The sequence below is a fragment of the Caretta caretta genome, chromosome 2, assembly GCF_965140235.1.
Source record: "Caretta caretta isolate rCarCar2 chromosome 2, rCarCar1.hap1, whole genome shotgun sequence".
NCBI classification, from domain to species: Eukaryota; Metazoa; Chordata; order Testudines; family Cheloniidae; genus Caretta; species Caretta caretta.
Genome location: NC_134207.1, coordinates 96,556,027 through 96,673,560, shown reverse-complemented (window position 1 = coordinate 96,673,560; position 117,534 = coordinate 96,556,027). Strand labels below are relative to the sequence as shown.

The 117,534-nt window shown below is 40.6% G+C and overlaps 1 protein-coding gene across 4 annotated transcripts; it reads left to right on the top strand.

Moving 5' to 3' along the window:
- Nucleotides 1-13,819: 13,819 nt before the first annotated feature.
- Nucleotides 13,820-74,856, top strand: TMX3 (thioredoxin related transmembrane protein 3). 4 transcript variants are annotated; one of them, XM_075125324.1, is made up of 16 exons: nucleotides 13,820-13,950; nucleotides 15,325-15,379; nucleotides 21,054-21,093; nucleotides 23,006-23,129; nucleotides 29,105-29,150; nucleotides 32,599-32,679; nucleotides 35,201-35,300; nucleotides 43,693-43,770; nucleotides 46,381-46,447; nucleotides 58,878-58,976; nucleotides 61,526-61,583; nucleotides 62,706-62,759; nucleotides 64,289-64,345; nucleotides 69,409-69,538; nucleotides 70,795-70,863; nucleotides 73,838-74,856. In XM_075125324.1, the coding sequence occupies exons 1-16, from the start codon at nucleotides 13,908-13,910 to the stop codon at nucleotides 74,102-74,104; spliced, it is 1,368 nt and encodes a 455-aa protein (XP_074981425.1). In that variant the 5' UTR covers nucleotides 13,820-13,907; the 3' UTR covers nucleotides 74,105-74,856. The 4 variants fall into 4 exon arrangements, with proteins under 4 accessions (XP_074981425.1, XP_048696117.1, XP_074981426.1 ...); XM_048840160.2 differs by lacking the exons at nucleotides 58,878-58,976; nucleotides 61,526-61,583; nucleotides 62,706-62,759; ... (2 more) ...; nucleotides 70,795-70,863; nucleotides 73,838-74,856 and adding an exon at nucleotides 53,659-54,556; XM_075125325.1 differs by lacking the exons at nucleotides 58,878-58,976; nucleotides 61,526-61,583; nucleotides 62,706-62,759; ... (2 more) ...; nucleotides 70,795-70,863; nucleotides 73,838-74,856 and adding an exon at nucleotides 51,653-52,500.
- Nucleotides 74,857-117,534: the final 42,678 nt, after the last annotated feature.

Here is a 117,534-nt window from a genome sequence, read left to right as displayed (position 1 = left end):
GAAGCAGGCAGCATTATCTCCTGCAAATGTAAACAAACTTGTTTGTCTGAGCAATTGGCTGAGCAAGAAGTAGGACTGAGTGGAGTTGTAGGCTCTAAAGTTTTACATTGTTTTATTTTTGAATGCAGTTTGGGGTTTTTTGGTATATAATTCTACATTTGTAAATTCAACTTTCATGATAAAGAGATTACACTACAGTACTTCTATGAGGTGAATTGAAAAATATATTTTTTTACAGTGCAAATATTTGTAATAAAAATAAATATAAAATGAACACTGTACACTTTGTATTCTGTGTTGTAACTGAAATAAATATATTTGAAAATGTAGAAAACATCCAAAAATATTTAAATAAATGGTATTCTATTATTAACAGCGTGATTAATCACATGATTAATCACAATCAATTTTTTTAATTGCTTGAGAGCCATATAAAGTACAAATATTCAGCACTTAAAATATGTATGAAAGATTAAAAGGGTGGATGGGTTTTTCATCATTTGGATTATACAATGGGAGACAGAGTTTTCACCTCTCTTTCACTAGATCAGATTTTGCCTGTGCAATGCTGATTACTTTTCCATTGAATGACTGAAAATGTACCAGGATGCAGAGCTCAAAAATATGCATGAGCATTTCTTCAATATGTGAGTCTTTCATCATGTCAGAATATGAAGATAAATGTGTTCAGAGCATTTATTTCAACTGCATGTTTAAACGTACATATTACATATGATCGGGGTGCTGAGTGATCGCTGCTATGAGAATCATGGCCCTTATGCTTTTCTAATTTACAATGGATAACTACACTGATAATTTCATTGATCCAAGTATAAATGAAATAAGTATTGGGGCCCCTAACTTTGATTGCCATGACGTGTGTTCAAATTCTCAACAAGAATAATGCATTCAAGTTTTTAATTGAAGGTTTTACAGTACAGTGCAGAAGTGTCATTTTGCCTACCACTAATGTTCAGCCATGTGAGCCGTGCCATATGAAATGATGAGTGATTATTCCAGTGCCAGCAAAATACACAAGAACTCAGGACAAGAAGTGAAGAATGATTTATCCCACTAAAATTAAAAAGAAGTTTAAATAAAATCAGAGATATAATTTGACACACCAATGTAGAACACAAGTATTCTGATAATTTTTAAAGTTTTTATAGCATTGATATACTTTGCTCCTGTATTCAATCTCTAGGTTGCACTACTGTAGAGAGCTGCAAGCTACATGGACATACCTTTGAGGGCCACGCAGAAATGTAGAATGTGCCTCTCTCCCTTTTGAGTGGAGTAAGGTGGTGAGAGCATATAAAATCTTGGCTGTGCCCTGAGAGCAGGTTAAATCTTGGCTGTGCACTGACTGTAACCACTGAGGCCACGTCTACACTACAAAGTTATGTTAACTCAAGTTATATCAGCATACACCTGCTGCAGTCAGTGAATTGCTTGTGCGTGTGCATTCTTGGCGCCTTGTGTTGCAGTGTGTGTACTCCCCAGGAGCACTTATAATGATACAGAGTGCAGTGCACCACGGGTAGATATCCCACTGTGCAACTACCCACCATCTTTTGGGAAGTTTTGGCAATGCATGGTGGGGCTGAAACGAATCACACAGAAACTGAAAGCATGGGGTCAACTTTCTGGTTTGCAACAGTCTGCATCTCATAATGTCGTCTGTATCCCATAATTTTGGTGCCTTTTTTTTTTCAAAATCCGACAAATGCACACGGCACTCTTTCCTGTCAGAAGCATCTCTGACAGAAACATGGAGCCAACACAGCTCTGCACTACTGTCATGAGCATTGCAAGTACAGGGCCCACAATCCTGCAGTATTTGCAGAGCCACAGGAACGGATGTGGGGAATATGACAATTCCTTGGAGCACAGATTGCTGTGGCACATAGCAAGAACCAATTCAAGGTTGTTGGTGGAATTCACGGAGCAACTGCAGATGGTGGTGCGCTGCTTCTGGGCCCAAGAAACAAGCACTGACTGGTGAGATTGCATCATAATAAAGAAAAGGAGTACTTGTGGCACCTTAGAGACTAACCAATTTATTTGAGCATGAGCTTTCGTGAGCTACAGCTCACTTCATCAGATGCATACCATGGAAACTGCAGCAGACTTTATATACACACAGAGAATATGAAACAATACCTCCTCCCACCCCACTGTCCTGCTGGTAATAGCTTATCTAAAGTGATCAACAGGTGGGCCATTTCCAGCACAAATCCAGGTTTTCTCACCCTCCTGGATTTGTGCTGGAAATGGCCCACCTGTTGATCACTTTAGATAAGCTATTACTAGCAGGACAGTGGGGTGGGAGGAGGTATTGTTTCATATTCTCTGTGTGTATATAAAGTCTCCTGCAGTTTCCACGGTATGCATCTGATGAAGTGAGCTGTAGCTCACGAAAGCTCATGCTCAAATAAATTGGTTAGTCTCTAAGGTACCACAAGTACTCCTTTTCTTTTTGCGAATACAGACTAACACGGCTGTTCCTCTGAAACCTATCATAATAAAGCTTTGGTATGGCAAGGAGTGGCTGCAGAACTTTCAGATGTGCAAGCAACATTCCGGGATCTGTGTGCTGAACTTGCTGCAGCCCTCCAGTGTAGGGACACCAAAATGAGAGCTGCAATGACAGTGGAGAAGCAAGTGGCGATTGCACTGTGGAAACTTGCAATACCAGATTGCTACCAGTCAGTCGGGAATCAATTTGGAGTCAGGAAATCCACCACCGGGGCCACTGTCATGCAAGTGTGTAGTGCCATTAATTGCTTCCTTCTACGCAGGACTGTGACTTTCAGAAATGTGCAGGACATAATGAATAACTTTGTAGCCAGGGGGTTCCCAAACTATGGTGGAGTGACAAATGGCACACACATCTCTATTTTGTCACCAGACCGTACACATCAAGAGAAAGGGCTACTTTTCTATTCACACCTATCCAAGCACTGGTGGATCACCAACATCAGTGTGGGCTTGTCAGGGAAAGTGCCGGACACTCACATCTTTAAGTACACAGGACTGTTCAGAAAGCTGCAAGCAGAAACTTCCTTTCCCAACCGGCAGATTACCATTGGCAGTGTTGAAATGCCAGTAGTGATATTGGGCAACCTAACCTATTCCGTGCTCCACTGGCTCATGAAGCCATACACTTACCACCTCAACAGCACCAAGGAACACTTCATCTACTGGATCAGCAGGAGCAGAAGGACAGCTGAATGTGCTTTTGGTCATTTGAAGGGATGCTGGCATTCTTTACTGACATAATTGGATGTCAGTGAGAAAAATATCTAGCTGTCTGCTGTGTCCTGCATAATATATATGAAGAAAAGGGAGGAAACTTTCCACCAGGGTGGAGGGGGAAGTAGGGCGGATGTGTGCTGAATTTGAAGAGCCAGACACAAGGGTTATTAGAAGAGCTCAATGTGGAGCTAAACAGCTCAGGAAGGCTTTGCAAGACCCTTTTAATAGTGAAGCAGAGTATTTGTGTGTTGCAGTAATGTGCTCTACCAGGCGTTGCTCTTTTGTGGCCCAGTATGAATTGTGTGATCATTGCTATAAATGTAGGAATACGACATTGTTAATGTGCCTATCAATTTTTTTTGGGAATGATCCTATGAGTTGTGTGATACTCTGTATTAACATGTAATTGGTTGCTTTCAGAACTGCTGCGCACCAGCCAGCATACGTTGTGAACTAATAAAGATGAATTATGTTTCAAATAATAGAATTTTATTTTGTAACAAAATCTGTGCAAAAAAACCCACAGGCAATTCAAAACCAAATACAGTTAGAACTTAATAAAACTTAACAAATTAAGGGAAAAGAACTTATGAAGGGGAAAGAACATTCATGTCCATTTCAGTTACACATTCACTGACCTGTGAAAATCATGGTTGGTGTATGTGATGCTGTGAGTGGTGGTTAATGCCCCCTGGGGTGGGGTGGTAGTGGTCAATGGTCCCAGATGCTGCCTGGAATGGCATGGGACCTCCCTATATTGAGTTCTCAATGGGCTGCAGGGGGTGGTGAGCCTGGGATTGTTGTACCTGCAGGTCCACCAGAGTCTTCAGCATCTCTGTCTGCTGTCTGAGAAGTGCAAGCAACTCCTCCCGCACATCCCACCCTGCATTTTCCTTTCTCCTCTCCATTCTATCCTTCTCCGGGCTGTCAGCAATGTTCATCCTGTGCTCACTCTCCGATGCAGCGCTGGCTGGCTGGATTCCCTGGAACATGTCATCCTGAGTCCTCTTCTTTCAACTCCTTATCTGGCTCAGGCATTCCATGAGTGTACAGGGAGAGACCCTGAACGTCACAATGGTAGCAGCTGAAGATACAACAAACAGAGGTACCATTATCAGTGTATTCACTCTGGAAAGCAAAACTTAAGATGCTGAATTCACTCCCGTTGCTCCCCAAAAGTTTTAAGTACTACATTCCCACTTCTGCTTAGGAGTGCTTGTGCACGGTGCTAGTCAGAGCACCAGCCATGGTGAGTGTGTTTCATTGTGGGTTGGGGAAATAGGGAGGGAATAGCTCAGTTGCATGTTTCTAGTAGTATAGGTGCCGACTCCATGGGTGCTCCAGGGCTGGAGCACCCACGGGGAAAAATTAGTGGGTGCTCTGCACCCACTGGCAGCCAAGCTCCCCTCCCCGCCTCACCTCCTGCTCCACCTCCTCCCCTGAGCATGCCATGTCCCTGCTCCTCCGCCTACCTTGCTGCTGCCAAACAGCTTGCTGCTGCCAAACGGATGTTTGGCGGCATAGCAAGCTCCGGGAGGGAGCAGGCAGGAGCAGGAACGTGGTGCACTCGGGGAAGAGGTGGGGCCAGGGCGGGTATTTGGGGAAGGAGTCAAAATAGGGGCAGGGAGGGGGTGGAGTTGGGGTGGGGACTTTGGGGAAGGGGTTGGAATGGGGGTGGGGCAGGGGTGGAGACGGGGCGGGGCAGGAAGCAGAGGTGGGGGGTCAAGCACCCACCAGCACGAGTAGAAGTCGGTGCCTATGTCTAGTAGTACAGAGCAATGGCACTGAATACTGGCATCATTTTCCACAGGCAATGGTGATTTTGGCTGATATCTCACTCGTGAGGGTAACAAATACAGAGAGAGCACAGCTGCTGCTGGTTTCCCTCATGCTGCCAGCCTGTGTACTGCAGTGGTGCCTGCCGAAATTTTTGTTGAGTGAGGTGGGAAAGTGTTCTACTGTGGCGGAAGAAATAAGGCAGCCTTCCCTAGAAACCTTCAGCAGAGGATTGCAGAGTACCTCCATGGAAGTTTCATCGCGATCTCTCCAGAAACTGCTCTATATTCCCCTCCTCCCTCCCCCGCACCTAACTCATAAGGGAAATTAAAAGTAGATACCATTACCTCTTCTTGCATGAGTAAATTAATAAATCAAAAGATGTGTCCTCATACTTAGGATGGGGGCATCTCTCTTATTTAAAATTAAACGATATACTTACCCAAGGTTCCTTCCCATGCATCGGGCTGACCCACACTCGATTGGCAGGACTGGCTGGACTGTGGTGGAATCAAAAACAGGTCCTAGCTCATTACACAGCTGAATCCCTCAGTTGCCTGACCCCATACTCCTCCTCCTTTTCGTTGTCCACAACCTCCTTCTCTTTGCTGTTCACAGCAGGGGCCTATGACTCAGACTCCTCTACTTCAGTGCTGTTGGGGGTGGTTATGGGATCTCCAGTGAACATGACATGCTGCTCTTCGTAAAAGTGGTAGGTCTGTGGCTCGGCATGAGGTCAATTGTTGGCCTCCCTTGCCTTCAGGTATGCCTGCTGCAGCTCCTTAGCTTTCACACCGCTGGTACCTGTTATAGCCCTTCTCCTACTTCCCCCGAGCAATCTGCTACTAGATACATCTTTCTACAGCTGGTTTGGGGCTGTGCCTGCACACCCTTTTCTCCACACAGACCCCGGAGATCCAATATCTCCCGTCTACTCCAGGCACAAGCATGCCTGGAGCGTGTAGCCAGCGTACTCAGCTGGGCAGTTGCACCGAACAATGGAGAGCGGCTAGGTGTGTTCGCCAAGCCAGGCAATCAGTAAAAGGAATTTCAAAAATTTGCAGGGCTTTTTAGGAGAGCAGAATGCTTCCAGTCTCCATCATCCTTGGGCAGCGAAGATCACAATGGTGACCAGAGTGGTCAGTGTGGGGCACTGTGGGACAGCTGCTGGAGGACAGTAGCGGTTGATGTAAGTAATGCAGTGTCGACACTCACACTGCATCAATCTAAGTACATTGACCTTGGCTCTATGCCGCTTAGGGAAGTGGTGTTACCAAGTCTGTGTAACAGGGCACTTACATTGGCAGGAGTCAAATTTACACAACCAGTTTGACAAAAACTGCCTTGCATCAACCTAACTTTGTAGTGCTGGTTGCTGACTGCCTTGGCCTCTCACTTCACCTTACTGAGTTAGGGATTATACTTACCAACATACTGCTCCAGGCATCTTAAATCAGTATATTTTCAGAGCTTCTCTGGTAAATAGCAATGGCACATTTTACACTTGGAAAACCTGAGGTACAGAAAAGCTAAATTGCCTACATGCCTGACCTTGTAATCTAGTCAATTAACTATTAAACTAAGGGTTAGGAGACTTTGGTTCCAATCATGGTTTTGACACTGGGTTGCTGTGTGTCTTTGAGCATGACATTTAATATCTCTCTCCCATCTTTCTGCAATTATATTTACTTACTTCCTAGGGTTTTTGTAAGGTATAATTAAATAATGCTTATAAAGGGCTAAATAAGTGCACTTTGTTATTGAAGCCCTTTTATGGTAGCAGTGAAAATAAAGCAGGACTTTTTGTCCCCTAACCTTGTTCTTATTCGTGTAGGCAAGGTGAGCTTTAGCAAGTCTGACACCCTTTTCCTTTAAAAATTACCGAGTGCAAATCTTGATCTTTTGGCATTTCATGTGTGTGGATATGTGTACAAAACTGGGTTTTTTGGATCACTTCACTACAAATGATTTCCAGTCTATTAAACTTAAGAAAAATCAGAAACTTGGAGATGTAAAAATACATGCAAACAAACTAATGACAAATGTTGCATGACATGTTGAAAAACTATTTTCACTATATTTAGCCAGTTCTAAAAATGTCCACCTCTCTTCCTTTCTTTCTTTTCTTTTTGAGGAGAAAGGAAGTGAGAGAAAACATTTAATTCATGAACAAAAGTAAGAGCATCAATATCCATTGCATGCTTGTTTGTATCAAAAGACTCTGCATATAAGTTTCAAGTATTATAATTATAGAGTATGTTTTCGAGAGCATAAAACATGAGTGATACTTTATCAGTGGTAAAGGAATCTTTAACAATGGAAACACAGAAGGAAAAAGGAAGATGACATTTTGTAAATATACCCAATGGCCACAAGATGTCCCTTTAGTATAAGGAATGAAGAAGTAATATAAAAAGGCTTGCCAATTAAAACAGCTTAAACGTTTATGTTATAAAGAGAGATAAAATGTCAACAGAAGAGAAATGGACCAGATTCTGCTCTCAGTTATAATACTACAAACGGTACCAAGGAATCTCTATGGATAGAAATTCCATACTTGAATAATAAGAGTATAGCAGTAGGAATATATTACTAGCCACCTAACCAGGATGGTGATGGTGATTATGAAATGCTCCAGGAGGTTAAAGAGACTATAAACGCAGAAAATTCAATAATAATGAGGGATTTCAACTATCCCCATATGGACTGGGTATGTGTCACCTCGGGATTGGATGCAGACACAAAATTCTTAGACACCATTAATGATTGCTTCTTGAAGCAGCTAGTCCTGTAACCCACAAAAGGATAGAGACAATTCTTGATATAGTTCTAAGTGGTGCAAAAGATCTGGTCCAAATGGTGAGTATAGCTGAATCTCTTGGTAATAGAAACCATAATGTCATTAAATTTAACATCCTTGTGCAGGGGAAAATACCAAAGAAGCCCACCACAAAACTTCAAAAAGGGGAATTATACAAAAATAAGGAAGCTAATTAAATGGAAATCAAAAGGAACAGTCACAAGCATAAAAGCCTTCAAGCTGCATAGAAACTTTTTAAAAACACCTTAGAGTCTCAAATTAAATGTATACTCCAAATAAATAAACAAATAGCATGAGGACCAAAAAAATGCCACTATGTTTAACCAACAAAGACAAAGAGGCAGTTAGAGGCCAAAAGGCATCCTTTAAACATTGGAAGTCAAATCCTGCTGAGGAAAACAGAAAGGAGCATAAACTCTGACAAGTCAAGTACAAAATTATAATGAAGGAGGCCAACAGAAAATTTGAAGAGCAACCACTTAAAGGCACAAAAACTAATGGCAATTTTTTTTTAAGTCCATCAGAAACAGGAGCCCTGCCAAACAATCAGTGGTACCACTGAATGATCAAGGCACTAAAGGAGCATGCCAATGTTCCCTCTAATTTTTGACGAGGCCGTGTGTGCAAAATTTTCTTCTGTGCAAATTTTTGTGCGCGTGGTGTTTCGCCGTATGTGTGGGGTTTAGGATCTGTGTGCGCGTGCACACGCGCACAGTTTAGAGGGAACAGTGGAGCACGCAAGGAAGACAAGGCCATTGTGGGGAAGCTAAATTAATTCTTTGCATCGGTCTTCTCTGCAGAAGATATGAGGAGATTCCCAAACTTGAGCCATTCTTTTTAGCTGACAAATCTGAGGAATTGTTGTAATGCCAATTTTTAAAAAAGGCTCCAGAGGCAATTACAGGCTAGTAAGCCTAACTTCAGTACCAGGCAAATTGGTTGAAACTACAATAAAGAACAGAATTATCAGCTACAAAGATGAACATGATTTGTTAAGGAAGAGCCAACACTTTTGTTGGCTTTTGTAAAGATAAATCATGCCTCAAACTATTAAAATTCTTTCAGGAGGTCAACAAATGTGTGGACAAAGGTTATCCAGATAAAGTTACACCCATGCTTAAGTATTTTCAGAACTGGATTCTATGAGAGCTATTAAATCTGACATCCTAGATGAGCAGACAGAAAGCTACACAAAAGAAAGAAAAAGACAAATTCCTTATTCTTAGAACAAATACAAAAGGCTCCTGTCATAAATATAAAGGGAAGGGTAACCACCTTTCTGTATACAGTGCTATAAAATCCCTCCTGGCCAGAGGCAAAATCCTTTCACCAGAGGCAAAACCCTTTCACCTGTAAAGGGTTAAAAAGCTAAGATAACCTGGCTGGCACCTGACCAAAATGACCAATGAGGAGACCAGATACTTTCAAATCTGGATGTGGGGGGGGGGGGGGGGGAACAAAGGGTCTGACCATCTGTGTGATGCTTTTGCCGGGAACAGATCAGGAACGTAGCCTTACAACTGTTAGTTAGTAAGTAATCTACCTAGAAATGCGTTAGATTTCCTTTTGTTTAATGGCTGGTAAAATAAGCTGTGCTGGATGGAATGTATATTCCTATTTTTGTGTCTTTTGTAACTTAAGGTTTTGCCTAGAGGGATTCTCTATGTTCTGAATCTGATTACCCTGTAAGGTATTTACCATCCTGATTTTACAGAGGTGATTCTTTTACCTTTTCTTTAATTAAAATTCTTCTTTTAAGAACCTGATTGCTTTTTCATTGTTCTTAAGATCCAAGGGTTTGGGTTTGTGTTCACCTGTACAAATTGGTGAGGATTCTTATTAAGCCTTCCCCAGGAAAGTGGGTGTAGGGTTTGGGGGGATATTTTGAGGGAAAGACGTCTCCAAGTGGGCTCTTTCCCTGGTCTTTGTGTAAGACGCTTGTTGGTGACAGCATACGGTTCAACGCAAGGCAAAGTTTGTACCTTGGGGAAGTTTTTAACCTAAGCTGGTAAGAATAAGCTTAGGGGGTCTTTCATGCAGGTCCCCACATCTGTACCCTAGAATTCAGAGTGGGGAAGGAACCTTGACAAGCCCCTTGTGTTGAAAGAAGACCAAGGTGTACATGATTGCAGAAGCAGAATTTGGCTCTGAATGTAAAACGCAACAATAACATTAAAACTGGAAGAATAAGATTTCTGTAGCTTCAGTAATGCGCAAAAAGCTCTTTGACCACATCTATATCAAGGCATAAAATATGTTGCTTCCACTTTAAATATAATGTAAACAAAACGGAACCTGGTCTGTCTAAAAGGACAACTGTCACATTAATTCAATAACTATTTGTCCATTCCCAGTTTCTTCTATATGGTTTTGCACTCAAGGACTGATGAAGTAAATTCTTTCCATTGTCTCAGTCTAGAAATTGGCCATCACAGGATCAAAACAAATGTCAGTTCTGATAGTGCCAAGCATGCACTGATGTTGCTTGGCTAAAGGCTATAGAAAATGGAAATTGAAGGCCACAGGAGTTCTGCATATTTAGCGAATAGTAAGCTCTCTGATACAGTCACTGGTTAGTAAATAATTGGCTGGTTTTATGTTTAAAGATAAACACAAAATTGTGTTTATGAAAGGTTGTCATCATGACAAAAGATCTGTTGTGTTGTGCTGTTTAATATTTAAATCAAACTTGGAATGAGAACCATAGTTTGAGAGTCAGGAACTCTTGAGTTCTAATGTCTATTCTGATATTGCCATCCCTTGGTCTTGAACAAGTTGCTTAGGCCTATATTTTCAGAAGTGGCTAATAATTTTGAGTAGGGTTGCCAGGTGCCCAGTTTTCGACCAGAAAGTCTGGTAGAAAAGGGGACCTGTCAGTGTCCGGTCTGCACAGCCGGGGCCGCCTCCTACCTGCATCTAGTGGTCAGGCAGTTTCTGCATCAGGCCACAGCTCTGGGGCAGAAGGAGCCCAGTGTGGGTGTGGAGAGGGAGGTGGATAGGAGCCAGCTACGAAGAAGGGGGAGGGGTGAGAGCAATGAGTGGGGGATGGGGACAGGGGGAGAGGAGTGAACGAGGGTGGGGCCTTGGGGGAAGAGGCAGCACAAGGCATGGAGCCTCACGGAAGAGGCAGGCAGGGCTAGGGCCTCCAGTGGAAGAGGTGGGACAGGGGGCGGGGCATGAGGGTCTGGTTGTCTACAATTAGAAAGTTGGCAACCCTAATTTTGAGTGTCCAGCTTGCCACACTTCAGAAGTTATGAGCACCCAACAACTCCAGTTGAAGTTAATGATGGTTTCAGATGCTCAGTACCCCTGAAAATCAGGCCCGAGACATCCCAAGCTGGACCCTCCAAACCAAGGCATTCATAATTAGTGCTTAGAAAATGGAGGTCTTAATCTGTCTCCTAGATCTGAGTTAAATGTTTTACCCAAAACTACGCCACACTTGAATTCTGTCTGTTGTTTGTAAATTGTTTGTAAGGATTTTACAAATTTTTTTGTTGCAAAAGATCTGTTTGTTTATCTAATAAATAAATGCATAAACAAACAACTCCCCCCCATGTTTGAATTACATTTTGGATTTGAGCTTGACTCATTAGGATGAAGGAAGGCACATAGTATATGTTGTATGCCTGTGTGTTTCGAGTTACATATCTACTTTTGAGAACTCCCTGAGAAGAAGGCGTCTTCCAGGATGCAGTCCCCAGCTGGGTTTTGAAACCCTAGACTTAATGGGAGCGGTTGCAGGCGAGTGAGCCTAGGAATTGAACCACAGGTCACAGACTGTGGCACTCTGAACCTTAGGGGAGAGGACAAAAGGTGCTTTTCGGAGAGATGGACAGTAGTTATTAAATTAGGCCTCCGGAAAAGTGGTCTGCAGACCCTGTTTATTAAGTTCCATTTGGTTATATCTGTGGAAATCCATTAAAGACAATGAGGGTTGAACAAGTGTCACTGATGGTTTATTTGGCCTTTTATTACTGATGGTGATGCATGAAAAGAACCCAGCTCATATCTTAGTTTAAATTTGTAAGGCTGGTAATAATAATAATTAATAATCCTCAAATTAGAAATGAACACAATCAATGTGGTGTGATTGAATAATTTATGGGGAACTTTCATGAATAATAATATGCTAATATTTATATTTTACAAAGAAAACAGGAACAGAAGTTATTACTTGTATTCAGAAGGGGACTAATTGTAAAACAGAGTTAGGGTCAAAAATGATTCTGTAGGGAAATATGATTTATTATTTATCACCTAGAAGCCCCAGTCAGGGAAGAGGACCCTATTGTGATAGGAACTCTGAACATATATACAGTGAAAAGATGGTCCCTTACTCAAAAAGCTTACAAACTCAATAAAAGATGACACAACAGCTGCTTAGAAGAAGGCAGTGAGGGGAAGAGTACAAATTAGCAATGCGATGATGATTAGCATAATAAGATCACCAATGGATTATCCATGCTCTAATCCTCATGCACATTAGAGCTAGATCATGATTATATCTGCCCTGAAAAGGGACAATGTGTTGTTATGCTGTCCAACAGGAACCCTGGAGGCAGTCTAGAGAGGAAGTAACCTGATCCGAATTTATATCTAGCAGAGCATATGTTGTTCTCTATGTAATGACAGTAAGTTTCCTGCTTTTTACTCCTGTTAATATTCCAGGATAAATAAGAGAGCAAGCTATATTTTCCTCTGGTTTGTGAACTGTTGTTGGAATTGTTAAACAAGGCCCAGAACTACAAAGACTTAGGCTGTTTGCCAGAAGCTGGGAATGGGCGACAGGAGATGGATCACTCGATGACTACTTGTTCTGTTCATTCCCTCTGGGGCACCTGGCATTGGCTGCTGTCAGAAGACAGGATACTGGGCTAGATGGACCTTTGGGCTGACCCAGTATTGCCGCTCTTATGTTCATGCTGCAGCAGTACAGCTGCGACCCCGCAGCTGTAGCATAGATACTTACCACAGTAAGTCCACCCTCTAGAGCGTTTACAGCAGTGCAAGTGCACAGATGTGGCTGCGCCGCTGTCTGCTCTCTATTGTAGCCACTCTAAGCCCATGGGGGAGAGACCTCTCGCCTTTACTTAATTAAACCACCCCCAGCAAGCAGCCACAGCTATGTCGGTGGGAGAAGCTCTCCACACCTGGGTGCAACTTATGTCCCTTGGGGGCGGCTTCAGCCCTGGGCCCCAGTGAATCTAACAGCGGCCCTGGTGACCCCATTAAAACAGGGTCTCAACACCCACAGTTGGAGTACTGCTGTGCAGCAGCTTCCCATTTTTTGCTGGAGCCCCCTTTGCCCTGTAAAGTTGGGCACCCTTGCTCTCTCAGACAGAAATGTTTCATCTCCTTTCTCGGACTGGCCTGCCCATCGTGGGTTCTGACTTTTCTTTTTAAAGAAGTCTCAGTGAAAAGTGGATTTTTTAACGAATACCAACTCCACTGCGGTGTCTAAAACCAAACCAGCACAGCCGTGAGCAGGGGTGCTGCCGGAACAATCTGACAAACAGTCGGGGGTGCAGTGGGAACCCAGAGTGCCTGTGACCCTGAGCCCCAGCAGCGGCGCAATGCAGAGAGGGGAGCGCTCACGGGCAGCAGTACGGGGAAGGGATGGTTCAGTCCTTGCTGAGCCGGAGCGCGGCTCGGCAGGGGGCGAGGAGTCCGCTCTCGGCTGCGGCAACGGCCTCACGTTAGCGGCGTGCGCGTGATTTTGGCGACTAGCGCCCACTGCCATTAGGCGGTCCCAACGCTGGGTGGGGGTGGGGGTGTCTCTGCCCTGCCCCGCCCCCAAGCCGGCTGGCGGGGAGCCCGCGCACCGAGAAGAGCGCAGCAGCCGGCAGAACCGGCTCGCGCTGGGCGTTCGGAGTGGAACGGTCTCTGCGGGGGCGTGGCCGGAGGTCCTGACCGCCGCCTCTCTTTCCCTAACCCCGCCCCCGCCCTTCTTTCTGCGCTTGCGCGGGGGGCGTCTGCCGGGGCGCCGCGTGCGCTGGGGTTTCCCCTGCCGGCCGGAAGTTGTGCTGCCTTCCCGAGTCCTGCTGTCAACATGGCCGCGGCGAGCGGGCGGCGCCGGCTCATCTGGGCAGCAGGTAAACCCGGGGGCTCGTCATTCCCCGCGCCGCGGCCCGCCAGCGTGGGGAGGGGCAGGGGGATGCGCGCGTGGGGAGCTCGTGGCTGGGCCGTGGCGGGAGGGTCTTTGCGGGAGCGGATGTTAGGAAGGCGGGGGGGGGGGAGAAGGAGGAGGTTTGGGGGTAGGAGTTATTGCCCCAGAGCTCCTTGCAGGCGGGAAGGCTGAGGGATGAGAGGGGAGAGAATCGGGATGTGGGTCTGTTGCGGGGAGGGGGACGAGACGGGGCAAAGACCCTCCGAATAAGAGTGGTCGGACCAAGCATGATGCAAAGCAGACGGGGTAAATTCACTAGCTCAGTGGTTTTCAACCTTTTTTTCTGGGGACCCAGTTGAAGAAAATTGTTGATGTCCCTGACCCAACAGAGCTGGGGTTGAGGGGTTTGGGGTGTGGGAGGTTACTTGGTTGTTTCTGATTTCCTTATAGGGGTTGGAGTGAGGGCTGCGGGGTGGGGCTGGGAATGAGGGGTTCAGAGTGTGGGAGGGGGCTCTGGGCTGGGGCCTGGGATGAGGGATTTGGGGTGCAGGAGGGGCTCAAGGTTTGGAGGGGGCTGAGGGATGGGGCAGAGGGTTAGGATGTGGGAGGGGTCAGGGCTCTGGCCTTGGGGTGCAGACTCTAGGATGGGGCCAGGGTGCAGGGAGGGGTTCGGGGTGGGGGGGCTCAGGGCTGGGGCGCAGGCTTACCTCTGGCGACTCCCGGTCAGCGGCGAAGTTAGGGTGCAGAGGCAGGCTTCCTGCCAGTCCTGGCACCGCAAATCGCACTGTACCCTGGAAGCAGCCAACAGCAGGTCCGGCTCCTAGACGGAGGTACGCAAGCAGTTCTGCATGGCTCTCGCTTACAGGCCAATGGCAGCAAGGAGCCGGTGCTCGGGGCAGGCGAGAGCTGTGCAGAGCCGCTTGCGGAGCCCATGGCCACCCTGCCTAGAATCCGGACCCGCTACTAGCCACTTCCGGGGTGCAGCGTGGTGTTGGAACAGGTAGGCACTAGTCTTCCTTAGCTGGGAAGCACCGCCAACGGGACTTTTAATGTCCTGGTCGGTGGTGCAGACCAGAGCTGCTAGTTTCCCTGAGTGCTGAGCAAGGCGACCCAGTTCCTTATATGCCATGACCCAGTACTGGGTCATGACCCGAACTTTGAAAAATACTTCACTAGATTATTTCCATAAGTATGGGGCACATTAGAGGTGCCTGCAGTGCGTCCCTATGATAAAGCGTAAGGGGTGAAGGGATCGATTGGAGGGGACAGTAGTGACAATGAATTAATCAGAGTAAATGCCATTAGCCTGTCCTGCAACCTACTTACTACTTTTCCTGCCCCCTCCCCTTTTTTCTGGTAGCTGCTGCACTTGTCTTGACTTTAGATGCAGCTTTTGTGGAAGACTTAGATGACTCGTAAGTACTCCTATTTTATTGTCACATGAAATGTTGCCTAGGTATTTCTTTGTTTGTTTTCCTGGAAGTTCTGCTCCTTTCTTGCTTTAGTGCGCTGTGGTATTACTCTGCTGAAAATGCTGAATAAGTCTTGTTTCTTTCTCTAGCAGCAACCGTGAAATGCATGAAAGAAAAGGATGTGGTTTGTATAAATAGTACCTCATAACTAGTAAGTTGAAGCACAATGAGCATGGCTTAGTTTTGCAAAGGCTGCGTGTTGTTTTAAGAGGCTGTGAATAGGGATCACCATTTTGGAAGACTGAAGAATAAGAGACTAAATAGACACAGTAATAAATGTTTTTTTCCTCCCGTGTTTCTAACTATGGTAGTACGTTCAAATCTGGTCAAGGGTTTTAGTGAGGAAGAAGCACATTTTCATAGCTAGAGAATTTTTGTAAAACATCTGTTAAAGGAAAACACTGCTGGGTTTCTATGTGTTTAGTAGAAGTTTCCTACAGTATCTGCAAGCCTTCAGTGAATTGTGCAAATATCTGTATTTGAAAGTGTGGACAACTTCTAGTTCAGTGCCCTTGGAAACTTAATTTAATAAGCTTGAGTTGTCCAAATGTGTATGTTGTGGTTCTTTATCAAACAAGTGCTGGTATAGGGCCACAAATCTGTGGCATATCTGCATATAAATAACTGGAAGGTCTGAAGGGTAAACATTTTCAGTTCATGTCAAAAGTCCAGCAGCAGGTTCTAGTGCACATACAGCAAAGATTTATGAAAGTAGAATATGGGTGAAAGCTTTGCATTGTTTTTATTGATTTGAATTATATTAGTTCATAGAGGTCTGTCAAGGTTCCTCCCCCACGCTGAACTCTAGGGTACAGATGTGGGGACCTGCATGAAAAACCTCCTAAGCTTATCTTCACCAGCTTAGGTCAAAACTTCCCCAAGGTACAAAATATTCCACCCTTTGTCCTTGGATTGGCCGCTACCACCACCAAACTAATACTGGTTACTGGGGAAGAGCTTTTTGGACGCGTCTTTCCCCCCGAACTACTTCCCAAAACCTTGCACCCCACTTCCTGGACAAGGTTTTGTAAAAAGCCTCACCAATTTGCCTAGGTGACTACAGACCCAGACCCTTGGATCCTAAGAACAATGAACAATCCTCCCAACACTTGCACCCCCCCTTTCCTGGGAAATGTTGGATAAAAAGCCTCCTCAATTTGCATAGGTGACCACAGACCCAAACCCTTGGATCTGAGAACAATGAAAAAGCATTCAGTTTTCTTACAAGAAGACTTTTAATAAAAATAGAAGTAAATAGAAATAAAGAAATCCCCCCTGTAAAATCAGGACGGTAGATACCTTACAGGGTAATTAGATTCAAAAACATAGAGAACCCCTCTAGGCAAAACCTTAAGTTACAAAAAAGATACAAAGACAGAAATAGTTATTCTATTCAGCACAGTTCTTTTCTCAGCCATTTAAAGAAATCATAATCTAACACGTACCTAGCTAGATTACTTACTAAAAGTTCTAAGACTCCTTTCCTGGTCTATCCCCGGCCAAGACAGAATATAGACAGACCCACAGACCCTTTGTTTCTCTCCCTCCTCCCAGCTTTTGAAAGTATCTTGTCTCCTCATTGGTCATTTTGGTCAGTTGCCAGCGAGGTTACCTTTAGCTTCTTAACCCTTTACAGGTGAGAGGAGCTATCCCCTGGCCAGGAGGGATTTCAGAGGGGTTTACCCTTCCCTTTATATTTATGACAAGGTCCCATTTTGGTAGCCAGGCATTATACAAACACATGGTAATAATAATAAGTCCTTATCCCAAAGAGCTTACAACCTAATTATAGGAGAGAGAAAAAGGATGGTAGGGGAAACAGAAAGATGAAATGAGACAGCAGGCCAGTGGCAGAGGTGGGAATAGAAACTAGGTCTCTAGACTCTGTCTATTAGATCACTCTGCTTCAGTGTACTAGTTCCTTAAAAAGCGGTATCTGCTGATAAACTACTTAGCTGAAGATGGAAGAATTTTGTATTCAAAAACAGGTACATGTGGCCTAAAAAAGCATCTGTAGGAAGTTCTGTAAATGTGCATGTCAGTAACCTCCATTTCCCCAATCCCTGTTATCTATATTAGATTCTCTATTATACACATTTATCAGTTGTCTGTAGATCAGGGGTGGGCAAATTACGGCCTGGGGGGCCGCATCCTGCCTGTCAGACCTTTTAATCCAGCCCTCGAGTGCCTCATTTCTGGCCCCACCCCAGAGCTCGCACCCCCAGCTGGAACCCTCACCCCCTCCCACACCCCAGCCCCCAATTTCATACGCATTCATTGCCCATCATACAATTTCCATACCCAGATGTGGCCCTCAGGCCAAAAGGTTAGCCTGACCCTGCTGTAGATTAGTAAATTACCAGGCTGTAGCACATGCTACTTTTCCTGCTTGATTTACATCCAGCCGTCTGTCCTATGACAACTTTAATTGGGTATTATGGAGTTATTCATGACCCTATATAATGCTATGTTGATATTTACATGGTCCTGAAAATACAGTATTATAATTTGGTTGTAAAAATTATCTCTGGGCTCAAATTTGGTTTATTATGTGTCAGGTCAGGAACACATATGTAGATGCTTCATAATTAAGGCTTTTTAAAAAGTTTGAAATACTTTTTACATTGGGTTAAAATAATATTTTGCTTTTGCCTAATTCAGGCACTCACTGCTTTATAATAGTATTTACTAGGGATTTATAAGGTTTAATGTTGGAAGTAACAGTCAATAATACTAATGTTGAAAAATTGCTATCTGCTACAGAGAATGTGCACTATCTCACAGGAATTTAGTCTAACACAAGTGACAATATGAATTTAAAATATCGACCATAATTTCTACCAAGGACTCCATAAAATGCATTTTCAAATTTCATACACATTTATAAAAGGTATCTTTGGCAAGGGGGAGTTTATATTATGTGATTCTTTCTTAGAAATTTAAACTAAATTAAGTTTAAATAATGTAAAACTGACAAAGATAAGAATATCAAAATATAAGTCTTCAGCTTTTATATTTTTGCCAGTCCATCTCTTAGTAAAAAAAAAGGACACTTAAATTCGGTTTAAAATTTAAATTTTGTGTAAACAAGCTTTATAGAACCATAATTTGACATACTGGTTTAGATTCTATCAGTATCAATTGTTTCTCAACAAACACATCCCTTCAGATAGTGTAGCATTAAGAGCTTGAATGAGAAACTGACTTGACTTCCTTTATAGAGTGAGGAGGTGGGTGACGCAGTACCTTTTTTTGGACCAGCTTCTATTGGTGAGAGAGAGACTCTGTTTTGAGCTTACACAGACCTCTTTTCAGGTCAACTTGAGAGAAATGAAAAAAGTAATATGGCATAAATAGTGCGAATAGTAACATAGGTTAAAATGATTTATAATATATCTTTGAAATTTCTTGTCTCTTTAGCCTCTTGTGAAGATGTTATTCGGTACTTAAAAAAGAAAAAAAAATGTGTGAGGGTAGCAGTCCAAGGTCTGAATGGGAAATTAAACTTGCTTATTGCATTGCATCCTGTTCCTGTCCACTTTCTTGATTTTTGTGCCCTGCCATCCGCTGGTTTTTATTCACATCTTTGACTGTGTGCCTTAATATTCCATATGAGCTAGAAGCAGAATGCTTTGGTTGCATAAGTAACATATATATGAAAAATGTCTGTAGTTGCTTTGGAGGTGGCAGGGATGGGTTCTTTGTCATATTTTCAGATTACAAGTTGCAGAGGATATATTCGCAAAAAGAAAAGGAGTACTTGTGGCACCTTAGAGACTAACCAATTTATTTGAGCATGAGCTTTCGTGAGCTACAGCTCACTAACATCTGATGAAGTGAGCTGTAGCTCACGAAAGCTCATGCTCAAATAAATTGGTTAGTCTCTAAGGTGCCACAAGTACTCCTTTTCTTTTTGCGAATACAGACTAACACGGCTGTTCCTCTGAAACCAGAGGATATATTCTAACTGCAAACAGAACCTGGGATCTGAAAATCAAACTGTTGATTTCTTCTTCTTGCATCATCACCAATGTTTAAGATTTCATAATTAGAGGTTGCCAACGTATATTTAATGCACAAGGGACAATAGAATCCACTTATATCTTTCTTTAGTTCTACAGTGCAAACAACAGTAAAATTGATTTTCAGTAAAATAAGTAGATAAGGCATGTCTGGCTAAAAAAACCTGTAAACATTTTGTATAGTTTCTTTAACATAATCAGGTATTTCAGATAGTCTTTCGACAGTCGTCATCATCATCTTTGTTTCATGTTTGGTTCTTTCAACAAACTGTTTGAACAGGTTGTACTAAATTCACCCAGTCCCCTCCGGACATTTGAGCATGCATTTGCTCTAGTACCTCGGAGCAGAGGGCTAAATAAAGCATTTCAGCCATAACATGGCTGTGACAAAATATAGTTAAAAGATAGTACTTGTATTGTTAACACTTCAGCAAGCAAATTGTAAATCTTTTCTTTTCCCCTCCAAGCATTTAGTTAACTTCTTAAAACTTGCTTTTAAGGTTTCTTTTGATTATTTAAAACTAAAAGGTGAAAGGAGGGAAATCTAGTGAGTTAGGTAGCTCAACCTCCTCTGTAGGTGTATGAGATAAAACCATATTCTAGGTCATATGTAACTGTGGTGGTCTCATATTGCTTGCCTACAGCCATCAGAAAATCTCAACTTACTTGCATTTAACCAAGTTCATCCCTTGTTTTCTTGCGCCAGTTAGGTCCTAAATGTGTCGCTTCTAGGCCTGTGATCAGTCCCTTACAATGATCATTATGACTCAGATTTTACTCATCTGGTCTGACTTACTGCCTAACACAAGCCATAGAACAAATGTGTTTTACACACCTAGATGCATTTAGTGATCTTTCCTTGGGAGAAGCTTGGAGCTGTGGTAGCAAGGGCATTACTAACTAAAACTGAGATGTGTTGGCAGACTTCAGTAGGGAAGCCTATGCAATGCATGAATGTTGTTACCTTTGGATCTGATTGCTATTAGGTCCTCACTAACATAAGCTGTAGTCTGTTCACAAATAACTTTCCAGTAAGTGCTCTCATAGTCATCTAATTGCAATGACAAGCAAAATAGACTCATAAATACATACAAAATTCATCTTGTTAGGTACTTCTTTTAACCTATTATAATCATTATAATGTGTATTTCATAAGGACTTCCCTGGTAGCTATGTCATAGACTTCCAATTCACATTCAACTTAATGCAAACTCTACAATACTGTTAAAACTAGTCAATTTGTTATCTTGTCAGTCATTACTCTAACATTAAATAAAGCCAGAAAATATAGATTAGTATTGTTTGCTATCTTAACCATTTTTTCTTATTGTCATTTACCCTTACTTCAGTAGTTCTGGGATTTTTTTTTTTTTTTTTTATTGTTGCTGCACTAATACAATACACTGCAGTGTGAAATACACAAGGAATTTTAATAGTAAAATGCTGATGGGCTTAATATGCCTGCCATATTTTTGCTTTGATCTTCTCTTCCTTTTTTTTTTAACCAGGTCCCAATATACCCCTCCTTTAGAAACGAATAGTGTATTTGTGTGCTTGTGTATAGACATGTCACAAGCTGTGCTTTTCTTTTCTAGGTTTAAAGACAATCGTAAAGATGACATTTGGCTTGTAGATGTGAGTATGTGAGAAGTATTAAGATTCATACTTTGTTGAAACTTAACAGCTTTCCATTAGTTTCGTTTGAAAAATAAAAGAACCGGTATATACTACACAATGTTATAAAGCTGCTCAGTAATTTGAAATCAGAGTTTTTCTGTATCGTGGTGAAAAACGATTTGTTATGTTCCATCTGCTGGTAGGATGGATAAGCTGTTTGCTGTGTACAGGATGGTCCAGGAATTGGTCTGCTTGCATTAAGCACTTACTGTTTTGCCTTGCATTTATAAAGTAATTTGATATTGGAGGAACTTTTTTTTAAAGAGGAAAACTAACCCATAGCTGTATGTGCTAATGTGTATACTTCAGATTTTAGCTCTTGTATCATGTTCATTGTTCAAAATAATTTATTTCACTGTCTAATATACTTGGAAAGTGTTATGTTCAGTATTCTCTAGTTCTAAGACTAGGTGTAGAACAGAAAATTGAATTCAAAGTAAGGTTTGTGCAACTGAATACAGTTGCCAAATAGCTCATATTAACCATATTTGTTGAGAAATAAGTGGCAAATTATATATAGTATCTTCTGAATCAGAAACTTCCACAAAGGCAAAACCAACCCCCTTCTCAACTGGAAAATCAATTTCCTGGGCCCGTGATCCTTCAGCACTGACTTCAGTGAGTGTAGGATTAAGTCCTTGGTAGGTAGGAGGATGGAAGGAATTCATCCAGCTGCATCCTGGCTCTGAAGGAAATAGGAGTTGGTTTGCACTATGTGATGGGATATACAAACTGGAGAGCAAGGGGTTAAGGAACAGCTCTGGGCCCAGGCAGTCCCGCCCAGTCATACCTGCTAAGCTTGTAAAAGCTGGAGGCAGTGCTCTAAAAAGGAGAGCAGAGCAGTTCAGAGGGAGGAAGCAGAGGGCTGCTCTGAAGGGAAAATAATGCCCAGGAGCTCATTCCCTGGGATCTGGCAACGTAGGCCTGTGCAAACTCATGGAGGAGAGGCAGGCAACTGAGATTGCGGGCCAGAGACTTGACTATAGTGAGTTATTTAGGAAACAAAAGTAGACTGGGTAGGAGGGGGCTGGCAGCGGTCTAGCATCCCGAGGTGTCAAGTGTAGCTGCCTACCACTATGCCCTGGAACAGCACAGTGGAGAGATGGACCTGGCTCCCCTACCCACTCCGAAAGGACATTACCATCCCAGGAGTCTTCACCTAGATGAGACACCGTCTGGAAGAGGCCTTGACTATTCAAGGACCCAACCTCAACAAAGTTTCTGTGCTAAAGGGAAGGACTGGAAATCACTGGGGCAGGGACACAGAAGAACTGGACTGTGCTTTCAAAGGGCAGGTGCTCTGCCAAATTCCCGCCTAACCATTTGGTGGTACTGTTAGTGATTGTGCAACTACTACACACTACTAAATGCAAATATTATAACATAAATGTTTATGGTTACAGGATATGTGCTCACTTGTGTTCAACACCCTCCTTCCTTTTGAAATCTGAAGTCATGGTAATCTGCTTCTTGTTTTGAGATTTCCTCCAAACAGGCTTATCTGGCAGGCGATAGAGATGGCAAATAAATTAAACTTACCTTATATAAGCTTAAATTCCTTTATACTGATGTCAGTCTAGTCCCCCATCAAATACTATATCAAGGTGATACATTTTTTCCCCCTCCAGGTACACTTTTTTTAGAAGATAAGATTGCATAGTCTGCTTCTGTCCTGTGGCTTTTCATAGACAAGAGCACTGCATTGAAGAGAAATATAAATTACTAGCAGGTTTTTCCTAAAAAAATAAACCAAGAGAGGATTATCTGTTTGGCAACTTTTGTTGGTTTTCCAAATGTGTGGCTTGAGAGTTCCATGTTTATGTAGAGTTCACTGATTCTGTTTAATGCCACCCTTCTGACTTGTTTTCAGTTCTATGCACCTTGGTGTGGCCATTGCAAGAAATTGGAGCCTGTGTGGAATGAAGTTGGTATAGAGATAAGAAGCAGTGGGTCTCCAGTAAAAGTTGGGAAGATGGATGCGACTTCCTATTCTAGTAAGTATGTGTTGTGTAGGCATAGTTTCATTGTCAACTAGTTTTGAAAATGAAACAGCCAGAAGGATTACTATTAAAAAAAGGCTATATCATATAAACAAACGGATTTGTCTTGAAGGATCTGCTGGCTAAGTGTAGCAGTAAGTATCGAAGACGTGACTGTATCGTATCCCACTGTTAGTGACTTTTCAACTCATGCTGCTATGATTTACCTCTTCAACCAAAACCTCAGATCCTTATACACTTAAAACAAATAAGAAGAGAGGAGTAACCTCATAGAAGATAGGGCCCTGAAAAGTGCTATCTTTGGTACAAGTTTCTTTAATTTCTTTTTAAGGTGCTTGATCTGATTTACAGCGCCCACCATAATAAGATACAACTTCTCTGTTTTAGGTTCCTTACTTTACTGTTACTAGATCAAATAGATCTACTTGCACTTTCAGAATTGTAAAGTGCTTTCTCATGGTCAATCCTTAAGGAATTACACACATCTTGTTGAAATCATTGCCTCACTGGACAGCAGATTTCTGTCCACCTTCTCATTAAGCCTTCTCTTAAAAAGACACTGTTATCTTCAATATTTGAAATTGATTAACTTAAAAAAATCCATCTTCTGATTGTAAAAAACGGTCAAGAAAAAATATTTGTATTTTGTTTTCCTGTTATATTTAAAAGTGTCATTTTGGGCGTGCCAGATGGTAATAGCCCCAGATGTCCTAGGGCTCCCCTTCCTCTCTGTGCACACACTTGCCTATTCTGATTTCACTTTTAGCTATGCTGGTACACTTACTGTAAATATACTCTTGCAAGGCCTATGGAAGAGTGTGCAGGAGAGCTTCCCTAGGGCTGTGCGTGAAGATGATATCATTCTGCTTGTATTTGTGACAGATAGTGCAGCAGACGATGAAAATTGAAACTGTGCAAAGTGCCATCAAATACAGAGTGTAACCAAATGAACAAAAATGTTTTTTCTAACCCTGGATTATTGTTTTCAAATGGAAATGTGACTGTTTTTAAGTTGAAAATGTAATATTGGTTGGTTTTGTACTGTGATGATTCCCAAGAGTCCCAATCATGATTCTTATTATGTTAGACCATGTATGACCGTATCATACTGATCAGTAGTTCTTACAGCACATTATAAAGGAAGAAGGCATCATTATCCCTGTTTTATAGAGAGGGAAATGGAGGCAGAGAGAGGTGAAGTGCCTTGATCAAGGTCACCCAGTTGGCTAGTGGCAGTTGGGAATGTAACACAGCTCTCCTGATTCCCAGTCAAGCGCTCTGCCTACTAGGCCATCTGAATAAGAGTTCCCATCCTAAAGTGCATATGCCTGTTAGGAGTCCAGTGTAGGATTGGGGCTTAAGCAGTTCTTTCATCCTTCAGTTCTCTTGTTTTCACTGCATTTTAATTTATTATACCTGTAGGAGAGGTGTTTCCAGACCATTTCTGAAGGGGGACATCGGAATTTTTGTCCAGCACTAGCGAGGTTGCAGTTCAGTTCCCATTCTTAGTCAAACAGGTGTGGCATTCGGAGTTAATGCCTCAAAATCTTGCCGGGGCTTAGTTTGAAAATTGGTAACTTCTTTGGTTGCTTAAAGTGGACATTGTACAGACATGAAACACATCAGTGAAGTTCACCAATGTCCTAAATTGTTTTTAGGAGAATCTCTTTGCTAGGAAAGAGGATAATTGGGGATCTTCTTGGTAATAACTGATGTTGCAAGCCATTCTAAACTATACAGATGAAGGGGGTAGTCTGGCTCACAGGAAGCTTGGGTAGTTTTTTAGAAGTGGATGGCTGTGCACAAGCCAGTGAATAGAGGGAAATGATGCAGCATTGGAGGAGAGAGAACATCAGATGTGTCCTCACAAGAAGAAAACATAAGCAGCAACTTGTGTTTAGGGGTATATAGTGTTTAGCTAGTACTGAGCAGAAAGCTTCTGTCACACTCAGTTGTACAACATAGGGGTTTAATGGATAAATACACAGACTCTTGGATCAGTTGCCATGAGTCTTAATAGGATTCTGACTTTGAAGTCCCCTTTCGCATATGCCAAATAAAATTCCCTCACACATCATGCATGGCTGCCTGCACCTAGGGGGCTGGCTATAGCACCATTTGTACATTGACATACTAAGACTAGGTCAAATAGGGGATAGGGCTCTTTTTCCACAATGAAGAAGGGGATGTTAGTGCATCACAATGAGTCCACAGTCAATAGGGATGTGGAAAATCTTTTAGCATTGCTGTATGTCTCCACCAGGGCATGTAGAAACTGAAAATTAATCTTGCGGGGAGAGGGGGATAGGAGATGAGCTGAAAACTAGCGAGAAACCTCCTACTCAAGAGCTTCTGGGTTTATTCATTCATTTTACAAGTATGTTGCTCTTGATCAGTTAATGCAGTTTTGGTAAGCACTCCAACAGCATAGAGTGTTACACAAATTAACTGCTATGGACACTTAAACAAAACACTCCTTACAACCAGTATCTCAAAACTTTGACTTTGCAATACTATCCTACCTTGCATGTAGAACCACAGTTCATTTTGCAGGTTTTATAGTTGGGGTAAAGGGACAGAGGACTACAATTTTCAGCTTCACCTCTCAACAACTCATTATCCTTATGGTGAAAAAGGTCTTGAAATAACAGCCCTACCACAAGCAAACACACCAGGTCCTTTGCAGGAATCATCTCTGGCTGTCTTAGAATGATGTAAACCTCTATTTAGATTCTGAAAGACTTCTGGGTTTACCAGCTGCAGTAATTTAACAGATGAATAGGGATTTGAGGTAAGATTTTCAAGAGCGCCTGTGTGCCTTAATCTCCTAAATCCTGTTTTCAAGGAAATTTAGGCTGTAATGTCAGGATTTACCAAGATATTTAGGTGCCTGAAGATGCAGATAGGCACCAAGCTGTATTTTCAAGTGTGTCTAAGCAATTAAATGGGATGATGAGGGTGGGAGGACCAAGGCTCTGAGGTGGCACCGAGCATTCTCTCCCTCAGGTGCTTGGCTGACTAGTTCTTGCTCACATGCTCAGGGTCTAACTTATTGCCCTATGTGAGCTTTGGAAGGAATTTTTCTCCAGCTCAGATGGATCCCTTCCTTTGTAGCATGTATCTTTAGGTGTCTATATACCATGGAAAATCTGTTCCTTAGGGCCTAAACCTCTTTTGAAAATGGGACTAGGAGCCGAGTTAACACCAGCATTTTTGATAATGTTATTTTTGCTGCTGATTTGCTAATTTCTTGAGGTAACATTGTTTGGATGGAAAATTGTGGTTCCCCTGTCCCATGTGAGTCAGCAGATACTTGCATTATCGTAGTTTCTAGGAGCCTCTGTTATCAGTCAGGACCTGTGTTGTGTTAGATGTTGTACAAACACAGAACAAATGACAGTCCCTACTCCAAAGAGTTTAAAGTATGAGACAGGACCCAACAGGTGCAGACATATGGGGGAGTACAAGGAAACAATAACACACTATTGGTTAGCGTGGTAGGCTGTGGCAAGCATCGTTTAGAGTAAAATCCCATACAAAATGAGCAGACTGGAGGTATGGCCATTTAGATTTGGGGAAATATCCTGGAATTAGGTGGTAGTGACGGATATGGCATTCACTAAAACTCAGCAAGCTATTAAGAAGTACATGAAGCAGCCAGATTGTTTGAAGTTAAGCTAAGAGCTTCAGATATAAGTATGCCAGCATATTGTTGACTGCAAGACATTTCTATTAATACATAATAGCCATGTCGACAATAAAGTAGACCTGGAAAAATGGCATTTTAACTACGTTTTCATGGCAGAGTAGTATTGCAAGCTTCCATGTCCTGAAAGATGCATAAAAAACTTAGGGAGCACTAAATTTCACTAGGAATGTAAAAGGTTAACCGGTCAGCTGATTAACGGGTAAGCATTAGCCTTACTGGTTAACCCACCTTACCTGTTAACCCCAGGCCAAGCGGCCAACTCCAATGGCCCTGCACCAGCTGGAGCAGCCCCAGCTGCACTGAGTGGCCAGAGTGGCACAGCCCCAGCTGCTTAATCAGTTAACAGTTTAAACGACATATTTTTAATTATGTAAACAGTTAACTTTTTAAATGCTGTTTACATCCCTAAATCTCACTACTACTGAATTAGTCCTAATTTAAAACGGTGAGACGAAGGGGTGGGGGTGGAGGTGGAGATCTGGCTTCCTTAATAGGTCACATTCAGTGATACCCTCTTCTCCTAGGCTTTAACCAGTCCCATAAAATGTAGTACAAAAAAGCCACTAAAGTGTGGACACTAGAGCAAAAAGCATGTACAATGCTAGTGTTGCCAGTTTATTTGGTGTACTTTAAATTAAGCTCTGGTTTGTAGAGTCCTGTAATTATGTGAGAATCCTAGCTTTCATTTAAAAAGAAATAAGTTTCTAGCCCCCAGACTTGCAGAGAGAAGCTTAAAAATGTACACTCTAAAGGCTTAGAACCAAATAAGCAAATAAAAAGAATTGGAATATACATATTTTTAAAAATCTCATGATTTTTTTGAATGCACGACATTGGCAATACTATAATGCTTTGTGGGGCGGGGGGACCTAGTTGAGCACATGCGAAAACGTGTTGCAGAGTGTCATACATTCTGGACAGCTGTGGTCCAGATGTGTTGATGTTGGTGGCTACCAGTGCTCCAGGCCCAGAGCCTCTCTCAGGGTCAAGAAGAACTTGTCTGTTCTCTTCCTTCTGCTGTAGCTGACACTGTCCCAAATAGGATTATGCTGCTTGCACACAGCTGTGCAATGACCACATCAATTTTGGGGACTTGAACCACTACTGATACTAGTAGTACTGCTACTTAATTGCCCTGTACACTGTATACATAAATTTAGCCACATTAATGTGGCTGTGCATTTAACTTATCTCATTTGTGACAAAAATGACACAGGCAGTACAAAAAATAGGAAATGCTGAGTTAAGGTGACACATGCTTCACAAAATAAACACACAGCCTTAAATCTGTCTCCACAAGGTTGCCCAGAGAACGTCAGACCTTCCCCGTCCTAAAAAAAAAATCTACCACTTTCTCAGTCTGCCAGAAATCTAAATCAGGACTACGGTTCATTGAGTCCCAACAGTGCATTACATGGCATTTGTGTTGGCATTTGTATCGCTAACTAGTTGCTGTTGGTTTATAGAGATTACAATAGAAATATTGGTATCACTACTATTCTTCATCAGCATGGTTTCAGTTAGGACGTTTACAGCAAATATGATTTCATGAACTTTATACAGGTTACAAGTATTTTCAACTTCCAGTAATAATATGACAAGCACCTTGAAAGGAATGGATTTAAGTTTATGAGAGAGGTGTCACCTTAAGCAGGCAATATAACATTTAACTTTTTTTTAGTTGAATAAATGTCATAGGGTGAGAAACAATTCTTTGCTGCAACTAAACAGCATGTCCACTCAGCTTGACTACAGCTGTTTCTATACTGTATAGAGTAATGGCTGTGGCCCACTCTTCTCATCACTCCCATCTCCCTATGCAATGCAGGTTCAGGGATTGACTTTCCAGTAAAAGTCATAGTATAATGCTGTATCTGTCTGTGTTCCTTTACCACTCTGATCACCAAGGAATAGAAGCCTTTATTATCTGTCTGCTAAGACTGACAATAGGATAAAAGAATCTGGATATTTTTATAAGGCTTTTTAAAATATATATTTTGTGTGTTAGCTGACATGTATACATACTACTAGTGTGCATGTATGCTACATTTTCATGACGATGAGTCTGTAACATGTCTCCACTTAATTAATAAAATGACTAATTCAGTTCCAGTGATTGAAAATCAATTGATTTTGAGGTAAGAAAAAAATGATAACATATGTATGTTTTTGTTTAAACAGTATTTATTATACAAACCATGTAGTTCCTCTTTTGCATAAATGAGAGGAAAACAGAAACCTAACTAAATGTGTCTTTCAGGTATTGCCTCTGAATATGGAGTTAGAGGTTATCCAACAATTAAACTGTAAGTTGATCTTTCCTGTATTATATTTTTATATATCACTGTGATGGGTTCGGTCACAGAGACCCCCCCTTGGGACTGTTACCTGACGTGCTGAGATAACCTCTGAGCCCATTTTCCCTGCCAGTTTAGGACTCCAGAACTCTGCCTTGTTGAGCCAGACACACTAGCCTGCTACAACACAGACCCAGGTCTGGTCCAAGCCCCCAAAGCTGCAGACTTTAACCAAAAACTGCTCAGCAGGTCACCTATCTCCAGCACGCAGACACCCAGTCCCCAATGGGATCCAAACCCCAAATAAATCTGCTTTACTCTGTATAAAGCTTATCCAGGGTAAACTCATAAATTGTCTGTCCTCCATAACACTGATAGAGAGAGATGCACAGCTGTTTGACCCCCCTCTCCCCCCCCGTATTAATCACTTACTCTGGGTTTACTAATAAACAAAAGTGATTTTATTAAGTACAAAAAGTAGGATTTAAGTGGTTTCAAGTGACAACAGACAGAACAAAATAAGTCACCAAGCAAAATAAAGCAAAAACACGCAAGTCTAAGCCTAATATATTAAAAAACTGTTTACAGGTAAAATCTCACCCTCAGAGATGTTGCAATAAGCTTCTTTCACAGACTAGACTTCTTCCTAGTCTGGGGCCAATCCTTTTCTCTGGTACAGTCTTTGTTAGTTGCAGCAAACATCTTATGAGAGAACCCCGAGTTTCCACCTAACTGGAAGCCTCCTTTGTTCTTTTCCACCCCTTTTATAGCTTTGGCACATTTAGCAACTTTGGTTTCTCTGGGTCCCCACCTCTCCTTCTGAATGGAAAAGTACCAGATTTAAGATGGATCTCATTACCAGGTGACATGGTCACATGTCACTGTAAGATCTCATTCTTCATTACCCATGGGCTGGCCCATAGGCACACAGGAAGGCTTGCAAGTAAATAAACCATCCGCAACCAATTGTCCTAGTCAATGGGAGCCATCAAGACTCTAAATAGCTATTAATGGCCCACACTTTGCATAGTTACAATAAGACCTCAGAGTTACACTTCATATTTCTAGCTTCAGATACAAGAATGATACATGCATACAAATAGGATGAACACACTCAGTAGATTATAAGCTTTGTAATGATACCTTACAAGAGACCTTTTGCGTAAAGCATATTCCAGTTACATCATATTCACATTCATAAGAATGTTTCCATAAAACATTATGGACTGCAACGTCACAATGGAGTTTGAGGTTATCCATCAATTAAGCTAGAAGTTGACCTTTTCTGCATTATATTTTTATATATCAATCCTCACTATCGCTCACTTCCCTTTGTAAAAGGGGAACAAAAAATAAATGAATATACAGAAAAATCTTAACAGCTGATACCAGTAAGAAGCAGGAAGAGAAAATAACAATTCATTTTGGAGCCAGTTTTGAATCAGTTACTACTGAACTGGATAATATTTTTTAAAAATTCTTTTGTTTACATTTAAGGTTCTTTGTTATACTAAGCTTTTAAACAAGGTGGTGGTATAAGTAAGTTGAGTATTAATTAAGCTGAAACAAGCTTATATAATCATATAAACCATAGTCTCATAAAATATTGTTTAAAGGGACATAATGAATTTGAAATCCAGTAAATTTCAGTTGACAAATTAAACGTAGTTTCAGGTATGAAACCTATACCTGAGTCACCCTGCCAATATTTGACTTTCTGATTGCATTTCCCCATTTTTAATGACTTTTCCGTCCCATATTGCTATGTGTAGGGCCTACCAAATTCACAGCCATGAAAAAGTGTCACAGACCATGAAATCTGGTCTCCCTCCTGTGAAATCTGGTCTTTTGTGTGCTTTTACCTTATACGATATAGATTTCACACGGCGTACCAGTTTTTCTCAAATTGGGGGTCCTGACCAAAAGGGAGTTTCATGGAGTTGCAAGGTTATTTTAGGGGGGTCACAGTATTACCATCCTTCTACACTTTCTTCAGATCTGGGCAGCTGGAGATCAGGGGCTGCTGGCCGGACGCCCAGCTCTGAAGGCAGCGCCCCACCAGCAGCATCCATACCATGCCATCCTTACTTCTCTGCTGCTGCTAACAGTGGCTCTCCCTTCAGATCTGGGGTCCCAGCCAGCAGCCCCCGCTCTCCAGCTGCCCAGCTCTGAAGGCAGCACTGCCACCAGCAGCAGCGCAGAAGTAAGGGCAGCAGTACTGCAACCCCCCTACAATAACCTTGTGATCCCCCCACAACTCCTTTTTTGGGGGTCAGGACCCCTACAATTACAACACTGTAACATTTCAGATTTAAATAGCTGCAAACATGACATTTACGATTTTTAAAATTCTATGACTGTGAAATTGACCAAAATGGGCCATGAATTTGGTAGGGCCCGAGCTATGTGTGAAAAGACCCATACAGCCAGGGAAACTAACTGCTGTATAAGGTAAAAGGTGAAAGTGACTGTACACACAATGGTATAAAGTAAAAACAGGAAACTGTATTTTTCTCTCATTTTTCAGGTGCAGTTATTAAAAATGAAAATTTGGGAAATGGTCAGACTTAGAATTCTTTATTTCCCCATGTGTGTTGGAATTATCAAAGGATTTGGATTGTCTTTAGTTATGTTTCCAAAGGGCTGTGGCATTGAAATATTGTAGCTTGTTACAGGCTGCAGGTGAAAAACTTTGTTGTCATGAATATTCAGGCACTGAAAATTGGTCTTAAGGACACCAAAAAATAATGGAACTGACCCAGATGGGTTCTCTTTTAAAGGAAATCCTGTTGTTCTTCACTGTCATAAATCCTACGTGAATATTTTTTCTGATTTAATAAAAGCAAGTTAGATCCCACCCCATCAATTACATACAGTAACCTATTACAGTTTCTTGTCTGCCTCACTAGAGGGTGGATTAACTGAGTGTTCAGTTTAAGAAACCTTTGCAGATGATCACAACGGAATACCATTTTCATTTGCCCTTTCTGTTTTGCTTTTTTCAAATAGTAAAAGGGTATCCTAAGGCTTTTTTCGATAAGGAGTAATAAATGGAAATTTTTAGTATCTCTTTATAGGGTCTAAATGCTTAATTCTTTTTCATAGTCTGAGAGCAAATCTTCTCTAGTTTTTGTAGATCTAATATATTGTCATTAGAAAGCACATGATAGCTAGCATGTACAACAGAACTTATTTTCAGAAGACAAACAGTGTGGTGTGATTTTTTTCCTCCCTCATTCTGATTATATTGTACTGTTCCACTGAGCTACTTTTTCTATTTAAAGATTGATTCTTTTGTCTAATGTGTTGAAAAATAAAGTTGCTCAGCACTTACTAATAATTGAATATTAGAAATATGGGGAAGCTGTGTTTTTGCATATTCAGCTAACTGATTTATTTTAGTTATGAACAAAGATAATGAAACAATTCCTCAGAATTTTGTTTTTTTCCCCTCTAGCTTAAAAGGTGACTTGGCATACAACTATAGAGGACCTAGAACCAAAGATGATATAATTGAATTTGCTAACAGAGTAGCAGGGTAAGTATTCATAATCTTCTTTGAAGATACCAGTGATTTACATGGTTTTATTGAATTTGCCCCATTTGATTTTTTCAAAGGAGAGCCAAAAGCTGGGCTTCTTTGACAGAAATGTCCTTGACCTGTTAATGTAGCCTTTTATTCTTACAATACTTTGTAAGAATCAATGGCTTCCATCTTGTTCATTTATTATAGTTTGAATTAGATGTGAACTGTAAAGAAAATTGAGTTAAGCCGAGAAATAGATTAAATACCTCCACTAACCATGCTGGGAGGTGAGTTGGGGGTCATTCAGTAATGGAATACGTATTAAACAGTGAGTGGACTCCTCAGTAAAGACAGTGTCTTTGCAGTAAATACAGATGACTAATCAGTATTTCTGCAAAACTTTTTTGTATTGCCTGCCTCCTACAGCCTGGTTAGTGGAGACATTTAGAACCTATTGGGTTTAAAATGATGATCAAGTTTACTTTCTAATTTACCTTTACAAGAGGTAACATAATCTTTACCCCATCTGATTTAGTAGTCATTTATTTCAGTGAGGGGAAGTCTGTGGCATAGTCTAGTGCAGTGTTTCTCATTTATGTGTTGTTTTTTAGGCTAATGCAAGTGTTTGTATAGGTCAGGTTTGGAGGACAGGAGAAAGTGTTAAGTGCAAGCCATCTAAGTTCCCGTCTATAATTTTGCATAGTGGAAGTCTTAATGTATACACAAAACATAAGAACGGCCATACTGGGTCAGACCAAAGGTCCATCTAGCCTAGTATCCTGTCTTCCAACAGTGGCCAATGCCAGGTGCCCCAGAGGGAATGAACAGAACAGGTAATCATCAAGTGATCCATCCCTTGTCACCCATTCCCGGCTTCTTCCAAACAGAGACTAGGTACACCATCCCTGAACATCCTGGCTAATAGTCATTGATGATGGATCTATCCTCCATGCATTTATCTTGTTCTTTTTTGAACCCTGTTATGGTCTTGGCCTTCACAACATCCTCTGGCAAGGAGTTCCACAGGTTGACTGTGCGTTATGTGAAGAAATACTTCCTTTTGTTTAAAATACAGTAACTCCTCACTTAACGTCATCCTGGTTAACGTTGTTTCGTTGTTACATTGCTGATCAATAGGAGAACATGCTTGTTTAAAGTTGCGCAGTGTTCCCTTATAACATTGTTTGGTAGCCGCCTGCTTTGTTCACTGCCTGCAGAAAGAGCAGCCTGTTGAAGCTAGCTATGCTGACCTGGTTGTAAGAGATTTTATAGAGTGATAATATGTAACGTGAGTGTTTCTGATGCAATTGCTCTTAAACTCCGTAGTTAAGTTTTTAATGTGTTTTGACATTGATTTCAGTAATGATGCAACATTAGCAATTAATTACTGAACAAGTTACATTAGGCAGAATGATGCAATGCCTGAAATAGATCATTGAGACTGCACTTGTTTTTTGGAACAGATACTGCTTAAGGTGGCAGAGAGAGATTTAAAAATGCCCCACCAAATATAGTTTGCAGATTTACCTCTGCAGTTGTGAAAAAGTATGTTTAGTTAAGATGTTAGTAGTCTTTCACTATATCTAATCATATGGGCTATATCAGTTAGAAGCTCATTTTCTGCCACTCAGTTTTATTTTTTAATTATAAAATTAAAATGAAATGTTTTTGAATAGTGAAAGAGTCACTGGTGTTAAACTGAGCTATTGAGAAAATTATTTTTTCTCAGCTGTCACACGTCAGCTCTCCTGGGATGATGCAGTATTTATTCTATTACTTACAGGAAGATGGAGAAATAGTGGCAAATTAATTCTGTGGGTTGTATAAATTATTAAGTAATGCACAGACTGTATTTTAAATTTAATACAGCATTAACAAGGATTTCACCATTCCCCCCCCCCCCCCCAAAAAAAAAAAAGTGGAGGGAGGGGGATTTTATATGAAGTTTTATTGGGACAATTAGCAATCTAGCAAAGGAAATAATTGTGGCTTCTTCTCTTCCCCCCCCCCCCCCCCCAAAAAAAAAAAAATTGCCACCATGGATTTCCCCCCATACGGATAATTGCAACATTGGCACACGAGCTCAGAATCTTCTAGAGAACAGTTTCTGCTTGGGACTATTCAAATTTCCTCTCTTCTCACTTACCTGGGGTTTAGAGCATAAAAATAGGGACATGGACCTAAACTGCTTTTCCGTACTTTCCAGTAGTCTATGAATACCGGTAATCTCCAAACTAGAATCACTTACAAAACCCATATTCCCGAGTTGCTATGCCTCTTTCAGAAATAAGGCTTGTATGTAGTGTCAGGATTACTGTTTAATTCTTCTTACTGAGAGTTGATATAATTGGTAAATTCCATTGCACTGTAGCACCAGTCACTATTTGCTGTTCTTAAATACAGAGTTCTAGTATTTTCAAGTTTAGACTTGTGGAATGGGCAGTCAGAATTGTACAATTTAGATAAGCGTATATGTTTTCTTTGAATTTTCAAAAAAACCCTGAATGTTTCTTTATATTTCCCTTTTCCCCAGGCCTCTTATCCGGCCACTTCCTAGCCAGCAAATGTTTGAACATGTGCACAAGAGGCATCGTGTACTTTTTTTGTATGTTGGTGGGGAATCTCCTTTAAAGGTTTGAAACTTCATTAAATTCATTTGTTTTTTGTTTTTGATCTTTATAGAGGCAGTCTAAAAGTGACTTATGCATATCTCTCCTAAAAAAGTGAGAAAGTAATTGTATATTTTAAAGAGATTATAGTTGTAGGTAAGAAGCTGAATAGTCTCTAATTTTAGAACTACTTTGATAATGGCATAATATATACACTTTTTTTATCTTAATGTATGTGTTTATAGACATTTACCAAACATGCTGGTAATCTCTAGATCTGAGTGCTGTCTCTCCTCTTGTAATCATTGTGTCGTGGGACTCCGAAGTCCTAATAATGTAAAACAGTATTTTAAAATTATACTTAACCTTAGATATGCCAAATGTTTTTGTTGTTTTGAGGCATAAGGCATGCATTCATAATAGTTAAACTTAAAAGTTATTTAATGTAGCATTTACTGTGTGGCACAGTTATACTGAAGAGAGAATTTTTTTGTTAATGTGATAGGTTTTATGATCTTTTTTTTTTTATACTGAAGTTCTATGCTACATCTTAGTAAGTTACACTTTAGTTAGGTGGAAAGAAACTCTGTGTATTTGGTCTTCATTTTAACAAAATCCTCAGAAAATTTCTAAAACTCTTACTGTTGTTGACTGTATCACTTCCATTATGTTGACATAATGTGCATATGTACCTTTATGGTGTGTGTCCTTTTTGCTCTAATACATATTAATAGGGATGTCAAGTGATTAAAACAAAATAATTGCACGATTAAAAAAAATTAATCACACGATTAAACGCATGTTAAACAGCAATAGAATACCATTTATTTAAATATTTTTGGATGTTTTCTACATTTTCTAATATATTGATTTCGACTGCAACACAGAATGCAAAGTGTACAATGCTCACTTTATATATTTATTACAAATATTTGCACTGTAAAAAACAAAATAAATAGAATTTTTCAGTTCACCTCATACAAGTACTATAGTGTAATCTCTTTGTAATGGAAGTTGAACTTAGAAATGTAGAATTATGTACAAAAAATAAATGCATTGAGAAATAAAACAATGTAAAACTTTAAAACCTACAAGTCCACTCAGTCCTACTTCAGCCAATCGCTCAGACAAACAAGTTTGGTTACAATTTTCAGGAGGTAATGCTGCCTACATCTTGTTTACAATGTCACCTAAAAGTGAAAACAGACGTTCACATGGCACTGTTGTAGCCGACATTGCAAGATATTTATGTGCCAGATGCCCTGAAGATTCATATGTGCCTTAATGCTTCAACCACCATTCCAGAAGGCATGTGTCCATGCTGATGACGGATTCCGTTCAATAACGATCCAAAGCAGAGCGAACTGACGCATGTTCATTTTCATCGTCTGAGTCAAATGCTACCAGCAGAAGGTTGATTTTCTTTTCTGGTGGTTAGGGTTCTGTAGTTTCCTCATCGGGATGTTGCTCTTTTAAGACATCTGAAAGCATGCTTCACACCTCTCCCCTCTCAGATTTTGGAAGGCACTTCAGATTCTTAAACCTTGGGTCGAGTGCTATATCTATCCTTAGAAATCTCACATTGGTACCTTCTTTGCGTTTTGTGAAATCTGCAGTGAAAGTGTTCTTAAAACGAACATGTCTTGAGTCATCATCCGAGACTGCTATAACATGAAATATATGGCAGAATGTGGGTAAAACAGAACAGGAGACATACAGTTCTCCCCCAAGGAGTTCAGTCACAAATTTAATTAATGTATTTTTTTTTTAACAAGCATCATCAGCATGGAAGCATGTCCTCTGGAATGGTGGCCAAAGTATGAAGGGGCATATGGACGTTTAGCATATCTGGCACATAAATACCTTGTGTCATAAATATAAAGGGAAGGGTAAACCCCTTTAAGATCCCTCCTGGCCAGAGGAAAACTCCTCTCACCTGTAAAGGGATAAGAAGCTAAAGGTAACCTCGCTGGCAACTGACCAAAATGACCAATGAGGAGACAAGATACTTTCAAAAGCTGGGAGGAGGGAGAGAAACAAAGGGGTCTCTGTCTATATGCTGCATTTGCTGGGGATAGAACAGGAATGGAGTCTTAGAACTTTTAGTAAGTAATCTAGCTAGGTATGCGTTAGATTATGATTTCTTTAAATGGCTGAGAAAAGAATTGTGCTGAATAAAATGACTATTTCTGTCTGTGTGTCTTTTTTGTAACTTAAGGTTTTGCCTAGAGGGATTCTCTATGTTTTGAATCTAGTACCTACGATCCTGATTTTACAGGGTGATTCCTTTACTCCTATTTATTTCTATTTCTATTAAAAGTCTTCTTGTAAGAAAACTGAATGCTTTTTCATTGTTCTCAGATCCAAGGGTTTGGGTCTGTGGTCACCTATGCCAATTGTTGAGGATTTTTACCAAACCTTTCCCAGGAAGTGGGGTGCAAGGGTTGGGAGGATTTTGGGGGGAAAGACGTGTCCAAACTACGTTTCCCAGTAAACCCAGTTAGAGTTTGGTGGTGGCAGTGGTTATTCCAAAGATAAAAGTAATTTGTACCTTGGGGAAGTTTTAACCTAAGCTGGTAAAAGTAAGCTTAGGAGGTTTTCATGCAGGACCCCACATCTGTACCCTAGAGTTCAGAGTGGGGGAGGAACCTTGACACCTTGCAATGCCAGCCTCAAAAGTGCCAGGCTGTTCTCACTTTCAGGTGACACTGTAAATAAGCCCTGGTCTACAGTAGGACTTTAGGTCGAATTTAGCAGCGTTAAATTGATGTAAACCTACACCCGTCCACACGATGAAGCCCTTTATTTCGACTTAAGGGGCTCTTAAAATCTGTTTCCGTACTCCACCCCTGACAAGTGGATTAGCGCTTAAATCGGCCTTGCCGGGTCGAATTTGGGGTACTGTGGACACATTTCGACGGTATTGGCCTCCGGGACCTATCCCAGAGTGCTCCATTGTGACCGCTCTGTACAGCACTCTCAACTCAGATGCACTGGCCAGGTAGACAGGAAAAGAACTGCGAACTTGTGAATCTCATTCCCTGTTTGGCCAGCGTGGCAAGCTGCAGGTGACCATGCAGAGCTCATCAGCAGAGGTGACCATGATGGAGTGCCAGAATCGCAAAAGGGCTCCAGCATGGACTGAATGGGAGGTACGCGATCTGATCGCTGTATGGGGAGAGGAATCCGTGCTATCAGAACTCCGTTCCAGTTTTCAAAATGCCAAAACCTTTGTCAAAATCTCCCAAAGCATGAAGGACAGAAGCCATAACAGGGATCCGAAGCAGTGCCGTGTGAAACTTAAGGACCTGAGGCACGCCTACCAGAAAACCAGATGGGCGAACGGCCGCTCCGGGTCAGAGCCCCAAACATGCCGCTTCTATGATGAGCTGCATGCCATTTTAGGGGGTTCAGCCACCACTACCCCAGCCGTGTTGTTTGACTCCTTCAATGGAGATAGAGGCAACACGGAAGCAGGTTTTGGGGATGAGGAAGATAGCTCACAGCAAGCAAGTGGAGAAACCGTTTTTCCCGACAGCCAGGAACTGTTTCTCACCCTGGACCTGGAGCCAGTACCCCCCAAATCCACCCAAGGCTGCCTCCTGGACCCGGCAGGCGGAGAAGGGACCTCCGGTGAGTGTACCTTTTAAAATACTATACATGGTTTAAAAGCAAGCATGTGAAAGGATTAATTTGCCCTGGCATTCGCGGCTCTCCTGGATGTACTCCCAAAGCCTTTGCAAAAGGTTTCTAGGGAGGGCAGCCTTATTCCGTCCACCGTGGTAGGACACTTTACCACTCCAGGCCAGTATCGCGTACTCGGGAATCATTGTACAACAAAGCATTGCAGTGTATGTTTGCTGGTGTTCAAACAACATCTGTTCTTTATCTCTCTGTGTTATCCTCAGGAGAGTGAGATATCATTCATGGTCTCCTGGTTGAAATAGGGTGCTTTTCTTCAGGGGACATTCAGAGGAGCCCGTTCCTGCTGAGCTGTTTGCCTGTGGCTGAACAGAAATGTTCCCTGCTGTTAGCCACAGGGAGGGGGGAGGGTTGAGGGGGTAGCCACGTGGTGGGGGGAGGCAAAATGCGACCTTTTAACGAAAGCACATGTGCTATGTATGTAATGTTAACAGCAAGGTTTACCCTGAAAGAGTGTAGCCACTGTTTTATAAAATGTGTCTTTTTAAATACCGCTGTCTCTTTTTTTTTCTCCACCAGCTGCATGTGTTTCAATGATCACAGGATTTTCTCCTTCCCAGAGGCTAGTGAAGATTAGAAAGAAAAAAAAAACGCACTCGTGATGAAATGTTCTCTGAGCTCGTGCTGTCCTCCCACACTGACAGAGCACAGACAAATGCATGGAGGCAAATAATGTCAGAGTGGAGGAAAGCACAAAATGACTGGGAGGAGAGGTGGCGGGCTGAAGAGAGTAAGTGGCGGGCTGAAGACAGGGCTGAAGCTCAAATGTGGCGGCAGCGTGATGAGAGGATGCAGGATTCAATGCTGAGGCTGCTGGAGGATCAAACCAGTATGCTCCAGTGTATGGTTGAGCTGCAGCAAAGGTAGCTGGAGCACAGACTGCCACTACAGCCCCTGTGTAACCAATCGCCCTCCTCCCCAAGTTCCATAGCCTCCACACCCAGATGCCCAAGAACGCGGTGGGGGGGCCACTGGCCAACCAGCCACTCCGCCACAGAGGATTGCTCAAAAAAAAGAAGGCTGGCATTCAATAAATTTTAAAGTTGTAAACTTTAAAAGTGCTGTGTGGCATTTTCCTTCCCTCCTCACCACCCCTCCTGGGCTACCTTGGTAGTCATCCCCCTATTTGTGTGATGAATGAATAAAGAATGCATGAATGTGAAGCAACAATGACTTTATTGCCTCTGCAAGCAATGAGTAAAGGGAGGAGGGGAGGGTGGTTAGCTTGCAGGGAAGTAGAGTGAACCAAGGGGTGGGGGGTTTCATCAAGGAGAAACAAACAGAACTTTCACGCCGTAGCCTGGCCAGTCATGAAACTGGTTTTCAAAGCTTCTCTGATGCGTACTGCGCCCTCCTGTGCTCTTCTAGCCGCCCTGGTGTCTGGCTGCGCATAACCAGCAGCCAGGCGATTTGCCTCAACCTCCCACCCCGCCATAAACGTCTCCCCCTTATTCTCACAGATATTGTGGAGTACACAGCAAGCAGTAATAACAGTGGGAATATTGGTTTCGCTGAGGTCTAAGCGAGTGAGTAAACTGCGCCAGCGTGCCTTTAAACGTCCAAATGCACATTCTACCACCATTCTGCACTTGCTCAGCCTGAAGTTGAACAGCTCCTGACTACTGTCCAGGCTGCCTGTGTACGGCTTCATGAGCCATGGCATTAAGGGGTAGGCTGGGTCCCCAAGGATAGATATAGGCATTTCAACATCCCCAACAGTTATTTTCTGGTCTGGGAATAAAGTCCCTTCCTGCAGCTTTTGAAACAGACCAGAGTTCCTGAAGATGCGAGCGTCATGTACCTTTCCCGGCCATCTCACGTTGATGTTGGTGAAACGTCCCTTGTGATCCACCAGAGCTTGCAGCACTATTGAAAAGTACCCCTTGCGGTTTATGTACTCGGCGGGTTGGTGCTCCGGTGCCAAGATAGGGATATGGGTTCCGTGTATGGCCCCACCACAGTTAGCGAATCCCATTGCAGCAAAGCCATCCACTATGACCTGCACATTTCCCAGGGTCACTACCCTTGATATCAGCAGATCTTTGATTGTGTGGGCTACTTGCATCACAGCACCCAACAGTAGATTTGCCCACTCCAAATTGATTCCCAACTGACCGGTAGCTGTCTGGCGTTGCAAGCTTCCTCAGGGCTATCACCACTCACTTGTCAACTGTGAGGGCTGCTCTCATCTTGGTATTCGTGCGCTTCAGGGCAGGGGAAAGCAAGTCACAAAGTTCCATGAAAGTGCCCTTACACATGCGAAAGTTTCGCAGCCACTGGGAATCGTCCCACCAGTCTGTGCTTGTTTCCCGAGCCCAGAATCGGCGTTCCACGGCATGAACATGCCCCATTAGCACCATGATGCATGCATTGGCAGGGCCCATGCTTTCAGAAAAATCTGTGTCCATGTCCTGATCACTCACGTGACCGCGCTGACGTCGCCTCCTCGCCCGGTATCGCTCTGCCAGGTTCTGGTGCTGCATATACTGCTGGATAATGCGTGTGGTGTTTAATGTACTCCTAATTGCCAAAGTGAGCTGAGCGGCCTCCATGCTTGCCTTGGTATGGCGTCCACACAGAAAAAAGGTGCAGAACGATTGTCCCCCATTGCTCTGACAGAGGGAGGGGCGACTGACGACATGGCTTACAGGGTTGGCTTCAGGGAGCTAAAATCAACAAAGGGGGTGGCTTTATAAGGAGTATTTCAGGCAGGACTTCACGGAGGGTTCCAATAAAAAATGGTGCACCTAAGTTATTGTTCTTATTGGAACAAGGAGGTTAGTCTGGCCTCTGATTGATACATGGCTAGATTTACCTCGATGCACCTTCTCTGTGAGTGACTGCATTGTGACCTAGAGGAATGAGTCACCCATATGGGGGGGAGAAAATGCGTACAAAACAAATCTGGTCTATTTCTTGTTTTGATCCACTCCATCTATCTTTTATATCTTTGGGTGGCAGCAGACTGTGTAGAAGGACTGCATGCCATCCACATCTCATGGCTGCCTGGCAGAAGATGATGCAATAGGACTGCTAGCAATCCGTATTGCCTGCCTGCTCACCATAAGACGGTTCAATAGGACTGACTGCAGGACTAAAGAGAATGACCTGGTCAAGTCACTCCAAATTTAGTCCCTGCGCCCATGTCTGCCCAGGCGCTCCTGGCCGACGTGGCCCGGAGCACCTCGGACATGACGACGACGACTACCAGTCGTACTGTACCGTCTGCTGCCACAAGGCAAGGGGTTGATGCTGCTGTGTAGCAATGCAGTACCACGTCTGCCAGCACCCAGGAGACATAGGGTGACGGTTACCTGAGCGGGCTCCATGCTTGCCGTGGTATGGCGTCTGCACAGGTAACTCGGGGAAAAAAGGCGCGAAACGATTGTCTGCCCTTGCTTTCACGGAGGGAGGGAGGGAACGGGGGCCTGACGATATGTACCCAGAACCACCCGCGACAATGTTTTTTGCCCCATCAGGCATTGGGATCTCAACCTAGAATTCCAATGGGCAGCGGAGACTGCGGGAACTGTGGGATAGCTACCCACAGTGCAACACTCTGGAAGTCGATACTTGCCTCGATACTGTGGAAGCACTCCGCCGAGTTAATGCACTTTATGCGCTTAGAGCATTTTCTGTGGGGACACACACACTTGAATATATAAAACCGATTTCTAAAAAAATGACTTCTATAAATTCGACCTAATTCCGTAGTGTAGACATACCGTAAGAGGCAGTCAACAGTATCTCCTGTAAATTTAAACAAATTTGTTTGTCTTAGTGATTGGCTGAATAGGAAGTAGGACTGAGTGGACTTGTAGGCTCTGGAATTTTACATTGTTTTGTTTTTGAGTGCGGTTATGTAACAAAAAAAATCTGTGTTTGTAAGTTACACTTTCACGATAAAGAGATTGCACTCAGTACTTGTATGAGATGAATTGAAAAATTCTATTTCTTTTGTTTATCATTTTTACAATGCAAATATTTGTAATAAAAATAATATAAAGTGAGAAGTGCACTCTTTGTATTCTGTGTTGTAATAGAAATCAATATATTTGAAAATGTAGAAAAACATCCACAAATATTTAATAAATTTCATTTGGTATTCTATTGTTTAACAGTGTGATTAATCACAATTAATTTTTTTAATCACCGTTAATTTTTTGAGTTAATCGCATGAATTAACTGTGATTAATCAACAGCCCTACTTATTAGTAGACATTATTTGTGGTTTAAGATCCATGTACTGCCAAAATAAAATGAACATAATACAGAAAATTCAAATGGTCTTTGTCTAAGAATACTCCTGTAATACAACTCCAAATAAACCAGTTAGATTTGTTGAGGTCTGTCAAGTTTTTTTTCTTAGTTTGAATGGAACAATGCGGGCACTGAACCATGGTTCAGAACAGTATTACTTGCCTAGCTTTTGTTCTACACCCAGTGTACTACAACTTGTTCTACACCTTGTAACTTATAAAAGGGATGCCCCTAACATAGCTACATCATTTTACACTGGCATGTTTAGCCATGTAGTGCAGATGAGCCGCAGGTAAGCTTTCTATTCTAATTTTGTTACATTATCTTTTTATATTTTACTTTTAAAAAAGTAGAAGAAAATGTTTGTATTTTGATAGACTTTTTTCTGTTAATGTTTGTACCAAGATTTGAGAAATTTTTAAAAAATGTCTCTTGTTTGTTTGTATTTTTGCAGGAGAAATACATAGAAGTTGCTTCAGAACTAATTGTCTATACATACTTTTTTTCTGCCTCAGAAGAGGTGCTACCTGAGGTAAATTCACTTTATCAGATACTTCAACCTCTACTTCCTCAAGTTGTATTTAGCACAACCGTAGCCTTTTAATGCTTGCTGTTTCTGACCTCAAACACTACAGAAAACTGGTCAGTAATAGTAATCACTCTAATGAATAACTATTTTTAAATAAAGAATCTCATAGAGAAAACATGGATTTGGAACTGAGTTACAGTTACGGAATACTCTGTTACCTTCTAAATACGTGTTAGCATATTGATCACCAGCAATATTAAAACCTCTGTCTTTAAAAGAGGGAAAAATCCTATCAAATTATTCATTATAATAGCTTGAAATACAGTTGAAAAGTTTTACAAATTTTTTTTTGTTCTTGCAGTATTTGTTAGGTTGATCAGGCGGTCCTGTTTTGCACTGACCACGTGACTTTTTCAGAGAAGGCATTGATATGCAATAGGAACTTAAATAGAATAAGTAGGATTGCAGAACACAGTTTGTTATAATCTTAGTTTCAATATCATCTAATTTATCAAAACTGATTTTGGACCCAAAACTGAGTTATTCCAGACTTTACATATAACCATTTCTGAAATACATTTTTTTTAAGAGCTGTATTTTTATGCTAGTAACTAATGATTTTTTGAAAACAAAATCAGAATTGCCATTCACTGAATCCTTAATGAGGACTAGTAGCTTTTGACAAAATTGAAGAAATAAATTCAGAACCTTAGAATATAGTATGCTGAAAATTCTGTGCATGCTTTCTTCTCTAGTGGGAATAGATAGCAGATTTTGGGGAGGAAAAATGGTCCCTGGAATGGAAAGGACAGGAGGAACTCTCACCCCAAACTCCAGCCCAGAAATGGGTTCCCAAGATGCTTCAAAGTACCACCCAAGAAACAGGTGCAAAAGCCCAATTCTCATACTCAGTTGTCCCTCATTAACTGAGCTGTCTGAGTCCCAGTGACAAACCCCGAGGAAGCCAAACTGTACTAATCAGGTTTTCCAAGGAGGAGTTGAGACGCGGGAAGTCTCGTGCATTTGTAGCTGGTAAAGGGCAGTTTTATGTGCTTGATACTAGGGAATGGGATTTGAATGTTATACTCCTTTACTAGCATAAAGAAGTGTATAAAAAACATATGGTGTGGTTTTGTCAAGGGGTTATGTCTGCAATGCTAAATGACTTGAGATTGCATGACTTGAAAAATCGTATATCTTTAATAAAAGCATTATTTTTTATAAAACAGCTGTTTAAAACCTACTGAGCCTATTGCTACAATAAAATTGGTTGTAAATACAAAATGCTAGAAAAACCACATTACGTCATTATTTTCCTGACGTTATAAGGCAAGTGTTGTCTAGAGGCTGGAGTCCGGAGACTGTGGCTGTATTATCGGCTGTTCCACTGACTCACTGTAACAACTTTGATAAGTCACTTGTCCAAGATTTTCAAAAAATGTTCTTTAAAGTTAGGTTTCTAAATCTATATTTATTTACCTATGGCTTGATTTTTGGAGGTGCTGAGTATTTGCAGTTTTTATCAGCCTCGGTGGAATTTATTGGTGGATGGCACTTCTGAAAATTAGGTTACTTGGTTAAGAGCCTAACCTTCTTTTGCTGTAGTTGTATGTACTTTACAATATAGTCACAAGTGCTTTGAAGTTTAACATTTGTAAAGCCAAGCCCTATGAGATATTTTGATCACAAGTATACTGCAGAAGAGCCAAGTAGGTATAGTTTTTTTTTTAAATATCCTACGGGGAAATAAGCAAATTGTAAAACAGGTGGGTGTAAATTTTATGTAATTCTCACTTAAGGTGCTCTCACAAACTTTAACCCTGCCCATTTGCACTAATTCATTATTGTATGCTATTTTATTTCACAACTCCCACCTCTGCTCTAGAGCAGAGTAGTGAAGGTAGAGTTAAAGCTGCTAGCTCCGATTTATGAGTCTGATGTAATTTACGCCAGGGACCAAACCAGCCCCCAGACAGCCTTAGTCACCTCTGCCGTTTGTGGAGCTTCCTGGGGCACAGAGAATGGGGCCAAGAAGTGTAAAACAAGCCAAAAAAGAACTGGGTTTCTAACTTTCTCAGGTATGATAGAAGGATGTCATCATTTTTATTTTGAAAATGTTTTTTGTTTTAAAATTGCCACCTGTTTGTGGGAGAGACAGAGATTTAAAATACTTGTCTTGTTAAAAATCCACAACTTTGTCAAACTAACCTCATCCTCCTAAAACATTTTTTAATAGGATGTACAGAAACCTTTTGTTTTCTCTTCACTGAATGCATCAGCATTTGAGTAAGAAATATAGTTCCTAGTGCTGGAGAAAGTACTAATATAAATTAGGAAATTGGAAATTTAAACAAAAATGTAATTTCCACATAAAATTAGATTTTTTTTTTAAAAGTTGGAATGGAAAAAAGATACAATTGTTAAAAGGGGAAGCAAGGGAGTATGTTTCCAAGCTTCTATGTTATAAACAAGGCTGAGAGATAATATGTAAGTGTCCTGTTTAATTATTTGAGGGGTTTTTTACTTCAGACTGGTGAGTTTAAGGTTTGTGCAGTTAAAATGCCTGTCTTAATCATCCATAGGATGATTAAAAGTCATCTCTCACTCTTTTAGTCTGTGACACTGCCTGAATTGCCTGCTGTTGTGGTCTTCAAAGATGGAACTTACTTTGTATATGATGGTAAGTACAAGTGTGTACTGTTCACCTACAGGCAAAATACTCAAAGTATATTTGAGGGAAATCAAAACACAGGCATTCTTTTTGAAGGAGAAATTTTAAAAAAGATTGACCAGGTTTATATTGGATAATCTTTTCTTTGTGAAGGAGAGAAAGGGAGAATTGCTGTTTATATCTCTATTATGTAAGTCTGATTTTTTTAACGGAACAAATAAAGCACTGGAGTGAGAATTTTGTTCAGCTGCGATAAATGTAGTAAAGATAGAAGCAACTGAAATTTGACTTTGCATTTTTTGCTCGAATGTACTCTTGCATGTTACAGGTAGAGTACTGGCACGCCAAATGAATCCAATGGTTCCAGTTACTCACTACCCAAGATTGATAGTAGAGCTGAGGGGTTGAATGATGGAAAGCCGCCAAATGCTAAATAACTCCTCTCCACATGGTGGTATGCCCTATTATAGGACCTGAGCACCATATTGAATATTCATGCTATTGCTCATTCCTCCATGCCCAAATTTATTCTTTTCACTCACATAATACTGAGATGTACTTATCCTGAGGTCAACCTATATTAATAGTTATTAATACCACTTTAACTCATTATCATACCCATCACTTCTTGCTTAAGCCAGTTTACGGTTATTGTTTCCATGTTTCTGCAGGTATTTACCGTTAAGCTCCAGCTTCTACCATTGAGTAAGCTAGACTGAGTTCCCCAGACTCTGAGGATAACTGTTAGAACATCTATCTATGCCAAAGCTTACAGGCCTACTGAAACACGCTTATGCTAACTTCTGCTAACTTGCTTAAGCTAATGTCTTACAGGATACAGGTCTGCAGGTTTCTTGTGTTACAGCTGAATATAATGAAGGCTAAGCTAGCAAGCCAGTCCTATGGGCTACAGTATCTAGCACATCTGAGTCTGTTAGGAGTGCTTCCATGTTCTGACTGAGTCCAGAGGCAGATCCTTGTCACCTGTACCTAAGAAGAAACAACTTAAGTCTTCTGAAGCCGCGGTACTGGGGCCTTCAAAGTCTACAGTGAAGGCACCAAGCAGAGGCAAGAACTTGGTGGCATGCTCAAAGAAGTTCACCCAGGCACAGTCCATAAGCCAAGAGGGACTGCTGAATCTGGAGCCCATGAAGGCTAATTCCCAAAAGACTGGTGCACCTTTTGTATCACAGACTCAGGAGCCCTTTCCAGTGCCATCTATACCCGAAGCTTTTGAGGAAGCCAGAGAGTTGGTTAACTATTGGTGCTGGTTTCCCCTGCTGTTCAGAAATCTCTCATAGTACCGGGATTGGAAGAGCACGCTCCCACAGAACAGCCCCAGAACATTGTTCAGTACCGATGACTTCTACAGTTGTCTCCTTTCAGTAGGGTTCAGCAGTGATCCCGCAGAACCCTGATCTCCAAATTCAAAACAGGTCTCTCTGGAACTGAAGGAGTCACCGTGGTCTGAGGAAGTGGACTCCTCATCAGACTCCAAGGTCAGATCATTCATGTCTTTACCTGAGCATGCCCAGCAGCCCAGTGGGGTTCCTGCCCACTGTAGTGTCTGCCACAAGACTTAGCACTCTAAGGATTAATGGCCTGCACATAGCGGGGTGCTATGTCACCCAGTGAGGCAGTAGTGACTGAATCTACTTCTCTCCCCCCGATGGTTTCAGTGCTCATCAAGACTTATTGAGAAGGTTGGTTGCAGCTCTGTATAGCCATCTACAAGAGGTGCCAGAAAGGTCACACAGGCTTGTGGACATTTTAGCCTTTGCAAGGCCCTCCAGAGTAGCTTTCCCAGTTAATGAGGCTATCCTGGAACCTGTCAAAATTTTATGGCAACCCCCATCTTCCTTGCCTCCCACTGCTAAAAGGGTGGAGAGAAGATATTCTGTCTCTTCACAAGGATTTGAGCTTTCTTATAACCACCATCATCCAAGATCCCTGGTAGTCACTGCTGCTAATAAAAGGGAGAGACTAGGATACCAGGCCTGTACCCCAAAAGGAAAAAAGGTAGTCCTATTCAGCAGGAAGCTATATTCCACAGGTTTACAGCTTAGGATCGTGACCACTCTAGATCTAAAGGTGCATCCTCTCACTGTGGTTCAAAATTGCCTCAAACTTGGTGCAGCATGCCAGGCTACACCTCAGAGAACTACAGGATTGGCTAGCCTCGGTGTACTCACTGACCCATCATCATGTCGACATGGTAGTTCTAATACCTGCTCAGGTCTTGTCCTCTCTGACTGGTGGGTAGAAACTGCAAATGTTTGCAAGAGTGTTCTTTTTGCTCTATGACAGGAGTCGCTCACTCTGGTCACAGATGCATCAGGTCTAAATTGGGGAGCTCATTTAGGTCCCTTTCAGACTCTCAGAGCCTTTGGTCTTTTCAGGATATAAGTCTCCATATAAATATCAGGGAACTTTGGGCCATGCGTTTATTTTGCTTGGCGTTCCTTAAGAATATTAAATGGCGGAATTTTTTGAAACTCACAGACAACACAGCAGCCATCTTCTGTGTAAACAAGTGTGGTGGAGTCGGAGGAAGGGCGTTCTGAAAACTTATGGCAGTAGGCGATTTTCCTTTGGAATTTCTGCATCGCCAGTTCTATCAGCCTGAGAGCTGCTTACTTTCCAGGAGTTCAAAACACACGGACAGACCACATGAGCAGGTCATTCTCAGGTCGCCACAAGTCATCTCTTCACCTAGATATGTCCCTGTCCATTTTCTAGTGGTGGGACACTCCCCAAATTGGACCTGTTTGCAACAAGACCAAACAAAAAATGTCATTTTTTGTTCCTGAGTGGTCACAGCCTGGGTTCACTGACAGTTGCTTTCCTCCTATCCTGTTCAAAATGCCTGCTGTATGCTTTCCTTCAGGTTCTGTTCCTGTCCAAAGTCAAGTACGATTCAGCTCACCTTTTTCTAACAGCCTCAGTGTGGCCCTGATTTTGAGTCTATTAGCCCTGTCCGTCAGACATATGCTGCCTCTCCTGAAATATGTGGATGTGATCTCTCAGGACCACGGCCGCCTCCTTCATCCCAATCTTCGGGCCCTCCACTTGACAGGTTGAATGTTTCATAGCTGTCAAACTCTGAATGAATTTGCTCTAACGAGGTGCAGGAAGTTCTGCTAAATAGTAGGAAGCCTTCAACGAGGTCTACTTTTTTGCTAAATGGAAGAGATTTTTCCATTTGGTCCATACACAGAAGTATTCCCCTCAGCTCAAGCACCAATTTGCCATGTTTTGGGCTATCCTATGTTTCTGAGTAAGAGTCCATTTGGCGGCTATCTCAGCTTTCCATCTTCCCATGGATAACCAATGAGTTTTTTCAAATCCCATGTCCATCAGATTTCTAAAGGGTTTGCTCAGATTATACGCACAGGTTCACAAGTTGGTTCCACAGTGGAGTTTAGATTTAGTGCTTGCAAAGTTGGTGGATCTCTCCTTTGAACCGCTAGTGATTTGTTTGCTGGTACACCTGTCTATGAAGGTGGCTGTCTTGGTTGCTGTAACCCCAGCCAGAAGACTAGGGGAGCTGTGAGCCTTAGGATCAGAGCCTCCCTGTACAGTTGTTTTTTTAGGGACAAGGTTTTCCTTCGCCGTCACCCAAAATTCAATGACATAGGTTCCAATCTTCACATTAATCAAACAATTTATCAGCTTTCTTTCCAAAGCCACATTCCAGTAAAGGGGAAGAGAAGCTCCACACTACAGATGTTGGAGCTTTGGCTTTTTAGTTGGATCTCTATTTGTTGATGCTACTGATTGGCTAATATTGCACTGCCAGGTAAAGCAGTTGGTCACTCAAACAGGTCACAGGTAATTTCTGCAGCCTTTCTGGCTCATGTACCCATACTGGACATTTGTAGGGTGGCAACCTGGTCATCAGACTATATGTTTCTGTTTCACAAGGCCGTCTCTTGTTAATCTAGAAATGATTCCAGACTTCAATGAGTGGTCCTACAGTCTCTGTTCAGTTAGAGTCACCTCCAGTTTGAACTGCTTGTGAGTCAACTACAATGGAATGGACATGTGCAATCCCTCAAAGAAAAAAAAAAATAGTTATTTTCCTTTCCATAACTGTTGTTCTTTTAGATATGTTGCACTTGTCCATCCATGACCCACCCTCCTTCCCCTCACTGAATCTTTCTGGTAGGAAGGAACTGAGGGGGTAGGGGACAGGGGCAGCATGGCTGCGTGTAGTAGTGCAAGTCACCGAAGGGCACTTGCGCTGCCCCAGCGAGTACTGCTGAGGGAAAAATCTCCAACAGCTGTGCCTGAGTTGTGCACACGCCTGAAGTGGAGTGGACAAGTGCAACACATCTGGAAATACAACAGTCACGGAAAGGTAGGTACTGTAACTGTTGTTATTCCTAGGCAGTCTGAAACAGCAAAGATTTGTTTGTTAAAATCCTTGTACTGAAATCACTGTACATATGGGGACATCAGTTTATCTCTTTTGAAACCTCAGTAGTTTACTATCAGCAAGGCTAAAATTTGGCTGACTATATGTTGTCCCTTTTGAGGTTTAAATGTAGTTGACCTCATGTAAAATGTAATGTGCTTTGTATGATCTGAGTTCAGAAATTTAATTTAAAACTTTTTTTGTTCCCAAAAAATGTGCGGTGCATCAGGCTTAAAACTTTTACAGAAGTTGATTAGAAATCTACATAAGTAGAGTAGTAGTTTGTCATGGGGTGGTGTGTATAGATGGTTTAGGAAGTATCTGGACAGCATTACTGCTCCTGCTAGTGTAGTTGTAGAGGATGAGACTAGAAATCAACACAGAAGATATAATAGCTATCTCCCACGCACCTTCCTGCCCTCCTGCTTCTGCTGGGTGAAATAGGCAGTCATGGGGATACCAGTTGTAATACAAAAAACTATAAGCTGTGGTAGCTAGAAAGGATGTTTTCAGGTGTTGAACGCCACGCAATTTTATCCCCCAAATTACTAAAACTTGAGGTCTGGAGAAACGAGAAATGTTAGGCCAGATATTAATAATTGTCTCAATGCCAGTTCAGGGACATGACTCATACTATTTTAGATATTTACCAGGCTGTAAGGCACATCACAATTAAAGACAAGCACAGACTGTGACTGTTTTATTACGAAAGAAAGAGAAAGAAAGGAAGACAATAATTGAACAAAATGAAACAAAAACAGAGCACAAGCAATAAACAATGGTTACTTCCACTACAGACTCTTCTGTACGTCTCTCTGTGGAGATCTTTCAACAGAGATTACGCCTCAAGAGAAGATCTGCTCTGGTGGGCACAATCTTCTCTAGTTGAGATAAGAGCAAAGTACATTATTCCCAAAATCAGCAGAGTCCTGTATTAGTTGATCATGAATAAATAAAACATATTATAGAAATTTTGTTTGAAAGGTTGGCGAATCTTATTTGGTTTAGCATGGATAATCTACACAGTTTATAAATGGGCAAATGTAAGTGATTTTAACTAAATTCTGTGAAACTGAAGGTTTTAATTCTTACTGAAAAGAAGCCTTTAAGGACCAGTCTTGAGGCAGGCAAATTAAATATTAAGAATTTTACCTTCAAATTAAATCCCACTATTCATTTGTTTACCAAGATTAGCACGTCTCCTCCCCAGGAGTACATAGTCTAAATAATCTGGTTTTTAACAGGAGAAGCTGGGAATACCTTAAATTACAGTAGCACTTCAGTATTCCATTAAAATTAACAAGAGATATTAAATATTAAATCTACTCTCTAGACAGTGCTTTTGCAGACTTCCTCTTGCAAGTGATGATGAAGTTTCAGTAATGGAGTCATGGTGAAGAAGTGCTGGGTTTGGAAGGTGGTGTTGATTCAATGTAGTGGCTTTCTTTCTTTCTGTCTTGTTGCTGCTGTTTGCTTGCTTATCGAGGGGTTGTCTTGAAGATGTGATGAGATGAACAGGGTGTGCCAAGATGAGTGCTGTGAGTTTAAGTGTGTGTAAGAGTGTGTGACTTTATAATGGTTCAAGAGCGGTATAAGTGTAAATGTAATATGATTAGGGATTAAAAAATAAAAACCTGTAACCTGAGGAGTGTATGTCTCAATTGAGAGGAATTTATACTTTTTCCACAGTCTCACTGAAGGAGAAAGGCACATATTTCAAGAGGTCCAGTAAATTAATATACCAGCTTCTGTCACCTTTCATTTGTTTGTCCGCTTCAGGGGATAGTCTTGGTGGCTTATGAATCTTCAGCTTATGAATATGCGATCTCCTAATGCATTGTAATTGTAATTCAGTCAACTTCAGGATTATATTGCCTTTGTCTTTTTGGTGGGAATTTCTTAGAACATCTTTGAAGATAAAGTTTTTACTCTGTTCAGTTTATTTTCTGAGAGATCCCTTTGGTTCTTTTAGGGTGTAATATGAGTTGAAATTCAAGTGAGCCCAAATGCTCCTATGTCCTATAAAAAGATCTTTCAGCTCTTAAAATGGTCTGTTTAAACGTAAGTGATTCTTAAAGAGCGTCTTTGAACTTAACTTGTCATCAGAGAATGTGTTGTCTCTTCTTACCAATCTAATCTTGGTGGGGAGGATTTTTATCTCTTCTTGAGTTTGGTAAAGAAGTTGCTTAAAAGTTGACAGATAACTAGTTAATTCTCCAATTCATATAAGTATTTCATATTCACATGGCTTCTTACATTATTATTCAGTTATAACATCAAACATAAAGTATATTAATATTCAGATACTGATATCAGGGTGTTATTATATGAAGACTTGCATTTGAAGTAGAACCCCAGGGTTACAAACACTTCAGGAATGGAGGTTGTTCATAACTCTGAAATGTTTGTAACTGAGAACAAACGTTATGGTTGTTCTTTCAAAAATTTACAACTGAACATTGACTTAATACTTAATATAGCTTTGAAACTTTACTGTGCAGAAGAAAATGCTGATTTTAACCATCTTAATTTAAATGAAACAAGTACAGAAATGGTTTCCTTACCTTGTCAAATATTTTTTTCAACTTTCCCTTTGTTTTTTTAGTAGTTTACATTTAACATAGTACTGTACTGTACAGTATTTGCTTTTTCCTTTTCCTTTTGCTTTTGCTTTTGCTTTTGCTTTTGCTTTTGCTTTGCTTTGCTTTGCTGCTTGATTGTATACCTCCAGTTCCAAATCAGGTGTATGGTTGACTGGTAAGTTTGTAACTCTCATATTCATAACTCTGAGGTTCTACTGTAGGTACAAAATATTCACAGATATACATCTCAGAAGAAGCTTTTGCCATCTGAAGCATTTGAGGGAAAACAAAGGCTTTCATTTGCGTGTTGAAGGAACCAATATATTCTGCAAAATACTTCCCATCAATAAATGTTTTCCTTAACTTTTGAAGAATGAAGACTTCAGGATGTTTATTAAATAAATCAGTTTCAACAAGGATATTTCTAAAATTCTTTGTGTGGATTTAAACTAAAGATTTTCTTTGCAAAGGCGGGGGGGGGGGGTGATTTAGGTTATGGCTCTGAAAACACATCCTAAGGATCTCTCCTCTTTTGAATATCCTAAATAAAGAACATCCCCACATTCTTTTACACAGCCAGTCTCTCTCTAAAACATAAACATCTTAAAAAGTTTATTTTCTTGAGATAAGTCATGTCTGTACTACATTGATGTCTTGCACAAGGGGGAGGTGTTCTGTTCTGTGAGATGACACGGTTTCTAGATTTACCACTTTCCATTTGTATATGTTTGTAATTAAAGACTCCTATCAAATATTCTATCAAAGAACAAGTTGGAATAACTTGCTCAAATGCCTCAAATTTTTGTGTATGCCCTGAAATTAAAATGTACACATCAAACTGCCTTTGTAGCAGTGTCAGGCTGGCCATATCTCCCTTGTTTACTATGTTTTTAAAGATGTCACTGGTTCACAAAAAGAGATTTCTTAGGAGTTTCCTTAATGAGCTTGAAATTTTCATTTAATTAAATAAGTAATCAAAAGAAAGTATGTGAGCTATCATATTCCACTAGTATTGTATATGTAAAAATAATTTTATCTTTGTAAATTCAGTAAAATCAAATGAGAGTTTGTAATAACCTATAATTAGAAGAATAAATTATAATACTATTTTTATCAGTATTAACATCTTTCTGTACATGTTAAATGGTGTTAAACAGTAACTTGGAATGTCTTTCTGTAAAATACATTAGTCTCCCTGCTCCCCCACCGTGGCCAGACTGACCTCTATAACTTATTGTGACAATCCATTAGACTTAATAACATATTCTACAAGTGTGTGTGGGGAGGGGAGAGAAGGGGAGGGCAAGGTGTGAAAAGTAGTTTTCAGCTGTGAGACCAACTTGTGTTGCAAAACAACTGGTATGGTAACCTTTCTTTAATAAATCAAAAAAATATACAGGAAAGAGAACAGATTTACACTTTTTAGCTATATTTTTAAAAAACATTTATTTTTGTAAACATTGGAAAAAAGTTAGAAATTTCACATTGCAAAATAATGTCAGTTGTTTACATGAAAACAATAAGGAGGAGCAGAAGTGCTATAAAATGGTAAGTGTTTTATAATATACATGAGATAACTTGAGGGTGTCTGCACACAGATTTTATTCAGAATTCTTTAGGCTTTTATTCAAGAGACATTGCCACTGCTAGTTTCCATGAATGCTTCCTCCAGATTGTTCTAGATAAAGTTGTTGCTATCCTCAATGGTATTAACTATGGTTGTCTGAATTTTGGAAAGGGTATATGATAACTAGTTCAAATCCCAACTCCCAAAAATTTATTTGCACACTTACCCCATTTCCAGTACCTTATGTTTTTATTTCACTACTTTTCTTACCACTGTGCCAGTGTATTTTATCACTTCTTGATAGGTGCATGGCTTAGTTTGGTGGTAATCATGGTTTGTTTCATAGACTTGTTTCCAGTGGTGGAAGAACATAATGCCTCTGATATTTGCAGGATAATTCTTTTGATTAAATGAGCAGATGTCCATATATCCACTCTAGTCACTCTCTTGATTAAAAACATATAAGACAGCAGTCTTCTATCAGTGACTGTGGTCTCCCTTTGTTGGATACCACAAGGAAGACTAAAGTGAATCTTCTTTAAAGTGTCTATTAATTGTTGATCTTCACTCTTGAGCTGTATTTCCATTATTTGACTCGGTAGCTTGAATTTAATAGTTATATCCATGCTTTTTCTGCAATGCATTTGAGAAGTTAGCCTAAAAAAAGCATAAATTTATGAATAAAACTAGTGGATTGTCTGACATTTCTGCATCTACTTAACCTGACATTTTTCCTAATAGTGCTCGGGTTTATTTAAATCAAACAAACAAAACTCAGAAAACATTTTTCCTTATTCAGCTGTTTAAAATGTGTTAATTGTTTTTAGCAGATGGTCTTGACAACAGTCAACTTTAATTTTGAAATTTTAAATGGAAAAATATTACCTACATTTTTTAAAGTTAGATACCTAGACTGACACATAGAAAGGAGCACACTTTTTTTTTTATTTTAATCAGAAATAAAAAACATAAAATTATATCTTTTTTTTATTTCACTATCTCATACTGGCAAAGTATAAATTTAAATAGTCACTTACCATAAGATTAATAGTAGACTGGAATGAGACATTTTTGATGAGGATAATGAAAATCTTTTGCTTGCCTTAATGCTTTGCCTCTTTGTGCTTTCCTCCAAAATGAAATAGTCTGTTTACGTGTGCTTGTTTTATTGGCTTAGACTTGGAGGTCGGATTTCCCCAAAAGCCTGTTTGAGAATGGAAACCAAAACTGAAACTTTACAAGTTTAAACTGCACTGGGTTAATCTTATCAATTGCTATAGAAATATAGAAATATAGCAGTATATAGAAATATATAGAAATATAGCAGTGAAGTATTTTCAAAATCAACTATTGATTTGTATCAAAAGAATGTTTAGACAAAACTGTGAATGGTTAAAGAAATCCAAAATGAACTTCTTCAAAAAATAATTTCTGTCTTTCATTTGACAAATTTACTTTTAATTATTTTACAATAAATTCTCATTATAGAATAACTTTAGATAGGTTAGCAACATATGCATTCATATCTGCTTTAGAGGGCTTTTTTTCATTATCCAGTAGATATTCTCAAAGATATCTAAACAGTAAGTGTCTGGGATTAGGTTTTCTTCAATTCCCTATGCAATTATTTAAGTCCTCCTACCTCACAGAATAACAAGGTAGGAAAACAAGCAAAATATTCCTAAAATGCCCTCCCTATTAGGCTATATTTTACCTGAATCTAGTGTAACTAAAACATCATTTGTTATAGGGACCTATTTATAAAATGTTTTTTCTTCCTTGTCCCATTTAGTTAAAAATAGGCTCTGGTGTACCTTTGCCACAAAGCAAAAGAAAAAGCAAAGCCAAGAAGTACTAGTTACTTAATGTCTACAGTTAAACCCAACTGTTCAAGCAGTTCCATGCAGATATCTGTGCCAAACATCAGTGGGTCTCTGCACAGGTGGTAGGGTCCAGCTGCATGGAGCTCCTGTCACTGCTGGCAGTCTTTTTAAATTTTAGTCTAAGTAAATTTTACTCAAGCTGTGATGTCTCATGTTTCTTAAAGAAAATACATTGATATAATAAAAGCAATTTTAATATAGAGGCCAAAAAGTTGTGCAATAGGACTATCACTTCATTTAGATGATTTATTGTTTTATAAATGTGCCTACATTATTAATTATTATGATTTATTTGTATTACATTTACACGTATAGATCTCAGCTGAGATCAGGGTACCAGTGCTAGGTATTATACAAACATATTAAGAAATAGTCCCTGACCCCAAAGAGCTCATAATCTAAGTAGAGGTGACAAAGAATGAGAGGGGAAACACTCACAAAGTACAGCAGAAATCTGTTTAATCTAATTGGGGCCAGGGCCAGATCAGATCATCAAAAATTCAGATAATCCAGAGAATGGAAAAAGTGCAAGGCAGTAGCTCTATCTAGCAGCCAACAGAGATATTGCATGCTTCTGGACCTGTGCACGCCGGTTTTTCAGTTAATACGAAGAGCTGGATAAAGAAGTGTTGGATAAACTGGGTTCTACTGTCGTAAAGTGAATTGTCCAGGGTCACATAATGGTTTAATGTCTGGGCCAGGAATAAACCATATCTCCTGATTCCTAGTTTAGCATCCTGACCACTAGACTACACTACCCCCTTAATAAATTTGTAGTTCTGCTATAAACCCATTTGAGTGAGATAGTGGGCACATATGTATCATTATATCCTCCTACCTATTCATTTATTGGGTCCTCTGGAAAATGACAGTCTTAGGAGGGTTACTTGCTATTGTTTTATTAATTAAAACCTGTTTCAATGTTTGAAACCATTACATTAATACTGTTTAAGCTAAAAAAAAAAAAAAAAAGCAATTCATAGTCTCAAGAGAAACTATTCACAAGTAAAGAAATTACCCTTTGGGAATGAACTTTCCCATACCTTTTATTTTTCGTTTTCATTTTCCATAATAAATTCACTTTAAAAGTTTGTTATAATACTGTTATGCCATTGTTTTATTTTGTTTTCTTATCTGAACAAACAAGGAAGGAGGGAAGCATGTTTCAGCATAAAGAACTTTTGAGAGTTGGTATAGGAAATGAAGGGTGCTTCGTTAACTCAAAAATGGTCTATTTTTAAAATCTCAAGTTACCTGTACCCTTCACGCCATAACAAATGTTTGATTAGTCATATCCGGAAGCATTAACCTCTTAATAGTCGACGTTAGAGTTTCCCAATATGACTCATTCTGTGTGATTGTGTCCAAATGTTTGTTGTTCAGCTCACCATGTGATTTTGTATGCAATTTTATTGTATTTTAAGTCCATATTAGGTCACAGCTTTGTTTCTTTTTGTGTCCTTACTGCTTTATTTTGTAATTTCATTTCTAAATTTTAGAGGATGTTAACCATTCCTTTTTGCCAACTTGCTGCATCATAATTGCCTTTTGCAGTCAACAGTATCGTGGATATATCGAAAATAGATTTTGTGGTTTGAGAAAACAAAGTCTTTAAAAGTCACCAAAAATTACCAGTTTTATTTGCAATTAAAGTACTTAAAACGTTACAGTGAAGAAAATTCCAAATTTACAATTTACACATAATCAGTGGTCTGCCTTTTGCTAGCACCATGTTGCTTTCCTTTTACTCTCCCTCTGGGCTTTTCTGAAGAAAAGGCTGTCAGTCATGCCCCTTCGAATCATTTGAGGAATGTATGAAATCACCAAACTTTTTTTTCCATTTAAGATTTTAACCCATATCTTCAGAAGTGGAAGGTAGAGTATTACCTTATACAGTCATATATTTCTGCACTTACTGTCCATCCTAACCATTTAGCAATTTTCTTACTGCATTGCTGGTGTTAATATTCTCAATTTTTCCATTTTGGAGAATATGAAGACGGTGATCTATCATCTTGGATAAACCGAGAGAGATTCCAAGCGTATCTTAATGTAGATGGGTTTACACTCTATGAACTTGGAGATACAGGTAAGAAGCTCCCACCTTCAAGTTATTTACAATATTTACTGAAGCCACAAAGAAAATGGAATAAAAATTATTTTTAAGCCTCCAAAAGAAATTACATTCAGATTTAAGGCTCATACTTCCCAGTTGATTCTTAGTACACTAAAAATCTCACGTGGACCTCAGTACACATACTTTAATACCTAATCACAATTGGGCTGAGTTAAATCAAATTTCATCCGTCTAGAAAGATCATAGAAAGCATGCATGATTCCTGACTAAACTCTGCAGGAAATCTGGATGTGTTGTTCTTTATTTTAGGAAAACCTTCTGCATTTAGGGACTGAGCCAAACCCACTGAAGTCAGTGTAAGTCTTTCCTTTGTCTTTAATGGACTTTGGATGAAGCCCTTATTTTTAGCTCCAAAATACACACAGTATAGTGTTGCCAATTCTGTACTGTTCAGCGAAACTGAGTAGACTACAAGTTTGAGATTAGACTAAACTATGTTTCATTGGTGTTGTGTAGATTACCCTCCAAGAGCCTCGTGAACATGTATGTATGTGAGTTTTGTAATGTATGTTTAAGGAACATTGCAAACCTAGTTTGGCTCAATTGTGTTGAATTGTTTGGGGGTTGGATAGGAGAAAAAATAATGGATATTCATGATGGTACTTCTTTCAAATCAAAATTTATTTGGTTTGTGGAATTTCAGTTGAGAAGAATAATCTGTTATCCTATACACCTGAGAGGTACAGGATTACAGCTAGTGTTTAAAATAGATACATGAGTGTAGTTTAACATCTACGGTGTAAATTTTCAGAGGTAACTAAATACCAAACTTAAGATGGCTTGAAGGAGCCTGATTTTCGGAAAGTGCTTAGTCACTCTCTGAAAACCAACCCCTTTTTAAGATCTCTCAAGTTGGAAGTCCAAAATTGCTATCTACCTCTGAAAATGTAGGCCTTTATACACCAAAACACTGACTTTTTTCAAATTCAAGAAAGTAAAATGTCCACTAATTTAGATCATTATGAACGTGTATAGCAGTTTCTGTCTTATAAATAGAAATGTATAAAAGTGCTGGAACATCTTTTAATTATAGTTTCAGTTCCATCATCAGTATTAGCAAATCCTGTTAGTTATAATAGTGATTATTTTGCGAAATAGCAAGAGACATTAGTTGATTCTGTCAATGCGATAAAGAATACGTATCTTCAAGTTGTGTCCAATATCATTATGAAGGAATATCTTGCCCACAATGAGACTTGTGAATTCATCCACGTTTCTCTAGAAATCTCAAAAGCACTTGAGAGAAGTGTCTCTAATAAAGAGGCATTGAGATGTTAATATGTTAAGGTCTAAAGGGAACAAGGAGAAGTGGGTTTGTGGTGGGAGCATGGAAAGTGATGGGAGAAAGTCCCCACCCCCATCGCATTTTTAGTCCTTCTCCCAACCTCAAAGAAATCCCTCTGCAACTGCACCATGGAGAAGTGGAATGGGGAGGAGCTGTGGAAGTTGCATTATCTCTTTTCTGATTCTCGAACCCTTCAAGGATTCCCTGAACAGGAGAATATTGACATTGTCAATATTATCCATCTTATGTGTGTTCTCCCCCTACATGAATCTCCTTGCCTGGGGTGCAGTTCAGGGGCAGCAGCAATCAGTAGGGAGGTATAGGAGCCTTGGAGGCTGGGGATGATAAGTAGCACTATGTTGTTTGCCTAGATTTTGAGATTTTAGGTGGCCAATTCACTGCTCATTCCACTGTGGGAAAACTCAACTTTCCTAACACGGGGGGAGGAGTGATTTGAAAAAAAATCAGTCAAAACTTGAGGCATTTCTTACTCCCTGTGCTGAGTTTGCCCGACATAGGAGATAATTTGACCTAAATATAAACGATTGAAAGGTGCTTCAAAACTTCCACGAACTAAACCAAGCAAAGACCAGTAAATTCAGAATTTTGGTCTCCATTACATTCTACATGGTTATTCAATAAATCTGTGCACAGGGTGATTTGAAAGTGAAGTTCTTCTAACAGTGGACTACGAACCATATAAGAAGCTATTTTTCTGACCTGGTGGCACAGCCAAGAATTCAAATAAAATTCTAACATTTCTTCATGTAAGTTGTAAAGAATAATACACAAAGTTTTTAATTAAACAAATCAAGTCACAACAGTGGTTAATGAGTTGATACAAATAACGTTTTGAACTTTTAAAACGACAGAGCTCTGGTGGTTGTGAACAGAGAGACTGGAACAAACTTGATTTCCCCTCTTTATTTTTTCCAATAGTCATGCTAATCTGGCATTCAGTCACATTTCATTTATTTTCAATAGATTAGTACAAACTGATGTATGTAATCAGATGTTTGTATAGCTTCTTTGGGACAGTTGAGAAGGGCTCTTTGTACACCCCAAGATTTGGGTAATTGTTTTCAAAACTGAATGGTTCTATGATCTGAGAGTTGGAGAATGGGAGGTGGTAGTGATCTCAACTTCCCAGACAAAATAATAAGATTCCCTTGCAAGAGTAATATGGTGAATTTAGATATCTTATTCTGTATTTTAGGAAAACTTGTGGCGATTGCGATTATTGATGACAAAAACTCTTCAGCTGAACATACCAGGTACAGTATTATTGACATTCACTGTGAAAAGTAAAGAATTTGTGCTGGTTTGGATATTGGAATGTCATCAAGATTTATCTTTACTAGTTTATCTCATATCGGAAAGGAATATTCAAATTCTTGAAGCTGTTTTAAATGTTCACAAAGTGAGAGTTGAACTGAAAAGCACTGATATTTGCACATTTTCTGAGAATGCTAGACTTAACGAAGACCTGATTCTGTAGACCTTAGTGAGTGGCCCCACTAAGGCATATATGACTACTTGATGATTAAGGGCTACAGGAAGTACCATAATTAAAAGGGTTAATTGTGCATTCATTTACATAGATTTGAAATGCAAATATAGGATTTTTCAGGTGCAATTGCAGGTGAAAATTGGGCCTTTTATAAGAAGTATCTTGACAGAACATTGATTATTATTGCATAACTATAGGTAGGGCCAGTCAGAGTCCAGGATCCTGTGATCTTCCTGCAAATAGGATGTGTAGCTTTTAAGATCATTGTATTAAATTAAATTTTAAATATTTAAAAGTTAGAAAAGAAAGCTAGAGGTCAGCCAATTATGAGGTTACTTTTGATTTAAAAAAAATGTTAAAGATTGATCTTCAACTCTGTACTGTCAGTCACATATTTAAAAAGACATCATCAGTAAGTTTAGTCATTTGTACCATTAAAGTAAAGTGTTGGGTATCCATTTGAAGGAATGCCTTTTATCCAGCTGGATACTAATTTGCTAAGGAAATTGAGGACACACAACCCTCTAGGCAACCATGACTTTTTCAGGAGACACTCATTTATTAAAAATGATTATGTTCTTAAGTTCTTTTTGTGCTAATTTGTACCATTTACTGGGATTTTCTTGGAGGTTGGTATGGTACATTTGCTGGTGGCAGTAGAGATAATTTAATTATGTCTGGTCCAATGAAGATAGCATTTTAACAGGTACTTTATTCATTTTGTGAGGAAGGTGAGTTTTCTTAGTGAGAAAGGGGAATCACTGTTTTCCATTGCTGAGTAGATAGCATTCACTCCTTATTCAAAGAGCCAAATGATTATTTATTTGAACCTTGTAAATCCAAAGTTGACTCTATTATAGTTGTAACAGTTTTTTATTTTAAATAGGCTAAAGTCTGTTATTCAAGAAGTCGCTAAAGATTACAGAGACCATTTTCACAGGTATGTGTATGTGGTACTATGGTAGCATAGCTTTTATTCCCTGCCCTATATACCTGTCATTTAATGTAGTGTTTCTCACCTTTTGAGGTTGGCAGTCCCTTATTTGAAGTAAAAAAGTTTATGATCTTACATTTACAATAAAGTATCAATGATAACAAGGATAAGCCTGTGTAATTTATTTGTTTGTGTCTTTGAGAGATTGACAGAATACTTCACCTTGAAGAGTAAAGGTGTGTGAGGTGTAAGGGAGTCAGATTTTCTTTGCTTTAGATTGTAATTTTCCTAATTGCATTTTGTAACCCCCGTTTGAGAAATACTGATTTAATGGATTGTTCATCATTGCATTCTCATTTCAGGAATGCAAACTGTGCAACATAACTGTTACGAACTGTAATGTTTTCGTGGCAATACTTTCACCATAATTAACCTATTAGTTTGCGAAAATCAAGTATGATTCTTGTTGTCAGTCAACTGAAACTTAATGTTTGAGATTTTTTTTAAAGATCCTTAAGAAAAAAAAGACCTCCTTGCAAACATTCATTTATAAATAAATTGTTTTTTAGTTACTGAATTCGATTGCTACACTTTTTCTCCCTATCTGTTCTTCCTGCTGTGTTCCAGGGGTGTCTATGTAATCCAGAAAAAAAAAAGAATGTGTTTGTTCACTTCTGTTCTTTTCTCCCATTGCAGACTTAATTTTTTTTTTTAAGCCAGGTGAACATGTAGTAAGTGTATCAGACCAAAAAATAAGGTACAAAGAGTAGCGTCTGAGAATGGTGGGCTGTTTTGTAAGTTTGGAGGTTAGTCATAAGAACAACCATACTGGATCAGACCAAAGATTCATCTAGCCCAGTATCCTGTCTTCTGACAGTTGCCAAAGCCAGGTGCCCCAGAGGGAATGAACAAAACAGGTAATCATCAAGTGATCCATCCCCTGGAGCCCATTCCCAGCTTCTGGCAAACAGAGGCTAGGGACACCGTCCCTGCCCATTTTGGCTAATAGCCATCGATAGACCTATCCTCCATGAATGTATCTAGTTTTTTGAACCCTGTTATAGTCTTGGCCTTTACAACGTTCTCTGGCAAGGAGTTCCACAGGTTGACTGTGCATTGTGTGAAAAAATACTTCCTTTTGTTTGTTTTAAACCTGCTGCCTATTAACTTCATTTGGTGATCCCTAGGTTCTTGTACTTTGAGAAGGAAAAAATAACACTTCTTTATTTACTTTCACCACACCAGTCATGATTTTATAGACCTCTATTATATTTCCTCCTCCTTAATCATCTTTTTTCCAAGCTGAAAAGTCCCAGTCTTATTAATCTTTCCTCCTATGGCAGCCAATCCATACTTTTACATCTTTATAGTAATACATGAATGTGAAGACTGTAGCAGTTGCTGCTGCCCTACGTAGTTTTTCCGTTTTATTAGAGAAATATTGTAGGAAGAATATTTTTGACTATCTATAATTTTCATTTCTTTAATGTACAATTGATTGGGCTTTACTTCTTGTTTCTTTGTATCTTCCGTAGGAACTTCCAATTTGGCCATATGGACGGTAACGACTATATTAATAGCTTACTAATGGAGTAAGTAAATTCTGACTTGAATATTCTCCCTGATCTGTGGTTGTACCAATTGTGCTACTGGTTTGAAGAAGCGCTCTGTTGATGCCGCTTCTGCGCTCCTTAGTCACTCAAACTATCAGACTAAAAAGATTTGAAGAAATTTATTTTCTCCCATGTATTTATAACTTTACTTACTAGAAGAGAAGCATCAACATTTTTCTCTTGGCCAACTTGTAGTCTTGAATTCCAAATCCTCTTCTGTCTGTTGTACTACAAGTACATAAGGTTTTAGTTTACTATAGATATTTAAGTAGCAAATATACCATTAGGACAGTGCTGCCTGGTGAGGCTTACTTTTTAAAAATCATTCCGTTGTACTACTACAAATTTTATTAGAAGTTAACATATTTCCCAAATGTTATGTGGTTTAAAAGAAACAGTGAAATAATAGAAATAATTCAAGTCATTTACAAGAAAGATAGCTAAATTGACATGATTTATTTATGTTCATTGGTCATTTCATAAGACGGTATATGTATGAGTGCGAATTTATGGATTTTTTTTCTCTGCGCTAATGCACTTTTTATGGTTGTTGCTTTCTTTGGGTGACTTGAATTTCATGTTTGTCTCTCTTCTGGAAAAGAAGTGACTAGCAAAATAAAATGATTGTATATCATTGCCTGAAATGTGGGACATGTGGTTAGCCAAGGCTCCCAATGCTCCATTTTTAGACTTAAGGCTAATTTAGGATTATGGAGTTGGAGCACCCTGAATTCTTAGTGGAGCCCCAGTGGAGATTACAGCTGCTTTGCGTCAAGGCATATTGGTATCCTGGTGAAGATTCCATCAACCTCAAGAACCTCAGCCAAGGTAGACCCTTGATGAATTTGGCACAGTTCTGATAAATTGTGCCTTTTACATAATTCAGACTACAGCTGCTTTTTTTAAAAAAAAAAAAAAAGTATGTCGGTGTGGGGCAAGAGACGTAAAGCTGAGTTTAAATAACAACCAGCGTTATAGGAGTTAGTGATTTGAGATAAAATGAAATATTACGTAGCAGGTTTCAATTAGTGGGATATAATAAATACTGAATTCACTATTTGAATTCAGGAATTAAAATTATTGCAGTTTTTCTGCTGTCCACCCTTACAACTCTCCTTACTGTGGTCCTGATTTATTTATTTATTATTGGGGTAAAAGAATATTACGGCGGGAGGGATTGACATGGGGTGTCTAGGGCAGGAGGGGCAGTTGTGTTGGGCAAGCATAAACTGACTACATCACCCATTTCTTCCTGGGAGTGTTCCCTCCCAAGTGTATGAAGGAGGAAGGAAGGTCAGTCGGCTTCAGCAGCTATCAACCTCTCTCTGCTCCCCTGAATGTTCTTTTCAAGTATCTGTATTATTTGGTTGAGTGTTAGTGTCTAGTGCTGTCCTGAGACAGGTTCATGTGTAATTTTGCCTCCCAATCTCTAGGGACATCTGATCTTTCTTTCTTCCTAGGTATTTCCAGGGGAGGGAGTAGCAGGTGCATGTCATGAACCATGTTCGTGCAGAATTTAGGGATGCCCTCTGACTTCCACTAGCTGTGGAAAACCATGACAGGGCTCCCTCACCCCACAGTGGCAGTCACCACACTACTTTCTGATGGCCACCCTTTGCTGCTGTTGATTGTGTGTCCTGCGGGCTCTCCTTCACAGTTTTCTCTTTGTTTGTGGACCCGCCCCCCATGACTTTTAGTGCACCTTTCCCTCCCTCTACCCCCATAACACTAAAAATAACCAGCACTTTTTTTGTTACTCTAATAATGGGTAATTAATCAAGGCCCTCACTTTTGCAGTCGAGGATGGGGGAAGTTAATTGCAACTGTCCCGTAAAAGTGTCCTATTTGTATAAGTTCCAGTGTATGGAAAGTTATGACCAAACTACGTTTGAGACTTTAGTTACACCAAAGTATGTATTTCAAAGTTGTGACTCTCCACCATAAACAACAGTGTTTTTCTACATTATACAAGTGATAGAGATAGAATATTTGTTTTGTATATACTGACACTTTAAAAACTGGCACCAAGGCACTTTACTTTTTTACTTGTGGTTCAGTCTGTTTTCCACCAGATGGCAGCAACTGAAAGTCAGTAGAACAATGTAAAAATGTAAGATATGACTTTCTGGTACAAGTAACCTGCTGTTTTATACTACTGTAGAAGCATTTAGAAACATCTTTACATTCTTCACAAAGGATCACGCTTAAACAACTTTTTTTACTGGTGGGGTAAGAGATTGTTATAGTATTTTTATGCTTGATGTTAGGATTAAGTGCATCAACTGGAATTGCAACTATGATAGTTATGGAGTTATACTGTTTAGCAGTCTGTCTCCTTTAAAAGATGGATCGATTGATTTTTGTCAGAATCTTACCAACTTGGGACAATCTTTTTTTTTTTTTTTTTTTAAAGTAGGAAGAATAATTCTTACTGTGCTGATTGTGGGTGTTCAACACCTCTGAGAGTTTCCATTGATTTCAGTGGGAGCTCTAAGTGCTAAACAACACTGAAAGTCAAAACATCATTTAGAGTACCTTTTTTTTTTAATTGCTCAGCATTTGGCAAAATGGGAGCCTATCTGGTTATTTATATATTTGTATACTTTTATATAATATAAAATGTAGTTTTTTTATATTTTTAGTCCCTAGACTGCTTATATGCTGCAGAGGTATCTCAGTCAGTCCTATACTACTACACTGAAATGGCTTAATATTAATTGCTTCCCCACACCCTGGATAACTAACCACAACGTCATGATTTAAAGGAAGTGTAATCCAGTTCTTCTGCCAGCATGTTGTTTGACGCATCAGGTTCTGGAATAGAGAAGTACTAAAGCAAGGAAAAATTGGAAAGGGTTTATTAGGAGGTCTTAAAAACCTGATGGAGCAGGGGAGCAATAGATAACTCTTAAAAGAAATTGTTATTCTCCTTCCCTCCCACCCCCCACAAAGGTGGGGGGGGAAGTGGGGTGGGTATAAGAATATTAGGTTTTTCTTCCAGCTTATTTTCCTGATCGGGACAGACTTTTGTAGATTTTCAAAAGACAAAATAAAGGGGAGTGCTGGTAAAATAAATAAATTAAATCAAGTTAAATGGAAAATTTAATGTTCCTAGTCTAAAGTACAATTTTAAACTTCAGTGTAACAGCAGCAAGAGTTGTCACTGTTGTGTGAGTAGAAAATGGATTTTCTTGTTTTTATTCTGTTTTTGTTTTTTTCTTCACAATTCTTTGTGTGGGGATAATTTGCAATTTGGCACCCTACACAACTAACTACACTATATTTTGTTGCTTGGCTCCTGTTGCATGCACCTCTTGCTACAGTTATCCACTGGGTACTCCTTTTGTTTAACAGGAATCTCTGGGGAAAGCCATACTTAGAAATTATCATGTGCTGCAAGCAGCAGAGCTCTCCAAGAGTTGAAATATTTCAAATTCCTGCTATATATGTCTTCTTCATTGGCATATTTGTAACAGGTTTTAGCTTTTTAGCATATCACAACACTTTACACTTGAAAGTTGGAAGAGCATGGACACATGCCATATGCCTTCTGTGGTATTCAGTTTGCTGGCCATCCAGAAAATTCCACTGTTTTAGCGTTGAACTTTTTAACTTCTAGTTAACATTTTTGATTAACCTCCAAAATTTTATAATTTTTCTACTCTTATGCCCAAAACAGTCATATGTCAAAATGTAAATTTATAATATTCAGGGAAATCTCTTAATATTGGAGAGAATTTATAATTGCTTCCTTCCTAGTTTTTTTAAAGGAAATTATTGAATTAGCATTTTCTCTTTTTAACTATTTTTTTAGTCTAATTGTGAAGTCACTAATTACAACTCCATATTGAAGGTTGACCTCATCATTGTTAAAGCAGAATATGTCCCAAGTGTGTGGAATGTGTGACAGTCAGCTATGCCAACCTGTTGATACAAGGAGCATCTGAGGTAGCCGTTAAGATTTTGTGCCACAGTATGAGTTTGATGAAATTGGAATAGGTATTGCTTTTCAGAGTCTCTTGGAGGTCAGAGTGAAAGCCTTATAACATGAGAGAGTGTTATTGACAGTGTTTATAGTCAATGTAAAAGTGGCAAGGAAGTAGGAGACTTTTTCCTTCACTTGTTTTTTTTGCTTTTCAAGTTTTGAGTTGAGGTGTGTTTTTGATGTAACTGTAAATATCTCTAATTAAAGATTCTGTGTATTTGTTAAATCATAATGACAAAGAAACATGAATAGTTTGAAGCCTTTAACAGGCATCTGTAGCTCATCTCTTGTGTCTAGATTAACTATAATTACATTGTTGATATATGACATTTTAAGAAGTTTAACACAGCTCCTACTCTCCTGGTCAAGCAAAAGCTCAGGCATTGGGCTTAAATTGTGTGCCCCAGTTAGAGAACACTTAGTCATGCATATAGTTAAGTGCCTTTTCGAATTGGGGCCATAATGCTTTTGAAACACAAGGCTGTCTGCTATATGAGAGCTCAACTAATTGGTTATGTCTGCTGTAGCATTTGGCAGAATATCTACTGCTTAACTGGAGGTTGCATGTACACAAATATGTCCTAAACTCATGAGGTACATAAGTATTGAAACACACATCAGATCTGTGGAATTAAAAGTAAGCTTTTTCCCCTTTTGTTTATATTGTATGTATTTGCTTCAAAAATCTGACTTTTCCAGTATGGCATTCACTGAGTCGGGTCATGCATGCAGCATAAGAACACACATAGAATAGCATAGCCTTCAATAGCCTCATCAAAATATTGATGCTAAGGAGTATGTTATTTTAAAATTGGGTCAGTGAACTCCTTTCACCTGTACCATAAAGATAGTGGGGTGGGTGGTTTTGGGGTTTTTTTTTTTGTATGAATGACTTGAGGTGGGTATCTCAAGATGGGCACATAAAATTTACTTTCCTTTTGTCTGTATTGTTCTTTAGCAGAACATTTAATATTGCATTTCCTGTTAAATGCTCTGAAAATTCTTAGTTTATATTGTTTCTTTGAGTTTCTTATCTGTTTGACTTTAACATTTTCAGTGACTTGACAATCCCCACTGTTGTCGTATTGAACACTTCCAACCAACAGTATTTTCTACCAGATAGACGCATTGAGAGTCCTGAAGACCTGGTTCAGTTCATTAATAACATCTTAGATGGTACAGCCGAAGTAAGTCTCCCACTTTGATCTGATTTTTTTTAAATCAACTGTTAGCTTTTATTCCCTGGACAGTTAAAAGCGGAAAACTTCATTTGGCCACTTTTCGTAGTAATATAGATAAGTGTACATTATCTGTCTGGTTCTCTTTAATGTATTCTCAGTATATATCCATATTCCTAAATTGTGCATGTGTCCTTGGCACTGCTTTGGATACCCCTGAAAAAGCAGTTACTGTTAGATTTACATATATTCCCTCTCAGATCTAAACTTTAGGCATATGTTTATTTAATAAGCTGTGGCCACTACTCCTCTCTAGGTCATCCTTACTTTTCTGTGTTGTGTTTACTTAGAATTGTAGTTTAATGTTTTCTATTTTGGAATGTGTAGTTCTTAGACTCCACTCCCATGGAAAATTTCAATTTTGTGTAAACTGTATTTTCCATGAGAAAATCATTCCAACAGAAAATTTCTGACCAGCTCTAATTACAAGCCCTATCTTGGTGGCTATCAGATGTTGAGTTCAGGAGAGTAGACTGTCAATCTCTATTTAAATAGCTGTCATCAGACGCAACTTGTTCAGTGTTTGTTAATGTTAGTCTCCACTCTTGTGAAATTCACTGACAATACTCAGAGGAAGAAGAGGTTGCTTCTTAGACCGCTACACGTAGATTCATGCTCTCTACCTTCCTTTCCACTTCAGAGTTTCTTTTGCAAACTGAGATAGTGGAAGGAACCAGGGAGTGGAGTCTGGGCATCACAACTTCTTATAACATTATTCTCAAGGTTTAAATCCTTGAGGAAGCATGCATATGGCCTATAAGCATGAACGATTATCAGTCTTCCAGAGGGCGAATGAACAGGTGAGTGGCTCTATGTTGATTAGCTAGTTGAACTGGTAAGTAATCAATATCACTATGTGGTAGAGGAGATGGTGAAGAATACCAGTACTGCTGCAGCAGTTGACTCTTTTCATTCACAAGAACATTTTGCTTCAACTGAACAGGGAGTGTCAGTTTTTCAAGAGATTATTGAAACATCTACTTTTGGAAGAACTTGAAAAATGACTAAGCATCATGAGGTACATGAATGTCAACCCCTAATAGCTATTCTTTTCCAAGGGAAAAACAGGTACTGGTAAAGCCTTTTGGAGTGACTAAAGGCTGCATAAATTAGGGAGGCAAATGAAACATAAAATGTGAATTTATTATAAAATTTAACTGAACATCACTAATTATTTTGATACCTGTTTCCTTTTGAAATTTCAGGCACAAGGTGGTGATGGGTTTCTGCAACGAATCAAGAGAATAATTTATGATGCCAAGTCTACTGTAGTGGTAAGTAAAACCCAACATGCAGTTGGAATGCAAAGTAGAATAGCATCATATTATCAAGGTCAAAAAGACTTCTATACCTTTTCAAAAAAAGATTAAAAAATGCCTTTACTCAAAAGTCACTGAATATATTCCCAGTAATTACATTCTGAATTAAAAAAAAAAAATACCTTCAAATGATTGAAGAATATTCTACAAATTGTTTTGAAATATATTTTACAGAGTACTGAAATGTTGAATTTTTGGTGTCAGAAATATGATGGACAGTTTCCTTTTTATTTCTTGTCAATTAAAGTGAATAAGGTCAAGTTAAAAGACATATCACAGGAGGATTCAAAAGCTATTCAAAAGCTTTGCTTCTGACATTTCTGGAACCTATTTACTGACAGTTATGGAACCTACCTACACTGAAAAATGTTACTGTCAGTCCATTCAGTTAAGGTATAATACTACACTTAGTGAAGTTTTAAAGGTGTATTTTAGGTTACTAGTCTTATTTTTTGCTTAGAAAAAGTCCAGATGTGATACTGAGTATCTGTTGTGTAAATGTTTGGATGTTGGGAGAGGTTTCCCTTCTTTTTATGGGTCAATTAAGGTTAAGACCTTTGTGGAAAGATTTGGATAAAACCATTTTCCCACCCCACTGCAGACAAGCAAGAAAATCTTATAATAAATTACACACACAAAATGACATTAAAAGAATGTGTAAAGGTTGCAAAGTCAAGCCCTCAAAAGTTAGGAAATGCCGATATTAAAGTTGCCTGTGAGACATTAATTCATCCGCCTTATGCGTACACCTCAGGATACTGTCTTTAATAACATGATCACATATTATTTTTTTCCAGAGGAACCCTCATTCAGTGTACAGCATGGACTGTGCTCATTTAATTAGCAGTTATTCAGTATTTTGTTTTTTTCCTGTTTAATGTGCCCCCCCCTCCGAGCCATATTTACTGCATATTATTTGCACCCTGCCTGAAGACAAATTATTAATTTTTATAGGCTTTTATGTGGTTCTCATGACTACAGTTTGAGTGCTTCACAAACTTTAGTTACTCTGTCTTCACAACACCCCTGTGAGATACTTTTAGACTTTAAGACAAGAAGGGAAGATCATAATCATTGTCTGACTTCCTGTACATCATCTGACTCAGCCACCCACTGCTGTAATAGACCATAACCACTGAGTTATTATTATCTTTAAATCACTATTTAAAGACTTCAAATTACAGAGAATCCACCATTTACTCTAGTGACCTTTGCTCCATGCTGCAGACGAAAGCAAAAACCCCACAGGGTGTCTGCCAATCTGACCTGCGGGGAAGGGGAGGATTCCTTCCCGACCCCAAATATGGTAATCAGTTAAACCCTGAGCATATCAGCAAGATCCACCAGCCAGACACCTGTGAAAGAATTCGTGGTAGTAATTCAGAGCCGTCCATTAGTGTCCCATATCTGGCCGTTGGACATATTTACTAACGGCCTCAGATGGGCCACTTTTTATTGTAGGCAGTTTCATCATACAAATCTGTCCATAAACTTATCAAGCTCAATCTTGAAGCCACTTAAGCTTTTTGCCCCTTCCCCTGCTCCCCTTTGAATGCTGTTCCAGAACTTCACTCCTCTGATGGTTAGAAACCTTCATCTAATTTCAAGCCTAAACTTATTGATGGCCATTTTATATCCATTTGTTCTTGTTCCAACATTGGCTCTTAACTTATATAACTCCTCTCACCATTTTACAGATGGGGGGGCTGAGGCACAGAGAGATTAAGGTCAAAACTATCCACTAGGTTAGAGTGCCTGATTTAAGACATCTGGGACCTGATTTTCAGAGTATTTAAAATTATATAGCACTTCATATGTTCAGAATACGGCTCCCAACAAGTTCAGTTGCAGCTGAGAGTGCTCCGCACTTTTTCAAATCATACCAAACATCTCAAGTCAGATATTCCTACAATAAGAAATGCTCAATTAGTGCCCACCCATGAAAGGTTGGTTTAAATTACTTGCCTAGCATAAAATAAGAAGTCTGTGTCAGAGGCAGGGACAGAATCCAGTTTTCAAAAGCAACATTCAACGGTCTAAACCATGAGACCATCCTTTTTCTTCCTTCTGTCCCCTGCCTCATTTACTGCATAACTTCCAGCATTGGAAAAACAAAGTGGGAGCATGCTCAAGCATGCTTAGTGAGGATGGAATCTTTGAGATTTTAGTTGTTAAACTCTAGCAAATCTCTACTGAGCTTGTACTAACTGAGGTAAGCTTACAACTTGGCCAAATGCAGACAAATTTTCCTGGGAATGTTAAAAGGCCATCTCTGCACAAAGGCTATGAAGCCTGGGGCACTAGAGCTTTCCAAAGAAAAGATTGCCAGAATTCTTTTAACATATAAAAATGTTACTTTCCCTAGAAACTCATTCTCAGAAATGTCTGAACTGTTTTGGATAAAATTTATATATCTATATCTCTCTTTATATATGATGTATACATTTTCAATGCCAAGTGTCTGTAAGTAAGTAATATATAAAAATCAGCCTAAAGCCAGCCTAAACCTGGCTTTGAAAATTTCAGCCCCAAACAGTTAAAGTTTGGCAAAGTACTTAAAGACAGGGTCATTTAATGGGAAGTGTCAGGCAACTTTAGTATTAGGTTCTATGCTGGCACATTCCAAACTTCAGTGTGTTTTTAAAGTCTCAATATGAAACTCAACAGTTTCTCATGCCTCTTTTCAAATTACAAAATACATAGTTGTCATACTATTTTTCAGCTTCCTAGTGAAACCATTTCTCTTCAGGTTCAAAGATTTTCATAAGTTAAAAACAGCATTGGCATAATGGCTCTTACACCTTTTCCAAGAAAACTGATTTAATCTATTAGGGTGTTCAGAAATAAATATAGTGAAACTTGTAAGAAATGCTGTAAGGTATCTTAAATATCCCCTAAAGTGCTTTTGACTTCAATTATATTTCAACAGTCTGTATTCAAGAGTTCTCCACTTCTGGGCTGCTTTCTCTTTGGTCTGCCACTGGGTGTCATTAGCCTCATGTGTTATGGGATCTGCACAGCTGATACCGATGGAGGTGTAGAGGAAAATGAGACATCTAAAAAGGAAACTGGAGATAGGGAACTTACAGATGAAGGCAGTGAGGAAGAACAAGAGCAGGAAAACAAAGAAAAATCTGCAGAACTTTCAGATGGAGAACATGGACAGAAACATATATTTGATAAGAAAAAAGACTAAGTTGCCTAGTTTAAAGAATTCTGTAGAATTTCCAAATAGCCTTATTTATTGAAGTGAGTCATTTATTGATGATCTTCACAGAAGAGGACCTTTTGTCTGTATTTTGCTAGTTTTGACTTGCATGTATTCAAATCTTCTTCTCAAATACGGTCGGGGGAAGGGTGGGGACCCAAATGCTTTCTTAATTATTTTTGATTAACATTTTATTATTCTGACTATTGTCTTTGAAGATTAATATTCCTAAACTGTTTGTTCACAGGCAACAATCAGGTAAAATATGCTACATGTGATAATCTAATAATGTTGTGGCCGACACACATCAGGATCATCTTTTTATGGGAACAGAAGTGGAAAAGTTGCAGGAAAGCTTAGAATGAAATACGTAAATTTTACAGACCCTTTGAAATTGTGATGGCTAAAGATGGCTTGAGCTTTCCATAAAAACACTCTTACTTTAGCTACTGCACCTTATTTTGAAAGAAATACCTTTTGTACGTTTTAAAGTTAAAGATAATTTGTTGTTATTTACAGAAGTGCTTTGTTATATGACAGTACTAAAATCAATTACTGGCAGTTTTCCACAGAAGTTGTGTTAAATGCAAGACCTAAGAGAGAGTTATTTATTAAAATAGTTCCTTACTAACTAATATTTTAAACAAGTAAAAATTGTTTGGGGATTGCATTGTAAAGAAGTTTTGTCATGGGAATGCTAGTCCTTGATTGGGCTTTACAAGTAAAACTTATTAATTTTTTCCTAGTGTAAATTATTTACAGATTCTGAAAAATCTGGGTGCAGCTTGATGGTGGAAGAATAAATATAAGCATCCACAGTCGGCTAATCCTCTCATACAGATCTGTAAGGACAGGCTTTAACCAAATACCTTTTCAAAGCTTTTTTTGAATGTTTTATGATTCACATTAATCTTAGGTTTCAGAGTAGCAGCCGTGTTAGTCTGTATTCGCAAAAAGAAAAGGAGTACTTGTGGCACCTTAGAGACTAACAAATTTATTTGAGCATAAGCTTTCGTGAGCTACAGCTCACTTCATCGGATGCATTCAGTCCAGCATCTGATGAAGTGAGCTGTAGCTCACGAAAGCTTATGCTCAGATAAATTTGTTAGTCTCTCAGGTGCCACAAGTACTCCTTTTCTTTTTATTAATCTTAGGCTATGTCTACACTGGCAGAGTTTTTTCGCCAAGAGCTTAAAGAAAACCGCTGTTGTGTTCACATTGTCTTCCACTGGCGGGATAGCATGCTCACACTTGCGGCACTTGCATCGCCAATGAGAGCAGTGCACTGTGGGTAGCTATCCCACTGTGCAGCTCTCCCCCTTCTGCCACTAGGTTTTGTGGGAAGGCAAAGGGGATCGCAGCAGATGAGGCTTCATTGACCCATGATGCACTGCTTTCCATCCCAGCATTCCGTGTGTTTGTCTTCAGTTCGCAGCATTTTTCAACGTCCCTTGTTTTCTGCTTTCCCCACCACATCTGTCTGCATGAATGGATCCTGCACTGCTCTCCACTGCTCTCCACTGCTCTGCTAGCTCTCACTAGCACATTGCAAGTGGCAGTGGAGTTATTCTTGCAGTTACAAAGGCAGCAGCAGTTACAATTGCCTGATGTGGTGTCCGACATGCAAAGCAGCAACATTAGATTGCTTTTGACATTCACAGAGGAACTGAACACAGTGGAACGTCGCTTTTGGGCTCGGGAAACTAGAGCACAGTGGTGGGATTGCATTGTTATGAAAGTCTGGGATGACAAGCAGTGGCTGCAGAACTTTCAGATGCCCTGGAAATGTGTGCTGAGCTCTCCGCAGCCCTGCCGCACAAATGACCCAAAAGGACTCCCAAATGAGATCTGCCCTCTCGGTAGAGAAGCACGTGGCAATCGCAGGGTGGAAACTGGCTACTCGCAAACTAGTTTGGAGTGGGGAAGTCAACTGTTGTGCCTGTGTTAACGCAAGTGTGCAAGTCTATTAATCGCATCCTGCTGCAAAAGACCGTGACTCTTGGCAGTGTGCGTGCGTGAAATTGTGGATGGTGTTGCAGAAATGGGTTTCCCTAACCATAGAGGGAAGATAAATGGCATGCATATTCCAAATCTGCCACCGGACCACTTTGCGATCAGTTGGAAGGGATACTTCTCCATGTTTTTTCAGGCGCTTTTGGATTATAGTGGCATTTCGCTGACATTAACGTGGGGTGGTCTGGAAAGGTGCATGACGCATGTATATTTAGAATCACTGGCCTGTACAGAAAGCTGCAAGCAGGGATGTTCTTTCCAGACCAGAAGATCACCGTAGGGAAAGTCAAAATGCCCTTAGTCATCCTGGGAGACCCGGCATACCCCTTAATGCCATGGCTCATGAAGCCGTACACTGGAAACCTAGACAGCAGTAAGGAGCTGTTCAACAACAGGCTGAGTAGAGCAGAGTGACCGTTGAATGTGTGTTTTGCCAATAAAAGGCACACTGGTGATGCCTGAATGGCAGGTTAGACCTGAATGAGGAAAATATTCCCATGGTTATAGCTGCATGTTGTACGCTGCTTGCGAAGGGAAGGGTGAACGGTTTACTCAGGGGTGGACTGCCGAGGCAGAACGCCTGGCTGCTGATTTTGAATGGTTTATGATTCACATTAATCTGATTTTGAGCAGCCAGATACCAGGGCTATTAGAGGGGCTCAACAAGAATCAGAGATGCCTTGAGGCAACACTTTGAAGATGAAAATCACTAATGTTTGTTGCTATGCTTGGGACTGCAATGATTAATTACATTTGGTATGCTAGGAAACAGTTGTGATAAGACCTAGGATTCAATGTAAGGAACTAATAAAAGTGCCTGTTGACTTCCAGGTGCTATGAGGTATCTATCATACCTTGCATGGAAACAAATAAAGAGTGCTTATAATTCAAAAAACTTTGCTTTTATTGCCAAATAAACCACAACACCACATGGACACATACACACAGACACACTTTTGGTGGGGGAGAAGGTACAGGCGGGGGAATGATTTTCATAGCTGAGTATAGGTCCAGCTTTCATTTGAAAAGCTGTCTGTGAGGATGAAATGTTGAGGAAAGCGTCAAGTGCCAGAAAGGACTGTGTAGGGAGAGTTTGGGGAGTGCATGTGAGAGAGTTCTGAATGTGCTGAAGGGGAGGGCGGGCACACATTTGCTCAGTCTGCAGTGTTACGAGAGTCTGGAGCATGTTTGTTTGATGCTCCAGCACTCCAGCCTCTCTGTGGCATCCCAATTGTAAGAATCCTTCTCTTGTTTTTTCTGCTTTTTGCTTTCCCTCCACTTCTTGCGTTCAGTGTTTTCTGCCTTTGACTGCTGCAGCACCACCTGGAACATATCTTCCTTGGTCCATCTCAGCTGTTTTATTATCTTGTGCAGATGCTCTGTTGCTGTTGGGGGGTTGGTTCTCAAGGTCAAGTCTGGATAGGCATAATTAACAATAAACAGAAGCACTATTGTCAACTACAAACGGAGCATTGAAACAGTAACATTAATACACTGCTGGTAACATACCTATCACTTTTTTGGTGATCCTAGGAAGCACACATGAGGCAGAAGACCCCATGAATAGTGAGTGAAGCCAGGAGCAGGGGCCTTGTTTATTGCAGAAAAGCAGTCTGAAAAGATTGCGGGACACTTATAGGGAGCAACACTCTAAACTTTCCCCTATTTTCCACGGGTGATGGTCACTATGGAAGATATCTCACTCCTGAGGGTACGCCGGGAAGCAAGGGTGGATCTGCTACATGCTTGCAGCTTCCACCTGGTCCCTGTGCTGCTTGCCTGTGTGCTCCATGCCCAAGTAATTGCAGAGTGGTGTGGGAAAGTGCCTCTCAATGGGGGAAGGAACAAAAGCAGCTCTGCCAAGGAACCTCTGGCAGAGGATTGCTGAGTACCTCCAGGAAAGTTTCCTAGAGATCTCTCTGGAGGATTCCCACGAAATCTTGGCGAGCATCAACTGCCTGTTCCGCCTAACTGTGCACGGAAATGCCCAGCACACAGAAACAAAGCCAGCCTTCTACATTTCTCTGCCCTCAACCCGCTTCAGAAATTCACAAAGCAAAACCACTTACCAGGGGTCTCCTCTCCTGCTTCTGGTTCGCCAGAGAGCAACTTCAGAGACTGGAGTGGAGGACAGCTTCTGACTGGGCTCCACATCACCTTCAGGCTCCACATCTTCATCAATGACCTCCTCTGGGTTAGGTCCACTTCCTACTGGCTCCAGACCTGCCGAAGTATCGACGGTGCTCTTTGCAATGGAGGTGGGGTCACCACCTAGGATAGCGTCCAACTCCTTATAAAAACGACAGGTCTGGGGCACAGCACCGGAGAGACAGTTTGCCTCTCTCGTCTTGTGGTACGCGTTCCTCAGCTCCTTCACCTTTGCTCTGTCCTGCAGCGTGTCCTGGTCGTATCCTTTTTCATGCAAGCTGCGCGAAATCTGGCCGTAGGTATCAAAATTCCTTCAGCTGAAGCCCAGCTGGGGCTGGACAGCCTCCTCCCCCCAAACACTTATCAGATCCAGTAGCTCTGCAGTGGTCCAAGCGGGAGATGGTTTGCTGCATGGAGCCTCCATGGTCAGCTGAGAAAATGCGATGTGAGCTCTGCACGCTGAGCAAACAGGAAGTAGAATTTCAAAATTCCCTTGGCTTTAAAGGGGGAGTGGCAGAATGTTGTTTACCTGGCGTCAGGTCAACAGAGTTGAAACTGCTGACCAGAGTGGTCAGGATGACCGTCCGGAGCCCAATAGCAATGCTAAAATCAAGCACGGTGTCTACACTGGCACTAAGGGGCCAAAGTCTCGGCGCAAAAAGCCCAATGACTCTCATTGGGGTGGTTTTATTACAGCGCTACAACTGAGGATTTTCAGCGCAAAAGTGCTTTTCAGCACGTACGCCTCTGCTGTTTTGTCGCCAAAAGTTTCCTTCGGATGAAAAAACTTGCCAGTGAAGACCAGACCTTAAGTGCAGATTGTGACTTATTTTTAAAGAGAAAAACATTTTATTTAAACACAAATTTTTCAGCAAAGGTTGGTGTTGTTACTTGCGTTTGAGACTACAAGTTGTAGACTGTGGAAGGAAAGTTAATGGAGCCATTGTTAGCACTGATAGAAAGAGGGATATTTGTCAGTGGAATGCATTTTCATTAGCTATTTAATCATGAAAGTCATTTTTAATACAACCCTATGACACTGAACGGGACTAAATTTTTTCCAGAGTTGAGATCTCAAGGGATGACCTGTGGTTCTTTGGTTGGCATTGATGACACAGAGATTTCCATAGCAAACAAACTTATGCTCCTCTTTCTCTCAGTACTGAAGCTATATAAGATTCAGTTGGATAGTGAGCCATGAGTTTTTCTAGCTTTGATGTTTTTAAAGGACATATTACAATATAATATATATAGTAATGTCTTCTGTATAAGGCAGCTTAACCACTTAATATATTACATGCTATAACACTGAATTAAGAGAAGTAGTTCTAAATATAGATATGGATAATCTTAAATAGAAGATTTTGTGTTGGTATTAATCTACAGGTAAATTGAATTTGAGTCAGCAACTACAGCATTCTTTTCCCTGTTGTAGAAGAAAGTTGCTTCTTTTAAAATAGTAACATATAGTAACAATAGTTTAGTAACATCTGGCTTTGTGCAGAAGCTGTAGTGCAGAACACAAACTAAATGCATGACTTGAGAGACTTTGCAGTGAAAGGGTGGCAGATGAGTCCATCATAGAGATTAAGAACTTATTTTCAGAAACTTATTTTTCTGAACTTATTTTCAGAAAGCTCATTTTCTTTGAGCTGTGGTAATTGACAAATTTGGAATCCTGCATTTTCATTTTCTTTAGGAAAGAGATTCTCCTACTGTCCCTTGAAATGACTATCTTCCTGTAGAAGAGAGAAACATGAGTACTTTTACTTAGCAAATATAAAAATTGCAGGTGTGTAGCATGGCTTTTTTGCCTCCCTCCCCCCATATGCATTTCCTCTTTTCATTTATAATAAATAGAAATACATATTTTAACTTTGGTTGTAAATAGAAAATTGAGTTATCTTTTTAAACACTTTTTTTTAAGCTGTGGAAGACTTTCCAGACCTTTTAGTCTTTGTTGTCTTACATTTGAAGAGTGAGATGCTTGGAGTTATTTTATATTTTGTTTCAAAACTTCTTTAAACATGGTGCAGGTACAGTTGTATTATGTTACAAAACACTTCACTTAATAGCAGTCCACTTGAGTTTCCAGTAACTTTCAGTGTTGGCACAACTCAGTGCTAAATACTCAGAATGTGAGTCTGAGCAGTGAGGAATATCTTGCTGCTTTATCTGTTATATGTGATTCTGCCTTTTTATTCTGCTGTGGAGATTTCAGTTAAGATATCAGTCTTTTCAGTTAGTTATCAGAGTTTGAATATATAATTTTGTACAAGGTCAAAAGTTAAAGTGGCTTTTTTGGGATTTCACTGCTCATTGTGTTGTGTTTAGAAAAATCTAGATTTTTTTTTTAAATCTCCCCCCACCCCCAGAATTCTGTTGCATAGAATTCACTTTTAACCACCATCCCATATGACGTAATTTTCCATAGTCTTATTTTGTCAATAGTTTCTGTTGCTACAATAGTAGCCAAACACTTTGTTGAGAAATGGTCTAGAGGGAAATGGAACTGGAGATGATACCTACATGCACCATGAAAGACAGGGCTCACTAGTGCCTGGTATGGAACATTAAGCTGCCAAATTTCTGGTGGTTTGATCAGTTAGACTTAATAGAAGGGCACATGTCTGTCAGTCATTTTATGAATTGTCAGGATAACGAGATGTGTACTAACCTACAAAAATCCAAGCTTTAAATGCCCTGCCGTTTTCATCAAGCTGTGCTCCCATCTGTGTCTGCCTAGGACGGGGAAATCAGACACACAATTTTATTTTATTTAAAATTCCCCTTTAGCTTGAAACATGGGCAAAGACAGGCTTGTGGTGTAAAATGAAAGGATTTTCATTTGATCATGTAAAGAATTTAGTACACTGAGAGGTGGAACAGGTTTTCTATTTTATCTTGGATGGATGCATTCTCTAAAGGTTTCTGAAGATAACTTAATATACTAACTTCTTGAATGAATGAAATAATGCTGCTGCTTTGAAAGTCAAGTGTAAGCCTTTGTTTTTCTACAATAAAGAAATTGAAAAGATTTTGCTGCCTTTATTTTTTTGGTCATGCTGCATTGTATATGGTTGGACAAATTATTTTTGAAGTGCCAGCATTTCCTGTAACATTCCTTATTCTGTGCCTAAAATGTGCTTATCTTGTTCTGGAAATCTACATGTTAGCTCTCAAAAAGAACACTGGGTTCATCCAATCTGATACCTTACTTCCTGCATTTTGAACTTCCTCATTAAATTCTTTCCATAGACATCTTTCCTGTTCTTCTTCTTGAGTTATTCAGTATAACTAACAGTATAAAAATGCACTTCGGAAACGAAATTTTAAAAATGCTGGTCCCCCGGCTTTCCTCAAACTCATACTGGTGTTTCTTCAGCCAAAGGAGGCAGAAGGGCTTTAGTTTATACACCCTTTTTAAACAATATTTTGAAACTTTTTTCTAACGGCAGTTCTGAAAAGTTATACATCCCATGTTTTTTGTGTACTAATTATTATCGAACAACACTTACACAAAAGATCCTTTACTAGTTCAATATCTGTTTAGAGATGTTATTCGCCAAACAAGGGTGCCCACTTACTAAAAAGTTAGTGTTCAAAAATTAAATGTTTTAAAGTATTGCTTTCCATACTTTAAGTCAAAAATTCATCCATTTGTATGAGTGATATAAAAATGCTTACCTTTGTAAATAGGGTAGAAAAGTTTAACTTGCTCTGTTTGGGTCAAAAAACAAGTTGGTTGTTTTTTTCTCTTTCTTTGATTAAGTCCAATAAGTTGCACCTAGAAGCCCCAGGCAGGATTGAAACTTCATTGTGCTGGTAGCTGTACAAACATAAGATCCCTTCCCCAAAGAGTTTTAAATATAAAAAGTTTATGCATATTTCAGGGATGCATAGCAATACAAAAAACTGACTATAGATCATATGGCTCCCAAGTCCAATGATAGAACACAGAAATCTTTTCAGTCTTATGCTCTAACCACAGCTTCTCCCAACATTTTAAAGCACATCAGGCAGTAACTATCTTTTGTATATCTATTATAGGGCTGTCAAGCAATTAAAAATTAGTTGTGATTAATCGCACTGTTAAACAGTAATAGAATACCATTTATTTAAATATTTTTGGATGTTTTCTACATTTTCAAATATATTTCAGTTATAACACAGAATACAAAGTGTACAGTGCTCACTTTATATTTATTTTTATTACAAATTTTTGCACTGTAAAAAACAAGAGAGTATTTTTCAATTCACCTAATACGAGTACTGTAGTGAAATCTCTTTATCATGAAAGTTGAACTTACAAATGTAGAATTATGTACAATAAATAACTGCATTCAAAAATAAAACAATGTAAAACGTTAGAGCCTACAAGTCCACTCAGTCCTATTTCTTGTTCAGCCAATTACTCAAACAAGTTTGTTTACTTTTGCAGGGTATAATGCTGCCCGCTTCTTGTTCATGTCATCTGAAACTGAGAACAGGTGTTCTCATGGCACTATTGTAGCCAGTGTTGCAAGATATTTACATGCCATATGTGCTAAAGATTCATATGTCCCTTTATTGCTTCAACCACCATTCCAGAGGACATTCGTCCATGCTGGTGACAGGTTCTGCTCGATAACAATCCAATCCAGTGCGGACCGACGCATGTTCATTTTCATCATCTGAGTCGGATGCCAGCAGCAGAAGGTTGATTTTCTTCTTTGGTGGTTCAGGTTCTGTAGCTTCTGCATTGGAATTTTGGTCCTTTAAGACTTCTGAAAACATGCTCCACACCATATCCCTCTCAGATTTTGGAAGGCACTTCAGATTCTTAAACCTTGGGTCGAGTGCTGTAGCTATCTTCAGAAATCTCACATTGGTACCCTCTTTGCATTTTGTCAGATCTTCAGTGAAAGTGTTCTTAAAATGAAAATGTGCTGAGTCATCATCCAAGACTATTATAACATGAGATATATGGCAGAATGCATGTAAAACAGAGCCAGACACATACAATCCCCCTCTTCCCCCCCCCCCCCCAGGAGTTCAGTCACAAATTTAAATACTGCAATATTTTTTTACCGCGTGTAATCAGCATGTCCTCTGGAATGGTGGCCAAAGCATGAAGGAGCATAAGAATGTTTAGCATATTTGGCACATAAATACCTTGCAATTCCGTCTATAAAAGTCCCATGCGAACGCCTGTTCTCACTTTCTGGTGACATTGTAAATAAGAAGTGGGCAGCCTTATCTCCCGTAAGTGTAAACAAACTTGTTTGTCTTAGTGATTGGCTGAACAAGCAGTGGGACTGAGTCGACTGGTAGGCTCTAAAGTTTTGCATTGTTTTGTTTTTGAGCACAGTTACGTAACAAAAAACATCTACATTTGTAAGTTGCACTTTTACAATAAAGAGATTGCATTGCAGTACTTGTATGAGCTGAATTGAAAAATACTATTTCTTTTGTTTACCATTTTACAGTGCAAATATTTATAATAAAAATATGAAGGGAGCAGTATTCACTTTGCATTCTGTGCTGTAATTAAAATCAATACATTTGGAAATGTAAAAAAAAAAATCCAAAATATTTAATACATTTCAGTTGGTATTCTATTGTTGAACAATGCGATTAAAACTGATTAATTTTTTTAATCATGATTAATTTTTTTGAGTTAATCGCGTGAGTTAACTGTGATTAATTGACAGCCCATAACTATTACATTGGATAATCTTTTTAAATGTGGTTGTACGTACTGACTGAAATCCAAAACCTTGTCTACAGTGGGCTTTTGCCAGGGCTGTGGAACTTGGTTAAATTCTTAAGTGTTTTCCAAATCTGATGGTTCCTAATATGGTCTATTGGGCAGGATAGACATTCCAAAATTGTGAAACTGCTAGGGTCGGAGTTTTCCAAGCACAAAGTACACTGGGTAAAAGAGAATAATCTTTTGCTCTTCTCTAGCACCTAAGACTCAGGCACTAACTTTATGAATTTCCCTTTGTTGAAAATGTTTTGTTGCCTTCATGTCAAAACATTTCCTTGGCCATCTGAGGTGAAGCAATTTCTTGCATGATAGGCTGGCGGCTTACCAAAACGTTGAATTTGTGATAGTTCCTCCTGGTGTTGAAACCAATGAAATTCCCATGGCGGGGAGGGGTGATGTGTACCAGCAGAGCACAACTATTATTCCTGTTCCTTCTAGTTCTGTAACAAAAAGCCATTTGTGTGTTTCTTCACATTTGTCCTCCTTTCTGTTACTTGTCTCTTCTCTGTTCCACCCCCAAGTTCTTATTGTTTGCTTCTTTTTAACTTTAGTTTTATCGCTACTTTTCTTTATTTTCACCCTTAGAGTTCTGGAGCACCATTTTGGTTCTAGCTCCTAGGTTTCCTGTTGCCTACAAATTTCTCTGCTGCCAGCTTCAGCACATGGTGTGGGAGTGATCCACTTGAGCTACTTTTTAGCAAACTTGTATGTGAAAGCAAACTCCATTTTCTCCCTGTACTGTGCCCACCTCTAAGCAACACTATTCATTTTCCCTCCTGAATACCAGTTTTACACACCAGTATATTCAAAGCATGATGGAGTACTTTACAATATCCACCTACAGCTGGAAGAAATATTTTCCTTCTGTTTTGTATTCACACCAGTTCCCATATTTTTACTTTTATTATCTAGATGGTAAATTAGATCTTAAATGTAAGCAGGCAAAACATAAGACTAAGGGTATGTCTACATTACGAAATTAGGTCAAATTTATAGAAGCTGTTCTTTTAGAAATCGTTTTTATATGGTCGAGTGTGTGTGTCCCCACACAAAATGCTCTAAGTGCATTAAGTGCATTAACTCGGCAGAGTGCTTCCACAGTACCGAGGCTAGCTTCGACTTCCGGAGTGTTGCACTGTGGGTAGCTATCCCACAGTCCCCGCCGCCCATTGGAATTCTGGGTTGAGATCCCAATGCCTGATGGGCAAAAAACATTGTCGCGGATGGTTCTGGGTATATGCTGTCAGGCCTGCCCTCCCTCCATGAAAGCAACGGCAGACAATCGTTTTGTGCCTTTTTTCCTGAGTTACTTGTGCAGACGCCATACCACGGCAAGCATGGAGCCCACTCAGCTCACTGTCACACTGTGTCTCCTGGGTGCTGGCAGACACAGTACTGCATTGCTACACAGCAGCAACAACCCATTGCCTTGTCGCAGCAGACGGTGCAATAGGCCTGATAACCATCATCATTGTGTCCGAGGTGCCCCTGCCCACCTCGGTAAGGTCGGTCAGGAGTGCCTGGGCAGACATGGGACTAAATTAGGAGTGACTCGACCAGGTCATTCTCTTTAGTCCTGCCGGCAGTCCTATTGTACCATCTTATGGCGAGCAGGCAGGAGATCTGGATGCCTAGCAGTGCTACTGCACCGTCTGCTGCCAGCCAAAGATGTAAAAGATGGATGGAGTGGATCAAAACAAGAAATACACCAGATATGTTTTGTATTCATTTGCTCCCCCTTCCCTCCCTGTGTGAAATCAACGTCCGACAATCGTTTCAGTGAGGTCTGTCAGGGGCACCTTGAAAAATTTAATGGTGATTCAGTCCTGCCTGAATACTGGGGGAAGGATAGCTCAGTGGGTTGAGCATTGGTCTGCTAAACCCAGGGTTTTGAGTTCAATCCTTGAGGGGGCCATTCTGTGTGACAGTTCTTCTTTCTCCTTGATGTAAAGCCACCCCCTTTGTTGATTTTAATTCCATATAAGCCAACCCTGTAAGCCATGTCGTCATTCGCCCCTCCCTCCGTCAGAGCAATGGCAGACAATCGTTGTGCGCCTTTTTTCTGTGCAGACGCCATACCACGGCAAGCATGGAGCCTGTCAGATCACTTTGGCAATTAGGAGCACCTTAAACACCACACGCATTATCCAGCAGTATATGCAGCACCAGAACCTGGAAAAGCGAAACCGGGCGAGTAGGCGATGTCAGCATGGTGATGAGAGTGATGAGGACATGGACACAGACTTCTCTCTTGCCACAGGCCCTGGCAATGTGGGCATCATGGTGCTAATGGGGGAGGTTCATGCGGTGGAATGCCGATTCTGGGCCTGGGAAACAAGTACAGACTGGTGGGACTGCATAGTGTTGCAGGTCTGGGACAATTCACAGTGGCTGCGAAACTTTCGCATGCGTAAGGGCACTTTCATGGAACTTTGTGACTTGCTTTCCCCTGCATTGAGGCACAAGAATACCAAGATGAGAGCAGCCCTCACAGTTGAGAAGTGAGTGGCAATAGCCCTGTGGAAGCTCGCAATGCCAGACAGCTACCGGTCAGTTGGGAATCAATTTGGAGTGAGCAAATCTACTGTGGGGGCTGCTGTCTTGCAAGTAGCCAACGCAATCAAAGATCTGCTGATATCAAGGATAGTGACCCTGGGAAATGTGCAGATCATAGCGAATGGCTTTGCTCCAATGGGATCCCCCAACTGTGGTGGGGCCATAGACGGAACCCATATCCCTATGTTGGCACCGGAGCACCAAGCCGGCGAATACGTAAACCGCAAGGGATACTTTTCAATAGTGCTGCAAGCACTGGTGGATCACAAGGGACGTTTCACCAACATCAATGTGGGATGGCCGGGAAAGATACATGACGCTCGCATCTTCAGGAACTCTGATCTGTTTCAAAAGCTGCAGGAAGGGACTTTATTCCCAGACCAGAAAATAACAGTTGGGGATGTTGAAATGCCTATAGTTATCCTTGGGGACCCAGCCTCCCCCTTAATGCCATGGCTCATGAAGCCGTACACAGGCAGCCTGGACAGTAGTCAGGAGCTGTTCAACTACAGGCTGAGCAAGTGCAGAATGGTGGTAGAATGTGCATTTGGATGTTTAAAAGCGGGCTGGCGCAGTTTACTGACTCTGTTAGACCTCAGCGAAACCAATATTTCCACTGTTATTACTGCTTGCTGTGTGCTCCACAATATCTGTGAGAGTAAGGGGGAGATGTTTATGGCAGGGTGGGAGGTTTGAGGAAAATCGCCTGGCTGCTGGTTACGTGCAGCCAGACACCAGGGCAGTTAGAAGAGCACAGGAGGGCACGGTGTGCATCAGAGAAGCTTTGAAAACCAGTTTCATGACTGGCCAGGCTATGGTATGACAGTTCTGTTTGTTTCTCCTTGATGAAACCGCCCCACCCCCCTTGGTTCACTCTATTTCCCTGTAAGCTAACCACCCTCCCCTCCTCCCTTCGATCACCACTTGCAGAGCCAATAAAGTCATTGTTGCTTCACATTCATGCATTCTTTATTAATTCATCACACAAATAGGGGGATAACTGCCAAGGTAGCCTGGGAGGGGTGGTGGAGGAGGGAAGGACAAGGCCACACAGCCCTTTAGAAGTTTAAAACTTTAAAACTTATTAAATGCCAGCCTTCTTTTGCTTGGGCAATCCTCTGGGGTGGAGTGGCTGGGTGGCCGGAGGCCCCCCCACCACGTTCTTGAGCATCTGGGTGAGGAAGCTATGGAACTTGGAGAGGAGGGGGGGTTGGTTACACAGGGGCTGTAGCGGCAGTCTGTGCTCCAGCTGCCTTTCCTGCAGCTCAACCATACACTGGAGCATATTAGTTTGATCCTCCGGGAGCCTCAGCATTGAATCCTGCCTCCTGTCGTCATGCTGCTGCCACCTATCAGCTTCAGCCCTCTCTTCAGCCCACCACCTCTCCTCCCGGTCATTTTGTGCTTTTCTGCCTCTACGCATTCGTCTGTGCTCTGTCAGTGTGGGAGGACAGCATGAGCTCAGAGAACATTTCATCACAAGTGCATTTTACCGCCTTCTAATCTTCACTAGTCTCTGGGAAGGAGAAGATCCTGTGATCCTTGAAACACATGCAATTGGTGGAGAGAAAAAAAAGGGACAGTGGTATTTAAAAAGACACATTTTATAGAACAATGGGTACACTCTTTCACGGTAAACTTTGCTGTTAATATTACATACATAGCACATATGCTTTCATTCCAAGGTCGCATTTTGCCTTCCCCCACCATGTGGCTAGCCCCTCCCTCCTCCCCCTTCCCTGTGGCTAACAGCGGGGAACATTTGTGTTCAGCCACAGGCAAACAGCCCAGCAGGAACGGGCACCTCTGAATGTCCCCTTTATAAAAGCTCCCTATTTCAACCAGGTGACCATGAATGATATCACTCTCCTGAGGATAACACAGAGAGATAAAGAACGGATGTTGTTTGAACACCAGCAAACATACACTGCAATGCTTTGTTCTACAATGATTCCTGACTACATGCTACTGGCCTGCAGTGGATAAGTGTCCTACCATGGTGGACGGAATAAGGCTGCCCTCCCTAGACACTTTTTGCAAAGGCTTTGGGAGTACATCCAGGAGAGCCGCGAATGCCAGGGCAAATTAATCATTAAACAAGCTTGCTTTTAAACCATGTATACTATTTGAAAAGGTACACTCACCAGAGGTCCCTTCTCCACCTGGCGGGTCCGGGAAGCAGCCTTGGGTGGGTTCGGGGGGTACTGGCTCCAGGTCCAGGGTGAGAAACAATTCCTGACTGTTGGGAAAACCGGTTTCTCCACTTGCTCGCTGTCATAAATATAAAGGGAAGGGTAAACCCCTTTGAAATCCCTCCTGGCCAGGGGAAAGCTCCTCTCACCTGTAAAGGGTTAAGAAGCTAAAGGTAACCTCGCTGGCACCTGACCAAAATGACCAATGAGGAGACAAGATACTTTCAAAAGCTGGGAGGAGGGAGAGAAACAAAGGGTCTGTGGCTGTCTGTATGCTGGTCTTTGCCAGGGACAGAACAGGAATGGAGTCTTAGAACTTTTAGTAAGTAATCTAGCTAGGTATGTGTTAGATTATGATTTCTTTAAATGGCTGAGAAAAGAATTGTGCTGAATAGAATAACTATTTCTGTCTGTGCATCTTTTTTGTAACTTAAGGTTTTGCCTAGAGGGGTTCTCTATGTTTTTGAATCTAATTACCCTGTAAGATATCTACCATCCTGATTTTACAGGGGGGATTTCTTTATTTCTATTTACTTCTATTTTTTATGAAAAGTCTTCTTGTAAAAACTGAATGCTTTTTTCATTGTTCTCAGATCCAAGGGTTTGGGTCTGTGGTCACCTATGCAAATTGGTGAGGCTTTTTATCCAACATTTCCCAGGAGAGGGGGGGTGCAAGTGTTGGGAGGATTGTTCATTGTTCTTAAGATCCAAGGGTCTGGGTCTGTTTGTCACCTAGGCAAATTGGTGAGGCTTTTTACCAAACCTTGTCCAGGAAGTGGGGTGCAAGGCTTTGGGAAGTATTTTGGCGGGAAAGACGCGTCCAAACAGCTCTTCCCCAGTAACCAGTATTAGTTTGGTGGTGGTAGCGGCCATTCCAAGGATAACGGGTGTAATATTTTGTACCTTGGGGAAGTTTTGACCTAAGCTGGTAAAGATAAGCTTAGGAGGTTTTTCATGCAGGTCCCCACATCTGTACCCTAGAGTTCAGAGTGGGGGAGGAACCTTGACACTTGCTGTGAGCTATCTACAACTTCATCATCATCATCTTCCTCGTCCCCAAAACCTGCTTCTGTGTTGCCTCTCATTTCCATTGAAGGAGTCAAACAACACGGTTGGGATAGTGGTGGCTGAACCCCCTAAAATGGCATGCAGCTCATCATAGAAGCGGCATGTTTGGGACTCTAACCCTGAGCGGACGTTTGCCTCTCTGGTTTTCTGGTAGGCTTGCCTCAGCTCGTTAAGTTTCACACGGCAATGCTTTGGGTCCCTGTTGTGGCCTCTGTTCTTCATGACCTGGGAGATTTTGACAAATGTTTTGGCATTTCAAAAACTGGAACCGGGTTCTGATAGCATGGATTCCTCTCCCCATACAGCAATCGGATCCCGTTCGGTCCATGCTGGAGCTCTTTTGCGATTCTGGGACTCCATCATGGTCACGTCTGCTGATGAGCTCTGCACTCACCTGCAGCTTGCCATGCTGGCCAAACAGGAAATAAAATTCAAAAGTTCGCGGGCCTTTTCCTGTCTACCTGGCCAGTGCATCTGAGTTGAGAGTGCTGTCCAGAGCGGTCACAATGGAGCATTCTGGGATAGCTCCCAGAGGCCAATACCATCTACTTGCTTCCACAGTACCCCAAATTCGACCCGGCAAGGCCGATTTCAGCGCTAATCCCCTTGTCGGGGGTGGAGTAAGGAAATCGATGTTAAGAGCCCTTTAAGTTGGAAAAAAGGGCTTCGTCATGTGGACGGGTGCAGGATTTAATGCTGCTAAATTTGACCTCAACTCCTTGTGTAGACCAGGGCTAATAAATCATAAATAGAGGTAGAAGAAAAAATAAATTGGCTTAGGGAGGATTCATATATGAGTTTGTGTCAAGAAAAATAAGATCTGCATGTACACTCTGCCCTCCAGTAACAGAACTTGAATGACTGACTGTTTTTTGTTTTTGGGTTTTGGTTGGTTGGTTAGGTTTTTTTGTGGGGGTGGGATGTGGTGGAAGGACTCTGATCTCAAAATTAAAATTCTTTATTCTCAAACAGCAGAGCCAGTCTCAAGGCAACCTAACAAGTGCAACTGGTCTATAATAAGCTCTGCCTGATTGGCTACTCTGCTTGATTTATTGAAAGGATCAGCAGACCATCTCTTGGGCCCAGCAGAAGTTCAGAGGCTGCTCAAAGATGGGGCATGTCTTCTCAATCAGTAGAAATCAGAACCATTTACATGATTGTCTCCTTGCACACCAGTGGCTCCCTGCTACACATGATGGCATTTGGGTTTTTACAACATTGATTTTAATTAATTACCCAGGAAAGAATTCTCTGTAGTATCTGGCTGGTGAATCTTGCCCATATGCTCAGGGTTCAGCTGATCGCCATATTTGGGGTCGGGAAGGAATTTTCCTCCAGGACAGATTGGAAGAGGCCCTGGAGGTTTTTCGCCTTCCTCTGTAGCATGGGGCACAGGTCACTTGCTGGAGGATTCTCTTCTCCTTGAGGTCTTTGAACCATGATTTAAGGACTTCAATAGCTCAGACATCAGTGAGAGGTTTATCACAGGAGTGGGTGCGTGAGAGTCTGTGGCCTGTGTTGTGCGGGAGGTCAGACTGGATGATCATAATGGTCCCTTCTGACCTTAATATATATGAATCTAATTAACTTACATGACGGAGCCATGTTCTGAAAGCACACTCTGCGAACAACTACGATCTGCCACAGGAGATAGTTGCCATTTAATTAGTAGAAGGCTGGCACATTCCAAATGGCCACTCAGAGAGAAACAAAGTGGGTGAGGGACTTTGTTTTACTGGACCAACTTCTGTTGGTGAGAGAAACGAGTTTTCAAGTTTACAGAGAGCTCTTCTTCTGGACAAACAGAGGCATGGATTCACTGTTCCTGGTGAACTGTGCTCCACACAGGAAGGAGGCAAAGTCTTTACCATTATTTGTATTATGATAGTGCCTAGGAACCCCAATCAAGAATCAAGGCCCCATTGTACTTAAGCCATCTTTCCTTTTCCCCTATGATGGGAGCTGCTTGGGGGGCCTGCCTGGTATCCAGTCTAAGAAAATAGCATCAATGCAGCTGCTGCTGAAACTCACAGTTGGCTGTCTATGATCTCAAAGAGCTTTTTGAGGAAGCTGTACTGCAGTCATGCTCCACCCACCCATGATGTGTCTGAGAGGATGATGGCAAAAAGCCATTATATCAACTTTTTGTTGCTAGGGGAATTCCTCCTATGTTAGGTATATTCCTTGGCAGCCAGATCCATTGCCTTCACATTGCTGGAGAAGACTGCATGCATGTCAGCATCCCCCAAAGGATTCAACAGCCTGCAAAATTTCATCTAAATGCATTAAACACAGCCCTGGATTTTAGATGATAGTACAGGAAAGCTCTGCCCCGAGCCATTGCAGGCATAGCAAGAGCAAGCAGCACAGAATGTCATTTGGATGTGTGGAGAGGGGAAGAAAGGAACAGGCAACTGTAGAAAATGGCAATCTGAGATGGGGCAGAAGGTGAACAGAATTTGCCAATAGTGAGGCACATCACAGACTACATTATAATTTTGAGTTAGTGTATTCTGCCATAACATTCTACAATTCAATTATCATAGGCAACAAAGACTGGGACATGGGCAGTTATGCCCAGTGGGTGGAGCCGAGGGTCAGAACGAGAGTCAGATGCCAGAGCCAAGGGTCAGAGCCTAAGTCAAAAGTCATTAATAGGCTCATAAAGATGCTGGTATGGCTGTAACATCTGCCCATCAGTACAACTTACTATGAGAGATTCTCCATCACTTGAAGTCTTTAAATCAAGTTAGAATGTCTTCCTAAGAGATGCTCTCTATCTCAACCAGAAGTTAAAGGGTTGTTGCAAGAAGCATTTAGTGAAATTCTGTGGCTTGTATTATGCAGGTCAGACTAGATGGTCATAATAGTCCTTCTGCCTTAAAAAACAAAAATCACTGATGGATTTTAGACTTACAGGAATATAACTAAAGGCCTGGATTACTCCCTCTTCCTGAATTATCCATGGGAAGGAGCTTGTGAGAAAACTCTCTGGGGATCCCAGCATGGATCATTCTATCATGGTGCAGAAAGGTGGTGGTCTTTCCTTCAAGTCAGTGCTGAGTCAGTTCTAACATAGTGTTAGAGGAGTACTATGATGTTGCATGTGTTGTCTTTTGATTGAAATGTAAAACTGGGGTCCATTAAACATCCCACAATATTTTTTTTTTAAATTTAAGGGCAGAATATTAAACCCAATGTCCTGACTAAACTGTGTAATTACATTTTGTCTACCTAGATGGTCCTTGCAATTTAAAATAAATTTTGGTCCTAAACGGTTGTGTGGTATTGATTTGTACTATTACATTGTTGCAACACTTGATACTAGAGGTGGCTGCATTGCAGCGGGGTTTGAAGTGACTCCTCATGTGGTGTACATATCAATTTTTTGGAAAAACATTGAAATCTGTCAAAACTATTGTATATAAATGCAAAATAATATTTAGAATACATGGAAATTAAAATCTGATATTTTAGTTTTGGAGCAGTTGAAATTTTGTTTTTTGTCAACAAAATGGACGTATTAACTTTTTAAAAAATAATTCCAAAATAAGTTTATCATAAATGTCCGAGTTCTACTGCAATAGAAAATAACTTATAAATTAAGTTAACTGCAAAGCAAAAATGAGAATAGAGTTTAACTCATATGTAATATGCCAAATATCACCACTGACCAGACTGAAATAACATTAATTTGCATCCCAGCTACCACAAGTTGCAAGGAATAATGTAATGGCTTGTGATTATATCATTTTTGTCTTATCACTTTTGTCTGAAATATTTTTTGTGAACTAGGAAATACCAAGAGAATTTCATGATGGGTTAGGGAAGCAGCAGAAGTATTTAAAAGTTAGGCAGAAGGGGCCCTGTGGAACACTTTGTTTACCTGCACTAGGATGTCCCATGAATCCTCTGTAGAGATCTCGAGGAAACTTTCATGGAAGTAGTCTGCAATCCTCTTCTGAAGGTTTCTGGGGAAGTCTGCCTTATTTTTTCTGACGCGGTAGGACACGTTCCCACACCACTCAGTGATTACTTAAGCAGCCACCAAAGGGATGTATTGCAGCACATAGGCTAGCAGCATATGGGCCCTGTCTGAGGCCAGACGCCTGCAGGATCTGTTCCCTTTCAGCCTCTGCTATTCTCAGGAGTGAGATATCAGCTAAAATCACCAGTGCCTCTTGAAAATAGTGCCAGTATTCAGTTGCCCTATACATATACTCATGCCCATGAGCTATCCCCTCCTTATTTCCCCAACTCGCCCCCTGTTCCCTGGGCCGTTCTCACCATGGCTGGGACTGCCGCTGTGCTCTATGAATCACAGAATCGTAGGACTGGAAGGGACATTGAGAGGTCATCTAGGCTATGTCTATACTACCACGGTAAGGCGACCAGTATGTTAATAACATAGCTGAGGTTGAGTTACTGTGGTGTCTACACCATGCTGGATCGATGGGAGACATTCTCCTGTTGATTTACCTTACTCCTCTCATTCCCAGTGGAGTACCGGGATCGACTAGAGAGTGCTCTACCATCAATTTAGCAGATCCTACCTCATTATCACTGGCCTGTACTTTGTGAGACGTCAAATTACTGCAAAACTTTTTGGTGAAAACTGAAACAAAAAAGTCATTTAGCACTTCTGCCACTTCCAGAAGGAAGTGAAGGAAGAGGACATGGGATAATCTGTTTCAAGAGATCCTGAAAGCCTCTGGAGGATCACCCTCGCAGACAGCATGGCCAGGGATAGAGCGGAGAATAGAAAGGCACAGGAAAAGGAAAGGGATGTATAGCAGGAGATACTGGCACTTTTCAAGCAGCAAACAGATATGCTGTAGACTCTTATTGATCTTCAGGTTGAACAGTCCCATGCTCACCTCCCTCTGCAGCCTGTAGAGAATTGCATTCCGAGACCTCCCCTCACCACACTCTGATGTCCAGGGCCACCACTTGACCCTGAGGAAGAAGACAGGCAATCACAGCTGCACATACACTGACCTGTGAAAGACACGGTTGGTGTATGTGTTTGTGAAATGGAAATGACTGTTCTTTCCCTTTCAAATGTTTTCACCTTTTATTTATTAAGTTTTTTATTAAGTTATAAATATCTATTCACCTGGGTATGGAATAAGTCTATTTTTGGAAACTTAATTCATCTTTATTAGTTCACAACATATGCTGGCTAGGGCTGACATCCTTCACAGATAATAATAATAGATGAATTTTCAATGTTATGTTACTACACACACAGCATTCATTGCAAGGTTCATACCAGCATGCAAAAGAGCAATGCCAGGTAGAGCTGCCATCAGAATACTGGATTAGATGGACCACTGCTCAGATGTGCTATGGTAATTTTTATGTTCCTGTATTCACCAAAATGAACTACAGAAATATTTTTGTAACCCCTGCCCCCTCCGCCCCTTTCCTCCCTGGGCTACTTGGGAGCAGGCAACACTTATCTGTGTGCCTGGGCACCTGATGTCACAGACAGCAAATGAGATCCTCAGTATCCCAGTGGTTATGTTGGATAGGTGGGAATCCTCTGCTGAAGTCCCTTTACTCCTAAAGAAATTTAAAATTGGTGGTGCCTTCACCTGGCTGGCCCCTGTACACACTCAGTGGTGTGTCTTGGAAACCTTCAGGAATAAACCTATTATAATAATAAGCATCATCATATGTGGCATGGGTCTAACTCAAAAATACCAATTATAAATAATATACATCCAATATACTTAAATTAGAGTTAACACACCTTTACTTAAGAAACAGAGTATAACAGACGAAGATTAAATGTCACTACTAATTTAAATCCACAGGGGACAGTTGAATAAAATCAATTAACAAATATACTATACAGTAATAAATGAAATTTATCTAAATGGCATTTACACTGCCGCCATTTATCCCACCCTGCAGCGTACACTTCTTGGGATTTCAGAGTTCTAGACACTTGCATGGGTGCACTTGAAGATCTGAAGCTGGAGACAGCACTCTGCTGGTTCTGTGTATCAGTCAACAAGCTGCATAACCCTGCTGAAGACTGAACCAAATGTCAACAACCCTGGGTTCTGGTTTGATCAGAAGACCACTTTGCCTCTCCTCAGACAACCTCTTAGCATCTCTTTTGCTATGCCTCTTCCCTTGTGAATACTTTTCCCAAATAGGGAGGGGATTACTCTCAGCTTCTTCAATGCAGGCCCACCTCAGTCAACTCTAGGGACAGCAATAGTCTCTTCCCTGGCCCCAGTGAAGCCACCAACCACCTCTGAGGCTCCCAGCAGCAGCCTCTGGTTTCCTAGGAGCAGTAGCTCCTGGTACAAAGCTCCACACAAGCAAGCTCAGCTCCTCAGTCTCTCACTCTTTCCCCAAGGCATCATGGGAGCTTGGTCACTAAGGCTAGATTGCAGTATACAGGATCTTCCCAACTGGAACACTCCCAATAAAATTCAGAGGGCCCTCTAGTAAAGGGAGCCTACATTTTGTTAACCAAAATGTATTTTGATTAGAATTAGTCATCTTAGGCCTGGTCTACACTTGGGGGAGGATCGATCTAAGTTACGCAACTTCAGCTACATGAATAACATAGCTGAAGTCGACATAGCTAGATCTACTCACTGTGGTAAGTCAACTGCTGAGGTTTGTTTATTAGTCTGGATGGCTGAAATGAAACTGATAGGATATTTTCATATTAAAAGAGGGAGGATGGGAAGTTATTCAAGGTTATTTAAATGACCAGCTGAAGGATTCAAAATATTTATATGCAGTACTTGTAATGGCTTCTTTTTAAGCCTTACTCTGGCTCTCCACTCTTCCCTATTGAAAAAAACTTGAATTTACAGAGGAATTATAGATTTGCCTTTTAGAATCTGTGCTCCAGTTAATGAAGAATTCATTAAGACCTCCTTTTGATGCAGACCATGCTGATAAGCAATTGCCGATTAATTTTGTCTTGACCTTAGATGATAAACACATTATAGCAAATTACTTCTTTCCCTCTAGCCAATTGTTAATTTATCTGATTAAAATACTGTAGACAGATTTATCTGTTGCCTCATGCTGATCATACATACAATCTTTAGGTCTTCAGTTGTTGTCTAGTTAATTCAAACATATATGCAAAGCATATAGTTTTCAGAGAGGTAAAGCAGTGATTCTTTTAAGGTGTTTTTCTTTTTTCTTTTTTGCCCTCTTCCACTGGTTTTCCTCTTTCGTTTTGGGTGAAGCCTAGAGACAGCAAATGTTAATAAGTTATGGAAGCAAGTCACTTTGTTGCAGTGGTAGGGTGGGATACTACTTGACTCATCTGTGAGTGGAAAACATAATAGTCCCATGCAATGTGCAGTTTATATTCTTGCCTTTGGCAAAAAAAATTAACTGAATACAACCAGTGCTCTTGTTACTTTCCAACACTTACCCAGAATGCTAAGTTGCTGTATTATTGTCAAGCTGCTAAAATTTATTCTTAGGGAAAAAAAACCCTCTCTCTTCCTCTGACCAGTGTTAATGAGAATATCAACAGAAAATGATATTAGCTAGGAGAGCCCTTGTGCAAATATCAGGCAAGATGGACAATTTTCATTATGAAAATATTTCATTTTGTAGTTTCAGGTGTAAACAAACAAATTCCCATTTAGTGTTAAAGATGTTTGTGTAATATGGACAAGTGATAATCCCAGGTTAGAAATGTGATGTGAAAATATAATCAAGTAAAAAATAAACATTGATCTAAGACACTAATGCTTGACAATGATGCAGCAAAAGTCTTCACACTGTAACACATTCTAAAGCAGCCTTATTGCTTATTTTTTTTCTGTGAATTGCCTGCTTGTGAATGCCACTAGATTGACAACTTTCCAATTGTGGCAGTTCTGAAATCCTCTGTAATTCATGGAACAGGAAAGTTGATACCTCTGCAAGCTTCCCCAGCTGCCCATGTTAATGTGATTCAACCCCAGCATAGAGGGACATTTTTTAGAAGTGAGAAGGTAGTTCAGTCCTCATGATTATACAAGCCTTGGCATTTGCACTGAGACTACCTGCCAGAGTACCAGTTCTGGAGGGGATTTTGTGTAGTGAATACCAGTGTCCACTAGGAAGTGGATGGAGACCATCTATTAATTTCAGATTTGCTGATGAAATGTCATAGATGCTGTGAACGCTTCATCACGGAACTCTGACAATGAATCTCAGTTTTGATGGGGCAAAAAAAACCAGACATGCTCTCCTAGTCCTGGGCTTCTGCCGTACAGATATTCCTGATTATGGGGAATTTGAATATTTGGACTCTGGTCTCCAGAAATGAAAAGTTAATGTAATAACCCACTGAGCTACCTTTTTATAATAAGCTTCAATTCAGCAAGAGCCATGTTCAGATCAAAACAACCTCTGTTATAAAGCCTCTAGTATAAAAGTGAACTATAATCAACAGAAATCTCAGGTAACTTTATTTCTCCTTGGGCTCACTCCTGCTAGATGCTCAATTCTCTTAGGAGATGCTGAGCTGCCACAACTCCAGTATCAGTGTTAATTGAGGCTGTTCAGCACCTTTCCATTATTGCTCAGCAGCTTGCAGGAACAAGCCCTTAGTGATAGTAATCAATCAACATCTAATTTTATAGATGCTGCTCATCAGCTTCACAGGCAGCGCCGAGTTCTTTAAATGTAAAGTGTGTAAATATAGAACCTACTGAACTGTTTCTGTGATTGAGAAGCCTGATGAGACGCCAGGGCTAAAAGTTAAAATAATTTCTTGTACTTAATAATGGGAAATTTAATGTCTAGATCACATGAATAAAACATAAGTTTTACTATTAAACTTCTGTGCTAAGAATGCTTCCTTAATATTGTCTTCAATGCATGAATGTATGAAACTGAAAAGCTATTAATATTCATTTAAAAGGTTTGCATCTACCCTTTCTTTAAATTGTCTGATAAGAGATAAAAATAGTAACCTCGACAGATGGTAATTAAAGAGAAAATACAAGTTAAAAATTATTGTCCATTGTTTGCATCATTCTTTAAGATCCATTCCAAATAGTTTAATTTGACCTCTTTCTCTCACAAAACAAGCAAGTAGATTTTTGACAGGTCTGTAACTCAGTTCCTGAGATAGGGGATAGGATAGGGGGAAATGTAGATTCATTTTACTGAGTGGGAAATAGAATTACAATACCACAGGTGGTCTGTTTTGGGGTTTTTTTCTCCTCATACAATGCTCCTAATACAGTGGAGTCCGATTTTATTTTATTGAAAATGTAATACTCTATAGAGCCACAAGAAAATAAAAGTGTATTGGGAAGCAACTGTGTGCATGTTAAAATGGGAACTAAAATCTTCCTGGAAAGTTCCTGGGTGAGGCTATCTATGGAGTTTAACCATTTTGTTCCAGTCTACAGATGACAATGACATTAAATTCTGAATTCTCTGAACCATTCAAAATTTGGAGTAAGGAACCTCCAGTGTTAGTGTTAGCCTGTCTTAATGGCCTTGTCTAGAGGGGTTGTATAACAGAATTACTTATTTAGAAATGAGCCCCTGGAGAAGGAACATCAATATTTTTTTTAGAATAATCAAAAACTGAATATACTGACTGTATTGCTATCTGGAGTGGTTCACAACCATGAGCTCCAACCTCGAAGCAGACTGTCAAAAGCAGGGCAAAAAGAAAAGGAGGATTTGTGGCACCTTAGAGACTAACAAATTTATTTGAGCATAAGCTTTCGTGAGCTAGCTGTAGCTCATGAAAGCTTATGCTCAAATAAATTTGTTAGTCTCTAAGGTGCCACAAGTCCTCCTTTTCTTTTTGCGAATACAGACTAACACGGCTGCTACTCTAAAAGCAGGGCAGACACCCCAAACTGGTGGTATGTTCTATAATTAAATTTCACCAACCCAGTAACAAATGTGAGCTCCTGGATCACTGTAACAGTCTGACCATGGAATCACAGACAGTCCCCTTGGGCACTCCAGTCTATCTTGCCACGCAGGCGAGCTGGAGTTAGTGGTAAGTGTACACTTCCATCAAAAATCACAAAATATTCAGGTTTCTCCTAGCCCCGAGAGACCAGTCACTTACCCCAGATCAATTTATGCCTTAGATTTCACACCAAAGACAACACTGGTAACCAAACATATAGTGCACAAATTAAGGATTTATTAACTAGAAAAAATGAGAGTTATTTACAAGTTAAAACAGGCAACATATGTATACAAATGAGTTCAGTCTAGGGTTCCAAAAAGTGACAGGGATGTAGAAATCTGTCTTTTTGGGGCTTACCCAGGTTGACCCTTGGGACCTCTGCTTTTTGTTTCTTAGCTCCAGCCTTTGTAAGAGTCCAAACAGCGCAAAGATGAAAAATCTTCATGTTAAGTATCCTTATTTTCCTCTTCCAAAATTCAAGCTGATGGGATGTGATTTCTTACATGTAGCACTTTCAAGGGTGTAAGAGGGCCATTAAACCAGGCTTTGTGTTGTGATATCCCATAATGGCCCATTTTGTCTTGCTAGTTCTTCTGGATAGACAAGGGAACCACTTTTGGTGCCTAGGTTCACAAGTTCAAAGCAGGCATTTTTACAATTATAAAGCAAAGCTTGCAGCACGGGATATAGACATTACAAGTAAGATTAATGCATGCATTATTTTAGAAGCATTTTTATAGAGTCTAAAAACATTCCTACAAATTCACCACCTATCCAGAGCAATATAAACATATAGGTGAACTGGTTTGGTTTCCAGCTATGAATTTGTTGTTGCTCAGTTGACCGACTTGGCAAATCCTGGCATCTGCTTTTACCAGTATCACAGTGAAATAGGCTGTGGATTTGTTTTCTTGGCAACAAAATCCTTCCCTCTCATAATTAACTTTTAAATTTGGTTGATAAGTTCTCACAGGGTCAGCCCACAACATTTTGGCACCTGAGGCGGGAGCTCAAATGATCCCCCCATGTCCCTTTGCTTGGGCCAAAACTTTGAAAGGTCTCAATTCTGCCTTCTTCCTGTTCTACTCCTTTCATGGTACTGCTCTGCTACCTACCCCAATAAAGGAGAACTAACAACTTAAAATGCCTTGTTCAAAAATTTTAAGCAATGCTTAACTTTCAAACGCCTGAAAAGCAAATGTAACTTTTCTTGTCTGCATAATAAACACTGGCATATTTATCTGTTTGAATAATCAAAGTGGTGCTTTCCGTGCCTTCGTGGTTGCAAAGATTTGAACTGCTTCCTGAAGGTCCACAACCTGGGCCAGCTCATGCTTTATTGAGATGGTTGAAAGGCCGACCAGCCTCTTCTGTGTCATTGTGGATCGTAGATGTGTTTTTACTAACTTCAGCTTGGAGAAGTTGCCTTCTCCACTGGCAGCTGTTACAGGAAGGGTTAGAAGTATGCGCAGAACAACAAAAGCATTTGGAAAGAGGGTGGTCATCTTATTTGTGCACATATATTCCAGAACAGCCTTTGGCGTTGATCCTGCTGAAATGTATCTTGAAAGGGCTTTCAGTTCATCACCTAAATCACTCGCATCAATAGCACGCATGTCGTTATGTGTCAACACTGTCTCTAATGCCCTGCATTGCTGATGTATGTCTTCTTCAGGTATAGTGAGGAGTTTTGGAATATCATACAACATCCCAAATATACTGCTGTGTTCCTTGAGCTGCATAAAACATTCTTCAACTGACTGTATTGCACAATCTAGCACCTGGTTAAAGAATTAAACTTTGAATTGTTGTTTGGGGTCTCTTATGGGATTATCCCATGCCTTGTAATCAAAATGTCGTCTTCTTCAGTGACTCTTGTATTCTTGAATAGGTGGGAAAATAGCTTCAGTGTGAAGTTCCTCTGCCAACTTCTATGCACTCTTCAGAGCATTTTGAATCCCTCATCTGACCGGTAAGACTGTAGGTATGACTTTGCTTTGTCCAGTTGTTCCATTGCTCTAAATATATCAGGGTCTACATCTTGGAGTCATTTGCTTACAACATTTGTTTCAAACAGTATGTCATGCCACAACACTAAGCCACACAGAAATTTGAAGTTATGTATGTTTCTGTGATTCCATTTCCCTCTGCCACTGTTCTCTCATGAACAGTTTCTCTCATAGCATTATCCTCCATAATGGCAAATATGGCATCATCTATCTTCCCAATTTGGTGTTTGATAGGCTTTATTGCCTCCACTCAACTTTCCCATCGTGTGGCACTCAGTGGTTTCAGTGTCAGAGAGGATGTTCCCAGATGTTGCTTTAAAATTTGCCATTGATGAGTTGAAGCAGAGAAAAATACATAGATGCTTTGAATTACATTAAAAAATTCAGCAGCCTCATTAGAAGCTGATGCTGCATCACTGACCACCAAGTTCAATGAATGAGAACTGCATGGTACAAAAAAAGCTCTAGGGTTTAACTCTCGGATCCGTGTCTGCCCTCCTCTGTTCTTTCCTCTCATGTTGGGACCACTATTGTAGCCCTGACCTCTCATGTCAGCTCTTGCAATTCCCGTATCTTCCAGCTTTTTAAGAAGCACATTTGTCATACCAGCTCCTGTAGTATCATCAATGCCAATAAATTCTAGAAAACGCTCTGACAGTCACCGTTGCAGGGACATTTTCACTAGGTTCTGTTGTTGTTACAAAATGCACCATTGAAGTCATTTGTTCCATATGGCTGATGTCAGGTATGCCGTCCAGAATAACAGAATAATATCTTGTTGACTTCAGATCTGCCACAATCTTCTGTTTGACTTTTGTTGCCAGTAACTGTATGATCTCATTTTGAATTGTTTTTCCAAGGTAGTGGTGTGTGTACATTTCGTGGGTGGTGACTCTTAGGTGCTCCTGGAGTACAGCATCAAACTCAGCCATCAGCTCCACAATTTTAAGGAAGTTTCCATTGTTTGGCACATACAGCTGATTTGAACTGCCACGCAGTGCTAGATTTTGGGCAGCAAGCATTCTCACAATGGCAATGAGGCCTTTTCAGAACATTTTGCCAGTAAAGAAACACTGATGCAATCTTCTCTTGATGCTGATCATCTATGGTGGCCTTTAACATTCGTCTCATCTCAAGCTCTTTCCACCTAGGGAATGCTCTCTGGTGATTTGCTGCCTTCTCATGGCATGCCAGATTTCTAGCCAGATTTTTCCAGTCCTTTTGTTCCTGTAGAACCCAATGTGGCTGGAACATTAGACTGGAAGAGTTTTCAACAAAAACAGTGTGCAGGATTCTGGGTTTTTGAGTATCTAAGTCATGATACTCCACTTTGTTACCATTGGGGATTTCACGCCAGTAATGTGTTGGATGGAAACTTCTATTTTCATTGTCTTTGGGGAACATGAAGTTTTTCACTTGCTGTGGGCCCTGCAGTAAAAGGAAGTCCCTTAGGCTGCTGCTCAAGTGGGTCCACAATCCTGGATCATCTAGACTTAAGGAATTAAACTCAGCAGCAGCTGTTTCTTGTGACTCTACTACACTCTTCTCTGATCTACACTTTTCTTCAGGAATGTACATGGTTATATCCATTTGAGATGGAGATATGGATGCTGCAGTAGCTGCCAGGTCACCTGCACTCTGACTAACTGGAAGATCAGGCATCTCCTCACCACTCACATCCTCGCTGGGGCCAGAAAGGCTCACTGTGAACATTTGTGTCTGTGTATCTCAGGAGAGCTCCTTCCTGCTTAGATAGAAAAGCTTCCTTTGCTTTCTTTCATTTTGGGAATGCTGCCTCAGAGGGGCATTTTCTTCTTTCCCTCATGACTGCTGTTCTGTGCCAGCTATAGTGGCTCTCAACACTCAATTGAAGGGGACAAATAAGCAGGCTGGTAGCAGGGCCTGAGTGAGGGAAGATATCAGCATTTTAAAGGCCTAACTGGCTCCTACTACTTCAGTTGACTGCCTGTTCTCCTCAAGTGGGTTCAGGGAAGCAGCAGGAAACAGGAAGCTCCCTGAGAAGCTGGTGTAAATCAGTCCAGGCTCCTGGGGGTGCTAGAGAGGTACGTAAGAGGCTCCTTCTCCTCTCTCTCCCTGCAGCTCCTGCTGCTTTCTATTATTCCCTCTCACCATTTCTCCTGCCTGCCTGTTATGTCTCTTGTGCCCTCCTTCCTCCAGCACAGCACTCCACCATCTCTGTGCATCTAGAGCAAAGAGAATACCAATGCACCAGCAGCAGACACAATTTTCTACACTCTGTGCCCTAGTGGTGCCCCCCCGACAGTCTGGCACCTGAGGCGGCCACCTCAGTTTGCCTCATGGTAAGGCCAGCCCTGAGTTCTCAACAAATAGAATATTCTAAAATTTCATACTAAACACTAAAGCTGGGCAGATAGTGCTTGAATTGTTTTTAATGAATGTTTTTAGCCATGTGTGCCCGCAAGGGCGGCGGGAAGATACCAGTGAAAGGATGATACTCAGGCCTAAGAATAGTAAACTATGCTGGAAGGAAGGAAGGATTTATGCTCCAATCTGCGTGGGAAGCCCCTAGGATGAGCGGGGGGGGGAGGGGGGGAAGGAGGGAGGCTGCAGGGGACTCTGGTCATTTGGGACAGCTGACCAGGCAGGACTCCCCCGGGAGGAGTCCTCTATGGTGTTATATTCTCTGCGCTTATCTCAGGGTTACATAGGGTCAACAGCTGGTTACATTCTTACATGTATAATTTATGCTTGTTATATAAACTGACTTGTTTACAGGCAAAAATATGCTGAGCTATGCTGCGGTATCTTTTGGCAGGGTCTGTCGGACAAAGGTCATTGAAACTGCCTGCATCCTCCGCTTACATCTAGTCACGTACTCAGTCTACCACTTAGCTCCTTGCCAATCTTCCACAACCTTGCCCCTACATCATGCTCCCTCTGTGATCACTTTCTGCAAATATTCTAGCCAGCATGTTCTATGGGAAATAGTCACAGAAAACAAATTTCACAGAAATGCTTGTGATTGTTCAAGAAGCAAACAGTAACAATACCATATGACTTCTCTGACCAATAGCATCGAACCATTTCAATTTATAATATTTGAAAATTATGGAGCTGTAAATTGTTTTAAAAATTAAATAATTTTGAATAACAGATTTGAGGGAAAAGTGATCTTATACCAGCTATTATAAGAGCCCCAAAAGAGGTCACGCTGGTTGGGTAAATTATGGGCCTGGTTCTCCTTTCAGGTACATTGGTCCGTACCATGTGCAACTCCAATGAAGTCAGAGTTCCACTGGTGTAACAGTGGAATCAGAAGTGAATTAAGCCCTATTTGCTGTGAATTCATGTTTCTCATTAGAACTGAGCAATGTGTAGCAAATTTTTGAATCTAGTCTCAGAACAGCTATCCTCCTTGATTACCTTTAAGAAATCCAGAACAGTATTATCATGCCACAAGTATGCAAATAATGAATCAGGGTTTAAAATAGTGAATTGGCTCAGATAATTTAGTTACATTCCCTTATTTCTGATGGATGGCAAAAGTTTAGAGACCAAAGTCTTAACATTGAGGATAATCAAGGTTTGGTAACCTCTTCTCTTTTCATTAATGTTGGTTAGGGAGATTGGCAAAGGGAAATATTTAGACTTTCTTCATTGATTTGTCAGTCCAAATTCAGCCAAGCCTAGTGTTATATTATTGCAGTTTACTGAAGTACCAAGGAGGCTTTGTATTGCAAAACTGTCTGGGCTTTAAATCCACGTTACATTTTATATGAACCACTACTTTTCAGGAGATTCAGAGAAGTTTCCTCTTTTGGCCCATCTCTATTGATGTTGTGCATGTTTTCTCTTCTGCAATGAGTTTGCTGTTCAGTCAAGTTCAGAGTGGATACGTGTCCAGAGCAAAACCTCACCACTACAAGTGACACTTCGGTGGCAGCCTCAGCAGAATGTCCAAAGATTGAATGGACCTGAAAACTGAATAACTTTTTCTACTTTCACAGTGTGAACTCAGAGTTTAAGAACATTAAATTAATAGAGCCCTATGTGGATACAAAATTTATATCCGCGGATGTGAATTGGCATCTGCAGAGCTCTACCAGGGACTGCAGCAGTGAAAGCAGCAGCCCGGCGGGCCGCCGCTCCTAGGAGCCAGCACCCCACACTTGCAGTTCCTCCGCATGACTGTACCACCCCTCTTCCCAACCACTAGAGCAGGTACAAGGCTCACTGGCAGCTGTCCCTGGTCGCGCTAGTGCAGTGGGTGGGGCTGGGGGCAATACAGTGTGCCATAACAGCTGCCAGCATAGGACACTCACTCCTGGGAGTGGCTGCCTCGTGGGCAGCTGCTCTTTCCACTGTGGTTCCCGGTACATCTGTCCAGCTCCACGGATATACTGTGGATATAAATTTTGTATCTGTGCAGGGCTCTATAAATTAACATAGGGCATAATACAGGAAAGATCTTAAGTATTTGTTTAACTCTAAGCAGGTGAGTAGTCCCACTGAAGTCAGTGGGAACTACTCATGCTTGAATTTCAGCATGTGCTTAAGTGTTTTCCTTGACTGGGGCCATTGTGAGGAAGCTTGCATTCTTGTTATCAATGGTGTGCCTATTGTATGGATACATACAGAATGTTGGTCTTCAAGACTGTCAATCCAGAATTCTCCAGAAGTACTCAATAAATTAAGAAAGAAAGTTTAATAGAGTGACATAACTAGATATCCTATAATCTTGGCTTCTAAAAAGGTGGGGGGCATATTTCCACTTGTACAAAAACATGCATGCATAGTTCTAATGTCATTCAAAAACTCTGCAGCTATTTGTGTGTGCTTGCTGAACTAGGTGCTCAGGAAAGAGATATGACCAAAAAGATTCCCAAGGGTCTGCAGGAAATCCTGAGCCAAACCCTGAAGATCTTTGGCAGGTTGTGTAGTGTGATAGTCCTCCTTATCTTCCTGGCCATATTGGCTTTCGTTGTTGGGTCACTGGCTTCACTGAGGGGCAATCACGGAGTACAAAGGATGATACACTTCCAGGTAATGAGCTACATGAAGTAATTCATATGGCAGCTTCCATTTGCACAGCATAGCAGAGTGGGGAATGTGCATCCTTAATGTCAATACATATTTGTCTTAAATTCCAGTACTAGGCAAATGTCGTCGTGGAGAAACTAAATTAATTCTTTGCTTCAGTCTTCCTGGCTGAGATTGTTAGGGAGATTCCCAAACCTGAGCCATCTTTTGTAGGTGACAAATCTGAGTAATTGTCACAGATTGAACTGACACTAGAGGAGGTTTTGGAATTAGTTGAGAAACTTAACAGTAACAAGTCACCGGGACCAGATGACATTCACCCAAGAGTTCTGAAAGAACTCAAATGTGAAGTTGTGGAACTATTAACTATGGTTTGTAACATGTCCTTTAAATCTGCTTCTGTACCCAATGACTGGAAGATAGCTAATGTAACGCCAATATTTAAAAAGGGCTCTAGAGGTGATCCTGGCAATTACAATGTCTAACGTCAGTACAGGACAAATTAGTTGAAACAATAGGAAAGAATAAAATTGTCAGACACATAGAAGAACATAAATTGTTGCGGAAAAGTCAACATGGCTTCTGTAAAGGGAAATCATGTCTTACTAATCTATTAGAATTCTTTGCAGGGGTCAACAAACATGTGGACAAGGGGGAATCCAGTGGACATAGTGTACTTAGATTTCCAGAAAGCCTTTGACAAGGTCCCTCACCAAAGGCTCTTACATAAATTAAGTTGTCATGGGATAAGAGGGAAGATCCTTTCATGGATTGAGAACTGGTTGAAAGATAGGGAACAAAGGGTAGGAATAAATGGTACATTTTCAGAATGGAGAGGGGTAGCTAGTGGTGTTCCCCAAGGGTCAGTCCTAGGACCAATCCTATTCAATTTATTCATAAATGATCTGGAGAAAGGGGTAAACAGTGAGGAGGCAAAGTTTGCAGATGATACTAAACTGATCAAGATAGTTAAGACCAAAGCAGACTGTGAAGAACTTCAAAAAGATCTCACAAAACTAAGTGATTGGGCAACAAAATGGAAAATGAAATTTAATGTGGTTAAATGTAAAATAATGCACACTGGAAAAAGTAACCCCAATTATACATACAATATGATGGGGGCTAATTTAGCTACAACTAATCAGGAGAAAGACCTTGGAGTCATCGTGGATAGTTCTCTGAAGATGTCCATGCAGTGTGCCGCGGCAGTCAAAAAAGCAAATGGGTTGTTAGGAATCATTAAAAAAGGGGTAAAGAATAAGACGGAGAATATCTTATTGCCCTTATATAAATCCATGGTACGCCCACATCTTGAATACTGCATACAGATGTGGTCCCCTCATCTCAAAAAAGATATACTGGCATTAGAAAAGGTTCAGAAAAGGGCAACTAAAATAATTAGGGTTTTGGAACGGGTCCCATATGAGGATAGATTAAAGAGGCTAGGACTTTTCAGCTTGGAAAAGAGGAGACTAAGGGGGGATACAATAGAGGGATATAAAATTATGAGTGGTGTGGAGAAAGTGAATAACGAAAAGTTATTTACTTGTTCCCATAATATAAGAACTAGGGGCCACCAAATGAAATTAATGGGCAGCAGGTTTAAAACAAATAAGAAGTTCTTCTTCACTCAGCATGCAGTCAACCTGTGAAACTCCTTGCCTGAGGAGGTTGTGAAGGCTAGGACTATAACAGGGTTTAAAAGAGAACTGGATAAATTCATGGAGGTTAAGTCCATTAATGGCTATTAGCCAGGATGGGTAAGGAATGGTGTCCCTATCCTCTGTCTGTCAGAGGGTGGAGATGGATGGCAGGAGAGAGATCACTAGATCATTGCCTGTTAGGTTCACTCCCTCTGCGGCACCTGGCATGGGCCACTGTCGGTAGACGGGATACTGGGTTGGATGGACCTTTGTGCTGACCCAGTTATGGCCATTCTTATGTTCTTTTGTGAACTGTTAAATGATTTTCATTTGATGATTTGAGACTTCTGTAAACTCAGTCATTACTCAGTTTTTTCCTACTAAAATGGTATCTGGGACTAAATCTTTCTATTATAATTGACATGTACATTATTAAAGGGAATGTTTCACTTGTGATATTTTGCCCCTTTTTCTAACAGTAGCTTTATATTTCCTTTTCACAGGATTCAGTACAATACATCCATCATAGGATGGCTTCGAGCTAAAGATTCAATACAAAAGAGGAAGGTCACACATCAAGATAGCCAAAAATCTGATTTGTTCAGGTGGTTGAATGCCATTCATACATCATGCTTCAGTGCTTATCTTTTATATAGAAGTGTCATGCTTATAACATATAAAGGTTATATACTTCTATGGTCTGACCACAAGCTGGTTATGATTTTTTTCTGTGAACTGGTAAAAAGGTAGCCACGTACCATGACAATCTCTGGAGTAATTTTTCATTTTTGCATTTGCATAACTTTTCTGTTTGTGATGCCTGTTTCCATAGAGAAGGCTTATTATTTCAGTATTTGAACTAATGATTGAAACCAGCACTTTGATGAAGCACTGCAATGCTATCATTACTATTCAAAATTAGTGCCACTGTATTTTGAAGTCAGTATCTGAAGAACAAAGAAGCTGGACACACCAGTCACTAGAAGATCCAAGCCATTGCCGAGGCAGTATTCAACTGATTGCAAAAAAACACTTATTTCTGCACTTTTTGAGTATAATAGGTACTTTTGACTGACTCTGGCAGCCCCTTTGAGTTGGCAATCCCTTTTCCTAAATACAAGTGACCTGATTCTTGTTGACACTAAGGCCATATTACTCTGGAAGTATATTTATGTCAGCTTTAAAGCCAGAGCAGTGTAAAGGGGGCCTTAATATAAATGAGAACTAGGAACAAAATAGATTAGGGCCATATTAGGGTTGAAGTTTCATTTACATGATATTGCTCTCATTTCACATAAGTATAATGTAGAAATAAATCAAAATAGATCTTCCTTATATATATTTGCTATAGCTAGTTTAATGTACACGCTTGTCACTGAGCACCTTCCTGTACATTAGTAACGTTAGTAACTTTTGTCTCTATATGTTGTCTGTTCTCTCCTCTTCTTCCCAGTGTTTTGTTAGAGTTTTTTCTTTGTTTGCTTTGATTTTAAATATACACGTTATGTTAAAGAAGGCAGATCAACAAATGTACCTTGGACTTGGAGCGAAAGTCGGTGAGGTTGGCGATGCTCAAACCGGCCACTGAGAAAGTTCTTCGGCTGCACAGATGAGCTTTACTGTTATTCTATGTAGTTCCCTTGTGCCTGAGGAGCATAGTTGCCAACGACGACCTCATCCCAGAGCTTTAGATGTTCTCTTAAATGCTCTGTGGCTTCAGCCCAGGGTGTTTTGAAGATAAGGACTGAGCCCTTGAATTTGACTTAACATTCTATGGGAAGCCAACATAGAGAGAAGATGACAGGTTTGATGTGCTCATGGTAGCCTGTGTTGCTGTGGAGATACACAGCAGCATTCTGTACTAATTGGTTTTCTTAATGGCTGAAGGCTTCATATCCTGGTATAAACTAGATTGCTTAACTTTTTAAGTATTCCATGTATAAACCGTGGGACCAAAAAGAAAAGGTAAATAATTCGGTAAATAATGTGTCTGGTAAGGGCATATATTTTTTCTGTCACATTCCAGCTAGTCATATTTACTGACTCTCATTAGTTTGAGAATATCTGAATGCATTTTTAGACCTGAACTGAAAGAGCTTCAGCTGAGTGTTTTGGAAAGTGAAATGATTAATTATGCCAACAAGATCTAAACATTTCTAATTTATATCGTTTCTTGATTGGTGGTCATGAGAGATATTTTCAAAGGTCATTAAAATGGTGGAATGCAGAATTAAATACAGATTATTCAGAGGATAATCAGTGATTGATATATGAGCAGGTTAAATTTGTATGAATAAATACTAAAACACCAGATCATATTATTTAATTTTCAGTAGAGTTTATAAATGGCTGCAAAACTAAAAACCAGGATGCATAACTCTATTTTGCAGCTGTTTAATAAATATAATATAGGGAACTTTGGTTTTATGCATGTGGTTTGGAATTGTAGAAAGATCACAACATTTTGGTCAGGAGGTAAAGGCAAAAATTTATGGATGTGATTGACTTATTTCTCACTGGATCTTTGAATTGAAAAAAAAGAAAAGAAAAAGAAATCATGCTAAACAGACATCAAAGAAAACTTATTGGAAAAACATTCTCTGTAGCAATCTCCCCATCCCCATATAAATAGACATTGGACAAAGAAATGTATATAATCAGTGTCAGAACAGATTAACTATATGTGTGTATCTATCTGATTAGAACATACACAACACAATTTATAATATCACTTTGGGCACAGGGGAGAAAAAGAAATTGGTTCAAACTATTGTCATGATGGTCAACCAATTTTGAGATTTATATTTTCCTGGGCAGGTCATACTAAAAATGTTGTCCCAGATTGCTTTACTTCAGTAAGTGGCAAACTCCACTAATACTACTATGAAAGCAATGGAATTTCATTGGAAACCTGTTTTGCAAGGTTAATTTGTCCATTACAACGAATAGCAAATGATAATTAGATATGCCTTTGAGGTGCTCGATAGTGTAACGATCTTGGGGTTCATTAAATAACAAACCAGTGAATGAGAGAGGAATAGAACTGCAATAAAACAAATGGGAGAGCTTCTGTAGTGAGCTGCTGCACACCCAGGCAGTGTTCCCAACCTCCACCTCCAGGGCACATCTCCAAATTCCCACAGACATAAAATTGTTCCTCATCCATTGGATGATTTAGTTGGGGATTGGTCTTGCTTTGAGCACGGGGTTGGACTAGATGACCTCCTAAGGTCCCTTCCAACCCTGAGATTCTATGATTATAAGGGAGCATCTCTAAATAACAATATTTCATAAGCATATCTCTACAGATAGAGTGCCTTCTTCCTGTGTTTTTTATCATGTGTTCTCTATTACTGTAACTAAATAACAGAGCCATAACTAGGCATTTAGCACCCTGGGGTGAGCAAGCATATTTGCACCCCCTATCATTTTTTCATCATTTTTCCACCCAGAGGCAACATGGTCTGGCACCCTGGGCTTATGTGCCCCTCCCACTCCTCTCTGGATTTTTTGGTTGTGACCCACCAACTCAGATAGGCTGGGTGACTGGCTGAGGTGAGTCAGGGGTGAAGGGTGCTTCTTCCCTGAGCCTCATCGTGCAGGGCCGGCCCGGCCAAGCTGCTTTGCACGCTGGGCAGCTGCCCTGCTTGCCCTGCCCTGGTGACAGCCGTGCTAAATAGGAATTCCTCTATAATTACATATTTCTTGCATTTCAAACATCACATACCTTCCTGGGGCAAAATATTCTGAGTGTTAACTCACTTTTATTAACCTGTTTATTGTACTTGGAACTGATTGTGACTCTAAGTGTTGCTAAAACTTGTATCCATGCCTTGTCATGTTGTAATTTTAGTCTTGTGTAATGTTTCATGATGATAAGATTTTGTATGAAAAGAAATATAGCAGAGCTAAAAATGACTTGTAAACACAGATTCTCAGTGCTTTGCTTTGAGGTACTCTCCTTTTAAATTAAAACTCTCTTTACCCTGTCAGCTTGGGAAGCAGCCAGTCCCACAAATAAAATGTCTCCAGTCAGTTTTATAAGCAAGCAACAATACGTTCCACAGGCATGTGTGCAGCCTCATCGCTATGTGTGTGGTGAGGTCTGATGTGTAGCTCTATGTCTTAACATGCCCCTGGTGTGTATGTGGTATATTGGCTGTCGACTGCAAAAACTCAAGTGTTTTGTTGCATCGAAAAAAAAGTATTTGAATTAAAAAGAAACCCAGTTTGAAAGGTTAAATCTCATACACTTATCAAATATTACCTGCAAGAGAAAATAACAGAGCTAGCTGGAAAAGAGGAAAAGGTTTTCACAAATGTGTTCAATTTTTTCTCCCTTTTTGTATTAATGTTGTTTCAATATAAAACGTTCCAATCAGCTCTAGAAAATACTTACATCGTCATGTGTTTACCATAATCCTACAGCGATCACACAAGAGTGATTCAGAGATCCAGCATGGAATATATAAAGTTGTCCTTGACTAGGCATGATTCTTGCATGTTCTTTGCATAAAAGTCCTCCAATAAACTTGATCTTGGAATTTTGCCAGTGTGGGTATTTGATGTAACTAGAGACTATATATAAATCCACCATGTCATGTGATTAACTTTACACATGTGAGTGGTCCCAGTAACCCCACATAAAGTTAAGCACTTGTGCTTGCAGAATTTGGCATGTGCCTGTATGTGAGTGTATATCAGAGACTGTGGTTATGTGTTCCAAATAAAATGCCACTGACGACAGCTCTAGTCAGGCACCGTTGTGGTAACAGGGCATTAAAGATAAAGTAACTCACGCTTTTGTTGCTTGTTCTTTAAGGCCTTGCTGCATTCAAATAGCTGTAGGCAATAGGGCAGCCAGGAGGGCTGCTTCTGCTGTTCCACTACCACTGAATACTAATAAGTTGCAGGTGGTTTTATTTATGCCTGTGGCCAGTTTGTATACACTAATATTTGAATATGGAAAGGTGGTGGTCTGGGATGGAGAGCGAGAAGTTTGGGGATGATTCTACTTGTGCAAAGTCATGTTTCCTTTATTGAAATAAAGTTGTAGTCCAGTGATATGCAGACCTCAGTGGTTCAGGAGCCAAATTAGTGATCACCATAACCCAAAAGAGCCAGTGATCACCATAACCCAAAATGAATTCAGTAGTGTGAATTCATTATTTCATTTACTATTTGTATATGCTATTCTCACAGCAAAATGACTGACCAAGTATTCTACAATTGCTTAACAACATAGTAAACGCATCCTGATTGGGAATAATTAAATCACACTGTGTTTTAATATGTGCTACAAAGAGCTGCAGTAGCCACATTAAAGAGTCACTTGTGGCTCCCAGACCTTGCTCCGAGTATCAATCTTGTAGCCTCTTGGCCACCACTCGTGTAAATTGTTGTCTGACCTCCCTGGTCCCCACCTTAAGAAATACTGTGATAATTCAATTTGAAGACCACAATGATTGCCTAGCTCAATAAAGGGAGAGCAGGTGGTGAGGGAATGTGGCTCTAATACAAATATCACCACTGGTAAGGAAAAATTGCAGCTAAGTCTTCTTGGTTTTTTCCTCCAAAGAAGCTAGAAAAATTTCAAAGTAGTGCACAGGGCTGTTGGGTTCACACTCTTTGCAGCTCTCTTTTTGATGCTTTGCCCTTTGGTCACTAATGCGCTCAAATGATTCCTCTATAAGTCTACAAGACATTCTGATGTGTAACTGCCATGCTTTGGAAAGATCACACCACAATCAGTTTTAAAATTAAATTGATCCAGAAGTAGGATCAAGCTAAAACCTGAATAAAGACAATATTAGTAGGTTATGCAATTTAAAATAACTTTTTAAGGGAGAGAAAGCCAAGATTATACATAATGTAATTTAACAATGTTTCTTTAAAAAGAAAAGCGCCCAAGCTTTTATACAGTCAGAGTGAAAACAAAAACTGTACTCACTGCACTTTTATGTGGTCTTAAAATGTAGCTGTAGTCAGAAAAGCATCTGGAAAAACTGGAACCTACACACATGAAAGATGTGCTCTGTGTGTATAGGTAGATTCTTTCCTGCTTATTTAATGACAAATGAAGTTTGTATTGCATTTTAGGCACTGTGCTGGCTCTGTAGTGCTAATAGGAGGTATGCTAGTTAGATGCTATTCCTCCTTGTGCATCAAGAAACCCATTATGCCATTTTTAGAATCACTTTTCAAGTCGGACTGAATTTTAAACATGTAGGACCAGGTTGCAATACCTTTACTCAGACTGAATAGTACCTTACATGACAAGCAGTCCCTCTGGACTTCAATTGGAGAGCTTGTGGAGTAGCATACTGCTCAGCAGGAGTAGGGTTTTGCAGTTTAGCCCATAAGATTGGCTATCACTGCAGTGCTTAGGAGCCCCCGACATGGTCCGGACCCTATTGTGTTAAATGCTGTACAAACACAGAACAAAAAAAAGAGACAGTCCCTACCCCAAAGAGCTGACAATCTAAGTATAAGACAAGAGACAATAGATGAATACAGACAAACAGGGAGTACAAGGAAACAGTGAGACAATATTGGTCAGCAGGATCGATTGTCATCCCAGTGATCTATAAGCCTTCTGTCTAAAGTCAATGATGAATCAGAAGTAACCTCTCCTGGCTAATTTAAATCCCATTGCTAAACCAAAACCTTTTGGCAAAACTGAGTTGTACTGTATATATGGAACTGAACTATATGCTATTCAGATCAAATAAAAACTCTACTTAGAGATAAACAGAGGTAGTGTTCTTTCTGTCTGACTGGTCACTGTGACAGGGGTGCACCATTCATCGCTTGTCTGGTGCCTCCTCCTGGTCAGTCTGTGGATTATCTCTCAAGGCTGATGCCCCTTCCCATAGTCGTACACTGTCTCTCTCTCTCTCAGGTCTGCAGCTCCTCTCTCATCCCAGGAACTGCAGCAATCTCTTCATGACTCAGCTTTCTGGTTAGGTCACTCAGCATTTTCCCCCTTCCAGGATATATCACAGTCTTTTCTTCAGCAATCCTAGCCAGTCTTCCCTTTCACTGCCTCAGGGGCCACTCCTTCAGTGGCTGGTAGGGGAACCCCGGCCCACCCTCCACTCTGTGTTCCAGTCCAGGGAACCCTTCACCTAGCAGTTCTGGGCTTTCCTCTCCAAGCCCTCACTGTTCCTTCCCTGGCCTGCTTCCTACTCTTCTGGTTCTCCTCCTTACTCTGGGTGTACGAGCTCCAAATCCTCCTCCCTCTTCCCAGGGAGTGACTGCCCTTTCCCAGCAGCAGCCCCTGCCTGTTGCCTGCTTCCTGGCTTTATATGCCCCACCTATTCCTGCACAGCTGAACCTGGCTCTTCCTCCAGGTGCAGACTGAGGAGTTAATAGGCCTACTTAGGCTCCTGAACCCCTTTACTGTCACCCATTTGGTTATTGTGGAGATAATAACTCTTAAGCAGCTTTTATAAAGTCTTTTTTAGGAGGTGTCATGTCATATTTTATATAATAAAATGTAGCAAACATGGAAACTTAGCTCATAAACCAGAAATAATTTGAAAAAAAAAATGAAATGCTAGAAAACAGTATAGGCGCCAACTTCCTCTCTACTAGGGGCTGCTTCAGCCCCCTGTCACACCCCCACTCCACCCCATCCCCCAAGTCTCCACTCCGCCCCTCCTCTTCTTGCTCCTGCCCCACTCCTGTCCTGTCTCTTCACCGGCTCTTTCCGCCCCCGAGCACGTCCCGTCCTCCACTCCGGGAGGTGCTGGGAGGGAGGGCGAGGAGTTGATCAGCGGCGCCGCTCGTGGGTGAGAGGCACAAGGGGGAGGGAGGGAACTTGGCTGCTGGTGGGTGCTAAGCACCTGCTATTTTTTTTTTTCCTTGGATGCTCCAGGTCTGGAGCACACGTGGAGACAGTGCCTATGGGAAACAGACTTGTTAAAAATCAGACTGTGCCTCTCTGGTGCATCAGGTGCTAAGGCAGTTGAGTCCCAGAACACGTCTAAATGCTTTTTCTCTATGACACTTAAAGACACATATTGCCAAGAGGTAGAGATTTCAAAGAGTGGCCAGGAACAAGGGAAATTAACATGGCACCCTGAGTCTAACAGCCTTGGTACAGGGAGGAAAGGGCCTCCAAAGAAAGAACATAAGAGGAGCCTCACAGAATGATTCTATTCCAAGTTTTCTATTGTTTCTCTCCAGCTTCTGGAAAGACAGGCTTTCACTCAGATGGCTGTAAGAGCCATCTACCCACACCCTTATTTAGCACATATATTTGATTTTTGTTTAATGTTTAAGCCCTTATTTGAGCATACCTGTTTCTTTGCATTGGTTTATCTGTAACTTGCGTTTAATATTACTTGCCCACTCCCAATGTAATAGTCCTCAGTGCTTTCAGCTCCTCAGATGAAAGATGCTGTCAATGCAAATTATTTTTTTAATTAGAAACTTTGGGGTGTGTTCTGCAGCAGTTTTTCAAGCAAGTCAGTCCACAATGACTCACTGCTGTAATTAGGGAAAGCTGAATGTACGACACGTTGGATGAATACTCATCCCAGCATATTTGGAGTTTCAGATCAAGTAACTCGCTGCAGATTTGCACTAATCTTAGATTTCCCTACAGCTTTTCATATTTGCTCTATAACCTTTAATGGCTACACATGAATCCTACTGGGCTATTGGGAGTGGAGGGGGATGCCAGCTGATGACTTCTTCCATATAGCCTCTTGATATGGAATTTATGTAGCTGTGTTAAAGGAAGTGAAATGTTTTGTGGCCAAGTCACAGCCATGCTGCACCTAACAACACAATTTGCAGCTTCTAGAATGCCAGGCAAAGTGCGAACAGTTGCAATTACTGAAACAAGCCACTAGATGACACTTTCAATGGAACACATTAAAATCACAACCTAGGTATAGTCTAATGCCTCCTTTAATATCCTCCATTGAGCTGTCATTTTATATTCTTTCTCTTGAAAGGCTTTCATTGAATTCTTGATTACTCTGACTTTTCTATTGTTCCTGAATACATTAGAGATACTATGGAATTGCCTAAATGCACTCCACAGGTATTCTTGCTGTGATTGAATTGTCCTATTCTTCAATT

Coding starts and splice junctions, on each gene's coding strand:
- TMX3 (XM_075125324.1), top strand. CDS start 13,908: ATGGCCGCGGCGAGCGGGCGGCGCCGGCTCATCTGGGCAGCAG. Junction 32,680..35,200: donor TTTGCTAACAGAGTAGCAGG/GTAAGTATTCAT, acceptor CCTTTTCCCCAG/GCCTCTTATCCGGCCACTTC. Junction 61,584..62,705: donor TCTTCAGCTGAACATACCAG/GTACAGTATTAT, acceptor TATTTTAAATAG/GCTAAAGTCTGTTATTCAAG.